The sequence below is a fragment of the Saccopteryx leptura genome, chromosome 7 (assembly GCF_036850995.1).
Source record: "Saccopteryx leptura isolate mSacLep1 chromosome 7, mSacLep1_pri_phased_curated, whole genome shotgun sequence".
Taxonomy (NCBI): domain Eukaryota; kingdom Metazoa; phylum Chordata; class Mammalia; order Chiroptera; family Emballonuridae; genus Saccopteryx; species Saccopteryx leptura.
The window spans coordinates 67,252,708-67,396,886 of NC_089509.1; the positions used below are offsets into that span (position 1 = coordinate 67,252,708).

General features: G+C 38.9%; 1 protein-coding gene across 5 annotated transcripts; it reads left to right on the top strand.

Annotated features, from left to right (window-relative positions):
* The first annotated feature begins 4,344 nt into the window (after positions 1 to 4,344).
* On the top strand, positions 4,345 to 102,215 carry UBE2E3 (ubiquitin conjugating enzyme E2 E3). Of its 5 annotated transcripts, none has more exons than XM_066345804.1 (7): positions 4,345 to 4,538; positions 4,936 to 4,967; positions 6,008 to 6,226; positions 8,036 to 8,086; positions 95,845 to 95,977; positions 99,958 to 100,105; positions 101,576 to 102,215. In XM_066345804.1, exons 3-7 carry the CDS (start codon positions 6,033 to 6,035, stop codon positions 101,671 to 101,673), a joined length of 624 nt encoding a protein of 207 aa, XP_066201901.1. In that variant the 5' UTR covers positions 4,345 to 4,538; positions 4,936 to 4,967; positions 6,008 to 6,032; the 3' UTR covers positions 101,674 to 102,215. The 5 variants fall into 5 exon arrangements, 4 of the variants coding, with proteins under 4 accessions (XP_066201901.1, XP_066201898.1, XP_066201900.1 ...); XR_010746630.1 differs by adding an exon at positions 92,451 to 92,509 and having other exon boundaries at positions 4,396 to 4,967; XM_066345801.1 differs by lacking the exon at positions 4,936 to 4,967 and having other exon boundaries at positions 4,400 to 4,538.
* The last annotated feature ends 41,964 nt before the right edge of the window (positions 102,216 to 144,179 follow it).

A 144,179-nucleotide genomic window follows, 5' to 3' on the forward strand; every position in this document is an offset into this window, starting at 1 on the left:
AATTTTTAATTATTTTCCACATTTAGAATGTTTTCTTAGGATACATATATTTTTACATTTTATTTATTTATTTATTATTGATTGATTTTAGAGACACAGAGGGACAGAGAGAGAAATATTGATTTGTTGTTCCACTTATTTATACACTCATTGATTGATTTTTGTATAAATCAATCCCTGACTGAGGATTGAACCTGTAACCTTGGCGTATCGGCACAACGTTCTAACCAACTGAGCTAAGATACATTTTTTGAAATGGAGAAATTGCTTAAAGGGAATGACCACATTTAAGGCTCTTGACACAGCTTCCAAACTGCTTTCAAAAGGCTTGTACCATTTTTACTGCTACTGGAAATGGACAAAGGGAAAGTTTTTATATATTTATTTGCCAGTAATAATTAAAATCATAAAATCACTAAAATTTGTTTATTTTATTTTATTTCATTTTACAGAGACAGAGAGTGAGTCAGAGACAGGGATAGATAGGGACAAACAGACAGGAATGGAGAGAGATGAGAAGCATCAATCATTAGTTTTTTCTTGCGACACCTTAGTTGTTCATTGATTGCACTCTCATATGTGCCTTGACCGTGGGCCTTCAGCAGACCTAGTGACCCCTTGGTCAAGCCAGCAACCTTGGGTCCAAGCTGGTGAGCTTTGCTCAAACCAGATGAGCCCGCGCTCAAGCTGGTGACCTTGGGGTCTCGAACCTGGGTCCTCCACATCCCAGTCTGACACTCTATCCACTGCGCCACCGCCTGGTCGGCTAAAATTTGTTTTTGTTGTTTTGATAGGTATCTCATTTTAAGTTTCCTTTTCGATAACTGGCAAGGTTGAGTGTTTTTCTTTTTACTAAGATTCAATAAATGTATTTCTTTTAATATTTTATGTATATTTTTTGCGTTATTAAGGTGCTTATGTTTTCATTTAATGTGTATGAGCTTTATATGGAATAAAGATGTACACCCTGTTTGATATTTACCCTCCTCACAGTTATCTCAAGGAGAAAAGCACGACATGATCAGAGTTTTGTGCCCTGAAGTCTTTGAAGTCAAAAGGAGGCTGATGCATCTTTCCATTCCCAGGGCCCAGCCCAGCGTCGGGCAGGTGGTAGGTTATCCATACATGACACAGTGGAGGAACGAACTGACGGCAAGCAGTGCATTGGCCTCTGGGGGTCCAGAGACACGGAGACAAACAATGGCAAGCATGGCTTCTTAAATCAAGCCTGGGCCAAGAAATGACTATTCTAGTGAACCAATCCTGTTTTCATGGGTAGAAAGAGAAAATTTTATAGCCAGAGTATAAAAGGATACAGATAACTGGGTAACATCTAAAACAGCCTGAAATGAAAGGGGTAAAAGGAAGAGATATTGAAAAAAGTTATTGAGTGAAAGAAACAAACAAAAGCACTCTGAAATTAACAAAACTAATAAGTGTTTTTTTTACCTCCATTATGTGTGAGATATATTGCTGGCCATGGTGAGTGATTAAAAAGATCTGTAGCTTGTGTAATCACCCAATTCAGAAACTTTTTAGGTAACTCAGGTGGTACATTTCTGTAGAATTCCTGGTTATACACACATATATACATACTTATGTAGCTATATGCCACTAAGACCCATTGAAGGCTCAGGAGAAAACATCTCCCAAACTAGGGAAGTTTAAGGGATTCTGGGGCCTTCCTTCTCCGTCCTTTTGACAGGTCCCTTTTGGTCACAATATTTGGGGGAAAAGGGAGAGGATGGTAATTGTGGCAATACTTGTGACTGGATTTAGTATCTTTCCCCTTACCTCTGCCTCTGAGTTGTGAGAAGCTGGCAGAACCCATAGCAATTAGGAGACTGAGAGGGAACAATTTTCTTGAGGTAGCTGGTATGTTACTGCTTTGTGGTACTCTTTTGAGGGGTCATATGGGGAATTTTTTATTACATACTTTATGGAATAGTTAGCATTAGGTCAAATTTGTATGCCCTCAGGAGTCCTTATAAAACATGATCCCTAATTTCAAGGATAGACATGGCAAAAAACAAGAGAGAAAGAAAATTATTATAAAACAGTGTGTCCTGTGAGGAAGAACTTCATGTTAGAAACAATTCATAACTTGTAAGTTGCTTCTGGTCAAAATGGTGATGTCATGTTACCTTGGAGTGAGCCACGAGCTGGAAATAATCACTTGAGTGACCCCCTTAAGTCAGGTGAATAAAAGTAGCTGGGCACCTAATATTGTGGGGGTAGGCCACTACTCTCGCTAACCTTATGGAGCCATTCATTCTCTTTATGGTGACTTTAACAATATGGTAAGTACTGTTGAACACCTATTATGTACCAGGTACTTTGCCAAGAGTATTATCTAAGTTATTACCTGTTAAAACCTCTGACCCAGTTCATTGTTAGTTCTTTTGACCCACACCCCAAGACCCCAAGCTGAATTAATAATTCCATTACTAATTATTAAGGATAATTAATAATGCTCCACTCCTTCTGCTCCTTTAATACAGCACTTCTCATTCTGTAGCCTACATTTCTGGCTTCCCACTACCCGCTGAGCTTGGTAGGAGCAGCACTCATATCTCACTCCAATTTCCCAGCATTTGGTAGTTTCTAAATAGTCTGTTGAGTGGAACTTCGTGACTTCATACTGATTGAAGAATCAAGAAATTTATGAGCAAGAGAAGACTTAGAACCTTTGCTACAATCTTTTTTTACATATGTGAAAAATTAAGTTGGAACAGGTAACTTCCTTTAGGTCACATTAATTTGACAGAACAAGATTAGAATCCAGTTCCATAGTTTTTCAGCTCATACTGTTTCTTCCATAGAAGATGCTATCAAAACACAACTAAGTACCTTTATTTCCCAATCTCCCGGACCCACCCAAATCATATCTGCAATTGGTCTTTGGGCCTTCAGGCTATTTCTGTGATATTAAATTTCCTAAAGAACTCCACTTTTATATATAGCCTTTCTTTCACAATTCCTCATTCCAAAGTCCAAACTCAAAATTGGCTGGCTTTTGCTGTAGCATCACAGTGTAAAAGTTGGTAGGGCGGTGGTGGGGAATTCTGTCTATATTTTACTAACTCTTTCCACAAGCTCCCTTTGATTCAGCCAAATCAAATGATTGTCAACATCCACACCATACTTTTTCTTCACCATTTCTTGAGATACGCTGTTCATTCTGACGGCAGTATCCTTCCCTCGGATAAACCTGGTGAACTTGAATGAACCGCTGCTTCCTTCTGGATTGGGATCTTCTGGTACAGAATAGAGACCTGACTTTAGTCACACCTTAATTAAGCTAATTTTGTGTGTCTAGCACCTAGCAGTATAGTCCTCAAGAAAGTTCACTGAAAGACTGCGTCTTTGGAAAGTTACAGAAATGTAACTTGCTCTTCAGAGTTGTAAGCAAGCCTCTACCAAAAATTTTGTCGGGAGAAAAAATAAGTAAATATGTTAGCTTACTGGCTTTTTTCCCTTTAACCCTAGTTCATCTGTTATGACTGCCGTTTTCACTCCCTCTGTGAACTGCACATTCTCCCAGCACCTCTGCCCCTGGACACTTGTGGGAGAGGAATCCATGAATTCCTTTGAGGCTCTATCACTGGAGCAAGTTCTCAGTACTGTAGTTGGTAGAAGGCTGGGCTACAAACAGGAAGTTTTTAGACTTCTGGCTAGTATATAGCCTGGGGCAAAACCTGCCCTGGAAACTGCAAGAAAGAATGATAGACCACTAACCTTCACTATCGTCATCAGTGTGGACATTCTGACCAAATATAAGTTGGAGCTTCTTTCCAGAACTGGTATCTAGCATGCATGTCAGAATAGCCCCACAGTAAAAACTGTCAGGTTTAAGTTCTTAACTCCTCTCCTTCACATTAAACAATCTTGAACGGGACATTTAAAAAATTGTTTTGTAATTTTAAGTTTGCAAAGTATCCGAAGAACTGCCTGAGGGCTAAAGAGAAGCAGAGGCAGGTCCCATAATGTAGAATCCCTTTTTTCCTCCCTCAATGCCCATGACCCCATCTTGCCCTTTTAACTCCCACGAGGGGCAAAAGGCAGCTTTCCTCCACCTGCGCGCCTGGCCCCCTCAAGGACACGTATTAGTTTCCAGTCCTCTAGGACAGCTGGGGACTCCCCACCATGATTTCAGGACCCTTGCGCAGGCAGAGGGTATGTGGCCAGTCCCGGGGATGACCTCAGTCCGCCCGCCCAGAAGGCAGCCCCAGCCCCAGCCTGCGGGGCGGGTAGTCCAATGGGCAGCCTCGCTCCGGAGGCGGGCTCAGGCCGGAAGCCACCCCGCGGCACAGCAGCCCCGCGAGACAGCGCCCGTTCCCCCGCCCTCTCAGGCACTGGCTCCGCGGCCAAGGGCGGCAGGGGCCAGCCCGCCGGGTCCCCGCCGCGCTCTTTGTCCTGGCCGCGCGCGGGCGGACGCGTGCGCCCCCCGGGTGAAGGGAGGCGCGGAGAGAGCGCGCGGGAGCTCCCGGGAACAGCTCGCGCCCGCCGAGCGCCGGCGGCGCGCGCCCCTCCGCCAGGCAAGCAGCGAGAACGCGCGCCGCCGCCGCGCCCGCCCCTCCCCCCGCGCTCGCCTCGGAACTTGCTGACTGCGCGGCCGGGAGGAGCCGAGTCGGGCGGCGGCGGCGGCGGGAGGCCACAGCGCGCGGGGGTCTCCCGCGTCTCCTCCGCCTCGCCGGGAGCTCGCGCCCTCGCCCAGCCGAGCTCCCCCCCGCTCTTTTTTTCCGAAGGCGCTGGGCGGCGCCACCCTCCGGCCGGAGCCCGGCACTGCACAGCCCCCTCCGACTTTCAATGTTCCACACTCCCCGGCCAGAGCCTCCTCGGCTTCTTTTTTTCCCTCCCCCCCCTTTCCCCCCCCCAGCTGCCTCCATTTCCTTAAGGAAGGGTTTTTTTCTCTCTCCCTCCCCCACACCGTAGCGGCGCGCGAGCGGGCCGGGCGGGCGGCCGAGGTAAGGCGGCGGGGCCGGGGGGCCGCGTGGGGGGCGGCCGGGGCGGCGGCGGCGGGGGAGGGGGTGGGGGCGGGCAGCTTTGTTCGCGCCCGGCGCCCGCGCCGCCGGTGTCCGCGAGCCGCGGCGGGGCCGGCCGGGCTGCTCGCATCACTTGGCGCCCGGCGCGGCGAGCGCTGCCCGCGGCCCCCGCGCGGCCCTCCCCACAAAGGGCCGCGGAGCTGCGTGGCCGCCGCCTCCGGCCGCGGCTCGCCTCTGCGGGCGCGGAAATTTGTTGCACTTCTTGCGGCTTTGTTTGTTTGTTTGTTTTTCCTGTTATATATATATTTTTTCGTTATTCTGAACAAAATGTCGGTCCGTGCTGTAAAAATTGAGCAAGGAACCTTGATGGCATTGGGAGCTTTGCAGAAGGTGCAATTTGGATTCTGCTTTTCCCAGGGTGGCAGCTTAGTCTTGGCCGGGTGAATCTTCGCTGCTGGCCGTGGAAACGGCTAGAGCAGCTTGTTAGTTGATTTTTAAATTCCTAAATGTTGTATTTAAAGGCTTACGTGCACAGAGGAGGAATTGCCACCTTAAATAAGCATATGGGCGATTAACAGGGTATGTTTTCCTTTCGGAAAGAATTTGGTAGCTTTGACCAATGTCAGTGTGTAAATATTTAGACGTTATTAGTGACTTTTTGACATTTTTCAGCGAGATCTGTTATTTACAGTGTGTCATATGTTATTAATGCTCGCTGCCTAAGTTCCCTGGCAAATCTGTTTCATGCCTTCTGAGAAAGTAGACAATTGATAGATTGTCCAAGGGATGGAAAAAAAAAATGTGAGTGGGTTTTCTAACTTGAGTTCGGTAAATCCCTGAACGCTGGTGTTGGGAGACACATCACCTCCCCTGTAACCTTGCTGTAGGATGTGCTAAGTGTGAACACTTTCCCAGTGTTTTCATTAAAATACGGTTTTAGGTGAATATTAAGAGAAGAACATGCTATTAGCTACTTTCTTAGACTTAACATTTTCTTTCTTCCCCCCCTTTCTTTTAAAAAGTTTCCCAAGGAATCACTTCATCAAGATGTCCAGCGATAGGCAGAGGTCCGATGATGAGAGCCCCAGCACCAGCAGTGGGAGTTCAGATGCAGACCAGAGAGACCCGGCCGCTCCAGAGCCTGAAGAACAAGAAGAAAGAAAACCTTCCGCCACTCAGCAGAAGAAAAACACCAAACTCTCTAGCAAAACCACTGCTAAGTTATCCACTAGTGCTAAAAGGTAATGTGGCAAAGGATTAAGCACACTGTTAGGTTGTCTTCCAAATAGTTGGACACTTTTGTTGATTTTTACGTCAGTAGCAGTTGTTCACTATTTACTTCGTGGGCAATTTCATTTGTACCTGAATGAGTTGTCATTCTTCCTGTGGTATATAGCCACCTCCTTAGAATTATTCTTTTAAGCGAACTTATTCTGTACTTCAGTAACTTAAAGTAACTTAAGTCAGAGTGTCTTTGAGTAGAGAGGTTGGACTAACATTCTGACAGATTGTTTAAGGAGTTGGCAGGGAGAATTTGGTGAACCCAAATGAGCTGGTATGTTGAGGATGCCCCTTTTTATGAGTCACCCTCTTCTTCATTGAATCTGACACTTCTAGAGACCAGCAGTGTCTCTGTTCATGCAAGTGAATGATCAGAAACAATCATGTTTGCTAGAAAATTTGTAAATTCAAGGCCTTTGCTATGTTTGGAAGCAGATTAAAAACTTTACTTTAAGCCTGCCTTTAGCTTTCCAAACGTGACTTTAAGTCCTGCATCCCACATATTAATTTTTGTAATTAAATGATGGTTATGCCTCTGAATTCCTGTGAGGGCAAAACTGGTAATTAGCCATTTACAATTTTAGGTGGCTCTTGGTGATTGAAAACTTTCATTGTCCTTGTTCCTTTTCCGGCTGAAACTTGTGGATATGCTTGACACTTTAATACTCAACAGCAATACAAACATGTTTTGTTGGGTATAAGTGAAAGATCATTTGTTTCCTGTTGATTTTTATTATCTGTGATGGTGAAAATAATGTTCTGTCAACTGGGACTCCGTCAGTGTTAGTAGTGGAATATCCATGAATTGTAGTAATTATATATCAAGTGCACCCACAGTATTAGTGTTGACATTTTGTTGATTTTTATTGATTACAACCAAAGGAAAAATAAAATGTAAAAACTGATCGGATATTGGCATTTTGAGCCATTCTGAGTACTCTTATATTTCAATGGGTTTTCATCTCTGTGTATCAATAATCAAGTGTTAATAACTTCTAAATATTTTAATAAATAACAGCAGTCTTTGGAATAATTTGCCATCTTTGTCAATTTGTTATAGTCTTCTTGAGGAACATTATAAACATCTTAAGTTTTGAAAGCATTTTAAATTTGAATAAAATCAATAATTGCTTCCCCCCCCCCCCCTTTACTCAGAGCTATATAGTATATCTTATTATCTCCTTTCTCTAAAATTTATTACATTTAAGTGCTGTACTTAAGATCAGGGGAAACAGATACGGTTAAATAATGCCAGAGTCCTTTGGAAGTTTTTCACTGGGAAAGACATTTGTAAATTTTAAACTTCTTTTTACAGATAAAATATTGTCAAAACTATTCATGTGTAAGTGCAGTAGCTTGTTAATTCTTTCCTTGGTAAAAGTGACCTGAAGTCATTGTCAAATATTCTAGTGCTTTCCCTCCTCCCTTCTTGTCTCATTTGCATATAAGCTTGAAAAGAGAATTTCTTTGGTAAAAAGTGTTTTCAAACAGATTTTCTATCCTTTTCTGAGTGCTAGTGGAGGACTATTTCTCAAAACAGGTGTAAATGTCTTCCTTATTTACAGTAGCAAGTGAGAAAAGAAGCTGCAAAGTTTCTGTTAAGGGATTTGGGTTATGCCTCTGAGAACAAAGAGGAAGCAGCCATGTTAGCATTACTGAAGGCAAAGCCAGCCTTGCATTTAACTGCATGGTGGTAGAGGGCAGTGTAATTCCCCGTTATTCTGGAGACTAGCTCAAATCCTTTTTGTCTGTTCTCATTTTACTAACAGAATTCAGAAGGAGCTAGCTGAAATAACCCTTGATCCTCCTCCTAACTGCAGGTAAGAAACGAATTTTGTTGACTTAATTTCCAAAAATATGAAGAGACTAATGTATCGTCCTTGGATGTGTGTGCTGCTGAAGAGGCTGTATTTGCTTCTTTTCAGCTTTGCAAGTGGATTAAATAAACATTTTCTAGGGTAAATTAAATAAATTGGGGGAAAAAATACTTACTAGCATATGTTTACATTTTGGATGTATGGTTGTACTGATTTTGTGCTTTTTACTGAGATTTTTGTGAATGGTGCTGATTTTTGTTCTGTTGTAATATTTCTGTAGTGTTTATTCAGAGACTTCTATATAGTGCAGAAACTTCTAAAATTTTGTTAAGTTTTAAAGTTACTGCTTGTGTGCAATCTGAAGTGACCTTCTGAATTAAGAAATTGCTGACTATGTTAGAAAATGTAAATGAAGTAAACAAGAGTATAGTTGTTTCTGTTTGATTAATTCAGTAACTTGCCTGAAGGACAAATTTTATGTACTAAACTAATGCTTTTAGTTGCTTTCTAGAGAATGCATTGTGAGAATTATTTACATTTTAATCAAATGTCCTCATTACTTGGGAAAATTCTTAGTAATTTAGATACTTATAATATGTGTGTGAGAAGCAGTAAATGAATTGGAATTTGTGGAAGGAATTCATTTCAGGGAAACATGTAGAATCATTTAAGATTCTTGGTTGGTAGACGATACATTAGAAAAACTGGTTGATAATTTTTTTCCTTGAAAGATTTTTTTTCAGTTCATCTTCTTAGTGCTCGGTTTTTCAACAGTGATTTTATGGTTTCCAGAATTCATTGAACTTAGGAAAAGTCCTATAAATAACTTGCATAGAGATACTTGCTTAAGAATGAAAGTGGCTGTTAGACATAAGTCAGTGTTATGAAAATGTTATCTTTTACCTGTATTTTTGCTATGATTTGTGTTCACTTGTGATGAGGACTATCTCTGAAGTCTATTTGAGATAGAGTATTGTCCAATTACTTCCTACTATGTGTGTTATACAGATTCTCAGATAAGGTGATTTGATTGTGATTTATCCAGTGAATTAACAGTTTTGCTCATATTTATAATCAGCCATTCAGTTCCAAAAGGAAACATGATTGTAAACTAATTTTAAACAGATAGTGGTATGTCAGATCTGAATAGATTGCATACGAGCTGCTCTGCACTGTCCAGTGATGTAGCCACTAGCCGCTTTGGGGCTATTGACCACTTCAGTTTAGTCCAAACTGATATATGCTCTGTCTGAAATACACATCAGATTTTGAAAACTTAGTATAAAGAAAAGAATGTAGGATAATCTTACTGATTTAAAAAGATTTTTATTACATGTTGAAATGATAATAGTTTTGTTATATGGGTTATATAAAATACGATTTAAAATGTCACTTTTATTTTTACCATTTTAATGTGGTTATGAGAAAGTTTAAAATGACCTATGTGGCTTGCTTTGTATTTCTCTTGAACAGCACTGCTTTAGAGAATAAATAAATTACAGTATATATTTTCAGGCTTTTAAATGGTATCTCAACTCTGTAGCCTTTTGGGAGGAGGTCAAGTTAAATTTGCTCTCTGAAGAAACACTTAACTTTGCAGAGTGTATTTTGATATTTCCTATATTATAAAGATGTAAAGAGCTTTCAATTCAAAACTCTTAAATATTTTAAAATTGCATGTGAGGTCAAACATTTTTAAAGGTTTCTGTTGATTTTCTGCAAATGGTCCAAACGTATAAATCTAGAGAACCCAGTTTATATGTGTTGAATGCCGTTAGAGTAGTAGCATACATAGCATTGAAGTTGTTGAAGAACTACACTGGACAGTTTAACCTAGGAATTGTTCCACAAGGTCACTGAGGATTATTTTAGAGGAAGTAGACTCTTTCTAGGAGATGGAAAGTTAGCTTGTTCTCATTTTTCTCTTTGTATACTAGATTTCACTTCAGTCCATGAAATAATGCTTCACATTTAATGATAAGACTAGTGAAATAGCAAACCCTTGGGCTTGCTTGCGAACCATAACATGGAATACATCATCTCTGTTTTCCCTTATCTATCACAATTTATGTTTACTGTCAACTATTGCAGTTGACATTTTCAGTTCTTTAGTTCTTTTGATATATGCGTCTCTTTGTGACTGTATGAGTGATTAAGGAAAAAAGCAGAAAATAAGAATCTTAGTAGGGGACTGGGAGAATTTGTTTCTTATTAGTTTGGGGACAGTCTTCCATATGCCTGACATGTAAAATATCCAGATACTTTTGTGTGTTTTATGTGTCTTCAGATTCTTTTGGATGGGAATATCTAGTCCTCATCCGGAATATTGAGTGTTGAGTGGAGGCATTTTAGGATTTTTGACAGCTAAGTCCAAGTTTGTATTTTTACTCATGTCAGGTATGTGACAGATTCTGCTGTTCTTGTAATTCGTGGCTGCATCAGTGAGAGTTGTAGCTTTATGGTAATTATGCAGTTTATTAATAAATTCTAGAATCTGTGAATTCCTATTGTTTGAAATCGATGAAACCTAATTCTTTTGATTTTCATGTGTACTTAATTAGAATTCCATTATAGTTTTGAATATGATTTTTACAGCCTTGTCATACTATGTGACAGATTTAATTGTTCCTCAGGGAAGAAATGAAAGTATATCTGTGTATGTTTAGGAAAAAGTTGAATGAAATATAAGAAAACTCAGCAAAACCAAAATTATTCAGACTAGATTAAGATTTCTCTTCAATCCTTTTCTATGTTTAATTAATAAAATTTTCTTAAGTTATTATGTAGTTATGTCTAATATTGTATATATCCAGGGTGATCTTAGGGTAGTCTTAATTGTTAAATTTAAATTACACGTGTGACCTTAAACTTGTTTGAATATATTTTAATAGTATTGGTATTTCTTTTCCTGATAAGAGTTTGATAAAATGTTATTTTCAGTGATTTGATGGCGTTTCAATTTTTAGGTATTGAAGTGTATTAGGCCAAAGCATCCTCATCATAGGCATAATATTTTGTGGCTTCAATTTATATTCTTTACATACTGTAATCTGGATTAGGGTATAAATACTTGGTGAGAATGAAGGGAATTGTGTTATGGACATTCCTTTATCTGTTTTTAGAGAAAGTTACTGACTGGACTTATTGAGTGAGATGTTATTCTGGCATTTATGTTCCACCTTTTCCTGAAGTGTGTTCTTGTCCTCTCAGTTACCACTTGTACAGGCGACAAAAATATAGAAAGATGCTGCATTTTTAACTCAGCCTCCAATTCTTTCCACATTTGAGCAAGTGCAAATATACCTTCTTAAAATATTCTTTTATATGTTCAGATTGAAACTATGTTAAAGTAGATTGAATCTATGTTAAAGTAGATAGTCAGGGACATTTGTAAATAGTTCTTAGATGTGGGAAAGGTTCATTGGAAGGAAGTGTTGCAGTACCCAGTTATACTATTAATATGTTTACAGTGTGAAACCTGAAAGGAGGTGCTATAATACTTGCACAGTTTTTTAACTTTATTTTTAACCATAATTAATAAAAGAAGCAATTAAGTTCTAAACCAGAAGTTGGCAACCCATGATTTAGTCATAAGCCTCTGTGGAGAAACTTAACCACCTTTTGAGGATGATGACCCTTTTCACCATTTTCAAGGATAGGCTAGAACTCTGCTGCTCAAAGAGTGATCCTCAGACGGGCAGCATCCACATCATAGGTGAGATTATTAGAAATGCAGAATCATGCCTCCCTCCACTGCAGAAGTACTGACTCTGAATCTCAACAAGATTTCCAGGTGAATTGTATGTACATTAAGGTCTGAAAAGCATTGGTACTAGAGTTGGACCTCCCGGATGCATATCACTGCTCTGGTACTTACTAGCTACGTTACCTTAGATAAGTTATGTGGAATAGTTCTTTCAGTTTCCTTGGTTGTAAATTGGGGATGAAAGTGATAACCCCTTTACAGTTTTGTTGTGGGGATCAGATGAGTTAATTTTTTAATTTTGTAACAGTGTAAATTGGGACAATAAAGTGGTCAGGGCATGATTAAAGTGGGAGAGACAGTTCTGTGGCTTGCCCTCGCTCTTGCTTGCATTTTCTTCGGCACATTGGCATCCTACCTTAGAAAGAAATAATTTTATTTTAATTAGTTAAGCACGTATTTATCAAGAACATAGCAAGGAGTTTTTTATTTGATGTTAGTAAAAGCAAGTGCTTGGAATTGGAGTAAATAGAAAACGTAAGAATATTGGGCAAGATGAACAAATACTATATCCTCTTTAAAGGAATTTACTTAAGTTTAATGATATTTGGTTCAGTAGAGAATGCTTTGACTGTCCAGGAAATTATAATGGAAAATTTTAAAATACGGATGGTGGTTGTTACCTTTTACATACTTCATTATAAGAATTTGCAGTTTTACTGAGAATAAGATTATTATCGGTATTTGTAAAATAGATGCTAAATTGATCTAGTTTACCAGTTATCTTAAACACAGTCTTCTTTGTGATATAAGGAGAGGTTTGGAAGCTTTTTCTAATTATGTGTGAAGGCAGGTCACGATCAAACCATGCGATGTCTACATAGCTTGTTGTTTGCTTGCTTAGTACTACTGGATTGTAAACCCTCCTGCAGATATAGATTGCTTCTTTTTTATTTACACATTTAATTGTCAGCATTGTTTATATTAGACAGTGTGTGCTATGTGAATGCGCTCTATTTTATAAAACTAAATTGTATCTCACGAATCATCCAGTTCTTTTATTTTTGACTTTTCAAAAATCCTGAAACTCCCTTTGTATAAAAATTAAATTGTAATTGGCATTTGGGTTTGTTAAACAGATAAATATAGAACTACTTTCAGTTAAAGTATTTTCCATCCTATCCTCCTGTGGTCATCTACCAATGGATAATTCTTATTATTTTATTATTAATTAAATTTTGCCATCAGTGTAGACCTCAAGAATTATGAGGATTTTTCTTGACACTTTGACATTACTGATAATATTAAATATTTTATTTTTCAGTAAGCTAATAGTTACTTCAAGACATAGTGTATAATACATTGTAAGTACATAATATGCTATATTATTGCTGTATGCTATATAATTTTTTACTTGTCTACCTTCTGCCAATTTCTTGGAGACTTTTTTGCTTTTCACAACTGAGGAAATAAGGGGACCACTGCTGACCTTTAGTGAGTAGAGAGGTCAAGGATGCTTCTAAATACTCTACAGTACCTAGGACAACTTACCTTAACAGAATTCTCTGGAGTAAAATATGGGTAGTGCTGAGGTTGAGAATTCTGCTGTAGATATTTATTCTATTACATTGGCCTCCTGAATCTTTGCATTGTTTGCTATTTACCATTTTCCTATCTTATTATTGATGCCTGCCTAATATATATTCTATACCTTCCTCAGAGCTGGTGTGCCCACCTCCCACTGCTCTTGTACTATAGTTTATACCTTATTATCTGATATATATGTATAGATGTTTTTAATGTGACCTCATAGAAATGGCTACCTTGAGTACCTGCAAAGTTTTGGTCTATTGAGGCCAGAAATGCTTACGTAGTGTTTTTATTTCTTTTTTGTCTTCTAGCTAATTATACTCCTACATGATCTAACTTTAGGCTGATTGTGTCTGTGGTGTACTAGGAGTATTGAATGGAATCAAGGAGAAATACCATTGGAAAAATCATCAAAATTCAGTTTTACATTTCATTTGTTTCTTTTTTTATCATTAAGAAAATAAAGAAATGATTTGTTTCTATTTTTGTTATAAAGTCACCGATCTTTATTTCAAACCCTTGGGGCCAGGTTGTTTCAGAATGATGAATTTTTCAGATTTTGGAATGGGAATATACTGTGCGTTTTGTATTGTATATAACACCCCCAGCAGGATCTGGGGAAACACTCCCTAATCAAACATATTCATGTTTCTATACCAAAAATGTGTGATTATTCATACTAGGTGTGATCGAGACTACAAATGATTTCATGTTAGCTGGAGTTTGGTGTTATTTTTCAAAATATTTTGCTTCAAACTTATTTTTTTTTAATTTGATTTTTTCCCCCAGAGCTTTTGTGATTTCAGAATTGTGCCTAAGCTGTTGTGTCCTTATACTAATTCTGTTACAATGATAAGTGACTACAACTATTTCACTCATGATAAAAGGGTGTTTTAAAGTCTTGCTCTGCTTTCTTTTCTTTTACCTGTTTCCTAATAGACGTTTTCATTTTCTCAGTTGTTATTTTGGGACCATTGCTTTTTGTTGTAAAATTTGGATGCTTAACTAGAAAAAATTTAGACTTTTGGTTGTAGATTTTTTTTCCTCTCAAGGAGAAACTATAAGTATTCATTTCTTTTAAAGTTATTCTGTATATATTGGATTACTTTTCCACTTTGCTATCAAATATTGTCTTTTAGTTTTTTCTAGCTATACAGAACGGAGATATTCTTTAATATTTAAACATAGGATGTGCCTTTTTTTGTATACATTTTTGTTTTGCAGCATTTGAGGCAATTTGGCTATAAAAGGGTACACTAAATTTTGCTATGTTGCATTAACAAACTTAGAAGGCTTATAATGTATAGACATAGGAAGTTTTATATCTCTTGCACATATGAAATCCACTGTAGTCCAGGAACTCTTCTGGGTAGTTCTCACATATGTTGCCTCGGATCTGTGCTGCTTGTGTGTGACAGCCCAGGGTCATGTGCCAGCTTTTAAGTGCTTTGGTCTGGAAGTAAGACGTGAATTCATCGCATGGCCTACGCTAACTGCAAGGTGGCTGGAAAACGTGAGGGGCATATAGGGATTCAGTGAGAACTCAGTTTCTCTTCCACAAAGAGTATATATTTCTATGAATAGATGACTTTCACTGTCACTGTGGAAGTGCAAAGAGGAAGTATCATAATTGAGCACCCAGCCTGACACGGTACTAGATTCCATAGTATATAGCACCTATTAATAAACTGTCTTGTTTAATTTACAAAACAGCTCTATGAAATAAGTGTCCTTCTTGTTAAGATTTCAAAACTGAATCTGAGAGTTGTTAAGAAAACTGCCAAATGTCATGTATGTCGTGTACACAGCAGATCCAAGGCAGAGATCTAGGCTTGCTTTTGACACGAAAGGAAGCGCTTTTGCTTTTGTGAAGTGCTGCTTGAGAAATCGGGTAAAAATGATTCAGTTGATTATGGGTCTGGGTGTGCATGCTTAGTGTAAGTAAATATATCTCATGTGTTTGTTTATAGTCTCCTTGAAGGATCCAAAATACTGTTTCTGTATGGTTTGTATAACTTGGCCTGTATGGTGAGTTAAAGAAAACTAAGCTTCCTTCTTGGCTTGGGGGGGGGTTCTAAGCTCTTCTTATTTTAAAATTATTTAGAAGCATTTTCTTTTCAGGGAGCATTCTCCAGCTTGATAGCCTTCTTGCCCTATTCTCTTTCCTTGTAAGGAAGACAGTTAAGGGATTAAATAGGAACATAGTGGAAAAGGCAAGTAAATCTTTGTTCTCAGCTTGTAGTTCTTTGTGTATGGCTTTTCTGTGGGCTAAGGAATAGCTTTACATCTACCTCTGCTTTTTCCTCTGGGGTATTTATTGTGAAGCAGTCCAGGTTTATGAATTTGAAGTTTGAAAAAAAGAATCTCTGCAGATAAGAATTTTAAGCTTTATAGAGAAAAGCCCCAATCATGTAGGATTTTGTCAGAATTTTAATGCTGATTTCTTAGCAACGTGTATACTTACTATTTTTTAATACTACTACCAGTTCTGATTTCTTTTTATAGAAATTTGGCTTTGTATTAGCTTTCTCTTAATTTTGTCTTTTTTTATATAGATTCATAGTTTACTGTTTTCCCTAAACTTATGAATTTGTACAAAAAAGTATTTCTAGATATTAATATGGGATTCACTTATTTTTCTTAGTCTCTTGGAAGAGGAGCTGGTTTACATGGAAAATGTTTTTCTGGGTGACCTGCTAGTTTTATATATTTTAGATTAATGAAAATAAGTTTTATAAATTATTCTGTGCCTTGCATCTTGTCTCAGTGCAATATAAAGTTAAATTCTAAAGCTTTAAGATTTACCTCTCAGTTAACATTTCATGGTTTTTTAAAAGGGTATATAAATAGTAAACAGCATAAGCCTGTTTTTAGTGCCTGTTTTGGGATGGTCACTGGAAAGTGATTAATTAACTTTAGGAATAACAGCCATAGGGTCAAATTTCTAGGATTATTTAAAATTTTAAAACCCCAGTTACCCTCTGTTTGGTCCTTGGTATATATAATTGTTTTAATTTTATGGTTATTGGCAACAAACAAAACTTTGAAAGAAATTGCAATAGTGCTGTGTTTATTCATTGTCTGAGGTTTAGTTTGTCTATTTTGGAGGGATTTGGAACATTTGTGCCTCTCCAAAGTTTCTTTGCTGCTTCACTGTCCCAGAGCAAATATACTTTGTCATTCTGTTTAACTTCTTGCTTGTCTGGGGAAAATAAAGACATCTCTAGTCTGAAATTGCTTTTGGGAGTATAGCTCCACATGTTTTGGTCTCAATGAAAGGCCTAGGGAAACATGAATTTGTTACCTTTTTATTTTATTTTCCTTTACTTATAAATCATCATGATGATCCTCCTGTTACATCCATGCGTTTCACTTTTTATAAACATTCATTCCCTTTCTGAGGGTGGTTATTTATAGTTCGTTTTGCCATTTACAATCTTATAGGTCCTTTACAAATGGATCATTTTTTCACATTAAATTTTAGTAGGTCAAGAATCCATTTATCCAAGGTCCCCTTTGAGAATCGATCGTGGAAGATTGTGACTACATATTTTTTTATAACTTCCTATTGCTTTCTGTAGTCATCTCAATTTAAAGAGAATCAACAACAAAATATAGAGGGCACCATAAGGCCTTGGCGTTATGGTTTTATTTTTGTTTCATTGTTTCTAAGGGTACTGGTAATATTTGTTGGATTTTGTGATATATATGCTTGTAATAAATTTACCTGCTATAATAATGAGAAAAAATCTGGCATTTTAAAGGTTCAAACACAAACTTAGATGCATTGATCTATGTGGAATTTGATGGTAGTTTTAACTGGTGTACCTTTAGATTTTCTTTATTTATTTACACCAGTGTTTGTTTAAAAATTTAGAAGGCATTTTTGTTATATCCTCCCAGATGCATAATATTCTATATCCATAGAGGACTATGCCAAGTATTCATTTTGTTCTTTTTTAAATCCTAAAATAAATATGTTGCAAATGGTTGCTTTTCCTTTCTGCTGAGGTTTCTTAATTTTTGAAAATTATTTTTTTTTGTTATAGAGAACTTGAAACATTTACAAAAGTAAACAGACTTGTATGATTAATCCCCCTGAAGCCTTCACCCAGTTTGAAGAGTTACCAGTTCTTGATCAGTCTTGTTTTTTATAACCGCTTTCCTTTCATCTTCAATGTTATATTGAAGCAAATCTCAGACATAATTTTATCTACATTTTGAGGAACAGATATTTCAGTATGCCTTTTCAAAAGGTAATGACCACTTTTAATTTGACCACAATGTTATTAACACATCAAAGTTCCTTGATCAGCGATTGCTCAAATTTACGATTCATGATGTCCTAGGCAACTCCCCACCCCTAATTTATTGGAATCAGTTTTCACATAATTTAGACACATTGTGATTGGTTGATATGTCTTTTCTATTTCTTCTATTCTGTAAGCCCTCCCCCCATTTATTTTTGCAATTCAATGAAGAAACAGGTCTGATTTCTCAGAGTTGGGATTTTGCTTATTGCCTTCCTATTGCACAGTTTAATATCTTTTTGTTTTTGGTGTTTCCTGTAATTTTGTAAGTTAGTTTAAGAGGTTTGATCAAATTCAGGTGTGATTTATTATTGTTATTTGACAAAACTGCTTCAAAGGTAGCAGTGTGATATTTTTAACAGGAGACCCGTAAGATCTGGTTGTCTTTGTGATGCTGGCCATCCATTGGAATATACATATATATATATATCTAAAGAGATACCTACCTACATCTTCTGTTTGGTTATTCAGTTGGCTAAAGTCAGAGTAAGTGCTTGATTTTTTCCCTTGTTCACCAATTTTATTTCTGTTCTTTTTCGCAATAATAAATTGGTTTCCCAGTATCCTTTTCAGGATCATTGTGAACTCACATTTGCTGTGTTGCAATCCATTGCCACTCTTTAGTAGATTGATTGCCTTTATAATCCTTACAGACCTTCTTAATTTTAAGTAAACTTCAATTTAGATTGCTTTGCCTTAGGAATCTTTGGATGCATAAAAAATTCATGGATATATTTGGTGGTAAAATAATGCAGATACGTGCATTCAACTAAAATTTGCCTTAGGTTGAAAACAGAATACTTAATGGAGGCTACTTTTTGTTTGTTTGTTTGTTTTTTTAATGACATTCGCCTAGGCACCTCTTCATTGTTTGTCAAGGGCTAGTTAATGTCTTAATGTGAGAATAACTGAAATATCATTATTAGAGCTGTAGTTCTGTTTTTAAGTTCTGAATTAAAATAAATCAGGTTGGAATGCAACGGCCTCTCTCAGAGTCAAATTAATTTATCACAAGAATTGAGTTTAAAAATGAAATTTATTGTTATCTAAATATACAAGACAAAGGAACCTTTTTTGTCTAGTTACACTGTTTCTCATCAGGTCTTCCCTTGGCATTTTGGGCTGTTGTGCTTTACCTTGTGAAACATTGAGCACATCCTAGGACTCCGCTTAAGTGCTCAGAGGGCCCCCTCCCAGAATTGTGGCTGCCAGAAATAACTCCCTCCTCATTTACAAATGTTTTTTCTTTCACTTCAGTAGCAAATTATTGGTTTGATTCCACATTGTAATGATAGCAAATCATAATGCTGTAATAAAAACATTTTTATATAGTATTGCTTTAAGTAATGTATAATTGTCATAGATTTCTTATGTAAAGTCTATCATGATTAAATATGGGTGACTTTACTGCATATGTATTGGGCAAAACTGTGTTTCAAGTGAGAAACAAGTGTGTTTAGGTTTGCTCGCCTGTATTTTGCACTCGCTTGTATTTTGCACAAGTGTGTTTAGGTTTGCTCGCTTATATTTTGTATGGGACAGCATCGTGTGTGTAGTCTCTGGAAGGCTGTGGGTACTTACCCTCAGGGCGGCAGATTGCAAATGCTGACTGCCTGCTGCCATGAGGTGAGACAATTCTTTGCTATTCTTTGATTCACTGCTGTTCTTTGCCGGAGAAGGAACATTTCGTTAGGCCTGTTTGGCTGGGGAGTGCTGAGGGGCTTGGGAACCCTCCTGAGGCTGGTGGGGGCCTGTGAGTCTGGACGGTGAGTCCAGAGAATGGAACTGGAGACTGAGTGGGCTTGGGAGTCCTGAGAGAAAGGAAGCAGTTTCCCTGCCTGTTTGCTTGTCCGCTGTTACGAAACTTTAATAAACAGAATGGCCCACCGTTTTCTGGCTCCACAGTTTCTTTACCGTCTGCCTAAATCCATTGGGAACCTGCATGGCCATGGCGGCATCTCTTGGCTTTACATCTGGCGTAGTTGGCAGGATTCGGATCAGATTGGTATGGAGCCGCAGACACCCTTGAAAGAGAGTGGTCGTTGCTCCCTAGTGTTTGGTTCCCCGTGGCACTCTGGAGGACTGTGAGCTGGCTGTTTTTTACCTCTCACCCTGTGAGAGGCTGCCCGAAGTCGAGAGCTCTAGAGTCTGCAAACAGGGCATCATCTGGAATAGTCACTGGAGAAAGAGCTGCGGATCCGAGAACTGCAGGTCAGGCTAAAGGTTGAGAACCAGTGAATGGCTTCAATTGGAACAAACTCTGGAGAAGGAGGCCGACTGGGTTTGAGAGCTGCTGAGCACTGGTGGCACCTGGAACTGGAGTGACCTAGAAGTTCATGAGTTGTAGTTTGCCCTGGAAGTTGAATGTTGGCAGAGGCAGTTGTTGGGAGAAACGTCTGCGGGTTCAGCTTCGGGCCAAGAACTGGCAGCTGCAGGAGCCAAAGACGGAGCTGTACCAGCTGAGTAGCTCTGAGTCGGCGGGAGCAGGTATTTCTAGCTCCTCTTCTGAGGATAAGGAGTCTGCACACTAAGAGCTTGACCACTGGTCATCCAGGAGGTAAAAACCTAGCAGCAGGGAGTACCTACTGAGCCCCTGGTAGGGTTGCTGCAGTTGTGGGACATAGGGGTGGATGGCATGATGCTCTCTGGAGCAGAGGTAGAGAGGTTGGCCACTGTTGCCACATACTCCTTCTTGGGGCAGCATCTTCAGAGCTGCCATGACTATAGGGATGAGGGCGGGGGCCTGAGGCTCTATGTGAACCAAGTTACCTATAATGGACCTTTACCTTGGTGATTCACACAGATAGTTGGGCTTTTGTGTACTGATCACGGAACGGTGCCATGGACTCTTGGACTGCAACCAGGGAGGGCACCGCCTCCCTTGTTGGATGGACATGCCTCTCTTGGACTATAAGAGACCTCTATGGGGGCGGGGGCAGCTCCAGTCGAGGCCCTCCTGTCCTGGGAACCTGCTCTATCCAGTTGCAAAGAGGCACCAGGGACACTTGCAGTGGTCCCCAAACTTTTTACACGGGGTTAGTTCACTGTCCCTCAGACCATTGGAGGGCTGCGACATACAGTGCTCCTCTCACTGACCACCAATGAAAGAGGTGCCCCTTCCAGAAGTGCGGCAGGGGGCTGCACGCGGCTCGCGGGCCGTAGTTTGGGGATGCCTGCTTTAAGGTTTCCATGGGCACAGCCCTGGAGCGTATAGGCCCTTCCACCTACCATGGAGTTAGGAGGCTAGAGATAGGCCTCCAGTTTGGGCCTTGGGTAGAGTGCTCAGGGAGACATTGTGAAGGGCACCTTTGTGATTGTTGCAATTGTATAACTTGTGCTGTTACTACAGTTCGTTTGTTTATGGAATGTATTTCATTCCTTCCACAGGGATACCTGTGGTGTAGATTGTGAAGTGAGCAATCCTAAAGGGGTGGAATGTTGGGAGACCAATGTGCTCAAGTGTGAAACAAGTGAGTTTAGGTTTGCTCACTTGTATTTTGCATTGGCGGGGAGCAGCACCATGTGTGTATAGTCTATGGAAGGCTGTGGGGGCTTGCCCTCAGGTCTGCAGATAGCAAATTGCTGGTTGCCTTCCTCCTTGTTTGCCAGAGAAAGGGGTATTTCTGCCCAGCCTGTTTGGCTGGGGAGTGCTGAGGGGCTTGGGATCCCTGCTGAGGCTGGGGGGGGGGGGGGCTGTGAGTCTGGAGGGTGAGTCTGGAGATTGAGTATGGGATGTGGAACTGGGAGAAGGAGTCGGGGCTTGGGAGCCCTGAGAGAAAGGAAAGCAGTTTTCCCTGCTTCTTTGCTTGTCCACCGTTAGGAGACTTTAATAAACGGAATGGCCATTTTGTGGCTCCACAGTTCCTTTACCGTCTCGTCTGCCCAAATCCAATGGGAACCTGCATGGCCACAGCAACCGCCCCTGGCCTTACAATGTGTAATTGTCTTCTAGGCAAAAATGGTATTTTATTCCTCCATCAGTTTACTCTCTGTACCTCCACTGAACTCTGAAATCTCATACTAAATATAAACTTTATGTGTGAGCTTAACATGTACATAGACACATACTCTTGTTTGTATCTTTGTATGTCTTTGGTGTTTTCATTATTAGTGAATTTTAGTTAGAGGAAAACCTGTGGGTTTTTTTTTTTTTTTTTTTTGTATTTTTCTGAAACTGGAAATGGGGAGGCAGTCAGACAGACTCCCGCATGTGCCCGACCGGGATCCACCCGGCACGCCCACCAGGGGGTGAAGCTCTGCCCATCCAGGGTGTTGCTCTGTTGCGACCAGAGCCAGTCTAGCGCCTGAGGCAGAGGCCATGGAGCCATCCCCAGCGCCCGGGCCATCTTTGCTCCAATGGAGCCTTGGCTGCGGGAAGGGAAGAGAGAGCCAGAGAGGAAGGAGGGGGGGAGGGGTGGAGAAGCAGATGGGAGCTTCTCCTGTGTGCCCTGGCCGGGAATCGAACCTGGGACTTCTGCACGCCAGGCCGACGCTCTACCACTGAGCCAACCGGCCAGGGCCGAAAACCTGTGTTTTTAACAGGATTTTTCTGCTAGCCCATTGTGTCAAGCTGAACTTTATAAAACAATTTTTGCCTACAGTCTTTTTCTAATTGTTAATCCCCTGCTTTTGAGAGATTTATTATTAAAACCCATTTAACTGTCATCTCTTCTTTTCCCCTGTTTACCTTCACATTTATCTTTAGTTTGTTGAGCCATATTTAAAGCCATGTCTCTACTTTTCTGTCTTGTTTTTCTTTCATCATTTTAAATTTGTCTTTTCCTCTCTATTTCAGAAATGGCATTTGGTAATCTAGGTGTCAGTGTTTCATCATGACTTACTTTAATTTCTTTTTTAGGTGCCCATCTTCTTAATTCTCTTTCAACTTTTTTTCTTGCTTTTCCTGTAATGTCTTCTGTGTCATTTTTATTCTTTTTTAGTATTTATTATTTCCTCCTTCCTGTGATATTTATCTTTTTTTTTTTTTCCTTTTAACTTTTCTTTTTTTTCCTCTCCCCTGGGCACTTGGCGGTGTTTGTCAACTTCACCTTTTGATTATAGAATTCCCATAGCAAGCTCAGTGGATGTCCATCAAAAGTTTTTGCATTTGGCTTCTAACTTATCTTTAACTTTCATTATGTATAAAAGTCTTCTCCTCAAGCAGAAGTGGTCTGTTTCCCACCCCCTGGGCATAACATGGGTTCCCTAGACTCTGCATCTTGTTTACCTTCTCCCATTGCTTAGAATGATGTCATCCTCCAAATAATAGTAAACCTTTAATGCTTGTTTCAAAACTTTCAACTCTCGCCTGACCTGTGGTGGCGCAGTGGATAAAGCATCGACCTGGGAATGCTGAGGTCGCCGGTTCGAAACCCTGGGCTTGCCTGGTCAAGGCATATATGGGAGTTGATGCTTCCAGCGCCTCGCCCCTTCTCTCTCTCTCTCTGTCTCTCCCTCTCCTCTCTAAAAAAATAAATAAATAAAAAAAATAAATAAATAAAACTTTCAACTATCTTTTGAGAGACTTGCTTACGTGTTTCTGCTATTGATTGCCTCTTGTCATGTGCTCTTTCTTTCTAACTGGACTTGACACCAGGACTGGTATGGATCTTGTAATTCTTTATATTTCAGCTCTTTGTTATAATGCTTTTGCACTACATTTTTGAATAATTTTAATGAATTTATTAGTTGAAAGTAATTCTAAAACTAGTCAAATTCTCAGTGTGGAGCATCACAGGAATCCTGCTTTGACCATACATCCTGGTTTATAGCTATTGTCTTGGTGTAATTATTAATAGTATTTCTTTTCACTTTCAGAAATGTCCCAGTTTATATGATAAATAATTATCATATAAAGTCACCTTACCCTGATGCAGTATATAAGCAGTATTGGTTAGGTTGGGTGAATCAAAAGGTTCTTGTAATCAATAATTCTCTAAAGCAGAGATTCTGATTCAGTTAGTCCAAGGGTATCCTGAGAGTGTGCATTTTAAAAAGCATGCCTCTTAGGATTCAGGTACTAGCAGCCTTCCAGTCCTTTGTTTGAGAAATGGTACTGTATACTGAGGCTTAAGATCTTGGTTGGGATGTGGAGAGTGGAGAGGGGGCAGGGGAGATAATGAAATACTATTTATTATCTGTGAAGCTGTATGTAAGGCCAGTGGCCACTGCCATAGCCATGCAGGTTCCCATTGAATTCGGGTAGACGGTAAAGGAACCATGGAGCCAGAACATGGTGTGCCATTCCGTTTATTAGAATCTCATAAGGGCGGATGAGCAAATTGGCAGGGAAGACTGCTTCCCTTTCTCAGGGCTCCCAAGCCCCGACCCCTTCTCTGGTTCCACAACCCGGACACTCATTCTCTGGATTTACCTAGACTCACAGGCCCCCACCCAGCCTCAGCAAGGCTCCCAAGCCCCTCTGCTTGTGCGCTGACGCTCTCTCTCTCTCTCTCTCTCTGTCTCTCAACTCTTTAGCAAAACAGGCTGGGCGAAAATACCCCTTTTCTGGCAAACAATAGCAAACAGTCGCCCCTCCCCACTGTGGTAGGCAATGCACAATTTGCAATCTGCCGTACCAAGGGCAAGCACGCACAGCCATCCATAGACTATACACACATGGTGCTGCCCCAATACAAGCGAGCAAACCTCAAAAGCACTTGTTTACCCAACACTATAGAAGAACCATTTAAGATCTTGTTTCTTACTTGATTGTAATGGCTTACTATTTCTTAACCTAAGGACTTCCTACTTTGATTGCCTGTTATAATGGAGAAGTATTGGTAGATGTGTGGGAAGAGTCTACTAAACATTAAGACCATGCATACGTATGTGTAGTTAGCTAATGAGTTAATGAGGGCATGAGATTTTAGTGCAAAAAGCTGAAAATAAAAGTAAATCAGAACTTAATAAGTTACAATTTTGGAGGATGATGGCGTGAGCTAATTATCCCAACATCCACTAATATATGTTTTATTTATGAAAACAAGGAAGAAAACACCGAACAGCTGTCTCTTTAATACCAGAGTATTAAAATAAAAAAAGTGGAAGTGGAATTCATCTAGTAAAAGAGAATAATACCACTCAACAAAGTAAGTTGGTTATAGAACTGTGAAGAATGGCCATTCCCAGTCCTCTAACTGCGATAACAGGCTAAAGAAGAAAAAATATTGAGCATTTCAAGAAATAACAATACTAAATAAAAGCGGTTTTTGTCCATTTATTAGGATTTTTGGGTTGTTTTCACCTGTACTTTACCGTGAAGAGTGCCAGTATACACATTTGAGTACAGGGATTTGTTTGCCTACCTGTTTTTAAATCTTTGAGATACATTCCTAGGAGTGGAATTAATGTACTGTGTCATGGTTATGCTCTTTAAGTCTTTGAGAAACCCGCGAACAGCTTCTCACAAAGGCTGTACCGTTTCACTTTCTCACCAACAATGTATGAAGGTTCCGTTTTCTCTACATACTTGTCACACTTATTTTCTGCTTTTTTTTTTAATAGTCATAGTCATTCTAGTGGGTGCGAAGTGGTTTGGATTTGTATTTTCTTAATCATTCGTGATGTTGAGTATCATTTGGTAAATTTAAACTTACAGCTAATTTAAATGCTGATATAGAAGAGAATTCTTCCTTAGAATAATACAATAGGCTTTCCTTTAACAAATGGCCAACAGTGTGTTCACTGAAAATACTTGTACATAGAGGAGGTGTTGGTCAGAGAAATTTGTAACATGTTTGCTTGGTTATACATTATTTTGCCTAATTGTTGCATTGGTGCAGGGCAGTGGCTGTGTGTATAGTCTGTGAAAGGCTGTGGTGCTTGCCCTCAGGGCAGCAGATTGCAAATTGTGGATTGCCTGCCTCCATGAGGAGGTGTGATATTTGCTGCTGTTTGCTGGAGAACCGGTTTTTAAACCCCAGCCTGTTTTGCAGAAGAGTCTAGAGCAGGGGTCGGGAACCTATGGCTTGCGAGCCAGATGTGGCTCTTTTGATGGCTGCATCTGGCTCGCAGACAATTCTTTAATAAAAAAAATAACGTTAAAAATATAAAACATTCTCATGTATTACAATCCATTCATTTCCTACAGCTCATGTTCATGGTTGCGGGTGGCTGGAGCCAATCACAGCTGTCCTCTGGGACAACACCAAATTTTTATTGGATAATGCCTAATGTACATGGGTCATTGTATGGCTCTCACAGAATTACATTTTAAAATATGTGGCGTTCATGGCTCTCTCAACCAAAAAGAGAGACCCCCTGGTCTAGAGAGAGAGAGAGGGAGTACTGCAGGGCTGGGGAGCCCTGATTTCAGCAGGCCTGTTTGACTGGGGGTGCTGAGACTGGTGGGGTCCTGAGATGGAAGAAGGGGAAGTGGTATTCTCTGCGTGTTTTCTCTTCCACTGTTAAGAGACTTTAATAAATGGAGTGGGCCACCATCCTCCACCCCCACAATTCCCTTACCTTCTGCCGGAATCCAATAGGAACCTGCATGGCCACGATGGCGGTAGCCACTGGCCTTACAGGGGGAAAAGTCAAAGGTTCTCCCATAGTAGTTATGTAATAACTGTGGCTGTAATATAAAGTTTGACAAAGGTATAAATATTGTAAAGGCAGAGGTAGAGCAAACCTTCCCCCACAAAAAAATTGTTCTTTCTGTACATCCAGGAACGCCAGCAGACTCAGATAAAAAGGGCTTTGGAGTTCAATACAAGTTCAAGTTCCAGCTCCACAAAAAACTAAGATTTTGACAAGTTCTCCTTTCTCAGAAATGTGGGCAATAATCCAGTTTCATCTGATTTTAGTGGAATAGATAGATATTGCATACATGGTGTATGTTACACATCATGGTAAATAGCATGCTTATGAAAAACATTTTGAAAAACAAGGTATTAGAATCAATTCTAATACAAAGATTAAAAAATAATTCTAGTTCACAAATAGCAATGATGAGTAGGACAGAATAAAGTGGTAATTGATTACATTGGGGAACAAAATTTTTATTGCATCCACAAAACACTTGTTCTTACCTAATTCGAGTGTGCTGATCTCAAATCTGACATTAGTTTTTCTCTGTAAGCTACAGTTATTTTGCAATTCAACATTTTAGGTTTTCATCTTTGTAAAATTTTCAACATTTAGTTTAACATAATGAAGTAGACCAGGGGTCTCAAACTCAACTCAGCATGTGGGCCGCAGAGCAAGATCACAGCCGTTAGGCGGCCGCACTAGGTCTACAAAAGGCAACTGTTACGCAACACTTTTCTCACTGCAGTTGAAAACAAAAAAAAATCAGTACAACAAGCACAATCGTACATACAGTTTACTCAGTGTCACAAAACGACCAGAAACTGTAGTTCGCATCACAGCTGCTGTTAACTAAGCTAATATCTAGCTAGGATGCTAGAGAAATAAAAAATACAAGTAGGCCCCTAGGCTTACTTAATTTTATCCAAAATATTTTGAACTTCGTGGATTAGTCTGCGGGCCGCAAGTTTGAGACCCCTGAAGTAGACTGTCTTGTTGGGCATCATCTTTGTGAAAATATAATTTATATAATGCAGTAAATACACTAATACATTAAAAGACATTGCATCAGAATTTCTACAATTTCGAAATAGAACATATTAAAACATTTTAATCATAAAATTTGCGTAAAACTTATTTAAATTCTATTCAGGTAAAAATTTGCATTTGTAGCTCTGCGTTTGTGTACTTGTTGAGGACAATCTCGTTTGATGCTCCAGCAGTAGTCTGCTCATCACTAACAGCTCCAAGATTTTCGGGAAACTTATCAAGGTGACTGACTGTTCAGTAAGTGAATCTTAACTCTTATATTACATCCAATGTCGTGGAAAGCCAGCAGCATCCTTTGAACCAGAAGTTCATAGTTTTCTGCTTTTCTGTTGCTAAGGAAGTTCTTTGTAACTGCCACAAAAGACTGCCATGCTGCTTTCTCCTCCTTATTCATCTTCCTGGCAAATTCTTCATTATGAATGAGGGTTTGAATTTGAGGTCCGTCGAATACACCTGCTTTTATCTTTTAGAAAGACAAGGCAGGAAAAGCAGAAATAATATGTTGAAAGCATTCACTTTCTCTATTCAAAGCCTAAACAAACTGCTTCATTAAGCCAAGTTTGATGTGAAGTGGAGGAAAAATGATCCTGTCTCGATTAACTACAGGTTCATTCACAATATTTTGCATCCCTACTTCCAGAGCTTCACGTTTCAGCCACTCCTTCTTTGTCCAGTGTTTCTCCCGAGCTCAGCTGTCCCACAAACACAGAAAACAAGGATACTTCGTGAAACCTCTCTGTTGTCCTAGCAGGAAATTTACCATTTTAAGATCCACACAAATGATCCCGTTATGCTCCTCATACTTCAGAAAGTCGAGGACAATTTTTATGTCATTCTTACTAAGTCATTCAATTCTGGTTGGCTAAACTGCTGAGGGGTTAATGATTGCTTGGCATCAGAAGAAGACCCTTCAGATTCTACAACCATTTCCTCATGCATCTTATCAAAATATTCTTGATCACCATGTTCACTTTCTTCGTCCTTAGGAAAAATAAAATCATTGAAAACTGGAACCAGTAGAGTGGGATGGGTCGTATTGCTGAAGGAATATTAGGATATACGATCATATGCCGTTTTTTCTTGCCAATGCCCTTTGTATGGATCAGAACGAAATAACAGTCACTGCTGTTGGTCCTTAGGTTCATGCCAAACCATGAGAATACCAAAAGACACTCTTTTGCGTTTTCCTTTTGTCCAATCACAAGCATTTCCTCACATTTCTGACACACAATATGAGAAGCCCAATTCTTGTCTTGATCGCCAAGGGGAACTTGAAAATAGGCAATATATGCACGTGTCACAAATGATGAAATATTGTGCCTTTGACATTGAAAGTGTGTAACAGCCACATATATAACAGAAAGTGTCAGGACTATTCTTACATTTACACCTGCCTGAAGTAGCCATAATTCAATCTTAAAACAAAATAAGAGGGTGTTTTTATCAGATAATAATTTTTTACATTTAAAAACAACTACAATTATGTAAAAGTGATGTTTGTAAAACATTAATTGCCTTGTGGTTATGTTCAATCCAAGAGTCGTTGCCCTTTAACTCCAATTTAAAGACCAATGCATGTCATTAACTGTAACAAAAAGAAATTAAAATTGCATAAAAACTAGAGCATGCACCAAGAGACGGATTTCAGATTTGGAATCAGCGATGCAGAAATATATAGAAACAGTTCTAAAACCTCATGCAACAGAAAATAAAAAAAATTGTTCCCCAGTGTTATTTCTCTGATAAAACTAAGACTTTTGTGTTCAGTGACCATCCTTTACCTTTTTCATTATCAGCATTTAGCCTAGTTTCTAGCACATAGAAGATACATATGTGTATATATTGATATATATATATCTATATATGACATGTAGCTATATCGATATATACATAGATACTTAGATATTTATTAAGTTTTGTTGAATAGAAGTTCAGATTGAGACTCAGTATATTAAACACCTTTTAAAAAACAATCTGTTAAAGTAACTTTCCTAAACTGGAGTTAAGATTACTTATTAAGTGAAACTGAGATAAATGAATAGCGATTTTAAAAAGTTAATCACAGTTTTTACAATATAAGCATCAGATGAATGAAAATCTTTAATATATTGTAAAAAGACAAATTTTTGGAAAACTTTGAAAAATGGCATATGTACTGTTGGTTGATCCAGAACATCCACATTGTACAACTCTAGGGGTGTCAGTGAGCTGCACTCTGTGCTGTGTTGAAACAGAATCCGGTGTGTAGGCAGCCCTGGAGTTGTGCACTCTGGTGGCCATGGTTAGACCCTGAAGATTAATTTTGAATCCATAAGCAAAACTGTAAAGGAGATAATTGAAATTCCAATATACAAATGCTGTGAAAAAGAACAGAACTTTTAAACACAGAAAAAAATGTTTTCATCAGCATTGCAAAGGGTATGTATTATTCTTAAAGAGTATACTTGTATCAGAGATATATAGTGTGTCCGTAAAGTCATGGTGCACTTTTGACCAGTCACAGTGGTCAAAAGACGATAGAAATATAAAGCAACAAGACGATAGAAATGTGAAATCTGTACCAAATAAAAGGAAAACCCTCTCAGTTTCTGTAGGATGATGTGGCAGCATGTGTGCATGCGCAAATGATGATGTAACACTGTGTATACAGTGGAGCAGCCCACAGCCATGCCAGTCAAGATGTGGACGGCACAGAGGAAAGTTCAGTGTTTTCTGTGGCTAACTAAATTCAAATCCGTGACCAAAGTGCAGTGTGAATATCAGCACGTTTATAATGAAGCGCCACCACATAGGAATAACATTACTCGGTGGGATAAGCAGTTGAAGGAAACTGGCAGTTTGGTGGAGAAACCCCATTCTGGTAAGCCATCAAGTGACAAGTCTATAGAGGCTAAACGGGATAGCTACCTAAGGAGCCCTAAAAAAATCTGTTCATGAGCCCACATCGAACTGCACTGAATAGGTATGAAACTGGGAGAGTTTTCCTTTTATTTGGTGCAGATTTCACATTTCTATCATCTTTTGTTGCTTTCCTGTGACCGGTCAAAAGTGCACCATGACTTTACGGACACTGTATGAGGATTCATAATGATTGGATGAAGGATATGAATTCACACAAAATATTAGAAGTAAAACTTAGAAAACTTACTAAAGGGGTTGCACCCCTTGGACTGTGTTAAAAACCTATTGAAATCTCGAACCAGCTCTTGAGAAAAATACTTCAAAATAATATTTCAGTAAGTTTAGGGAACCAGGTAGTTCCTATTAAGCTCCAGAGTTTTGTAAATTAATTTTTATATTTAATATAAATTACGAAAGATAGGTGAGAGAGAAATAATAACTATAGTCTCCAGAAAGTGGAGAGCTTGTATGTTGAAAGAATAATTTAAAGAGATTCTTAAATAACTGAGGAAAATAAAATTGTTTTGTCTTGAGTCCTGGAAATTTCCGTCCCCCTATGATTGTAGGGAAACAAGAAGTGGAAATATAACTAGACAGATGACTTGAAGAAGGTGTGGGTTAATGGAGTATCAGGTAAGTAGGTTTGCTCAAGCACAGCGGAAGGAATAGGCAGAAAAATAAACTACGGATTAAGCCTGAAGGGACATCAGACCTTTCAAAACGGAAGGTCAGGACCCTTACATATGAGGGCAATAGGAAATCTCTGTAGGGTATTGAAAGAAGTTGGGATTTAGAAGTAACAGATTAGTTTATAATTTGATTTATGGTGGTTAGAGACTTAGGTAACTAATTGACAAATGGATGGTTCTGGGGGACTAGGTCGGGATGTGTAATTCACCTTTCAAATACAGATGAGAAGGTTTTACAATTATTTTAATCCTCATATTAAGATGACAGTATTTTCACTACTAAATATTTGGTAATAAATAATGTAATGTTTGTCTATGTCTTTGTGTTTTAATAATGGAAGTATACAATGAAATTGTACTTTTCTAGCTGTTGCAGATGGGGGTTCCAGGGCTTGAAGCTCACCAGCCCCTGGCAATACAGTACCCTAGAAGCCTTGATTGGCATTAGCCAGACAGACCTGGGGCCTTCTCACCTAGCTGGCAAGTGAAATTCTAGGATTTAGGTTGACATGGTTGGCCTAATAATCACCTCTTGGAATGGATTTGTTTTAACGGTTGCTGTTTTAATAAAGATGTGTTTCAGTTGTTGGCTGCATGGTGAAAGCACTAGTCCATGAGAAACAGCATAGTGTGTTCTGATCTAGTTTCAATTACAATCTACAGGTTAGGGCAGAGTAGGTTTGCAGTCATTCATATGGAAAATAATACATTAATAAATACTAATAATACAAGAATAAACTCTTTGTTTCCTATACTCACAACTTTAAACCTACTTTTGCCCTACCTGTGTATTATATATTAAAGTTTTAGTAGCCACATTGGAAGTTAAAATGAAATTTGTGAAATTAATTTTAATATTTTTAAATTCAAATATTTAAATTTATTATATTAACATGTTCACAATATGAAATTAATGAGATATTTTACATTTTCTTGGTAAAATGATGAGGATAATTGAGGGGGAAGGAATTCCTCAATGGCTTTGAGTTTGGTAAAATATCTTTGAAATATGGTGTGTATTTCACACCTAACAACATATTTCCACGTACTAAAGCTCTAGCCACTTTGTAAGTGCTTCGTAGCTACAGGCAGCTAGCAGCTACTGTATTGGACAAGCATGGATTTAGAATATTTGCTCTATGTCCTTTTACTATCATGGATTAACTTGTCTTTTATTCCCTCTTACCTATTTTTATTGTGCATAGTTTTCAAGAACTGGGGCACAGCCCAGTTTGTAAAAGGAAGACTAATAACTTCTTGGCTGGTGCTGATTAGATGTGGGGGGTCTGAAAGAGAGCCTCCACACACAGCTCAGAGCTGCAGGCGCTTTCCCGAGTTCACTGTTGGTATCTTGTGGTAGCACATGCATACTTTTTGTTTGAGAGGGAGTCTCTCTTGCTCTAGTTTTTTTTATTTGGGGGGGGGGGTGGACATTATATCTTTAATATCACTTTTGTGACAGGAAATATATTCAGCTTAATTGGGATTCCTAAATGGAGGAGTTTATTTAGTAAGGAATATTGGACTTAAGTATCTTTTCATTATTTTTTAAGCTGGAATGTCTGTTGTGAGTTTAATTTTTTTATATAACACCTTTTAAGCAAATGAGCTAATGTATTTGTAACTGTTTTATCTTGTTATAGATGATCATGCCATTAGCAGTAGTTATGTTTCAGACAATCTTTAGTGTGCAATGCGATGTTCTCTCTATGGAGAACATTTTATAGAGGTACTAGGTAAATAACTTTAATTCAGATTTTTTAAATGTCTTTTTTAAGAACTTCTAGGAGAGATAATACTGTCTCAAGATATAAAATTGACTTAATTTGATTATAGTTGGACTTCATTTGATGCAAATTTTCAATAAGATATAGTTAGTTCCTTACATTTTGGATTTTTTTTTTTTATTACTGTAATTCTGTAAGTCAGTTTGCTGTTTTTGAACACTAGATGTGATTATTAAAGTGCTTCATGCAACAAAGTTTATTTGTTCGCACCTAGTACGTAGTAGAACCAGACTGTGTTTTCCAAGGCTTCTATTCTTATACGTTTTGATTGTCATTTACCTTTTTTATGTGTTCAATTATGACAGGTGTCACTTAATTACAGCTATGCATGCCCATTTGAAACAACAGCTATTAATAAGTATGCTAGCTACTTTGCTAGATAATTTACATGTTACTTGTCAGTTCTCAGGCAGATATTAATATTTGTAGAAATGGGAAGAATAAATCTTTGAGGGATTCCGTAATTAGTCTAAAAAATACTAATTCGTGATGGAAACAAGATTGAAACTCAGGTCTCTCTGATCCCAGAGATCATGCTGTTCATCATTTGGCCTTAGATGTTCTAATGGCAGGGGATGGGAATGCGTGTGTGAGGATATGTATGTGAGGTGGGCGAGGAGATAAGGATAATCAGTTTGCACAGTGCTCTGTGACAAGGAATATATTTTAATTTGTGTTGTATGCATATGCTTCGGGCTTAGTTTCTTTTTATAGAGGTCAAGGCATTATAGTCTGCTATACTATGAAAGAAAGTAATATATTATTCTACTGAAGTGACAGCCGAGGTTGCTCAAGTTGCTGCTTGACCTTTTGCCAAATGTAGTTTTGAAGGCTAGTGTTTTTTAAATTGTAAGTTAGACTATATCTTGTAAGTAAAATGTTTTGAAAGAATTTCAAATATAACCCAAGAGTTTGTATTTGCATAAATTTGCATACCAGCAGAGCTGGGCTGGTTAGCTAAACTCAGTATTGTGTATTTGTGTGTAAGTTATTTTTAAAAACTGAGTTTGAATGCCTCTATCAGGACTCATTTGGTTGCAGGAGTAGAAAACACAAACCAAACTGACTTGAAGACATGCATGTGTTGGCATAAATAATGGTATAACTGAATAATAAGTTGTTTCACATAACTGAAAAGTTCCAGGTAGAGTTGGCCCTAGGCAAACCATCAACATCTGACTGACTTCTCTATCTGCTCATTCTGCTTCCTCTTAGTTGACTCCATTATTAGACAGGCTTTCTTGTTGTGGTCATCAGGTAACTGCCAGGACCTCCCTACTAGGTCTTTTAGGTTCAGATACAGTTCGAAATACTATAAGAGTCCTGGCCCTAGTATTTTCATCAGAATTTTAATTGCATCCCGTTAACTCTAATTGGGTTCATCCTTGAATCAGTCACAATGGGTGAGCAGAGTGGGAGTGAAGTATTATGTACATATGGTTCATACCTAGGTGATTGCTCTGTTCCTGAGAGTTGGGTAGCATTAATTCCACTGGAAGCATGTAGCTTTATGAGAAGGACTGCAAATGTGAAATGGGTTACCACAAGTTGAATGAGTGGAATTCGGTAACGAAATCAATATGCATCTCTTTTGGATGGCAGGCATTCTCTATAGTCTGCATTATTCTCAGTATGTTGGCTTACTTAATTTATATTACCTGCTTGGTATTTGAGAGTATTTGCATTTGATTCCTCTGGTTTATAGATTCCTGTTACAGAACTAATGAAGACTTTGTTGTGGTATATAAATGTGTTTATTTCTCTATTCCATTTAACAGATCTACTTTTATAGCTTTAATATTTTGGATATCTGTGTCAAATATTTTTTACGAATATGACATTACATTTATTTTAGTTGTGGAATGGCAAAGATGTTCACTTTCAGTTAATTTGTTTTTGTATGATTTTACCAAAACAGGTTTATAGGCATACCTTGTTTTATTGCGCTTTGTAGATGTTTTCATCAACATCAAGACAAGACCCTCCACCTTCAAGAAGATGAACTATCCGAGGCTTAGATGATAGTATATTTTTCTTAGTAATTTTAGCAATAAACTATTTTTTTAATCCAGATGTGTGCATTTCTTAGACATCATGCTATTGTACACTTAATAGACTACAATATAGTATAAACTTTTATATGCATTTGGAAACCAAAAAAATTGTGTGACTCACTTTATTGGGATTTTCACTTTATTTGTGGTGATCTGGAATGGAACCCACACTGTCCCCAAGGTATACCTATACTTTCTGGTTAAACCTCAGCTAGATGTCTTGAGTTGCTTCTGGGTTTTTGTTGTTGTTGTTTTTGAAGAGCCTATAGCCAGGGTTTTGGGCTTGTATGTATGGTTACAACTCAACCAAGATACTGATCTAACTACTAGTGGTTGCGCTGAGGGTTTTAAGGTGGCAGCCATAGCTGGAAGGGAGAGGATCCACGTTAGTCCTCCTGTAGGAACAGGATCCAGAGGCCTTTCTACCTACTCTGAGAGCAAGCCCGAATGGGGCGAATGGGAGAGGCATGAGTTTGTGGCACAAGATTTGTGTCAACAGGATGAAATTAACACTGTGGAGCTGGAACTGAGCACAACTAATGCAGAAATAATTCCTCCAAGAAGATTTCTCTTGCACTGGCATTAGATACCAAAGGTTAAGGTTTGCTCTAATAGGCATGTCTTCACTTGTTTCAGAGACTTAGCTCTCTGCCCAGTGTCTGTTTTACTCTGTCCATGTTGAATGTGATTTTAGATTTTTGTCAGCTTCCACTCTTTGCCTTTTCAGATTCCATGAAGGCTTAAACGTTGGGGTATAGAGTGGCCAGATAGAATACAGGATATCTCATTAAATCTGAACCTGTTTGTATGTCCCAAATATACATGGGATATGGTTACACTAAGTATTCTTATCTGAAATTCATATTTAATTGGATGTCTTATGTTTCTTTAATTAAATTTTTTATTTTGGATAATTACTGGGTAGATTTATATGCAGTTGTAAGAAATAATTCAGAGAGATCATCCTGTATTTTATTTGCTAAATCTGGTAACCCTTTCTGGGTCTTTTTGTCATAAGTGAATCCAGCCTCAAAACACTGCATTTTGCAAATAATAAATATTAGTTAGAAACTCCCTGGGAGCTCTCTAATACTTCAGTAAGACTAATTTTTGAAATAATAATCATTGAGGTGTAAGGTATTTCTAGTATGTCAGTACTTCCAAAATTTCAGAGTAAAGTTACTTTAAAAGCCATGCACAATTTAGAATATTTAATAATTTAATCTCCTTTCTAGCAAGATACTGCACTGGAAATGTTACGAAACAGTGAGCTAATAATGTAGCTTACGGCATCTCTGAGCAGGTAATATTTTGATTCAGGTAGTCTCAGGTCTCTTATCCCCCAGTCTTTCAGGGTCATCCCAACTCCCTTGACCTGGATTTGACAGGAGGGTTATATAATCCTATTTTTTTTCTAACAGTTTGTGGTGATTTCAAAACTATGGAATTATAATTTGGTGCCCATCACTCCTGTGAATAAGGAAAAGAAAAGAAAAGAAGTGACCCATTAGTTTTTCAGAGTCTTCAGTCAAATTGGAACAGCTTGTTTGCTTGTTCTAATGTATATTCCCTCACTGGATCGTAGGCGGTGTGGCATGGAGAGAAACATGGCCAGCATGTTTCCCACTCAGTTATTTAGTCAGTCCCACTTGTTCCTCTTCATTGGCAAAAACCTATTAACTCTTATTTGTTTTATAAACAAAATAGACTGAACTGGGGGAAAGGAGAGGAAATGAACTAAGTAAAAATTGATCATCTCTTTTTCACTTTATGCTTAGAAATACCTGGGCGCATAGCTTTAGAACATTGTTGTTCTTTAATGAGGAGATGGAAACTGGAGCTGAAATGAAGTCGTCCGCCGGGCCTTCCACTGGAATAGCTTTGGTCTCCGGCTTTCCCTCCTCTGGAGGAGCACAGCATCTGCATGTTCTTTCTGCTGCTACTCACTGAGGGGCAGGGCGGAGAGTGGGGGGCTATAGAGCAGATAGTGTCGCTGCAGAGCTCTGTCTACTCCAGTGTGTCCGAAAGAACTTTGTTCAGTGGTGAGAAGATCTGAGATCTGCCTATGTGGAAACTTAGCACTTCAAATGTGGCGAGTATAAGTAAGAAACTGAATTTGTAATTTAATTTTATGGTTTAATATTTTGCCATATTGAACATATGGCTAGTGGGTACCATATTGAATGCTGCCTTGAACCTTTATCCAAGCTTCTATAGAAATGGAGAAGTTAGTTTGTGCTTGTTCCCCCAAGCATACTATGAAAATAAAACCAAACTTTATATTCTGAAGTCTTTATTCTGGCTTTTTATGATAAGACTTAACAAGTGTCAACATTTAATTAGTTTAAACTTTGACCTTAATAATAAATTACTGCTTGTGACATCATGAGTTCTCTTCAGTATAGACAAATATGATTGCTATGACAGGCAGTAATTGGCATAAGGGTTTTGTTTTCTGTGTGAGTTTGGCTGGACACTGCAAATAATACTGCTGATATTTATTGAACAGATACTATGTGCCAGGCATTATTCCAAATCTCTTAGCAGCCCTTATGAATGTTATTCTTACTTTGAGATGAGAAAACTGAGTCATAGAGAGATCAAATTTTTGCCTAGGATCATGCAGTTGGTAAACAGTGGGAGCAAAATTTGAACTCAGGAAGACTGGATCCAGAGTCTATGCTTTTAACTGCTACACTGTACTAGCCTTGTAAGTTGTTAAAGTGGCCATCACATTTTGTTTGCATGCATAGAAGCTAGCTACTGGTGGAAAATGCACTTAACTCCAGGAGTGTATACTGCATCCCTGACTATGTAAGGAAAGGTTTCTCGGTTCAACCATTTAGTTAAGTGCTGGGGGATAGCTCAGGGTTCCAGCAGGTCAAGAGATTGGGCCTGGCTGTGACAGTCTAGTGATGAGGAGGATAGTTGAGGGGGAAGGAATTCCTCAATGGCTTTGAGTTGGGAAAAGGGCATAATTAAAGTGGGTCAATGAACCCTGGGCACACTTAAGGCTGGTCAGCTTCTTCCAAGCAAACATTAGTTACTGAGAGTGGTTTAATTTCTTGAGAGCTAGGTTTGAAATAGTCATGACTTTGCTTTTCCCTTGTAGTCTTTGAAAAAGTCATTCAGTCTCACACTCTTGAATAAGTGGTAGTTATGGTCACTGCTAATGCCCCTAATGCCCCACACACAGTCAAAAATCTATGTCTAACTTTTGACTCCCCCAAAACTTAACTAATAGCCTAGTATTGATCAGAAGCCTCACCGATAACAAAGTTAACACGTTTTGTCTGTTATGTATTACATACTGTATTCTGGCAATAAAGTAAGCTGGAGAAAATGTTATTAAAAATTATTAGGAAAAGGAAATACATTTACAGTGCAGTATACTATATTTATTGATACAATAAGTTTATATTCTGTTTAACAAGATGAATAGTCTGTCACTATCTACACCAATATTGTCTTATAGGATACAAAACACTGTAAATGTTCTTGTATTACTAATAGTAGACATCAAAAATGAAAATATAATATGAAAAATAAATTCATATTTATTTACTGGTGTAACAATTCATGGACTGATAATGAAAAACCAATATGATTGCTTTATGGTAGGCTAGTGTAATCTATATAATTGCTTCATGGTAGCCTAGCCTATACACTAGTGTATGAATCGTTATAAAATGTTTATGTCATATAGTGGTACAGTCATATTCATAATACAATATTGGAAGCATTGTTACATTAAAAAAAGAAACACTTACCTATGATAATAGGCTGATACAGTTTCTCCAAATGAGGGAAGGAGGGGCAAAGAGGCACATACAGTACAGTAGTGTGATTCTTTGAAAAACAAAGTTATAAAACAGTGAGAAAACTAACATTCTTAGTTTCATATTAAATATTATTCACTTTATGCCTATGTAAGGATAGGCTATCCACTTCTCTACAAGTCTTGCACATAAATACTTAGGCATTGATGATAACTGTGTTAGGTGCCAATAACACAAAACATCTCATACAGTTTTTGCTATGTAGTTACTAGATTTGCACATGAAGGCACTCACACAACAGTTCAGTTTATCAACTGTATGCCATGATGATTATTACTGCTCATTAAGTGGGAGTGGATCATCATAAAGGTCTTCGTTCTTTTTTTTTTTTTTTTGTATTTTTCTGAAGCTGGAAACAGGGAGAGACAGTCAGACAGACTCCCGCATGCGCCCGACCGGGATCCACCCTGCACGCCCACCAGGGGCGATGCTCTGCCCCTCCAGGGCATCGCTCTGCCGTGACCAGAGCCTCTCTAGCGCCTGGGGCAGAGGCCAAGGAGCCATCCCCAGCGCCCGGGCCATCTTTGCTCCAATGGAGCCTTGGCTGCGGGAGGGGGAGAGAGACAGAGAGGAAGGAGAGGGGGAGGAGTGGAGAAGCAAATGGGCGCTTCTCCTTTGTGCCCTGGCCGGAAATCGAACCCGGGTCCCCCGCATACCAGGCCGACGCTCTACCGCTGAGCCAACCGGCCAGGGCAAGGTCTTCATTCTTGATGTCTTCATGTAGAGTAGGCTGAGGAGGAGAAGAAAGATGAGGGCTTGTCTTCCTGTTTCAGAGGTGGCAGAGGTGGAGGAGGCGGCGGCGGCAGGGGAGGCAGGCACATTGGTGTAACTTTATGGAAACACATAAGTTTTGTCTGACCTTTTTGCTTTTTCATTTCTCTTAAAATATTTCTGTACTGTACAAATTCTTCTTTCACCATTAGCTGTATTTTCAGCAGCCTGTATTATAAAAAGGTCCACGAGGTAGAAGAAGTCAAAAGCAATCTTGAGTAATTGTAATCCATCTGCTAGATTAGCTAACGTCAGCTTGTTTGCTGACACTGCTACTTCTACAGTTTCCTCATCACCTACCTGTCCCTGATTCAGAGGCACTCATCTACTTCCATCAAGCTTTTAATTCTTTTGTGGTATGGTGTCTATAAGCTCTTGAATTTCTCCAAGATCTATTTCTTGAAACCCTTCACCCCCCACCTTTTTTGCGATGTCCACAGTTGCATGATTTCCTAGATTGGCTCTGTCATAAACCCTGTGAAGTCATTTCACCACATCAGGACAGTTTTCTCCAGCAGGAATTTACTGTCTCACAGGTTTTTCTTTGAGAATAATGGTATCTTCAGTGGTGTAATCCTTCCAGACTTTCATGTTCTCTTTTTCCAGGTTCTCTTCCATAGCATGACAGTCCTTTCCATGGGGAATCATGTGTTCTGAACTTTAAAGGTCCTAGTGATCCCCTCATGTTGAGGCTGAATTAGGGACTTTGTGTTTGGGGGCAAGTAGACCACTTCCATATCTTCATTTGGTGTTGAAGTTCTGGGAAGCCAGGAACATAGCCCAATACTGAAAGGACTTTAAAAAGGCAGTCCCTTAGTAATAGGATACTTCCTGTTACTTCGGAACAAACTATCAGTGGAACTAATCCGGAAAAGGGGTTCTCACTGCCCAGGCCTTCTTGCTGTAATACAACTGAAAGACTGGCAGCTGGTGTTTATCTTTTTCCTTCAAGGTTTTGGAATTAGCAGCCTTATGGATAAGGTCAGTCCTGATCATCAATCTGCCTGTATTTGCACAAAACTAGAGAATTAGCCTCTTCCTCCTGCTTTAAATCCTGGTTCTCCCTTCTCTTCCTTTCTAATGAGTGTCCTTTGTGGCATTTTTGTTGTTTGTTTTTTTCAGAATAGGGCATTTACGATTCCATTGAAAACCTGTTAGGGCAGATACCTTTCTCCTCAATGGGTTTCTTAATGGCGTCTGGGAACTCAACTGCTGCCTCTTGGTTGGCAGAAGCTGCTTCTCCTATTACTGGGTTTTTTTTTTTAAGTCAAACCTCTTTCTAAAATTATCAAACCATCCTTTGCTGGCTTTAGATTCTTCACCTTTTTGCTTTGACCTGTAACACAGTGACTTTGCCATTTCTCGAATCATGTTAGAGTCTACAGGTATGCCTTTCTTATAGCTATCTACCCATTACCCACATAGAAGCTGCATTCTCAGTACTAGAAAAAAAGGTATTTCACAAAAATTTTAAAGTTTTTTCTTCCTGCTGGTGTAACTTCAGCAATGGCTTCAGGAATTTCCTTTTTTTTTTTTTCATTTCTTCTTTCTTTACAATGGTCCTTAGGCTGGATTCTTTTATCTTGCAATGGTGGGCATCGACAGCTCCAGGCCTCAGTCTACCCTGTGTATCAAGCAATTCAATTTTTTCTTGTAATGTTATGACTGTCCTTTGCTTCATGGGAGCACTTCCAGCATCACCAGTGGCACTTTGTTTGGATCCCATGTGTTTTTCAGGGTTTACAGTGTCGCACCAAACATGATGAAAAATACGCAAGAGTCACAGGTGATCACTTTTTACTGAGATATGTAATTTACTGGGGAGATGTACTGCTCACTCTGAGATGATTAACATCCTCTGCCATTTTCAGCAGATACTGGAACACTTGAGCTCACCACAGATAGCAACAGAAGGTGGCGACAAAATTATTATAGTGGCACAGTATTTACTACAGTTAATTTAATACACATTTATGATTGTTTACATTTCTCTCAACAGCAAATGGCACCATGCATGGTTTTTGTTGTATGTGTAAATTTTGATAAATTTTAACCTTTTATGATAGATTTGTATATATTTTATGGTAGTGTATGATAAAATAGACTTATATCTTTTCATATTTTATGCATTCATGATATACCTTTTTCTTAATTTTTTTGATATTCCTATGCTACACAATTCATATGTGAGTTTTTTTCACATTGTTGCGAATCTTCAAGAAAGAATGCCCTGTCTAATCCCTAATTTTCCTCCTTAATTGTTAATTTAATGCTAGTGTGATATTTTCCCTACTTATGTAATTTTTTTTTTTTTTTGTATTTTTCCGAAGCTGGAAACGGGGAGAGACAGTCAGACAGACTCCTGCATGCGCCCGACCGGGATCCACCCGGCATGCCCACCAGGGGGCGACGCTCGCTCTGCTCACCAGGGGGCGATGCTCTGCCCCTCCGGGGCGTTGCTCTGTTGCGACAAGAGCCACTCTAGCGCCTGGGGCAGAGGCCAAGGAGCCATCCCCAGCGCCCAGGCCATCTTTGTTCCAATGGAGCCTCGCTGCGGGAGGGGAAGAGAGAGACAGAGAGGAAGGAGAGTGGGAGGGGTGGAGAAGCAGATGGACGCTTCTCCTATGTGCCCTAGCCGGGAATCGAACCCGGGACCCCTTGCACGCCAGGCCGACGCTCTACCACTGAGCCAACTGGCCAGGGCCTGTAATATTTCTAATGTTGAGAAATTGGACATGTTTTAAAACAAATAACTGAAAGAGTAAATGATCTTTTTCACTATAAAGCTCCCTTGAATTATTAAGTTGTCACATTGTTCTGTAGTATATGCGCTTGCTTGCACTCAGTTAACAATTATATTTCTCTTTCCTTAAGTATTTTTTTTTTAACTAAAGCAGGGGTTGGGAACCTTTTTGGCTGAGAGAGCCATGAACACCACATATTTTAAAATGTAATTCCGTGAGACCATACAATATGTTTAACACTAAATACAAGTAAATGTATGCATTTTATGTAAGACCAACACTTTTAAAGTACAATAAGTCTCTGAATTCTTTTTAATAACGTTGTTATGCTGTTGCTAACCAATGATGAATAAAGTACTTCTTACCATTAATGCGACTTCTGGTGCTGCATGGTTTTGCTGATGGCTTTGTAGTCTGGTTGATACATGGTGAGGTTAAGCTTCATGCAGGCGTTGAGACTTCCATCCGTTAAACATGATTACAGGATGGTCTTAACGTTCTTTAGATGTGAGAAAGACTGCTCACATGCATACATAGAGCCAAACATCGTCAGTACAGCAATACTCACGCTGCAATGTGTGGTATGTGACGGGAAGCGTGTTCCAAGTTTTGACAATCATCTGGTCATTGGATTGAAGTTTTTTTATTTCTCCCCACTTGTGTTTGCTCACCAACTCTGCTGCTGTCGTGCAAGTCTTTCTAAATATTCATTTAGTGACTTGAACTTATTCACCCATATGTCTGAGGCTTTCAGGTCAGCAGCTTGTAGCTCAAAATCTCTGAAGGAGACACCGGGGATGTAACTCAGGTTGGCGCTGTCCACTGCACACTCGTGTGGATGGTTGATGAACTTAAAAGATGAGTGCGCTCACAAAATTCTCCAAAGCGTGCTTTGAATGACTGCAGAAGATTAGATGTGAAGCCCGCTAGCTGCTGGAGATCAAGATGTTGAGCAGGGTCACTTGCTGTGCATGCATCTTTAAACTCTCCCAGTTTTTCAAAGTGTAGTAAATGACCTGTTTCAGTGTCAACGATGAAGAGTTCCAGCTTGTTTTCAAATGCAAACACTGCTTGTTGAAGGGATAAGACTGTATTTCCCACGCCTTGCATTTTCACATTGAGCTGGTTCAGATGTTCAGTCATGTCCACGAGATAGAACTTCAGGAGCCACTCAGTGTTAGCTAACTCAGGATGCTCGATGTTTTTCATTTCAAGAAAAGTCCAGATTTCACTCAGACAAGCTGCGAAATGTCTGAGCACCTTCCCTCTTGACAACCAAGCACATTGTTGTGCAGAAGCAGACCAGCATAATTATTCCCAACTTCATCCAGCAGTGTTTTAAACTGGCGATCATTTAAAGCTCGCGCAACAATGACCAGCGACATCACCTCACCAAGCTGCTCACCACACATCTGAGCACAAAGCGCCTCCTGATGTAGGATGCAGTGAAAACTTAGGATGGGTCTCTTTTCATGTTCCCGAAGAAGCGCTACAAATTCTCTGTTTTTCCCCACCATGCACGAAGCACCATCAGTACACACCGAAATAAGTTTACCCATCGGTAGATTTTTTTCTTTAGCGAACTCAGTGAAAGACTTGAATAAATCCTCCCCTCTTGTTGTCTCTTTCATAGGCAAAACAGCAAGACTTTCCTCACATAGTGTGTCACTGACAGCATACCTTGCAATCACGCTGTACTGGGATAAATGGCTTATGTCTGTTGACTCATACAAAGTGAGAGAAAAGAATGGTGCTGCATTTATGTCCTTCACTTGTGTTGCCTCAATTTGATTTGCCATCATGATGGTACGATCGTGAACAGTTCTTGCCAACAGAGGCATGTCTTTTATTCATTTGATTATCTTGTCTTTATCCGAAAAGTCGTCAAAAAGTTCATTGACAACATCAAGCATGGATGTTTTGGCATACTCCCCATCTGTGGATGGCTTTCCATTTCTCACAATTGCTAAAGCACCAGCAAAGGTAGCTGAATTCCAGTCACCTTGTTGTGTTCAAGTACGGAGTTGCTGCTGACTAGCTTGCACTCTGCACAGTAGCTCTTGACATGCTTTTTTCCTGCTGTCCCCTGCTGGATATTTAGATGCAAATATAGTGTGGTGTGTGTCAAAGTGCCGCTTTATATTTGACTGTTTTCATTGATGCAGTTTTATCATTGCATATTAGACACACTGCAGTACCTGCTCTCTCCACAAAGGCAAATTCCTCTGTCCATTCCTGCTGAAAAGTACGATATTCCTCATCTTTTTTTTTTTAGCCATCTTCTTTGTCAAAAGGGTTTCTGCAATTAGCTAGCTGACTACTTGATTAAAAGGAGGGAAATTTACTTCCTGACCCTACAACGACTCGTGTACGTTAGGCATTATCCAATAAAAATTTGGTGTTGTCCCGGAGGACAGCTGTGATTGGCTCCAGCCACCCGCAACCATGAACATGAGCGGTAGGAAATGAATGGATTGTAATACATGAGAATGTTTTATATTTTTAACATTTTTTTTTATTAAAGATTTGTCTGCAAGCCAGATGCAGCCATCAAAAGAGCCACGTCTGGCTCGCGAGCGATAGGTTCCTGACCTCTGAACTAAAGTATTGATTGTGAAGTTTTCTTTGGACTCCTGTACATGCTAAAACAAATTGCTTTAGGAAATTTAAGAAGTACTGTTTTCAGGATTTATTGATATGAAGAATTGCAAGGGCCTGACCAGGCAGTGGCGCAGTGGATAGAGCGTCGGACTGGGATACAGAAGACCCAGGTTCGAGACCCCGAGGTCACTAGCTTGAGTGCAGGCTCATCTGGTTTGAGCAAAGCTCACCAGCTTGGACCCAAGGTTGCTGGCTCAAACAAGGGGTTACTCGGTCTGTTGAAGGCCCACGGTCAAGGCACATATGAGAAAGCAATCAATGAACAACTAAGGGGTCGCAATGAAAAACTAATGATTGATGCTTCTCATCTTTCTTTGTTCCTGTCTGTCTGTCCCTATCTATCCCTCTCTCTCTCTCTCTTTCTCTGTTTAAAAAAAAGAAAAAAAAGAATTGCAAGGTGGTACTAATAAAGCATATTGGTGCTTAGCTACTTTATAAAAACTTTTTTTTTTAATTCAGTGAGAGGCAGGGAGGCAGAGACAAACTCCTGTATGTGCCCCAACTGGCACCCACCCGGCAAGCCCACTAAGGGGCGATGCTTTATTGATCAGCAACCAAACTCTTCTTGTGCCGGAGGGTGGAGGCCATGAAGCCATCCCTAGTGCCTGGGGCCAACTGGTCCAATCGAGCCATGGCTGGAGGAGGAGAAGAGAGAGAGAGAGAGAAAGAGAAGGGTAAGTGGGGAAGCAGAGGGGCGCTTATCCTGTGTGCCCTGACTGGGAATCGAACCCGGGACATTCATACACTGGGTTGATGCTCTACCACTGAGCATATTTTTTTCTTCATAAACTAACTTTCCCACAGTTTTTGTTTTTGAGAGAGAAAGAAAGGTAGACAGACAGACAGGAAGGGAGATAAATGAGAAGTATCAACTCATAGTTGCATCACTTTAGTTGTGCATTGATTGCTTCTCATACATGCCTTGACCAAGGGCTCCAGCAGAGCCAGTGGAATTTTGAACGTGGGACCTCAGTGTCCCAGGTCAGCATTCTATCCACTGTACCACCATCAGTCAGGCTAACTTTTCCAGTTAATACATTTTTTACTCTTCATTAGTTATCCTCTAATGTATTTGTATCTTGATATTATAAATACTGTCTTTATTTTTTATCCTATTCTAGCCAGGTACATGGTTATATATATTCAATCACATCCATTTTTTTTCTCCTTTCTGGGTCATGATACTGTTAACCAACTAGAAACAGTAAGGTGAAAGTAGACCAGAGTATTACTTCTGGTACAATACTAGTGTAATAATTTAAAAACATATATTTGTGGTAAGCTCTTTTCTTTTGTATTTTAATTGTGCTTTCTGTATAGATCTCATTTTTATTTAATAATATCAGTGAAAGGAAGGTTCAATTTCAGGTGTGTTAGAGATGGTTATTAATATGTTATTTTACTACTATTTCTTAGTTCTGGACTTTATAATATTAAAGAGTTATTTTTAAGGTAGTTGCTTTGATATCTTTTCAAATTAAAAGTAGTAGTTGATATTTTCAACTGTAGAAAAAGTCAGAGGGATAGTCGTGTTTCTAGTTTGCCCATCCACGCTAGTATTTGTGTGCTGTAAGGGAGATTATCTACAGAAGCTAAGCACATTTTTTAATACTGTCAGATTAAAAGTTCTCCTCAGTAGGTGTACAGATTTTAGCAGGATTGGCACTGTTTTTGATCTGGATAATTGTTTTATGACTGCCAAAAATGGATTGAGTAGTTACTGTAAACTTTGTTTCACAATTAGATATAAAGGAAAAACAGTAACTAATAGAATTTTTCTCAATATCATATTTTTTCTATGTTTGGATAAAGTGTTTTCTAGTGGGACTTTAGAATAATTAAAACAACTTTTGACTGATAAGACCCATTTAAGGGTAAAATGTTTTTTGATAAAAAATATATGATATTCTAGAATATTGAAGTTATAAACTTCCTTCTGGTAGTTTCTGTTATCTTTTTTTGCACTTTTCTCTTACATGGATGTACTTATTGGAAGTATTGTACCTATATTCAGATTTGTTGTAGATTTTTATTTGTGTTTTGAGTGCCTCTGCAAAAATGAATCTACTGCTTTCTTTCTTCCTTTGTATTATTATTAAGTGAGAAGTGGGGAGACAGAGAGACATATCCTACATGCACTCTGATCAGGATCCACTTGGCAAGCCCCTTACCGGGTGATGCCCTGCCCATCTGGGGCTGCTGCTTCGACTATGGAGCTATTTTAGCTCCTGAGGCAAGGCCATGGAGCTATCTTCAGCACCTGGGGCCAACTTGCTGGAACTATTGGAGCCATGGCTGCAGGTGGGGGGGGGGGGGGGGGGAGAGGTTTGAGCCATGGCTGCAGGTGGGGGAGAGAGAGAGGAAGAGATAGAACAGGAGAGGTGGAGAAGCAGATGGTCACTTCTTGTGCCCTGACCGGAAATTGAACCAGGACTTCCACACACTGGGCTGATGCTCTGCTGCTGAACCAACTGGCCAGGGCCCTGATTTTCTTTGTGAGTGCCTTGAGTTAAATTTTTTTGTTCAGGACTTAATCAGCTTCAATTCGCACATTGTAAAATAGGCAGGTCCTTTGTGGACTTGCCTTTGCAAACCCCTCACATTATTAGTAAAATCAAGGATGGATTTGGGGAAGACCACAGGATCTTAACTCATTTTTAATAAAAGCTGAAACAAGTCTATCTCTAGGCTCCAGTCCAGTGTTCTTTTTAGTGCTCCTCAAAACAAAATTTAGTTTTGAAATATGACCCAGTGTCTGCAAAGGAAACAATAGTTACCCAGTAACTGTATTAGTTACTGGTACTAGTTACTGGGTAATGTTTTTCCATTCTCAGCTTTCATCTTAATGCCAGCATTGTGTGAGCTATAACAGTTGAATCACTGAGATCCTCTACAACTAGTGTTATAAAAATTGGATCATACCGTTATTTTCATTTTAGCTTTTGAGATGAATGAACCATATATTCTTTTAACTGCTTTTAGAAAGAACAAATAGCAAAGATTAACTGTAAGTCCCAATTATTTAACTTAACATAATAGGCAATGATTTAATTTGTTTTAAAATTCTCTGGGTGGGGTTTTTTGGGCAAAGTGGAATCCATAGAATGCATCATTTTTTTCTTGTCACTAGCATTTTTCGAACTAAAGTATCGACTTTTGTGGAAGAGTTGGTCTATTTTCTCCACTGCAGGGTAGAGGACTTGGTTATTAGATGGGAAGAGGAAAATTATCTTTTTCGAGAGAAAGCAATGTGTAGTCACTAGCTACAGGTTTGTTTTGTCCCTTGCCAACAATGACATTTTTGAATAGTATGTAATTCCTTGAGTGCAGCAGTCAGTGGTTTTTAACCTTTTTACACTTGGAGACCAGTGAAAATAAGAGAAGTATTTTGGGGACCAGTAAGGCCAAAATCACTCTGGGCATAAGTAAATTCACCTAAGATCATTGGGTCTGTAATCTCTATCAGGGTGTTTAACTCGTTTTGAGAATCAGCTCAAAATTTCTGGCAGACTGGTCTGCAGACTGGCGGTTGAAGAACATTGGATCCTATCACCAACACTGGTTAGATTAGTCTTAACAGATCTGTTACATATAATAGTGGTTATTATAAATTTTCAAACATAATTCAGGCAAATACCTTATTTTGTCTTATTCAGTTGATAGAGGGTCAAGATGTTTGTCAGTTGAAGTTGCCATTTGAATCAGAAATGTCTTAGGATTTACACTGTATCCTCGGTGTTTTGCTGTTATTTGAGGTACTTTACCAGCTCTTCAGAAACAAGCAAACAGTGGTCAAGGAGTATGTGTGAGTGTATGTGTTGGTATACAGACATGTGCACGTGTATATATGCTCGCATGGATTTCATGTTTGTGTGTTTCTAATTGACTTTTAAGTTTTTTAACTGAAAGCTACATATGGTCAGATAAGCACACAGAGGTTTAACATTTAATGGCACAAAGCAATCTTTTTGTTATGCATTGAGTTCGTTTGGAAGATCTGATTTAGTAACATGAGTGCAATGTATTTTTTGTGTACCAGTAGTTTGATACACAGGTGTGCGTGTGTGTGTGTGTGTGTGTACTTATACACACACACACATACATGCACGCACACACACCCCTATCTGTCATTATATATATGTGTGTGTGTGTGGTGTATATATATATTCACTTGTAATTAACATCTACTTTTTAAATTGTGATATTAAGCCATTTGATGGCATCACACATTAGACGAAAGATTTATCATTATAACAAATATGGACTCATGAGTTTAGAGATATGATTAAACATGGATATTTCTCATACTGAAATTTCTGGAGCCCCTTCTATGTGTTAGACATTACTTGGTGTCAGTAGTGTAACAGTAAATAAATCAGACTTTGTCTCTGCTTCTATACTCCTTTTAAGTCAGGAAAACATACACACTAAGTTTTTAAAATTGCAAATATGTTGTGTACCAAAGGAAAGATACTGTTATGAAATTGTACCATAGGGTTGTGTTAATTATCTGTTGGTATGTAATAAATTACCCCAAAGGTTAGTGGCTAGAATAGCAAATATTATCTCATAGTTTCTATGAGTCAGAAAATTGGGAGAGCATTAATGAGTGTTTTGGTTCAAGGTCATCCATGAAGTTTGCGGTCAAGGTATCAGCAGGCTGTGGTTATCTGCAGACTTGATTAGATTGGAGGATCCATTTTCAAAATGGCTCACTCACATAGATGTTGGCAGGAGGTCTCAGTTCTTCACTGGCTGTTGGCAGTGGCCTTAGTTCCTCACCACGTAGGTCTCTCAATAGGCTGCTTAAATGTCCTCATAACATAGCAGTTCACTGCCTCAAGAGTAACCGGTGAGAAGGGGAGAAGGCGAAGGAGGAACACGGCTTCTCCATCTGGCCTGGGCTTTCTTAAAATATGAATGCTGGGTTTCAAGGGCACACATTCTGAGAGAGACAACGAGAGGGAACTAGATGGAAGTGGCATTGCCCTTCCTGCCCTAGCAATAGAAGTCATACAGCATCACTTCTGCTACATTCTGTTCATTAAGGTCACCTCCTAGTACCTCCAGAATTCCAGAGAGGAGAAAGAGAACATACCTCTTACTGGGGAATGGCAAGGTTCTGTAGAAGCATTTGGACCACGAGTATTGATGGGTCATTTTGGAAAATATAATCAGTTGCAGAAGGGAGACCAAGAGACTATGCCTGCAGGTAAGTTAGCATGCTTCTAGTACTCCAAAAAGGAGATGATATGGCTGTGGGAATGGAAAGAAATAGACCAGAAGACGGAAAGAATCTAGTGATTGAAAAGATACAGATGTGAAAGAGATGACATGTTAGGGATGACCCCCATATTTATGACATGAGCCATCAAGCGGATGTGGTGCCATATTCTGGGATAGGAAATCCTGGATAAAGACCAAAGTGAGAATGGAGATTCTTTGTTAATGTTTTTTTGTGGTTGTGGTGGGGTGAGTTAAGAGAAGTATTCTAGGTTCATTTTGAAATGAATTGTGTTTGAGTTACATGAAGGACAAAGACATTCAGTGTAAATGGAATGTTGATCGTCTAGCTCACAGAAGCAGTCTGGACTGGAAATAAATACTTGAGAATTTTAAATGTATAGGTGATGATAGGTGTGGTTAAAGTTCGTGTAGGTGAATGTAGACTGAGAATGTGAAAAGAGAACTAAAAGCCCTGAAGAAGGTCGTTTTTAATGGTTGATTAGAGGAGGCTACGTAAGACTGAGAAGGATTGGCCTGAGAGGTAGGAAGAAAACAAGAAGGATATATGTCAAGGAAACTAAGGAAGATAGTGTTTCATGGGTGTACAAAGTCATGCAAGTTGAGGCACTGAGTGGATTTGGTCTCTTGACCGGAACAAAATTGTTTTTGAAGAGGAGTGAAGGTAGGAGTGCTGTGAAAAGTGAGTGGTGAGGCAAGGAATGGAAAGGCTCCATGAAGTAGCTTCAAGTTAGAGAGCAGAGGGTCTGAGGCCTGGGGCTGCAGAGGAAAATGACGTAAAGAAGTTTTTTTGTTTTGCTTTGTCTTTTTGTTTTTATTAAAAATTTCCCCCTTTGCCTGACCAGAGGGTGGTGCAGCAGTTAGAGTGTTGGCCTGGGATACGGAGGACTCAAGTTTAGAACCTCGAGGTCTCCGGCTTGAGCTCAGGCTTACCAGCTGGAACACATGGTTGCTGGCTTGATCAAGGGGTCACTGGCTCAGCTGGAAACCCCCAATCAAGGCACATGAGAAAACAATCAATGAACAAGTAAGATGCCGCAGTGAAGAAATGATGCTTCTCACCTCTCTCTTTTCCTGTCTGTGTCCCCCCTTCTCTTTTTCTAAAAAAAAAAAAAAAGATTCCCCCTTTTCAAAATTGAAAGGACTTGACACTTTAAATTTTTTTTTTAGGGATAGAAAGAGAAATAAAACAATTCTATATATTGTCAATTTATTTTAAAAGCCAGGGCTTGCAAAGGGATATTTAAAAATTAAAATAAGGTATGTGTGGCCCAATATATTAAGCCACTCCTATGTATAGGCAAATGAGGCCATTTTAAAAATGCAGATTTTTACTTAGCTTTACTTTCTCATGTAGCTTGTTTGTATTCTTCCCAAACTAAATTGATTACTTACAATTTTTGGCTTTAATGAACCAGAATATTAGTAACTGCAATATTTATTGAGACAAAGCAGGGTCTCAAAAGAATTTTACTTTTGAAAAAACTCAAGAGGTGAAATAAACAATTAAAGTATAATCTTGAGGAAACAAATTAATGGCAGTGTTAAAAGACAATGTCAGAATTCTTGGAAAAATGCATAATTTCCATTAAATGATAAAAGGCAAGACTATTTTTTCCTTTGAACTTATCATCATTTCAACAGATAAGAATAGGTTAAAATTAAGCTAATAGACTTAGGAAGTCCCCAAGAAATAATAGACATTTAAAAAATAGCCCTGGCCGGTTGGCTCAGTGGTAGAGCATCGGCCTGGGTGCAGAAGTCCCGGGTTCGATTCACAGCCAGGGCACACAAGAGAAGCGCCCATCTGCTTCTCCACCCCTCCCCCTCTCCTTCCTCTCTGTCTCTCTCTTCCCCTCCCGCAGCCAAGGCTCCATTGGAGCAAAGATGGCTGGGGCGCTGGGGATGGCTCCTTGGCCTGTGCCCCAGGCGCTAGAGTGGCTCTGGTCGCAACAGAGCGAGGCCCCGGAGGGGCAGAGCATCATCCCCTGGTGGGCAGAGCATTGCCCCTGGTGGGCGTGCCGGGTGGATCCCGGTCGGGCGCATGCGGGAGTCTGTCTGACTGTCTCTCTCCATTTCCAGCTTCAGAAAAATACAACAACAACAAAGAAAATAGATGCTACAAATTCCATCAAAGCTGAAAAGTAACAAAAAAGATATCTGGAGTAAGTGTAATCAGTAAAGGATCACTTGGTCTTTCTCATATACTAGAAGTAAGACTCAAAAAGGTTGTTACTGGTTCAGTAATTCACAGCTGATTACACTGGAAGAGCCCACACGAGAAATTGGGTCCTCTTCTCACCCCGTTGATAATGTTAGATAGTAGTACCATGGAGCATGTTAGAGCAAAAAAAAAAAAAAAAAGCGATTAAGAAAAGAAAGACTGGAATAAATGATAGTGGACAATGTAGTGAGTGTGGTGTTAGGGGAATTCAGTTTTGATCCTAAATCCGCCACCAGTTTAGCTGCACAAACCTGGGCAAGACTATCTTTTTGTCTTTAACAGGAAAATAGTAGAGTTGGAATCAGAGCTATAACAAAGGCTCACATTTATTGAGCACCAACTATGTGACATAGTGTCATTTTCTTTATACTTTCTCTTTTATCCTTACAGCACCCTTGGGCCTTGTTCATGTTAGTTCAGTTTTACAGTTGAGGTGAGGTACCGTGATAAGATTACCTGGCTAGTAAGTGATGAAGGTAAAATTCCAGCTCAAGTCTCTTGACTCCAAAACTGATGCTTTTTTCATAGCATCAGTACACCATAAATTTCATTCATTTTTGGACCATTTAACAATTGTTGCCCTATCAGTATGTCACTATTACTGTTAGTTACTTGATGTTTTTCTTTAAATTTGTATTCAACATTTTACTTAAATTTCTTTTGAGAAAGAAACTGCTTGATAAATAAAAAACAAAACTAAATAAACTGGTATGAAAAGACTGAAAAAACAAAGTACTCTACCTTTTGCCCTGAAAAATAGAAAAAAGATTAAATATACATATATGAAAGGTAGGCAAAGGCCTAGAGAGGAAGAAATCTCTGGGTTAGAGGCTAGAGCCTGGAATTTGCGGAACAGTTCAGAGAAGTGGGTTTGATACTGGCAATTCCGGTCCCATTCTGAGAACTGGATCACAAACAAGAAGATGGGGGTAGAGTAAGGAGTTCCTGGACCTGAATTAAAAGAGAGAAATGAGGGTGGGATGCAGAGTTGGGCCAGGAATGGAACCTGGGTTGTAGGAGCGTCTGGAACAGAGGGGGAAACTGTCCCTCAGAGAATGGAGGAGGGTAGAACCTGGAGGAGGGTCGTAGAGGTTGGGAAATCTGGAAAATGCACGGGACTGGGAACCCAGATTACAGTAGGACAATGGCCAAGATTATCCAGAGACTGAGGGATTGTGCAGGTGAGGGCTGAGGCCTAAGAGGGGCCACTGAGAGGGGCTCAGAAATGAAAGCTTAGAGGTGGGTACATAGAAGGAGGAACCAGGTACAGTTCTCTCCTGTTTTAAGCCAACACTTTTCTTCTCAGACTGGACCATGAGTGCAACAGTTCTGGGCAATTTTCTCCCAGGGAGGACAGTTTTTGTTTACAGTCTAAAATCATCTATTGTACATGCAGTCGTGCACACACCTCCATTTCAGTAAATGTGCTGCTTCTAAATTTCACTCATCTGTGTCTTTTAGATTTGGGTTCTCCCTTGATCTATAGTTTCTGTATAAATATTTATTATGTTACTTATTTTAAAAAGTGTTAAATAAAATATTTTAAATCTCTTTTAATTTAATAATGCTTAGAATACTCCTTTAGCTTCCTTTGTCTTTCAGTTACCAACTAAAAAGGAGGCTTTGACAGCTAGGAGATAGGGACTTACTTGCCTTTTTAAAGAGAGCGAGTGACCTCAGGTATTGCTTTTTTCTTTTTGTTCTCTCCTTTTTGTTGACTTTATTGGGTGGCATTGGTTAACAAAATGATATAGGTTTTGGTGCACAATTGTACAACATATCTTCTGTATACTGTATTGTGTGTGCACAGCCCCAAGTCAAGTCTCCATTCATGACCATTTATTCCTCCTACATTCTCCTTTCCTTTTTCCAACCCCTGCGCCCCAGCATTCACCACACTGTTGTCCCTGCCCATGAGTATTTTCTCTTTTTTTCCCTATTCTCAATTTTTCTACCCCCTCCCCCAAGCTCCCTAACTCCCTAAAGCTGTCAGCCAGCCTCTATGAGTTTGTCTCTATTTTGCTTGTTAGTTCATTTTGCTAATTAGATTTTACATATGAATGAAATCATATGGTATTTGTGGGTTGTTTTTTTTTCCAGATTTTATCATTTTAGAGAAGGGGGAGGGAGAGCGGGTGAGATGGGGGGGGGGGAAGGAACAGGAAGCATCAACTCCCATATATGCCTTGACCAGGCAAGCCCAGGGTTTCAAACTGTCAATCTTAGCGTTCCAGGTCGACGCTTTATTCACTGCACCACCATTGTTCAGGTGGTATTTGTATTTCTCCAACTGGATTATTTCACTTAGCATAATACTCTCCAGGTCCTTCCATGCTGTCTAAAAGGTAAGACTTTCTTCTTTTTCTATAGCCAAGTAGTATTCCATTTTGTAAATGTACCACAGCTTTTTTATCCATTCATCTTCTGATGGATACTTGGGCTGCTTCCAAATCTTTCCTATTGTAATAACACTGCAGTTAACATAGGGGGGCGTGTGTGTGTGTGTGTGTGTGTGTGTGTGTGTGTGTGTGTAGGTTATTTCTTTTTTTATTGAATTTATGGGGGTGACACTGGTCAGCAAAGCTATACATATTTCAGGTGCACAATTCTACAACACATCATCTATATACTATATTATGTGTTTATCAAGTCTCTGTCCATCATCATTTATCCCCCCATCCTCCCCACCAATACTCCCTACCATCTAATGTCCCTATCTATGAGTTTCTTCTCTCAACTCTTTTCCTTTTCTGCTCAAGTCCTACATCTCTATCACCTTCCCCCAAAAAGATTTTCTTCTTTTTTATGGCTGCCTAGTATTCCATTGTGTAAATGCACCACCGGTGTTTTTTCTTTCTTTCTTTTTTGTTTTTTTTTTATTTTATTTTAATTTAGAGAGAGGAAGTGGGGGGCAGAGGAGAGAGACAGAAACATCAGTCTGATCCTGTATGTGCCCTGACCAGGGATTGAACCTGCAACTTTTGCAAATCGGGATGATTCTCTTACTGAGGTATGCAGTCAGTTATTGGCTATTGTAAATAATGCTGCAGTGAACATGGGAGAGGGGTGCTTCAGGTATCTTTAGGTAAATTCCAAGAAGTTGAATTGCTGGGGTATAAAGCAGTTCCATATTTAATTTTTTGAGGTAATTCTTTGCTGCTTTCCATGGTGGCTGCACTAACCTGAATTCCCACTAACAGTTCTTTCTCAAGATTTCTGTGGCTATTCAGGATCTTTTATGATTCCATATACATTTTTGGAATATTTGTTCTAGGTCTGTGAAATATGCCATTGGTATCTTGACATGAATTGCACTGAGAATTTATAAATTGCTTTGGGTAGTATAAACATTTTCATGATGTCAGTTCTTCTATCCATGAATTCAGTATATCTTCTGATCAGTATTGTCTTCACTTTCTTTAATATCTTTTAATTTTTCAAGTACAGGCCTTTTATATCCTTGGTTAAATTTATTCCTAGGTTTTAGGGGGTTTTTTTTGAAGCAGTTATGAATGAGATTATTTTCTTAGTTTCTCTGATAGTTTATTATTGGTGTATAAAAATGCAACTGATTTCTGGATATTTTATGTCCTGCTGCTTTACTGAATTCATTTATAAGTTCTAATAATTTTTTGGTCTAATCTTTAGGGTTCTTTACATATAATATGTTATCTGCAAATAATGACCATTTTACTTCTTCCTTTCCAATTTGAATGCCTTTTATTTCTCCTTCTTTGTCTGATTATTGTGGCTAGGACTTTCGGTACTTGATAGAATAAGGGTGGTAATAGCAGACATCCGATGGTCTTGTTCCTGATATTAAAGGAAATGCTTGTAGTTTTTGTTCATTGAGTATGATGTTGGCTGTGGGTTTGTCATATATGGCCTTTATTACATTGAGGTATTTTGCTTTCTTACTTTGCTGTGAGGTTTTTCTTTTTACCATAAATGGGTGCTGGATTTTATCAACTGTTTTTCTGTATTCATTGATGTGATCATACACTTTTATTCTTCATTTTGTTTACATGGTGTATCAGGTTTATCAGTTTGTGGGTATTGTACAAACCTTGCAGGCCTGGAATAAGTGCCACTTGACTGTGGTGTATGATCTGTTTAATGTATTGCTGGGTCTATTTTGCTAATATTTTATTGAGGGCTTTAGCATCTATGTTCATCAGGGATATTGACCAATAATTTTCTTTCTTTGTAGTGTCTTTATCTAGTTTTGATATTGAGATAATGCTGGCCTCGTAAAATAAGCTTGGGAGTCTTCCTACTCTGCACTTTTTGGGAATAGTTTGAGATGGATAGGTATTAGTTCCTCTTTGAATATTTGATAAAATTCACCTGTGAAGCCGTCCAGTCCAGTACTTTATTGGGAGTTTTTCATTACTGCTTCAGTTTCATTAGTTGTAATCAGTGTTTTCAGATTCTCTTAATTCTTCCTTATTCAATTATGGAAGATTGTATGTTTTAGGAATTTATCCATTTCTTTCAAATTGTTCAATTTGTTGGTATGTAGTTGTTCACAGTATTTTCTTACAATCCTTTGTATTTCTTGGATGCCAGTTGTTATTTCTCTTTCATTTCTGATTTTATTTATGTTGGTCCTCTCTTGTTTTTCATGAGTCTGGTTAAAGGTTTATCTTTTCAAAGAACTAGCTCTTGGTTCATTGATTTTTTTGTATTGTTTTTTAGACTCTTTATTTCTGCTCTGATCTTTATTATTTCCTTTCTTCTACTCACTTTGGGCTTTACTTTTTTTAAGTTTCTTTAAGTGTAAAATTACATTGTTGGAGTTTTTTTAGTTTTTTGAGATAGGTGTGTATGCTATGAATTTCCTTCCTGAGACTGATTTGCTCTGTCCCATAGATTTTGGGTTGTTGTGTCCTTATTTTCATTTGTTTTAAGGTATCTTTTGATTTCTTTCTTAATCTCATTGTTAACCCATTTATTGTTTAGTAACATGTTATTTAGCTTACATATCTTTGTTTTTCAGGGTTTTTTCTTGTAATTGATTTGTTTCATACCATTATGGTCAGAAAGGATGCTTGCTATGATTTCAGTCTTCTTAAATTTACTGAGACTTGTTTTGTGTCCTAACATGGGGTCTATCATAGCACATGTTCTGTGTGCTCTAGAAAAAAGTGCATTTTCTGCTGCTTTGGTGTGAAATGCTCTGATGATCTCAATTAAAGCCCTCTGATCTAGTGTGGCATACAAGGCCACTGTTTCCTTGTTGATTTTCTGTCTGAAAGATCTGTCCATTGATGTCAATGAGGTGTTAAAATCCCCTACTAGGAGTGTATTCCTGTCAGTCTCTCCCTTTATGTCCATCAAGATTTGCTTTACATATTTAGGTGCTTTTTTGTTGGGTGCATACATCTTTATAAGGATTATATCTTGTAGGATTGCTCCCTTTATCATTATGTAGTGATCTTCTGTACCCCTTAGCCTTTGTTTTAAAGTCTATTTTGTGAGATATTAAGTATTGCTGCCCCAGCTTTTCTTTCATTTTTATTTGTTTGAAATATATTTTTTGATCCCTTTCCTTTCAGTCTCTAGATATCTTTCATTCTTAGGTGGGTCTCTTGTAGACAGCTTATATATGGCTCTTGTTTTCTTATCCATTCAGCTATCTTACATCTTTTGATTGGAGCATTTAAGTCATTTACATTTAAAGTGATTATTTATAGGTATATATTTTTTACCATTTTTTTCTGTTAACTATTTCTTTTTTCTCTCTTCTTCCTCCTCCTCCTCTTCTTCCTCTTCCTCCTCCTCCTCCACTTCCTCCTCCTCCTCTTCCTCTTCTTCCTTTTCCTTTTCCTTTTCCTCCTCCTCTTCCTCCTCCTTCTCTTCTTCCTTTTCCTCCTCCTCCTCTTCTTCCTCATCTTCCTCTTCTTCCTTTCTTCACAGGCCCTTGGCCTCTTAACATTTCTTATAATACTGGTTCGGTGGTGACAAACTCCTTTAGCTGTTTCTTGTCTGAGAAGCTTTTTATTTTTCCTTTAATTTTTAAATGATAGCCTTGCTGAAAAGTAGTCTTTGTTGTAGGTCCTTGCTTTTCATCACATTGAATATTTCATGCCCATCCCTTCTGGCCTGCAATGTCTCTGTTGAGAAATCAGCTGACCATGTTATGGGAGTTCCCTTGTAGGAAACTGTATTTGTCTTGTGTCTTTTAGAAGTCTGTTTTTCTTTAACCTTTGCTATTTTAATTATGATGTGTGTTGGTGTTGGCCTTTTTGGGTCCATCTTGTTTGGGACTCTACACTTCCTGGACTTATATGTCTTTTTCCTTCACCAGTTAGGAATATTTTTGGTCATTATTTCTTCAAATAAGTTTTTGATCTCTTGCTCTCTCTCTTATGTTTCATGTTTTCCCAAAGATTTCTTAAACTGTTTTCATTTAAAAAGATTTTTCTTATTTTTGCTGCTCTGATTGGGTCTTTTTTCCTACCTGTCTTGCAAATTGCTGATTTGATCCTCTACTTCCTCCAACCTAGTGTTTATTCCCTCCAGTATATTCTTTTTATTTTATTTTTTTCTGTGACAGCAACAGAAAGAGAGGGACAGACAGGAAGGAAAGAGATGAGAAGCATCAGTTCTTCATTGTGGCACCTTAGTTGTTCATTGATTGCTTTCTCATATATGCCTTGACTGGGGGCTACAGTAGAGCGAGTGACCCCTTGCAAAAGCCAGTGACCTTGGGCTTCAAGCCAGCAACCTCTCGCTCAAGCCAGTGACCTTGGGGTTTCAAACCTGGGTCCTCTGCGTCCCAGTGCGATTTGCTATCCACTGTGCCACTGCTGGTCAGGCCTTTCAGTGTATTCTTCAGGGTTTTTTTTTACTTTTTATTTTATTTCATTTATTTTATTTTTTTAGGGTTTCTATGTTCTTTTTCATACTGTTAAACATTTTATAACTATCACTTTGAACTCTATAAATGATAAATTGCTTGCCTCCAAATCATTTATCTCTTTTTCTTAGATTTCTCCTCTTCTTTTTATTTTGGACCTGTTTCTTTTTTCCCTGTTTTGACAGCCTCTTTTTATTTGTTTCTATGTATTAGAACTGTTATGATTTCTAGAAGACTGGTGTGGTCTTACGTAGTAGGTGTTTTGTGGAGTCCAGTGCTGCAGTCTTTTTGATTACCTTAGCTGGTGCTCCAGGAGTATTCCTTGTGTAGTTGATGTGGGCCTTTTTTGTTGTAATTGAATCTTGTTTGCTATTGGCTCATTCATGCATGGGATCCTCTTGCTGGCTGATGGTGAGGCTCAACCCCATCCTCAGCATGTGTACTGCTGTTCAAGTTCTGAGAAAATGAAGCTGAATTTGCCTCACTAGGGTTTGGTGCCTGATGAGATTTCCCTTTGGATATGCTGTATGTGAACCTTATTGGATGCTGCTCTCATGTTGTCAGAAGCTGGCCACTGGGCCTCTTAGGAAGGACTTGGTGCTGGTTAGACATTGCTTTTGTCTGGCCCATAGCAAAATGTTTGGAGCTATAAGTGAGGCACAATCTGTGGCTGCTTCTGCTGGCCCTCAGTGCATGTAGGAAGGACCAAGTTACAACCAAGGCCTGCTTTTATCAGCACTGAGCCCAGGAGCAGGTCAGCAAAAGTCCCAAAGTACCCGGAAAACCACCTCCACCTGCTGCTGCCTGGTAGGCTTAATTTGTCAAAGAGCCTCTGGCTGTACTCTTCAGAAGGAGCAGGGACTAAGCTTCACAGGGTGTTTTGAGAGTTAGTCCAGAGGGAGGAGCTATTGCATTTCCCTAGGTTGATGCCTCAGGGAGAGGAATGCCCCACCCAAGAAAGACAGCTTCTGCTGTATAAGAGAAGTCTTTATCACAGGGATCCTGGTGGCTATTTCTTAGCTGTCTTCCCCAGAGCCACAAACCCCAGACTCCTTGAGTGACTAATCTGCTCTGATCTCCTTTCACTGGAGCTTAGGGTAAGTGGCTGTAAATGAAATTTTGTGCATTGCCTGTGTCTCCAGTAGGCTTCTGTCTCTTTGGAGGACAGAAACCCTAGTGCTTTTCACAGCCAGATATGGGAGCACTTCTTACCAGCTCTGGTGCTCTGGGCTGGGGTGCCTGACTTGGGATTTAGGCCCCACACTTCCCAGGGAATACTCTCCGCAGTGGCAATAGCCCTCCTTAACGTTAGCCAAGCCCTAGTCATTTTTGTGTCTTGGCCCTTCCTACCAGGTCTTTTTTGTTTTTAATGAGGCCTCTTTATTTATTTACTTATTTAATTATTCATTTTAGACAGGAAAGAGAATGAGAGAGAGAGAGAGAGAGAGAGAGAGAAAGGGGGGAGGAGCAGGAAGCATCAACTCCCATATGTGCCTTGACCAGGGAAGCCCAGGGTTTTGAACGGTAACTTCATCATTCCAGGTTGACGCTTTATCCACTGCGTCACCACAGTCTTCATGTGGATTCTTCTGTAAATCCTTGGTCATAAGACTTCTGTTTAGCTAGTTTTCACTTGGTTGTGTTGGATGATTGGTCTATACAGGGGTCCCCAAACTTTTTACACAGGGGGCCAGTTCACTGTCCCTCAGACCGTTGGAGGGCTGCCACATACAGTGCTCCTCTCACTGACCACCAATGAAAGAGGTGCCCCTTCCGGAAGTGCGGCGGGGGTGGGGGTGGGGGCGGATAAATGGTCTCAGGGGGCCGCATGCTGCCCACTGGCCGAAGTTTGGGGATGCCTGGTCTATAATTTAGTTGTAATTCCAGTTTTTGTCCTGGGAGGAGTTAAGCGTAGCGTGCACCTGCTCAGCTGCCATGTTGGCACTGGCACAGGTTTTCTTAGCTACAGACTCCCAGCCCTTAATGTTGTCAACCCTCATCTTCCAAATCCTCCTGAGCTTGGTTTACTTTTTTATTTTCTTTCAACAGCAACCTGACTTTTTGCTTTTCTCTTTCTGTCTTGAAGATCACCCTAGTTAATTTTGTTTTAGTTTTTTACCAAGCTCCACATAATGAGACCGTCCTGGTGTCTGTGCTTTGTCTTTGTTCATGCCTGTTGGACTTTAATTTGCTTTACTCTTAGCTCTGTATTGGCCATCTCTTCTAAAATGAATATTCTTGAAAAAGATTATGTTAGTACTTAATGCCAGTAAAATCTCCCATCCAAGTACTAACCAGGCCCGACCCTGCTTAGCTTCCGAGATCAGACGAGATCGGGCGCGTTCAGGGTGGTATGGCCGTAGATAATGCCAGTAAAATCTAAAGAACACTGTTTATATTTAACAATTCTTCCCCTCAGCCCTGGATTGATTCCTCAGTTGGTTAGAGTGTTGTCTGTATAGGCTAAGGTTATTGGTTCAATCCCTGGTCAGGCAGGGCACGTACAGGTATCAACCAATGAATGCATAAGTAAGTAGAACAACAAATCAGTGTTTTTCTCTCTCTTACCTCTCTTCCTTCCTCTCTCTCTCTAAAATTAATTAGATAAAAAACATTCTTCCCCAGTTTAAGGAATATTCTGGTGATATGCATAAATGCATAATACACCAATATCTACATATAAGCACCTGTATTTACACAATGTAGTAGTCAATATTTTCACCTGTAAGCATAATATATAAATACTTAACCTATAGGAAGACTTAGTGTGTACTATATATCTAGAGGTGTGGAATGTGTGTGTATACATATAAACATGCACACACATTTTTCAGTGTGGTTGATTTGTTCATTATTAATTTTTTGTGCCAAAGGATGTGAGGAGTGTAGGTAGATAAAACTGTGTGCTTTTATTGTTTACTGACACCTCTGCATTTTGTTTCAATTTCTCATGTTTTTCTTTTACTAGACCTTTTAATAAGCAGGTTCTGAAGAAAGAACGAAATCACTTTAACTTCAGGAATTAGGACTTTCTCATTCTTATTTTCTGTTCTGCTGGGATTCTTTATTTTTGATTTGATACGATGGTAATATCTCAATGAATGGCCATAGTGCAGTAGTAGAGCATATCTAGTTTTATAGTTTTTTTTTCTTCTTTACGGTACCTGGAAGATCTAAGAAAGTTTATGTCTTTTGTATAGGGGAGAATTATTTTCCCAATAAACAGTTATCTGGGCACATGTATTTTCTCATAAGGCACATCAGACCTTTCTTGCACTTAGGGACACTGGACAGCACTTCAGCACTATGCCTGAGGTCCATTTCAAAAAGTAAATCACCAGCAGAAAGCAGAAAAATGCAAAAGTGTGGTACTAAATAGAGCTTGAAAACAGCACTTGTTTACAATATGAGAGCTGAAAGCCAGAGTTGTTTTGTTGTACCTCAGCTGGGACTCAATTTTTTTGCCACTTTGTACATGCCTCAAATGACTGCAAAAATGTTATCTCCAGAATTTTCTTTTTTAAGAGAGAGAGAAGGAGACAGACAGACAGAAAGGGACAGAGATGAGTAGCATCGTCTTACAGTTGTTGCAGTTGAGTTGTTCATTGAGTGCTTTATCATATGTGCCTTGACCTGGGGGCTCCAGCTGAGCTAGTGATTATTGCTCAAGCCAGTGACCCTCTATGCTCCCACGCTCAAGCCAGTGACCTTAGGATTTTGAACCTTGGTCCTCAGCGTCCCAAGCCGATGCTGTCCACTGCACCACCACCTGGTCAGGTGGGTCGTCACTAGCATGGATTTGAAGTTGCAGATATATTTTGGGAGTAGGTGAATTCACTAACACAAAATTCATGAATAAATGAGAATCACTCATACACTGAACATTGAAAGAATGAGTTGCATTAAGTTATTAAATTGTTAAAGTTCTTTTCAGATACTTTTGATCAAAATGTTTACAGGCAATAGTGTGTCCTCTGTCTTTGGCTTCTGGTTTGTCAAACAATATAGCCACAAAATCTCCATTATTAATGATATTTGTAAAAAGTAATTTAAATTAATTTAACTCCTTGCCCTTTCATTTGGTGATAAGGAATATGCTACTTAAAGGAATCATAAATTACTGTTAGGCATCAGAAAGAACACAGAGGACTTTGGCTGTTGTCATTGATGTGTGGTATACCTTTCACTATCTGATTCAGCAATAGTTAATGCTCTTTTAAGTAACTCTGCTCTGGCAAACTGGTTATTTTGGGGCATAAAAATTAGGGACATCCAATTTAGAATTATAGGGGGGTTAAGAGCATGGGTTCTATCTTGGTTTCAGCACTTACTAGATGTGTGACTAAATCTGTTAAGTTATTTGTGCCTCAGTTTCTTTAGTACAAGAAGGCTAATAATAGCATCTACCTTTGTATTTTAGTGTGAGAATTAAATGAACTAATACATAGAACAAGCTTAAAATAATGCCCACTGCTTAAATTACTGCTCAGTAAATGTTAGCTGTCATTATTATGTTTATTATTATTCTCATCATACTTTAGACCCTTTTTATTCCTCCTTACCCCTTACTGTCATCAGTGAGAAAGCAATTGAAAAGCTTGTGTTATATTTCTTTTATCTGTAACTTCTTTGTATACTCATGGCTATCATAGAGCTGGTTATTCACTCACTGTTCCCACTGCCCCCTGCCCCTTTCTAACATTGTAAGAAGTCACGAAAGGGAGGAAACATGTATGTTCAGTCCCCCATTATGAGCCAAAAGTTGATCTGGAGACTGTAGCCATGAGTCAGCAAAGGATTTTTTTTTTTAATTTTAATTTAATTTAATTTTTTTTTACAGAGACAGAGTCAGAGTGAGTGATAGACAGGGACAGACAGACCGGAACGGAGAGATGAGAAGCATCAATCATTAGTTTTTCCTTGCGCATTGCGACACCTTAGTCGTTCATTGCTTGCTTTCTCATATGTGCCTTGACCATGGGCCTTCAGCAGACCGAGTAACCCCTTGCTTGAGCCAGCGACCTTGGGTCCAAGCTGGTGAGCTTTGCTCAAACCAGATGAGCCCACGCTCAAGCTGACGACCTTGGGGTCTCGTACCTGGGTCTCGAACCTGGTTCTTCCGCATCCCAGTCCAACGCTCTATCCACTGTGCCACCGCCTGGTCAGGCAAAGGATTATTTTTAAAAATATTCATCAATTATCTTCAGTTGTTTTCTTCTAGGACAGCGGTTCTCAACCTGTGGGTCGCCACCCCGGCGGGGGTCGAACGACCAAAACACGTAGGGGTCGCCTAAAGCCATCGGAAAATACGTATTTTATTTAAAAATGTATTGTATAATAAAATATGTATTTCCAATGGCTTTAGGCGACCCCTGTGTTTTGGCCGTTCGACCCCCGTCGGGGTCGCAACCCACAGATTGAGAACCGCTGTTCTAGGATTAGTCTTTTGTTTTCGGAAAATGTTTGACAGTATATATAGAGTGTATATTCACTCTTAAAGTGAATTATGAATTATATTAAGATGAAGAAAACTGACGACTCCATCCTTCTGTCCTACTATCCTTTCGTTCACTTGCCTTGTAGGAAAAATAATTCAAAGAAATTTTCAAAAAAGAAGGAACATTTAATAAAGTATTTTGGAAACTTGCACTCATCATGCAATGAGCATTCAATAACCAGATTAGGTAAAGGTCTTATAAAATAGAAATTTAGAACTATAAATTGTACTTTGAATTATTTTTGTTTCTTTTCAAAGTTTATAGTATATGTATAATGATATTATAAAGATGTAATTATGATATGCTGCTATGTGGATATGAGTCAGTGTTATAATAATCTATTTTTCTCCTATGAAAATGTTTAATCATACAGCAGAGCTAAAAATTTTATAGTGACTCACTGTATTCCCACCAACTAGATTCTACTATTAAATTTATTTTTATAAAGGCAATTTGATGTAGCAATTTTATAAATGAAAAACTATACACGCTAAAAAACAAATATGTGCTTACCTAGAGTCTTTAAGAGAAATGAAATAAAGGTGTCTATTTTTTTAAACAAGTAATTTGCTTGAATTGTAGTAATTAAAATGTGATTTCAAAAGTAGCTTTTGCTGATGTATATCATCATACTGTTTCTTCATTTTAAAGTCTTCATTTATAATAAAAGTAGAACAGCAGAATCTCATGATCTTATTGACAGAACAGCCAGTTAAGAACTTACTAAAGATTTTTAGAACCCAGCATAACCATTTCTTTTGGCTTCAGTCAGTCACATATTGGTGGGTTCTGGGACTATAGTTGGGAGGTATTCTCAGAGGTAAAAATATCAAATAATTTTTAGTGATACCAATGTTTTGAGGTAGAGTTTCAGCTTTGGGTGGATCTTGGCATTTGTCCTGAAACCAGCCCACTTTGTCTAATATACTTGAATTCCTGAACATATTTACTAGACACTCTCCTAAACAGACCAAAAACTCTGCTATTAATAAAAGACAATGAAGTGAGCTTGCTCTCTTTAAATATATAATATTATATATTATATATATCGTGTGTGTGTGTGTGTGTATGTGTGTGTGTGTGAGAGAGAGAGACAGACAGAGAGGAGGACAGATAAGGGACAGACGGACAGAAAGGAGAGAGAGATGAGAAGCATTAATTCTTCGTTGTAGCACCTTAGTTGTTCATTGACTGCTTTCTCATATGTGCCTTGACCCGGGGGGTTACAGCAGACCCAGTGACCCCTTGCTCAAGCCAGGGACCCTGGGTTTAAGCTGGTAAGCTGCTGCTGTGCTCAAACCAGGTGAGCTTGCACTCAAACTGGTGAACTTGGGGTTTTGAACCTGGGTCCTCTGTGTCCCAGTCTGACGCTCTATCCATTGTGCCACTGCCTGGTCAGGCTATCTGTAAATATTTTTATTACCAGTATTTTATTTACAAATAAGTATAATTTTCGTAGTGTCATAATGTTAATTTTGTCATTGAAGGTGTTACCTGTTCTTTTTCCTGATAGTTGATGTGAAAATATATTTGGCTTTGTTATGACTTGGATATATTCATTTAACATTTATTATGAAATCAGGAATAATTGCCTGGTCTATTTAGGAGAGTGTCTAGTCTAGTAAATATGTTCAGGGTATTCTAAGAGGTACTCAAATTATAGTTGTTAAAGACCATATATCATTTTTCTGGATTTAAGTTACTATAGTGCTGTGTTACTGAACTTGTCTCAAAAATTGTGGGAATATGGGATCATTATGTTAAAATAATTCTGGATTTGACTATTAATAATCTTCCATAGTCACATATATATATATATATTAACAGTAAAGAATCATTTTAGTGACAATCTGTTCGATTTAATAAGAGAAAAATGTGAGTTCACACCTCATCTTCTCTTAAGAACAGGTTGTTTTTAAAATTCACTAAGATCAACTTTATTTGGAAATAGTTTTCAAAAGCAGGAAATGGATTTATAGAAATTTATACAGGAACTTATACTCCCAGTTTATCTTAAATATGAAATACCTATTTTTAGTGTTCACAAATATGTTAAAATTTGGAAGAATTTTATTTTGAGGGTCAACAGAGGAGTTAATAAAATAACATAAGAACTAAAGAGACTTGCTATAGTATCAATTGCGTTGGGATAATGAATACTTGTTTGTTTTTTAAGCGAGAAAGAGAAAAAAAGAGATAGCAGGGACAGACAGACAGAGAGGAAGAGAGATGAGAAGCATCAATTCTTTGTTGCAGCACCTCAGTTGTTCATCAGTTGCTTTCTCATGTGTCTTGACCGGGGAGCTCCAGCCAAGCCAGAGACCTTAAATTAAGCTCAAGCCAGCGACCTGGGGCTTCAGGCCAGCAGCAACCTTTGGGCTCAAGCCACTGACCATAGGGTCATGTCCATGAGCCTGTTTTCAAGCTGACCACCTCAGGGTTTTGAACCTGGCTCCTCAGCATCCCAGGCCAACATTCTATCTATTGTGCCACCACCTGGTCAGGCATAATGAATACTTAAATAGTTTTAATTAAAACAGTAGGGGGGAAAAGCAAACTCAAACCCTTTTGGAAAATTTAGTCAAAAAGTTTAAAAAAAAATGAGTTGAAGCTAATACTTTAGACATTTTCACAGAAGTGGAAAAACAGATTTTTGCATATAGCATATAGAGATTCCATATTCTGTAGATTGTTTTGGCATTTTCTTATAAGCTAAACATTTTAAAATTTTAAATAATTGAATTAAATTAATTTGATAAATCCTAGATTACACCTGCAGTTAAATTCCTTGAAAGGACAACTGCAGTCTTTCATAGAGCAATTTGATTTCTGCTGGTTTCTATACCTTATTGGTGTGACCGGTAGGGAAGTTGTTGCCTCCTTGTGTGTTTTCTGTCAGCCACATCTTTCAGCCATTTTTTGACTCTGGCCCTTTTGTTTGGGAGATTTGTTTTACCATCACTTCAAGTAGATTACATTACCTTGGCTGGACTGCCTGTATATGTCCTTTGTATCAATCAATATGGTATGCTTAATTAAACTTGTGACAATGGCATTATCGAATCTATTGTACATATATTATCAGTAAATTTATATTAGTTTGACATTGATTGAAATTCTTGTCCAACTTGAGTCTGTTGACCATATGACAGACATTTTGTATAGTTTTGTTTTTACTGTAAATACAAGGCTGATAACCAGTTACCCAGGCAATTTATATTTTAAGTGTTTTGATTTGTGTTTTACTAATTATACTAGAAATATCTCCTGTGAAGCTACTTTTTTGTTAGTAAAAGGATTTGTGAAAGAGAATTGCACAGAATATTCAAACTTTTTAATAGTATCTGTTTTTCCCAATTTACACTGCATTTAGGAATGATCTTAGTATATTTATTAAAAATTTATTCAGATTTTTTAGGTGTTCTATGCTTCTTTAAAATGTTATCTGCAACTTTTAAAATTAAATATAACGTGAATTTCAAATTCGTAACAAATATGTATATGTGTGTATGTGTGAGCATATGTTTAAAATTTTTATTCATTTTAGAGTAGAGAGACAGATATATATACATATATATGTATATATGTGTGTGTGTGTGTGTATATATATATATATATATATAGAGAGAGAGAGAGAGAGAGAGAAGGGGGGAGGAGCAGGAAGCATCAACTCCCATATGAGCCTTGACTGGGCAAGCCCAGGGTTTTGAACCAGCGACCTCAGCATTCCAGGTTGACTCTTGATCCGCTGGGCCACTACAGGTTAAGCTGTGAGCATATGTTTAATAAATTAAATCTTAGAATAAAAGAAGGACTGTAACAGAAAGTGTAGGTGAATTTGTATTTTTAAAGTCACAGTATCTGGCTTTTTGCTTTTCTGGTTATTAGTAACTACATCATGGTCAGCCAAACCTCTTATTTGAAATTGGGGTACTGTTAACCATAATTAAAAATGCCAAATAAGCCTAACCAGGTGGTGGCACAGTGGATAGAACATCAGCCTGAGGCGCAGAAGACCCAGGTATGAAACTCCGGGGTCACTGGCTTGAGCATGAGATCATAGACATGATTGCTAGTTGAATGAAGTACAAGGTTGTTGGGAGGGGTCACTACCTCTGCTGTAGCCCCCTCCCACCTGTCAAGGCTTATATGAGAAAGCAATGAACAACTAAGGTACGGCAACAAAGAATTGATGCTTCTCATCTCTCCCCTTTCCAATCTGTCTGTCCCTCTCTCTGCGTGAGCGCACACACACACAAACTCTCTCTCTTTCTCTCTCTCTGTCTCTCTGTCTCTCTCAAAAACCCAAATAAATTTGAGAGAGTTGAGCTATTTGGCTCATTAAATGAGAAGATCTTACCAGGCATTTCTGCATGGAAAGCCATGCAATTCTGAGATTTAACTTTTTTAAAAAAAGAGGTTTTATTTATGGGAAGACATTTATAACATGTTTTGTTATTTGGGCATTATGGAGGCTTTTTCTGTTCAGTCCTCTGCTTCCACTCACCTAGATGAGATTTTAAAAAGTTATTCTACTACTTTAAAAATATAGGTTCTTTGTAGATTACTAAATAGTATGTCTTTTGCTTATTTTTGAGCGTTACATACTTGGTATCATAATATTTATATAATAAGACTTCTACAGTCTTTCTGTTATTTTTTTAGAAAGGTATTTTAAGGAAATATAATTGGCATACAGTTTTTTATTAGTTGTAGGTGTGGAACATTGATTTTTTTTCTATGTATATATTGAGAAATAATCACCATAATAAGTTTAGCTAACATCCATAACTACATATAGTTAAAAATGTATTTCTTCTGATGAGAACTTTTAAGATTTACTCTCCTAGTAACTTTCAGATATGACATACAGTATTGTTAACTGTAGTCCTCATGCCGTATATTACCTACATCCCCAGGACTTAGGATTTTTATAACTGAAAGTCTGTGCCTGTTGACCACCTTGACCCACTTAGCCGATTCCCTTCTCCCCACCTTTGGCAACTAGCAGTCTGACTCTGTATCCGAGTTTTTTTTTCTTTGTTTGAATATCCCACATAAAAGTGAGATCATTCGGTATTAGTTTTTCTGTGTCTGACTTAACTTCACTTAGCGTAATGCTCTTTAGATTTATTCATGCTGTTGGCAGATTGCAACACACACACACACACACACACACACACACACACACACACACACACACACAGTTTTCTTTATCCATTCATCCATTAGTTCATCCATCGGTAGACGCCTAGTTTGTGTTCGTGTCTTGGCTGTTGTAAATAATGCTGCAATGAACATAGGGGTTCATATTTTCTTTTTGAGTTAGTGTTTTTGTTTCCTTTGGATAAATACCTAGAATTGGAATTGCTGGATCCATATGATAGTTCTGTTTTTAATTTCTTGAGAAACCTATATCTGTTTTCCATAGTAGCTGTACCAATTCACATTCCCACCTATGGTATACAAGGGTTTGCTCTTCTCCATATCCTCATTAATACTGTTGTCTATTTGCTAATAGCCATTTTAATCAGTGTAAGGTGAATACCTCATTGTGGTTTTGATTTGCACTTTTCTGATGCTTAGTGATGTTGAGCACTTTTTCACGTAACTTTTGGTCATGTGTATGTCTTTGGGAAAACGTCTATTCAGATCTTCTGCCTGTTTTTTAATCTTTTTTTTTTCTTTTTTGGTTATTGAGTTATATGAGTTCTTTATATATTTTGGAAATTAAGCTCTTATGAGGTATATGATTTGCAAGTTTTCTCTCATTCTATAGTTTGCATTTTCATTTTGTTAATGGTTTTGGGTTTTTTTCCCCTCTGCTGATCCTTTTTTTGGTGGATATAGTCTCACTTGTTCATTTTGCAATAGCCTTTGCTTTTGGTGATTGATATCAAGGAGCTTACCATATGTTTTCTTGTAGGATTTTTATGGTTTCAGATTTTATGTTCAAGTCTTTAGTTCATTTTGAGTTGATTTTTTTTTGTATAGTGTAAGGTAGTGGTTCAGTTTCATTCTTTGCATATGGTTGTCCAGTTTTATAAAAATTTTTAATATATACCATTTATTGGCTGGACTGTTCTTTCTACATAATTCTTGGCTTCTTTGTCACAAGTTAATTAACCATATATGTGTGGGTTTATTTCTGGGCTCTCTATTCTGTTCCATTTCTTATATATTTGTTTTTATGCCAGTACTATACTGTTTTGATTACTATAGCTATGTAGTAAAGTTTAAAATGAGAGAGTATGATGATATCTGGCTTTGTTCTTTTCAGGAGTACCTTAGATTATTAGGGGATCTGTTGAGGTTCCATACAAATTTTAGAATTGTTTATTTTTCTGTGAAAAATTTCACTGGAAATTTAATAGGGATTTTATTATATCTATATATTGCTTTGGGTAGTAAGGATGTTTATTAATTTTTTCAATCCATGCACACAGGTTATCTTTTCATTTGTGTCTTCACTTTCTTTCATTATTGCATAATGGTTTTCAGTGTACAGAGACTTCACCTTCTTAGGTATATTTCCTAAGTATTTTATTTTTTTGATGCAATTGTAAGTAGGATTATTTTCTTAATTTCTTTTTCTCTGATAGTTATAGAAATTTAACTGATTTATGTATTTTGACTGTAACTTGCCACTGAATTTGTTTATTAGTTCTATCAGGTTTTTTTTGGTGGAGTATTTAGGGTGGCCTATATATATATATAATATTCTCTCATCTGCAAATAGAGGCAGTTTTACGTCTTTTTGTATTTGTATGTTGTTGTTGTTGTTGTTTTTGTATTTTTCTGAAGCTGGAAACGGGGAGAGACAGTCAGACAGACTCCCGCATGCGCCCGACCGGGATCCACCCGGCACGCCCACCAGGGGCGGGACGCTCTGCCCACCAGGGGGCGATGCTCTCCCCCTCCGGGGCGTCGCTCTGCCGCGACCAGAGCCACTCTAGCGCCTGGGGCAGAGGCCAAGGAGCCATTCCCAGCGCCTGGGCCATCTTTGCTCCAATAGAGCCTCGGCTGCGGGAGGGGAAGAGAGAGACAGAGAGGAAGGGGGGGGTGGAGAAGCAAATGGGCGCTTCTCCTATGTGCCCTGGCCGGGAATCGAACCCGGGTCCCCTGTACACCAGGCCGACGCTCTACCGCTGAGCCAACCAGCCAGGGCCTGTATGTTGTTGTTTTTTTTAAAGCACATGTGTGCAAGACAGAGGAACATATAGGGACAGACAGGAAAGGAGGAGAGAAGCATCAGTTCTTCATTGTGGCACTTTTGTTGTTCATTGATTGCTTTCTTATATGTGCTTTGACTGAGGGTTCCAGCTGAGCCAGTGAACCCTTGCTCATGCCAGCAACCATGAGGTAATGTCTATGATCCTGCGCTGAAGCTGGATGAGTCTGTGCTCATACCCACGACCCTCGGATTTTGAATCTGGGTCCTTTGAATCCCAGGCCAATGCTCTATCTACTGCGCCACTACCTGGTCAGGCTCAAAAGAGGTATTGAGAAGGACAAAGTGTGGCTTTCTATAGGTAAAAAGGTTTGAATAATAGAAAAAGGGATAATTTGAACTTAAACACAACTTTATTACTGTCATGGAAATTTTCTAAAGTTTATATATAAAGGATATGTAACAACATCTTCAGGGAAGAATTGGTTTGAGACTTGTAATTTTGATACCATATTTCCCGCTCCCATGTATAAGACACACCTTAATTTTGGGGCCCAAAATTTGAAAAAAAGTGTATTACATAAAGTTATTGAACTCAAGTTCCATTTATCATAAAATTCATACAACTCCTCATCACTTTCAAAACTCTCATTCATAACTTGTCCTCATCTCTGTCTGATGATGAATCACTATCTTCATATATTGCCTCGTTCTCAGTTCCATCTGTAGCATTTGAAATGCCACAACCACTGTATAAGACGCACCCATTTTTTAGACCCCAAATTTTTCGAGACGGTAAATAGGAAAATCCCCTTTGAAAAAAATTTAAATAATATATAATATACAAATCAGTCATAAACTATTCAAATCACTTAAATATTTTAGGGTTAGAATTTATAATTTTTAATTTGTGCATATTATAGCAAAACACCTGTTTTGTTTCAGTAATTGTATTCATTCTCTTTAAAGGACAATTCGAGTTTCAATAATGAAAAGTGAAACTTACAAGTAAAACATTTCTTAAATAATTCTTTTGTGATTTGTGTGATGTAAGGATATATATTTAGATATATAGGGTGGGGTAAAAGGTTTACATTTATTCATATGGGAAATGACACAATAAAGTAATACTAGAGGAATAAACTCCTTATCCCACTTATTTATAGCTATAAACCTACTTTTGCCCACCCTATATGTATGGAGATAGATATAACTGTGTATATATAAGGGTGGACATATATGAGGTACATATAATACCTCTTTCCTTGAGGTATACTTTGGTTAGACTAGTTCTTATAACTACTAATTTTTTATGTGCAAGAATTATCATTATTTTGATTTTAAAAAATGTGTTCCTAAAGAGTGAGTTAATTTTTAAATACTTATTATTGCTATACAGTCCTACTCTATATGTGCTCAGGGTTCTTGCAGTGCATCCGGGGTGTAGGAGAGGGCTTACATAATATCAGGTAGTATAAACTTATAATAAATTCTTTTGGTCTTATTATCTAGTTGTTTTAGCATTCAATATTTATTCTATGTGATTTTGAACTTTATAGATCTATATTAAAGTAAGCTAATGTGGAAGGTGATATCTATACAGTACATTCTTCAAAGAACAGAGAGGCATAATCATTTTCTTGAGTGGTACCTTTGAAATACCAAATTTTTAATTGAAATGGACAAGATGGAAGGATTGGATCATAGATGTACTCTTGGGCATTCTTTTAATTTTGGTGGGAGGGGAAGAGAGAGAGAGAGAGAAAGCATTCATTTGTTGTTCTACTTGGTTGTACATCCATTGGTTGCTTCCCGTATGTACCCTGACTGGGGACCAAACCTGCAACTTTGTTGTTTTGGGATGATGTTCTGACTGAGCTAACTGGCTAGGGTCTTGGATATTATAAATATAATTTTTGAGAATCAAGAACAGAATTAGACTATTAGTACTACGTGATTCTAAGACATACTGTGTAAAGCCACAGTAATCAAGGTAATGTGGTATTGGCATAAGGATAGACATATAGATAGTGGAACAGATTGGAGCCCCAAAATAGATCTGCACATAAATGGCCAATTGACTTTTGGCATATGTGCCAAGGTACTATAATTCAGTAGGGAAATGATTTCAACAGATGGTGATAGAACAATTGAATATCTGTATGGAAAATAACGAGCCTTGACCTTTGCCTCACATCATATATAAATGTTTACTCAAAATGAGTCAGAAATAAATGTAAAAACTGAAGTAATAAAACTCCAAAAATAAAACATATGAGAAAGTTTTATGACCTCAGATTAAGCAAAGATTTTTTTAAATTAAATTTATTGGGGTGACATTGATTAATAGGGTTATATAGGTTTCCAGTGTACATTTTTATGATACATCATCTGTGTACTGCATTGTGTGCCTGTCACCCAAAGTCAAACCATCTCCCATCACCATGTATTTGTCTCATTTTCCCCAACCCCCAACTCCCTTTTTTCTGGTAACCACCATGCTATTTGTCTATGCCTGTGAGTCTCATTTTATATCTCACATATGAGTGGAAGATTTTTTAGAACACAAAAAGCATGAAATAGAGAAAATATAGGTTGGATTTCATCAAAATAAGACTATTGAGAAAGAGAAATCAGGCTACAAATGTGAAGAAAATATTTGCAAAATCCTTATCTGATAGAATATTTATACCCAAAACATACAAAGAACCCTTACTACATCTTAATTTGAGAAAACAAACCGGTACAAAATGGGCAAAAGATTTAATAGACATGTCACCTACAAAGCTATATAAAGTCTAGTGATGCTTAATGTAATTACTCATGAAGGAAATGCAAATTAAAACCACAGTGAGATTTATTTATACATGGACTACAATGGTTAAAATTAAAAAACAAATTATACCAATGTATTGGAGAGGATGTGGAGTAGTTAGAGCTGTCATACATTACTTTTGAGAAGGAAAAATGGTAAAGCCACTTTGAATAATAATTTGCCAGTTTGTTACTATAAACATAGAATTACCACATGAACCAGTATTGTGAGTTGAATTGTTTCCCTTCAAAAGGTATGTTTAAGTCCTCAGTACCCAGAATGTTACCTTATTTGGGAATAAGGTTATTACAACTTAAGACAAGGTTATACTGGAAGTAGGGAGTTCTTAATCCAGTATGACTTATGTTCTTACAAGAAGAGGAGAGAGAGAGACAGAGGACACAGTGAGAGAGGGCAATGTGAAGACAGACGTAAAAGGAGAACACTATGATGATGGAAGTAGAGATTGGAGTTATTCAGCTGTAAACCAAAGATTGCTAAGGATTGCTGACAGAAGCTAAATAAAGGACACAGAACAGATTTTTTCTCAAGAGGCTTCTAGAGAGCATGGCCCCGTTGACACCTTGATTGCACACTTCTAGCCTTCAGAACTGTTAAGAGAATAAATTTTTGTTTTTATAAGCCACGCAGTTTGTGATACTTGTTATGGCAGCCTTAGGAAACTAATACACCTAGCAATATCATTTATCGTCATTTACTTGAGAGAAATTAAAACACATTTTCACAAAGATGTACTTGAGTATTATAGGATTTATAATCCTTATTGCCAAAAGCTGAAAACTGTCTACCAGCTGGGTAATTAGATAAACACATTATGATCTTTTAATATAATAAAATGAACTACTGATACACACCACAACATGGATGGCTCAGTACATAAACAAGCCCAAAATTCTGCATACACTATGCTTCAACTGATGTGACATTCTAGAAAAGGTGAAACTATAGTAACAGAAACCAGGTCATTATGGGTGGGTAGAGGAGATTAACTGCAAAGGAATACAAGAGAGAACCCTTTTTGGATCAGTGGACATATTCTGTATCATGATTGCAGCAATGTTTCAGGACTGTACACTTGTCACAGTTTTTCAGATTGTTCACTTCAAAATGGTAATTTCCTTTTAGTACATTATACTCAACAAAGTTGATTAGAACAGTAAAAAATAATGAATGGTTACATTGATTAGGTAATGAATATTCTTTCAGGTTGAATGAAAACATTTGTGTTAAGATTGTACAGATAATACTTTTGGCTAAATGTTGATAACGGTCAGTTGCATAATCAAAAAGTGCTTCATCTCAGTAACTTAAAAGTGAAGGTAATGTACAGTAGAAAAGAATTCTAATAATGATAAAGACTCATGTCAGGTAATTGAATAAAATTTTAATGAAACATGAGAGTGGATAAAACATTTTTTGCAGGTTAATTTATTTTATTGGGTGATTTAAAATATCTAGTTATTCTAGTAGGTATTTTACCTGGTCATTTAAGTGTGTATGTTCATGTTTGTATGTGTGTGTTACATGCTGTTGCGTCGGCTTTGACTCCTGGTGACTCTACGAATGAGGGATGTCTACAGTGTCCTGGTACCAGCGGCCCTGCCCAGCTCCAGTGAACTCATCTTTCTTTATAGAATCAATCCATCTTAATGTTTGATCTTCTCTTTTCCTGTGGGCTTCTACTTTTCCCACGTTACTGTCTTTTCCAAGGAACCCTGCCTTCAGATGATGTGACTGAGCTTCAGTTTTGTTATTTTTGCCTCCAGCTAAGTTTCAGGCTTGATTTGCTCCAGGACCCACTTGTCCATCTTTATGATGGTCCAGAGCAGTAGTCCCCAACCTTATTTGGGTCACGGACCAGTTTAATGTCAGAAAATATTTTCACGGACTGGCCTTTAGGGTGGGACGGATAAATATATCACGTGACCAAGACAAGTGTCAAGAGTGAGTCTTAGATGTAACAGAGGGAATCTGGTCATTTTTAAAAAATAAAACATCATTCAGACTTAAATATTATATAAATAAAACGGAAATAATTTAAGTTATTTATTCTTTCTCTGCGGACTGGTACCAAATGGCCCACGGACCGGTTCCAGTCCGGGGGTTGGGGACCACTGGTCCAGAGGATCTGTAGAGCTCTCCTCTGATACCATATTTCATTTTTTCCTTTCGACCTTTACTGTCCAATTTTCACATTGGTACATGGTAATTGGGCGTATGAGGGTTTGAATGATCTTAACTGTGGTCTCTAATGACACATCTTTGTTCTTCTTGATGACCTTACTTCATTCTTACATTGCGGCCTTTCTGAGTCTCAGCCTTCTCTTGATTTCTTGGCTAAATATCCATTTGAATTGTTAATTGAACCAGGGTGAGCAGAATCTTTAACAATTTTTGTATCATCATTGTTTATGGTAAGGTTGCTTATTTTTTCTGTAGTTGTGATTTTTGTCTTGATGTTCTAATGCAATCTTGCTTTGGCGCTTTTATTCTTGTATTTTCATCAGAAATCATTTCAAATCATTGCTACTTTCTGCCAGTAAGGTGGTGTCAACTGCAGGTATTGATAACTGCTTCCAGCAGTTTTAATTCCTCCTTCCCTTGGGTCAAGCCTAGTTTTTCATATATGTTCTGCATACAGATTAACGAAATAGGAAAATAAAATGCACCTTTGCTTACAGGAAACTATTGAGTCCATATTCTTCCTGACTAGTAGCTGGCTTCTTGTCCACAGTACAGGTTATGCATCAGGGCAGTCAGGGTGCTGAGGCACTCTCACTTCTTTTAGAGCAACCTATAGCTTCTCATGTCAACGCAAAGGCTTTACTGTTGTCATAAAATAAGACTTAGGTTCATCTGCTTCTTTGACATTCCTAAAAATTATGTATACTATTCTTTTTTTTTTTTTTTTTTGTATTTTTCTGAAGCTGGAAACGGGGAGAGACAGTCAGACAGACTCCCGCATGCGCCCAACCAAGATCCACCCGGCACGCCCACCAGGGGGCACGCTTTGCCCACCAGGGGGTGATGCTCTGCCCCTCCAGGGTCTCCCTCTGTTGCGACCAGAGCCACTCTAGCGCCTGGGGCAGTGGCCAAGGAGCCATCCCCAGCGCCCGGGCCATCTTTGCTCAAATGGAGCCTCGGCTGCAGGAGGGGAAGAGAGAGACAGAGAGGAAGGAGAGGGGGAGGGGTGGAGAAGCAGATGGGCGCTTCTCCTGTGTGCCCTGGCTGGGAATCGAACCCGGGACCTCTGCACGCCAGGCCAACGCTCTACCACTGAGCCAACCGGCCAGGGCCTGTATAATATTCTTAAATTGGCTTGGGGAAACTTTCTTCTCTTGACTGAGAAAATTCAGGATTGCCTCATATTTAGGCCTGCATAGAGCTTTCTGTTATACCCAGTTGAGCAGAAATATCTTTAGTTTTGTACATGTTGTACTGTATTACACTTAGGTGACATCTAATTTATCCCTTTTATCCTTACCATAGTCTGTGGTGCTTGGTTTCTGATGTACATAAAAGAAGAAATTGGTGGCTAGGTCAAAAAAATATTTAATGAATAATCAATCTTTTACCATGTTGTCTGTTAATCATGTTTAACATTTATTCAACAAGCATCTAGTAAGTGTTATGTGGAAAGCATTACACTGGGACATATAAAAATGCTGTAAAATCTAAACAAGGTTAGAATAAAATGTACTCTCTATGTAGTATGATATGTAATATATAAGGAGGAGGGTAGCTAATCACTAGATCTTTCAGTGGAGTCATAGGTTAAAAATATTAGAAAAACTTTCAGTTTTTAGCAGCTATATATTAAAAATAAAATAGTTTAAATGTCATTTAACAAAATAGTTTCTTGGATTTTTATAAAATTACTCTCCTTAACTGTCATATTATTAGGTTGATCAAGAATTGGACTTTACAGTAAATTAAATACTCTTTGTCTTAGAGGACTGAAAGGCTGGAATTTTCTTAAGTGGTTTTTTGTTTTGTTTTGTTTTTTGTTTTTTTCTTACAGAGAGGGACAGAGACAGACAGGAAGGGAGAGAGATGAGAAGCATCAGTTCTTTATTGCTTTCATTGATTTCTTTCTCATCTGTGCCTTGACCAGAGGGCTACAGCAGAACAAGTGACCCTTTGCTCAAGCCAGAGAGAGACCTTGGGCTCAAGCCAGCGACCCCATGCTCTGGTTGGTGAAGCCGTGCTCAAGCTAGATGAACCCATGCTCGAACCGGAGACCTTGGGGTTTCGAACCTGGGTCCTCTGTGTCCCAATCTGATGTTCTGTCCATGGCACCATCTTCTGGTTAGGCCATAAGTAGTCTTTTAGAGGTTTTGTTCTGAAGCTGCAGCACATTACCTTTCCTCTAAAGAAGTAGAGTGACAAGTTATGCTTCAAAGATTTACTGGCATTTTTTTTTTCCTTCTTAAAGTAGATTTTAGTCCTCGTATAGAGCAGGGGTCTCAAACTTGTGGCCCGCGGACTAATCAAACTTCGTGGATTAGTCTGCGGGCCGCACAAAATTGGTGGGCGGGCCGCATGCGGCCCGTGGGCCCAAATTTGAGACCCCTGGTATAGAGTATCAAATAGCACTCAACAGATCTCTTTACCTCTGCTTACAGGGACATTGAACAGTAAGTAGACGCTTAGTATGAAATATTTTTTATATACATTGTCAGTATAAATCAAAACTAATTGTTAAAATGGATGTGAGGGTTTCTCTGAGTGCTATGAAACATGATGATTCTTAATACTAGAAATTGTGAGAAGGTTTTGTCAAATAGAATTATATTCATAGTTGATGCTTTCACTCAGTGACTTAATTTATAACCAAGCCTTGGACCTGAGGCAGTGTGATCTGGAAGAGCATTGAAGTGTGAGGCACAAGACCTCATCTTCACCATCACGAAGTGGGGAGTCATCAGGGCAGGTCTTAGTACCACTGACGTAGAGATGTTGTGGTGCCTGTCCTTCAGGCAGTAGAAGGCAGTCGTAAATGAGAATATGTGTGAAGCCTTCTGCATTTGCCAAAACTAAGAAATTAATATTGGTAAATTCCTATTATTAACTAAATACTAGGCTTTATTCAGATTTATTTTACTAATATCCATATTTTAAGTTTTCCGATATTTGAAAAGTAATGTTTGCCTGTCTTAAGAAACAGTATGTACGAGCATCATTCAGTGTTTTTGTGTTTACTCAAGGTGGTTATTTGGAAAGCTGTTGACATTCAGTGCCTTGACCTCACACTGCTGTTCTCTTCTACTTGGCCCTCCATCAGTGTGACCTAACCAGAAAGCCAAGCAGCAGTGTGCGCCACATATGTTCAAAAAGAAGAGGGAGTTACTTTCAGCATTGGGAGAGCCTTCTATTAATGGATTCAGATAAAGAATATTCAGAGAGACAGGAGTGATCAGGGAGGTCGGAAGAATGGCAGGAGCGAAGATCTGAGGAATTTCCCAAGGATTCCACATAATGAAAACCAAGCATGATTTCATTGTAAACATAAATGTTTATCTTTAAAATATGATAGATATATCTATTTTTTACATGCTTTGAATGCTGTATACCATTTTATGACCTCTTTATCTTATTCCTGTTATCAGCATTCCCCTGTGTCATTAAATCATCAAAACCGTGATGATTTTTAGTGGCTTACCTCATATTTCATTGAAAACCATAAGTGATTTTTTTTTTTTTTTAAGGTGAGAGGAAGGGAAATAATGAGGCAGACTCCCACTTGTGCCTGACCAGGATCCTACCCAGCAACCACTCTCGAGGGCTAATGCTCAAGTACTGAGCTATTTTTAGCACCTGAGGCTGAGCTATCCTCAGTGCCAGGTCTATGTTCAAACCAGTCAAGCCACTGTCTGCAGAAGAGGAAGAGAAGAGGGTGGTGCTGGGGGGAGCAGATGGTTACTTCTCATTGTGTGCCCTGACTGGGAATGGGACCTGGGATATCCATACACTAGGCTGATGCTCTACCACTGAGCCACCAGCCAGGGCCGAAAATCATAAGTGATTTAACTTTCTGTTTTGTTGAACTTTTAACTTATTTTGAGTCTCATTGTTTTTACTTTGCTTTGAGCCTCCTTGTACAAAAATCTTTATTCATACCTCTATTCTCTTAGGACAGCTTTTTTGAAGTAGGATTACTTGATCAAATGACTTTTGATACATGTGATTAAGGAACCTTTAAAATGTTACACTCGTTTCTCCTCCCACTTAGTAGTATGTGAACATAACTGTCACTCTTACACTTTTGCAGTCAAGTGCTACAGTTTTTGGTCTTTAAAACGCTTTTATTTTGAGGATTATTTTGACTTTTGTTGAGTTTGAGGTGATAATTGGACAGAAAAGTATAATGTTCACTACGTAGTGCTTGGTGAGGCAGTGATAAATGGAAAGATATAATGCTACAACTAAAAATTTAGAAGGCTTTATGTTAATAGGATATTGTGTTTTCTGTAAGATCTTATCCTAATGAATACTCAGTTTTAGCTTATTGTGTAACAATGGCTTTTGAAGTTTTAATTTTTTTACTTGACTTCTGTATTCCAGTAATGCCAGTGGAACTCTTATGTCATGTAGATTAATGTATTCTTGATCTCCTGGTGAACCTTTTGCCGTTTTACATTCTTTTAGATGGTAAGAAATTACTAAAGTCCCTGAATGGTAGTTACAGGTCTGAAACTGTTCGGTTCTGTTTAAAAGTATTTTATAGCACAATGGTCATATAATATATAGTGATTTTACTGGCTAATGTTCTAGACTTAATAGTTACACATTATATATAATTAGTAATATATTTTCCCATTAATGTAGAATTTTCTAAATATTAGAATATAAAGTGAAAGCATTTACTTAATGTTTAACTAGGATTTTAAAATAAGATTTGCCTGCCTTTAATAGCACTTGGGTCTATGCTTTAAGTCTGCTTCTGCTTTATAAGCATAAGAGGGAGGAAATTGAAAGCATAGAGCAGCAAGAACAAGGATCAACTTTTATAGCGTTATACTTTTTAAAGACAAATGCTTGGCAGAATTATTTGTGCATTATATGAGTGGAATATTATTGAGACATTTTCTTGTTTGATGAACTTTTTTTTAAAAAAGTTATTCCATTCTGTTTTTATTGCAGCTTTTTGAAGTAGTGACGTAGTGACAGAAGGTATGCACGGGTATGCCCCTTGACTAAGCCCAACATAGCTAGCATTACCTTGGTAAAGTCACTAAATCCAAAGATGATAATGAGTTTTAGCAAAAAGTTAATATAGCGTATAACATCTGTCTACACAATGGGAGTAACAATACAGATCCCAAGTGATTATGTCACATCTGAGGATTTGAATATTTTTTTTGTTTCCATTCTGTCGTTTCCCTTTCTTCCGCCTATCAGATCTCTTGTTAGCTTTTTTTTTTTTTTTTTTTTGAGAGAGAGAGAGAGAAACAGAGAGAGGGAAAGACAAGCAGTTAAGGGAGAGAGAGAGATGAGAAACATCAATTCTTCATTGCGGCACCTTAGTTGTTCATTGATTGCTTTTTCATATGTGCCTTGACCAGGGGGCCACAGCAGAGGTAGTGACCCCTTGCTCAAGCCACTGACCTTTGGGCTCAAGCCAGCGACCATGAGGTCATGTCTGATCCCACTCTCAAGCCAGCAACTCTGTGCTCAAGCTGGCGACCTTGGGTTTCAAACCTGGGTCCTCTGCATCTCAGGCTGACGCTCTATCCATTGCGCCACCACCTGATCAAGCTCACCTGGTTAGTTTTTAAGCCTCTTTTTGCTCAGACCGCACCTCACACTTGAAATCAGAGTCCCTTGTTTGGAGGGTAATGTGGGTAGGACCTAGAAATTAGTAATTTTTAAATCTCCACAGGTGAGCTGCCTGGCAGCCAAGGTAATTATACTATGGTTTCAGATGCCAGTGAAGTTACAGTAAGTCCTCATTTAAGTAGATGAGTTCTGCAACTTTAAGTGAAACAAGGTACATTTGACTCTTGAACAACATAGGTTTGAATTGCATGGGTCCACATATACCTGGATTTTTTTCAATAAATATGGAGAGTACTACAAATGTATTTTCTCTTCCTTATTATTTTCTTAGGATTTTCTTTTCTCAAGCTTATTTTATACCATAAGTACAGTATATAACATACAAAATAATGTGTTGACTGTTTATATATATTATCAGTCAGAATTCCAGTCAACAGTATGCTACTTGTAGTCAGGTTTATGGGGAATCAAAAGTTATACATGGATTTTTGACTTGCAGGTGTCACTGCCTCCTAACCCCAGCATTTTCAAGGATCAGTTTTATAGCAGGCAATCTTATCATAGGTTAGTTGATATAAACAAGAGTTAAGTTCTTGTGGCATCTCATCAACTTATAAGGAAATTAGTTTGAAGGAAAAGACATATGTATTTGAGGACCCGCTATTATTTCTAATTACTTATTAATATTACCTGAGAGTTTTTGTCCACACTATTCTTCTCTCTCTATTATGTGAGCACACCAATGTTAACTTATGGGAGGATAAGTCATGTCTTAATATGTGTTAGGACAAAAAACCAAAACAAAAGAAAGGATCAATTTGTTAATTACTACTTTTTCTGTCTCTTTTGGCGAGTTAAACTTGCTTACATAAGTGACTTTGCATTTATCCAGTATTATGTCGTGTTAATGATTTTATGTTGTTTGTTCAGTATTTGTATAGTCTCTAAGGACAGAGATTTTGTCTAGTGTGTTCACACTATTTACAGCACCTACTCATACTCAGCTCATTGTGGGTGTTCACTAAATATAATAAGACTGAATCATTAACACTGAGTTTTGGGAATATGTAACTGTTTTATATTTGTATATATATTATGAAGCTTTATACTTATCCACTGAGCAAAATATCTTCCATAAAGGAGGCAATTAATTTATTGAATTTCAAGTCTTTTGCTGGTCAGGGATTCTGTATGGACATTATACTTTGGAAAAAGATTCAGCACACCGCACTAACAATTTCTTGTAGAAATTTCATTTTCGTACTTGGCCCTCTCATCAAACTTCAAAACAAAATGTATAGAAAAACTAATGGACAAACAGGTACTTTAGCTGAGTCTGTGCTTAATCTATAGACTATACTAGAGCTTGAAACATTTAATCAAGTTGTTAGTTTTATTTTATCCAGTCAAAGTCTATTTTAAAGTAGAAGGTAGACAATACAAATGAAATGATTCTGTCAACTGTGATTGACTTCTGATACAGATTTACAGTATATTTTCAAAATGGCTTAAGTTTTGGATGAGCCCTTAACTTGACAGTGTGTGATGGGGGAAGCGGAGCGACCTAAGAAAGCATGGTGGTTCTAGTCAACATGATTGAAAAGCTTTTACTAAATCTTTGTTATTTCAGAATTAGGAAATTTCTTCCAGATTTCCTAGAGTTCTCTAGTTTTATAATGGAAAATAACAAGGCATGTCATACTAATTCACTCTGTCTTTTAAAATCTTTTATGGTTTAGATTTTCTCCTCTGGTCTTAGCGCGCTTCAGCCATAGAATACTCACTGGGCTTTTTTTCCCCCTTATTTTTTTTAAAGTAAAAAAACCTAAAACACCACCTCCTTTTATTATTTTTTTTAACATAGTAAACAATTGAGAAAAGAGTATACAGTGAAAGTAATTTTCTTTCTACTCCAGAGCACCAGATACTTCTTAGGTAATAACTATTGCATTTTCTTGTGTCTTTTCAGTCAGTTCATAATGACAGCATACACATGCACATTACTTTGTAGCTTATACCTATAATAGAAGCATTCATATCCACTGCTCTATACCTTCCTTTTTCATTTTTTCCAGTTAATGTATATCTTGGAGATTTTTTTTTCTTTTTTGGAAAGAAAAAGAGAGAGAGACAGAGGCATCACTCTTTTTTTCACTTGGTTGTGACGGATTGCTTTTCTATGTGCCCTGACGGGGGCTCGAGCCGATGACCTCAGCGTTCCGGGATATTGCTCCAGCCACTGTGTACTGGCCAGGGTGGAAATCTTTCTAAATTACTTGTGTTTTTCTCAAATCCTTACCAAATGAAGGCTTCATTACTATCTTACATCCTTTTCAAACCCAGCCTCTCCTATCTCTTCATGTAATTAATCTCCTCTGTCCTGCTCTTCCTTGCTTTGTCTGTCATGCACCTGTCACAAGTCTGCCATATATCATCGTGACTTGTATGTGGTTCTCTCACCTCAGTAGTCATCTCCGTGTCTCTGTACTCTTTTCAGAATCTGGCCCTTCCCTCCTGGACTTTAATTACCATCTCAGTACCGGGATCTCACATCTTTATATGTGCAGCCTAAGCCCCAACTGTGAGCTGACATACCTGATTCCTGGATATCTCAAAGATGTCTTAATCCACTGTGTCTAAAACCAGCTTCTTTTTTATTGTCCTTGTCTTAGTAAATGGCATCTATATCTCAGTTCAGAAAACTCTGAATTATTCTTAACCTACCCATCTTTCTTACCTCCTCCCATATTCCAAACACATGAGTTTTTGGTTGCTGTTTACCTGATAAATCTCTCTCAGATCCACTCAAATCCATCATCTCGATCTCTGGTACCACTTCGTACAGCCTGCCACCATCTTCACCTGGGTGACTGCAGTTCTCCCACAACTTCTCTATCCTCTTCCCTACAAGGAAGCTTTTCTAAATGTACATCTTCCTGTGATCTCTCCCCTGCTTCAGATATTTTGATAGCTTTCTATTACATTTAGAAGAAAGACAAATATTTTAAAGATAGCCTGATAAGGTCCTGCGTGGAAATTTGTCGCCGCTTGCTCTTCAGTTCCATCTCTGTTTCTACCTCAGTGGCCTATGTGTGGGCCCTGCCACGCCCCTTGCTCTTTCTGTCCTAGGGCATCTGCATGTGCTGTCAGCCTTTCTCAGCTCTTCTTTCCCATCTAGTTAACTCCCACTAGGTGAACCTCCCCTCATCTTCCTAACTAGGTCACATTGCCCTGGTGCTCAGCAGTGTATACCCTCTCCTTGTAGCACAATTTCATGTGTACATTTATTTGATTAATATGTATACCGCTAGCTAGGTGGTAATTTCCCTGAGGGCAGTGGTCCTTTTAGTTTCCAGCATAGGTGCTCAGCACAAAACATAGACACTCAAAACTTTAATGAATGAATGAGTTTATTTCTATATTCTCCATTTAGTCTTCTTTGGAAAGTATGCAAAATACTATACTTTGCATATTGTAAAAGTTCAAATACATTTTTTAGTTTTAAAGGGAATGTATATGCTCAGGAAGGCACAATATGGATTAATAAGCATTACCATTTACCACCAGACTTCACAGGTCTTAAATTTACCAGAAAGAGATCAGTCTGGGGGAGAGGAAGAGGAGGATACGATAATTGTGCTAGCAAATATCGATGTCTGTCTTGTATTTAGTAGAATTAGTTTCCTGTATTGTTTCCTAAGCCATCTTTCCTCCTCCATTGTTTTCTATCTTTCCCTAATAACTTGTGAACTCCTTATTACTTTCAACTGAGAGAAATAGTGACTTCTTCCAAAGTACTCAGGAATACTGCCTGTTCACTTATAAAACAGTGGTTTGAAGTTTGGAAAGAGATAGATATGTGCTTCGCGTTGTGTTCTGTCTAGATACTCATTATCTGCCCGTGTGCTAACCATGATGAGACTTCAGGGGAAGCTGCTTAATGCTGTGAGCCTTGGTTTTCTCATCTGTGAAGCTGAAATAGTTATATTATCTATCTCATAAGATTACTGGGAAGATTAATTGAGGTAGATAGATATACAGCATTTAACATGGTAACTATTAGCAATGTACAAGTGCTTAATTAATGTAGATGGTTGCTGTTCCTGTAGCTGCTATTATAGTTGGGACACATTTTCTCAATACAAAGTTTGCTTAGGTTTTCAATCTAGTTCACATATGTCCATTTAGCCTGTGATGTACGTAAATGTAATTAAATTTGTTCTGCATGCCAAGAATATTCCAAAGTGGCAACCACCATTGATAACCCTGTTAAAGTGAACAACTGATAACTAAGATTACCTCCCCTCCCCTTCCTGTGTTCTAAGAAAGTAGAACTCAGTAGGCTTCAGCTGTGAGAGCACAGTGTGTACTAGGAGGGGAAAGGATGATGGGTATTTGATTAGTAATTTGGAGTGAAGGATAGGTGTTCTTGATGTCTCTGTTAAGTAATAGAAAAGTCAGGGATCTACAGATCTCAGTACCTCACTTAAAGTGATGGGGGAAATGGTTTAAATTGACTTTGTGTGAGCCAGCATTAAAACCACGATTTATATTACTGTGGTTAAAATGTGTTTCAAGTTCCAAAGTACCTGATTTTAAAAAGATTTTTGGACACATTCCTTTTTAAGGAATTTTTTTTATAAACCAACACTTTTTTTTAAAGCAGCACTTAAAGAAACATTCACTACTTGATTTAATGTAGAAACATTTACTTGTTCTAAACTTTGTCTTTTTTTCTAATTAGTACATTTTATATTTTTAGAGTAGTTTTAGGTTCACAGCAAAATTGAGCAGAAATTATGAAGAGTTCCCATATACCTGCTGTCCCTGTCTGCACAACCATCCCAATACCAATATCCCTCCACCAGTGGTACGTTTGTTACAATCGATGCACTTACATTTAACACATTTTTCTTGCTTGAGGTCTGTAGTTTACATTAGGGTTGGCTGGGTGTTTTACGTTCTGTGGGCTTTAACAAATGCATAATGACATGCATTCACTAATGTAGTGTCGCACAGACTAAATTGCACTGTTCTAAAGATCCTCTGTGCTCTGCCTCTTTATCCCTCTCTCCCCACTAAACTCTGGCAACCACTGATTTCTTTTTATCCGACTCTAGTTTTGCCTTTGTCATGTAATTGGAATCAGACAAATCGTAGCCTTTTCAGATGACTTTTTCCACTATACATTTCCAATATACATTGTTTTCTATATTTTTTTCCATGGCTTGATAGCTCATTTGTTTTGAGTGCTGAATGTTCTGTCATCTGTGTGCACAATAGTTGATCCATTTACCTGCTGAAGGTTATCTTGGTTGCTTTCAAGTTTTAGCTATGTTAATGTGGACATAACTTTTCAGTTCATTAAATACCAAGGAGTACAATTGCTGGATTGTGTGGTAAGAGGATGTTTAGTTTTGTAAGAAACTATCAAACTGTCTGCCAAAGTGGCAGTTCCATTTTGCACAACGAGTAGCAATGAATGAGAATTCCCGTAACTTCCACACTTGCCAGTGTTTGATGTCATTGTTTTGAATTTTGGCCCTTCTAATAGGTATGTGGTAGTATCTCATTTTTATTTGTAGTTCCTTAATGGCATGTCATAATTTGTTCGAACTGTTCTAACAGAGAACCATAGACAGGGTGTCTTATAAACAACTTCTCACAGTTTTGGAGGCTCGGAAGTCTAAGATTTGGTGTTTGGTGAGGACCTGCTTTCATAGATGGCTATCTTGTTTTGTCCTTCCATAGCAGAAGGGGCAGGGGAGCTCTGGGGTTTTCTTTTGTAAGGGCACTAATTCCATTTATGAGGGCCACATCCTCATGACCTAACCACTGACCAAAGGGATCCCCCCCTTAATAATATACTATGACTTTGGGGGTTAGGATTTCAACATGATTTTGGGAGGTAGACAAAAAATAAGCCCATAACAACATAGGGTGTTGAACATTTTTTCATGTTTATTTTCCATCTTATATCTTCTTTGGTGAGGTGTTTGTTCATTTTTAAATTGGTTTATTTGCTTGTTGATATTTAAGAGCTCTTTGTATATCTTGGATAACAGTCCTTTATCAGGTGTGTCTTTTGCAAGTATTTTCTCCCACTCGGTGACAGTCTTCTCATTCTCTGGCATGGTCTTTTGCTGAGCATATTTTAACTTAAAGTTTAGCTTGTCAGTTATTTCTTCCATAGTTCATGCTTCTGGTGTATTAAAAAGGTTATTGCTATACCCAAGGCAAGCGAGGCTTTATCCTATGAAATCTTTTAGGAGGAATGTTATAGTTTTGCATTTTATTTTAGGTGTATGATCCATTTTAAGTTAATGTTTGTGAAGGATGTAAGGTCTGTGTTTAAAATATTTTACATGTGGCTATCTAGTTATTCCATCACAGTTTTTTGAAAAGACTATCTTTATTGTATTGCCTTTATTCTTTTATCAAAGGTTTACTTTTGACTTTATTCATGTGGGTCTATTTCTGGTCTGTTCTGTTCAGTTGACCTATTTGTATAGTCTTTTGACAATACCACACTATTGATTACTGTTGCTTTATAGTAAATGTTGAAGTTGGGTAGTGTCAGTCCTCTGACTTTGTTCTCCATTAATGTGTTGCCTATTCTAGGTCTTTTTCCTTTCCATATGAACTTTAGAATTGTTTTGTTGAGATACACAAAATAACTTGCTGGGATTTTTGCATTGAATCTAGATCAAGTTGGGGTTAACTAACATCTTGACAATATTGAGTCGTCTTACCCATGAACATAGAGTATCTCTTCATTTATTTGGTTCTTTGATTTCATATGTATTTTCAGTAGATTTTATTATACTATATAGCATTTTAAAATTTAGTCATGTTACCCTTACCAGTGGTGGTACAGTGGATAGAGCATCTACCTAGGATGCTGAGGTCCCAGGTTTGAAACTCCAAGGTCACTGGCTTGAGCTACCTCCTCCCCACCCCGCCAGGGAACATATGAAAAGCAGTCAATGAACAGCTGAAATGCCACAACTACCTCATCTCTTCTCCCTTCCTTTCTCTCTGTTTCACACACAAGCGCGTGCACACACACATTTTGGTGAAAGTGGATAAGGCCTACTGAAGTTATGCCAATATGGCATCTTAGTTCAATACAGTTCCTTCATTTTTAGAGCTATAAAATTAAACCCATGCTTAAATAAGAATTTTGTGTAAGATATTTCAAATTTATACCCACCCTATACATATAAGAATATTTATTTTAATGATTTAAAATAGGACCCTCACCACATACCAGTTTTCATAGTCAGGGTCAACTTAAGTTGTAGTTATGTTCTTTTCTCCTTGAACTTAGTTCAGCTCATTTTAAGATAAAACTTTTTGCTTCAGGAATAAAAAGCACTCAGAATTTAGTATAAATATAAATCTTTTCATTTGGCTTAGTGTAAGATTAAACACTGTATATGTTAAAAGCATATATTTGTGAATTGTATCCATTAATAAATTAAGCACTTGAAAGTTCTAGAAAAAATAGTGTTAATGACTCTTGCAGTAACATTAGTTGCTGAATTATATGTTAAACTAATGAGAAATTGACCAATCCTCATGTTGCTAATATCTCTAATAGTGCCACTTGTTAGCAATAAAAGCAGCTAGTAGCAGAAAATTCCCAGGTGCAAGTTTGTCACTATCTTAACTTCCTGCACATAGAAAATATAATAGCTTATGGGAAAAATAATATTTAAAATGAGGAAATGAATGTCTGCAGGGGGAAAACAGTACAATAACAGTACTTCTCATTTTCTGAATAGTCCTTAAACAAAAAAATTGACTCCTCAGTTATGGAATTTATCTTTTTTTGGCATTAACACCTACTGAGGTTTGGGTAAACAAAGTCCCTATTAATTTTATCTTTTTTCATAATTTTACTCACAACTGGAATGATTTTTACTTTTGCTTTATCAATGAAGTAAATTGCTACCATAAATGAACCCTTCCTTATGAAAGTAATGTAAGAAAAAGTTCCATTTCCACTTCCTTCTTTTTCTCTCCTTTCCTCTTCCCTCTCCTGCCCCTTCCTTCTTTCCTTTCCCATTCCCATTAAACTTACTCTATAAGATCTCCTTTTCTTTTTCCATTGGGCAGATCCCACAACTCTTTAGTCACTTTGAGTTATTAAAATACATTTAACTTTTAGGGCATAAAAAGCCCCATCCACTATAAATTTAAGAGCCCATTCCACAACTTGTGACTTAATGGAGCTTATGCTCTAGTGAGAGACAGACAAGTAAATTAGTTAGAAAAGATACAGAATATGTGAGAGAGTGATAAATGATACAGAGAAAAAATAGAAAGGAGGATATGAAACATGAAGATTGTGCATGACCTCTTAGATAGATGTCCAGGAAAGGCTTCACTGGGAAGACAGTGGAGCAAGCCAAGTAGGTGTCTTGAGGAAGAACAGCATTCAGGCAGAGACACTGTGGCGCAGAAGCTTTGTAGTGAAAGTGTACATTCTGTGTTGGATAAACAGGTTACCCACGCAGCTGATCAAGGAAGAGGGTGGTGGGGGTTTCGGTGCAAAGTGTAAACTGCCTAGTTAGGTCATAAGATGCGCCTTGAACACTGGTTAGGAAGGTAGGTAAGCCTTGGAGGGTTTTGACCAGAATTATATGGTCTGATATACTTTTTAACTATTGCTCTTTCTGGTTGTCATATTGAAAGGAGACCACGGTGGTCCTAGGGTGAAAGGTGGAAGCAGGGAAGCTATTGTAATTCACCATGGAGAGAGTGCTGGTGTTTTTCAATCAAGGTTGGCCTGGTAGGAATAGGGAGTAGTATGATTCTGGGTGTGTTTTGAAGAAAACCCCAATAAAATTTGCTGGTAAACTGGATGTGGAGTAGAAAGTGTTGTCAAAGATGTAAAGAATGTTTAGTGGCCCTGGCCAGTTGGCTCAGCGGTAGAGCGTCGGCCTGGCGTGCGGGGGACCCGGGTTCGATTCCCGGCCAGGGCACACAGGAGAAGCGCCCATCTGCTTCTCCACCCCCCCCCTTCCTCTCTGTATCTCTCTTCCCTTCCCGCAGCGGAGGTTCCATTGGAGCAAAGATGGCCCGGGTGCTGGGGATGGCTCCTTGGCCTCTGCCCCAGGCGCTAGAGTGGCTCTGGTCGCGGCAGAGTGACGCCCCAGAGGGGCAGAGCATCGCCCCCTGGTGGGCAGAGCGTCGCCCCTGGTGGGCGTGCCAGGTGGATCCGGGTCGGGCGCATGCGGGAGTCTGTCTGACTGTCTCTCCCCATTTCCAGCTTCAGAAAAATACAAAAAAAAAAAAAAAAAATGTTTAGTAAGAATGTATAGCTCTGGAATTCAGGATAGAAATCTATGCTGGAGATAACAGATTTGGGAATTAAGAGTTTGTTGGTGCTATTGGAAATTATAAAAACAGTGTGAGCTCACCAAGAGTAGATAGATATAGGTAGAAAAGAGGAGGTCCGAGAACTTAGCTCTTGAGGAGTGGCAATATTTAGAGGTTAGGAAGATAAAGAATAGTAAAAATGATTGTGAAGGAGAGGCTCGGAAAGTTAGGAGGAAAACCACTAAGTTATTCTAACAATGAAACAGAGAAGATATATCAAGGAGGAAGAAATGACCAGTTTGTGTTAAGTGTTGCTGGACCAGGCAATAAGTTGAGGATTTGGGAAATGAGCATTGGGTCTAATGGTGATGTCATTGGTGGCTTTGGATGAGAGCTGTTTCAGTGGAGTGATGGGGAGTAAAAACCTGTTAAGGCATTGAGATGGATGGGGGCTAGATGGGTATAGGCATAGAGGTTTGGTTTTAATTAATGTTGAAGAAATGGCATTTTGACATTCTTGAGGGTGTGAGTCACAAGAGAGGGGAAATAGATGATCCAAGATGGTGTGTAGAATGACTGGAGTGTTTCCCTTGTAGAAAAAAGAAAGAGATTTGAAAACTAGTGAAAATGTATAAACAGCACCTATCTTAGATTGTCAGTGTTTATCACTCATTTTCTCCTCTGTGAAGCCTCTATGGCAGGTCAGCTGCTAGCCTCTAAAATCATTTGTTTGAATTAGGGTGGAGCCACTTCTGCATCTAACACCTTCCCTCTCCACCCTTTCCCTACCCCCAAAAGAAAGTCCTGGCTAGCAGATGACACCTTTGTGAGAAGGAAAAAGCCTCTTCTTATTCCAGGTAAGGCAGCAAACACAAGGGCTGGATTTTAGCCCGCACCTTAGGCTAGATGGCTTTTGAACAGTAAAGGGAATTACACTGCTGTAAGCTGCAGCCCTACTCAGTCTACTCCAAGACAAAGAGAAAGTCACATTTAATATTCTGCTGTAATAAACATATCTTTTATCCTGTGGCACAGTAGTATAAGTGACAAGAAAAATTTAGAAACCAAGAGTTTGGTGTGGGAATCCCAGCTCTTCTACAGCTGGCAAAGGGGATGGGTTATTTAGTTTCTGTGCCCTGGTTTCTTCAGGTATAAAGGGGAAGGATTTGGCCTCAACCAAATCCTTTCCAGTCTGAAGTTCTGTGATTTATTAAAATATAGTAAGTAATCCACAGCTTACCTCTATCCAGCCATATGAGACAGAACATAGTTTTGCTAAGAACCAAAAAATATTGCTGAGGAAATTTGGATTCTTATATAAATAATTATTTGCAAAATTTGACGAGATTAAATTTGATGTAGCAGCACTGACATTATAAGGGGAAATAAAGCAAAACAAAATAAAAGCTAGTTTATAGACTTGATCCAAATTCTAAGTCTTTTTGTAGTTGCGAGTCATAGGGAAAGTTATTTAACTCCCCAAACCTTAGTTTCCTCATCTAACAACAGGAATATAATAATAGTACCTACTTCATAGTTTTGTGAGGAGAATTAAATGAGTTATGCACTATGATGTATGAACATTGCTGGCTTATGATATGGATGGAATAAACCTTAGCTAACATTATTATTATTACTATATAACATGTCAAGTTTAGGAACATTTTATTAAGAATGTTAATAAAAGTCTCTGACAATGTAATTCAATGTTATATGGATTATCTTGAGTCACTAGGGAAAAATTAACTGAGAAGAGGAAATGCCATTGAATTATGTTTAACATGCAAACTTAGTGCCCGTTTTGTATGTCTGTAGTCACAATGAAAATTCACTTAGGGAATAGAATATACTGATTCTCAAATGGTGACTGATCATACAACTAATCATTACTGTAAATAGTTCCAGTTGCTTTAATACTTAAAACTTTTGCAATAGTATTATTTTCAAAAATATATTTTTTCTAACTAGGCCAAAATAATGATTTATTTGTCATATATATCTTAAAGATAGATTTTTGAAACAGTCTGTATGAACTGTTTTTCAGAACACATAATTGACTACTGATAGTAGCATCACTTAACCTGTTTACAGTTCATAGTTTGTTTTACAATATTAAGATAAACTGATTAATTCATTTTTAATTATACTGAATGTTGTGTTGTGGTTGACATCAATGCTTGTTGGCACTTTTTTTATGTCTAACATGCAGATTGTTTCTAAACAGATGGTCACTTTACAAAAAAGAAAACATATTTAATACATTAGAAAGCCAAGGTAATTTTTGATGGTAAGGTTAGAGAAAAGTGGAAGTATGTAAGGTAAATTTGAAGAGAATTTTAAGAGTATTGTATGGGCCTTACTGATAAGTAATTATGAATTTAGATTTTATTTGAATTATCTCTCATTTGTATTTTATAAATGAAATGAGTTGAACATAGTGCAGTGTACCCCACTGAGATTTAGTAGCTAGCACCCATCACTCAGACCTTGGTTTCTCAAACCCTCCCTCCAAAAGGAACGCAGGCTCCTTGAAGAAATGGCTGATTACAAGGCTGGGAGCCTAGAACATCTTGTTATGCCAGAAAGTAAGGAAGTGCTCAAAGAAACTCATGGTGGCCTATCACAGGGAGATAGGAGTCATTTCAAGAGGCTTCCACTGGCCAAATCTGGAATAATTTGATTATTATACAAATTATTACACATCATTATTGAACTATAAATAATGAGCCATAAATCATTAGGAAAAGGAATTCATGAGACCTGACCAGTAATGTACACATTCATACAAACCAGAGAAGAAAGGGCTAAAGAGCCAGCTGGAAAATGCAGAGGAAATGCTGGATTTGAAAGTCATGATTTTATCACCATCATAGTAGTTCAGTAAGCCAAGAATCAAAGGTGTATCTTAAATCTAGGAGAGAAATGCTGATGAAGAGCAGGACATTTGCGGGGTCTTAAAATCATATATATCTGCCTTAAGTCTGCCTTAAAGTCATATATCTCTGTCCTAAGGTTGCCTCTTGGGTGTAGGGAAAAGGTGTTTGTTTTATTTTGTTTTGAGACAGAGAGAGGGACAGATAAGGACAGACAGACAGGAAGGGAGAGAGATGAGAAGCATCAATTCTTCCTTGCGGCACCTTAGTTGTTCATTGATTGCTTTCTCATATTGTGCCTTGACAGGAGGAGGGGGGGTGGCTACAGCAGAGCGAGTGACCCCTTGCTGAAGCCAGCGACCATGGGGTCAAGTCTAGGATCCCATGCTCAAGGCAGCAACCTCGGGGTTTCAAACCTGGGTCCTCTGCGTCCCAGTCCAACACTATTCACTGTGCCATTGTCTAGTCAGGTGGGAAAAGGTGTTAAGTAAGTAGTAGGAAAATTGGACAGCACTTGATCTGGGTAATGAAAATGAACATCAGCAGTTAGGGACAGGTGAATGATACCACGTGCCTCTGAATGTGATACCCTGAAAGAACACAGCTTCACTGTATGTACTGTTTCGGCCAGGAATGCACCACCTACATCTAGTCCTGAGGAAACATTAGACATGTTCAAAATGATGAGCATTCTCTTTAAAAAAGAACTATATTCTTCAAAAATGATAATATTATAAAAGTCAAAGATAGGGTAAAAGGTTTTTTAAAAAAACTAAAGGTGCAGGATATACATAAGATGTTCCTAAGATAGGATCCTGTAACTGGAGAAAAATTAGAAGTTTTTTAAAGGCACTGTTGGACCAGTTGACAACATTATTTGGTTAAAGTATTATTATGATACTATATTTACTAAATTGTAGCTGTATTGTGATTGTATTTGAGGTTATTTTAGGAAATGCACACTGAAGTATTTATGGAAGAAGGGCTATGATGTATTCAGTTTACTCTCAAAATGGCTCAGAAAAAGGCACTCTGTATGTATGTGGGTGTCTTTAGGGTTTTGTGTACATATACATGTCATATACATAGAGAGTAGACAGAGGGAGATCTAGGTACACTTATATGGATGTTCTTGACTGTGATTTTTCTGTAAGTTTGAGATATTTCCAAATAAGTTTATACACATGCTTGTGTCCTCATTGCGACTTATCTCTTACTTGTTCTAGGTGGCTAGTTTACCTTTAATGTTTATTTGAATTAAAATGTTAACATTCTTTGCTCACAGATATACACATTGATTTTTAATTTTTCTTAAATAGCGCTGGGCCTAAAGGAGATAACATTTACGAATGGAGATCGACTATACTTGGTCCACCAGGTTCTGTATATGAAGGTGGTGTCTTTTTTCTGGATATCACATTTTCATCCGATTATCCTTTTAAGCCACCAAAGGTAAGAACCTAGAAGTACATTCTTTAGCATTTATTCTTCTTCAAAATCAGTTTATTCTAGAGATTAAATATGTATTGATGTAATTTAATTTCATTGTTTTTTATGGATTGATATGGAACCTCTCATGTACTAAGAACTTTAAAACTGCAAATGTAATTGATTTCTGCCTTTACAGATAACTTTGTAATCAGCAATTTATTAATTATAAATAAAAGTATACCACTCTGCACATCAATAAAGCAAATGAAGTTTTGATTTTTGATATGAGGGAAAATATCCTATGAACCTTTCTTAGAAACATACTGGGATTAAAAAGTAAACCTGTTTTACAAGTGCTAGACATAAAGGTTAAATAACTTGAATTTTGTGCTATATACCTTACTTATCTTTATAGATGAGTAAAAACTAGAAAAATTATGGTGAAGAAGAGGGAAACTAATAAGTATTTAGTGAACTTATTTTGTGCCCTCTGTAGATAGGATGTAATAATTGGAATGACAGTGGTTGGGTGACTTAATGCCTCCTTGTTGTCTCTGAATATGAATTAGGTGGTAACAGAGAGGATGAGTTGTGCCTTGTCATGACTGGCAATTATCTTTCAAGTCTTAAACAGAACAGTTACTTAAATAGCTTTATCCTCTGACTTCTCATTGTAAAGTGGTGAGGCCTGCAGGTAAAACCCACCAGTATTAAGACTGAGCATAATTATTCTTTAGTTAGAGCTTTCTGACGTGTTAGGGGAAAATGTGTTATCAATGATGAACTGTTTTCTTTTTCAACGTAGCTCTTTCTGTTCCCAGTACCATGTAAAATATGTATTTGCAGCAATTTAATGCCAGAAAAAAATAAAAAAGGAAAAAAGGAAGAACAAAACCCTAGTGTGTTCTCAGAGAACAACATTTCCACCTAGTGGTATTTACCTCAAATTCAGATACCAAGGTTTCCTAGCATCTAGAGGTTTTTGAGTGCTTTACTCTGTGGTCCTATCAGAATTTAAGATCTTTAAGTGATTGTCTTAACGCTCTCAGGTATACAGAGTATGTCTTATTAGATCAGTCAAATAAAGGGATAAAACCCTCATACTAATAATAACACAACTTGTATTCGCATTCAAAATAACTATTTAAGTGACAGTATATCCCTAACTGCTCAATTTGCATTTAGTGGTTTTCTGTATTAAAGAAAACAAAACTTTAGCAAAATAACTCATGACTATATAGAGGTACTAATTTTTAATGCCTTGTTTTTCATATGGGAAAAGTGGTTTTAATGATAGCAAAATTAGGAGAAAAAATTTGCAAGATTTACTTTTTATAAAATTACCTTTGTACGTGAGGGGAAATTTGTTAAAGAAAACTTCTTAGCATCTTTTGATGGAAAGTAGAAGTTGACTAATAGAAGGGTTTTAATCTATAGTTCTACATTTAATTTCTTGTAATCGTTTTGGTTAATACAATATTTTTTAATTTAGCATGTTAATTTTTGCTGGTCTTAATATTTTAATTTTCTAGCCTTTTAATGTTAAATCTTTTTATCTAAGGTATCTTATACAGTGTTATGAAACATTCAGATCTATATATATAGTTGGACAAGTGAAAAAGAAGACTTCTGCTGTTATCTTAGTGTTAGGTATAATTATTTCTCTATAGTACTGCTTATTTTTGAAGTTCAGAAAGTTGTTAAACTTCTTGAATAATAATGAATTCTCTTCTATTGTTAATAGCTAAAAGGATTCAATATTAATTATATTGTTTTTAAACCATATATACAGACAGCTATCAATAATTTGAACATATATTATTCCCATATTCTTTTTTTCTTTTTCTTTTTTGTATTTTTCTGAAGCTGGAAATGGGGAGAGACAGTCAGACTCCCGTATGTGCCCGACCTGGATCCACCTGGCACGCCCACCAGGGGGCGACGCTCTGCCCACCTGGGGGCAATGCTCTGCCCCTCCGAGGCTTCGCTCTTTTGCAACCAGAGCCACTCCAGCGCCTGGGGCAGAGGCCAAGGAGCCATCCCCAGCGCCCGGGCCATCCTTGCTTCAGTGGAGCCTCGCTGCGGGAGGGGAAGAGAGAGACAGAGAGGAAGGAGAGGGAGCGGGTGGAGAAGCAGATGGGCGCTTCTCCTGTGTGCCCTGGCCGGGAATCGAACCCGGGACCTCTACATGCCAGGCCGACGCTCTACCACTGAGCCAACCGGCCAGGGCCTTCTTCCCATATTCTATAGCACAACTAACAAATATAAATCAAGGTTCATGTATAATTTTAAATTTTCTAGTAGCTACATTAAAAAAGTAGACACAGTGAATTAATTTTAATAATATATTTTATTTAACTTAGTGTATCCAGAATAGTATCATTTCAACATGTAACCAATAAAAGAGTTTTATTAAAGCGATATTTTATGTTCTCTTTCTGGTATTGAGTCTTTTAAAATCTGATGTGTATTTTATTTATTTAGCACTTTTCAATTCAACTAGCCACATTTTTAGAGCTCTGTGTGACTAGCATGTACTGTATTCGAGTAGTTCTAGATGTGTGTGGTCTGTTCTTCTGGCACCCCAGCAAGACCAATGGCTTTTCCCCCATTAGACCAATGGTTATTTTGTTTGTTTTTAATTTTCCATCCTTATCAGAAATACACTTTTGAAGACTTTTAGTATTTTCTCTCATACACCACTTGGGAGATCACAGTGCGCTGTTAGTTCCAAGAGATTAGAAACTTTTTCCCTCTGCAACTCCAAACTAAGAATTAACCACTTACTGTTTGTGATTGTTTGAACACTTAAAATATTTGTTCCTCTAATTCGTCCTGGTTTTTACACATCTCAGGAAAATACTAGTTTCCTTTATTCAGTAGCTTAAGACCTTGCTTGTTTTATTTTCCTTTCTTGTCTAACAAGACAAATGAGCCAGTTATAGTGATAAAATGCTAGGAAATAGACTGGTGATTTAACCAACCTTCTTCTCTTTGGGATTTTGTGACAAGAAATTAGCTGAGTTGATACTGGTCTTTTCTACTAACAGACTGATGTAACTTTTGCTTTATGTTTAAAAAATTATTTACCAGTTCCTCTTACCTTTGGCATAAACCCATTTTTGTTCTCCCGTACTCTGTCTTTAAACAGGAGTGTTCAGGCGATGTGGTTACACATGCGCGCGCGCGCACACACACACACATAGAATTTGTGTATCATTGATTTTGATTAAACTAATCATATCAACGACTCACTTTGGTTTTAAATTAATGTAGTTCTTGCTTTACTGGATAAAAACCAGAAAATTTATTTTAATCAAATGAAACCTTTTAATGTTAAAAAAAATGTATTGATTGAGAGAGGGAGAAAATCATCAATTTGTTGTTTCATTTATTTATGGCCTTCATTGGTTGATTTGAGTATGTGCTCTAACTAGAAGTCAGACCTTTATCCTTGGTATGTTGGGTGGATGCTCTACCCCAGGGTTTGGGAACCTTTTTGGCTGAGAGAGCCATGAACGCAACATATTTTAAAATGTAATTCCATGAGAGCCATACAACGACCCGTGTACATTATGCATTATCCAATAAAAATTTGATGTTGTCCCAGAGGACAGCTGTGATTGGCTCCAGCCACCCGCAACCATAAACATAAGTGGTAGGAAATGAATGGATTGTAATACATGAGAATGTTTTATATTTTTAATGTTATTATTATTTTTATTAACTATTTGTGAGCCAGATGCAGCCATCAAAAGAGCCACATCTGGCTCGCGAGCCATAGGTTCCCAACCCTTATTCTAACCAGCTGAGCTACCTGGCCAGGGCATAAACTATTTGATTTTGTTGTCACTTAAACCTAGTATTCGATTAGCTCTTCAGTTAAATTATTCTGTATTTAGTTTAATCTGTGATGTGTTACTCTTCGTTCTTGCTAGTGAGACTTTTAGTTGGTAAAAAAGCATTTCATTTTTTCCTGTTTCCAATGTGACTGCCCTTAGGTTACTTTCCGCACCAGAATCTATCACTGCAACATCAACAGTCAGGGAGTCATCTGTCTGGACATCCTTAAAGACAACTGGAGTCCTGCTTTGACTATTTCAAAGGTTTTGCTGTCGATTTGTTCTCTTTTGACAGACTGCAACCCTGGTAAGCAGATCTTGATTACAATGAGGCCATCGTGTCCTGTTTCCATAGTGTAGTGGTTATCACGTTCGCCTCATAATGAGGCCATGGACACTAGTGAATTTTCTTGGTTAGCTTAAGTATGGATTTGAGAAGTGGTGGAAAGATCACCATAAAACATTTTATGAGGAAATTATCAATGCCATTTCAGTTAGAGTAGACCAGAGGCCTCTCAATAACTTCCTTTAGTTTTTTAATGGAATACTACCCTATACTTATTTCTCCCTGTTTTTGATGTACTCTATTTCTAAATTAATGTTGCCATACAAATCACTTTGACATAAGTAACGCGATGTCTAATACCAGTGCCTCCTTTTCTTCCTTTATGCTACTGTGTGCTTTAAAGCAACCAGTTAGTAATGAAGAGCGTCTTGTTTCTCTTCCTTTTTGGATTATAGTTGTATTAGATGTAGTAATAGTGGAGGATATTAAAAAATTATATAGCTCATGAGATTGTAGGACTAGACTATGATTATGTATACTTAGAAATAAAGTCATCTGCATAATTTATAGCACTTTCAAGAAATACATAAGTGCCACACATGATCTGAACTGAAGAGTGATGTGTAAGCCAGGGAATTTGTGTATGTTGTCTTACTAAGAGGTCACCTTTTAAGAGAAGTTGAGTTTTTCTTAACATTGGATTAATCACCAAAGTCTTTTATTATTATTTTTGGCCCAGCAGTTAGTTATACAGATACTAAACATAGATAGATAGATAGATAGATAGATAGACTGTAAGATTTATTATAGCAAAAGATTGGAAACATCCTGGATGTCCATTAATAGAGGATCTACCTTAAAAAGAATGAGACAGCTCTATGTGAACAGATAGGTCAAGTTCTCTAAGATATATTGAGTAAAAAAAGCGAGGCACTGAAAAAATACATATGTGTAACAATATATTCTAAATGCTTATCTGTTTGTAAACTCTGGGTAAAAATGTTGTAAACAGGGAACAATCATTTACCAGGAAAAGAACCTCCTGAATAATGAAGGTTTATTTCTCAGATTTAATTTTCAATTCAGACATCTATTTAAAACAATATGGTACGTTTGCAAATGGAGATGATACTTATTTGAGTTATTTTATTGCATATAACGAAGGAAACATTTTATTTTGAATAGCATTGCATTGTTAGCTCTGATTTATTTAAAATTACATTTTTTAATATTTATAAAAGGCAAAAATATCTTCTACCACACTTTTATTATTGAGTAAAATGCCAAGAGTAAAAAACAAGTTTTATATATTAAAAGCATACATCTTTTATAAAAATCATATTTATTAACTCAATATTCATTTTTTTAGTTAAAGGGCATTTAAATTGATTATTAATGTTAAGATGAAAAATCAGTATTTCAATGTAATAGAATGTTAAAACTGTACCTTTAAGACATATAATATTTTTTATTATTCTTTTCATTTTCCAGCGGATCCTCTGGTTGGAAGCATAGCCACTCAGTATTTGACCAACAGAGCAGAACATGACAGGATAGCCAGACAGTGGACCAAGAGATACGCGACATAATTCACATCATTTGTATGCAGTGGGAAGGAGCAGAAGGCATCTTCTCACTGTGCTGCAAATCTTTATAGCCTTTACAATACGGACTTCTGTGTATATGTTATACTGATTCTACTCTCTGCTTTTATCCTTTGGAGACTGGGAGACTCCCCAAAAAGGTAAATGCTATCAAGAGTAGGACTTTGTAGCTGTAGATTAGTTATGTTTAAAATGCCTACTTGCAAGTCTTGCTTCTTTGGGATATCAAAATGTATTTTGTGATGTACTAAGGATACTGGTCCTGAAGTCTACCAAATATTATAGTGCATTTTAGCCTAATTCATTATCTGTATGAAGTTATAAAAGTAGCCGTAGATGACTAGGAATTACGTCATTTGTATTAAAACCCAGATCTATTTCTGAGTATGTGGTTAATGCTGTTGTGAAAAATGTTTTACCTTTTACCTTTGTCAGTTTGTAATGAGAGGATTTCCTTTTACCCTTTGTAGCTCAGAGAGCACCTGATGTATCATCTCAAACACAATAAACATGCTCCTGATGGCCTAGTTTCCTGTCATGTTTTAAGTCTTGTTAGAAGGTTTGTCTGAGATGATTGTTCATGAAATAAAAATGCAGATGTGAAGATATTGAGCATTAAAGACTAGTACAAATAAATGAATTATTAAATAGAATACATTTGAAATCTTATTAAATGTGTAGAGTGTTTTTCCTTTAAGTCCTAATGAGAAAATATAATGACCTTAAAATTAAATATGTAAAATGATTTTAGACTATTGGTCTCAAAAACTTACAACAATGTACTTTGATAATATGATATTTTAGATAAAAATAATAATGAATTTCTGACGCACTCAGGAATCTGATATTATTATGGAACATTTTGTTTCCAAATTAGTGATTTCTATTCACCGTTGGGCAATATTGCCAAAAAACTATAATCTGGTAGCTGTTCTGTCTTGGTGCATTTTTTTAGTTGACTTCAAATATTGGTCTTGAATTTCTATGGTGTATGTGGTGTGTGTTACCGTTTTTATTGTGACACTTGGTCAGCAGATGTAGCCAGAGACAGAGTTGAATACAGAAACCCTTTTTTGTGCTGATGGTAGAATAGACCTCTGGATTAGTGTGCAGGTGTGGCATTATTTCTCAATTGAAAAAATAATAGATTTGCCTGACCTGTGGTGGCGCAGTGGATAAAGCGTCGACCTGGAAATGCTGAGGTCGCCGGTTGGAAACCCTGGGCTTGCCTGGTCAAGGCACATATGGGAGTTGATGCTTCTGGCTCCTCCCCCTTCTCTCTCTTCTCTCTCTCTCTCTCTCTCTCTCTCTCTCCTCTCTAAAATGAATAAATAAAATAAAAAATATAAAAAAAAACCTTTAAAAAAAATAATAGATTTTAAGGATTTCACAGATTATGTAAGTTCTTTCTTTCTAGTTGTAATTATTAAATTTTAGATTTATTAAAGGAGTTAGAATTAACTTTGCAATATTCAGATATGGTAAACTGTATAAATGTGCTATTTTTTTCTGAATACTTAATAATTTTATTGGGTTAATTCTTTGGTTATATAAACAGGTTTGTAGAATATTAGGCAGATGTCTTCTCCAGTAGTAAATATGGGAATAGAATACCATCTTAAAATTTATAGAGTAGGATTATTAGCATAAAAATACATTGCTTCAAATATAAAGTAAAACATTTATAGTTGCATATACCCTCACTAAGAATAGCGGTCTTCTACTGACTTGAGTGTCTTAAATCAGGGTAAAAATAAAATTACTTATGTTTCCATTTTTCACTTAAGGTCCCCTCCTTAGTATTTTGAAAAATTCAGGGTTAGGCCTATGAAAACTACTAAGCTTTAACTATTTAAGCAGTGACTAATAATCTGTAATGGAACTCAAGCCAAAATGATGAGGGAGGGGACCTTTTGTGTAAGCTGCAGAGCTTCCTGTGCAGGTTAGCTGTGGGAAGTAGTTCCCCGCTTTCAGTAGTATACATTCTACACCCTGGAGTAACCGTTTTCCCTTTGTGCTACAAAAGCCTTCATTGTGCTGAATGTTAGGACGTTTGGGATGCTCTCATTGGACTTCCTTCATTTACTATCAACCAGCCTATTTTGCTTATAACTTGTGGTCTGTGTCCTCTACTCACCTGAGACACAGTGGAGGAAGTGGGCTATTTGAAAGTATTTGTGACTCTTGCACAAACTACCTTTGTAGCCTTGAATAGGATACTTATTAGAGTTTCAATTCCTATATGAAACGAGATTTGAGCTTTGATTATATTCGTATTCCTTGTTAGCCCTCAAACTCAGATAATTCTGACCTTATGAAGTCTGTTACGCTTGTTCTGCTTTCTCTTTCAGGGAACAGGCTACAGTTTCAAATGGCCTGAAATAAAAACTAATCATCATTTGGTTTTCTACTCCTAGATTCCCTTAAAATTCTGAATTTTTTTTATCTTCTCTTTTTGAAAAACTATAGGTCCGCTCCCCAGTTGCATAGGTAGGTATTCATCTATCTATACTCTAAATGAGGGCTCTTTTTCCTTGAAACTTTGCTGTAGATATAAATTGTACTATTTCAAAACCCAGACTACTTCTCCTTCATTAAGAGCAAATTCTGCAGGTTAAATTCCAAATGCAACTGTCTAAGTATTCAAGAATGGTCCCAGCACATGCATGCCTTTGATCCTGGAGTGTTCTAATGACAATCCTATGCCGTCTGAGGAGTTGTGCATTGCACCGCTCCATGCAGGTACCACTCAGTTCCTGACGGGCCTTATCTCCTGTCACGTCCCCTGAAGAGCTGCAGGAAAGGGAGATACTGCTGACCTCGGTTGCCAGTGAAGGTGGGTTAACAGCGCGTCCCAGATTACACAGCTGGTATGTGCAGGTACCACCCCCATTATTTACCACGACGCGAAGAGCTTTTGTTATAGCATCCTAGTTCATATGGAATATGTCTGTATGTAAAAGATAAACATAGATTATTGAAAATTACTAAAATAAGGTACAGTTTTATATTTTAGTACAGTAAATCTTTATTTTAATAGTCTATTTTAAAAGTCTCGGATAGAACCTTATAATATATGATGTTACCGATAGTTTCCAATGAATATGAGGTTTCTTTATTTAGCTTCTGCCTTAGACATTTGTCATAGAAATAATTTTAACGTCGCTGATTTTTCTTTTTTTTTTTATTTGGAAAAAGTGAAATGATATCATTCTTAATTTACATCACCATACATCATATAACACCAGGAAATTTATAAGCATTTGTTAACTACTTTTTCCAAAATAATAAGATGTATTAGTTATCTAGATACTGCTTTTAAAGCTAGGAATCTTAAGTAATTACAGGGATAAAATTCTGCAGATGTGCAGTGTGCATTGACCCATGTAGATGCTACTCTTTCTATGAGAACTTTGAGGTATCATGTACCTGGTCAGTCTACTGACTTGTTCAAGTATATTCTTACTACAATATAAGAATGTCTGTATTGTAAAGTTGAAGTCCATTTCAATCATATGCTTTCAGATGTTAACCTGCATTATAATCATGTTAATGCAGTATGTTAACACATTTTCAGTTGACATTTATATTGTGGTCTTTGGAGAGAATTATGGCATGATATGAAACTATTTTAATAAAACTGTTGCACATTATTTTAAAAGGCTGAGATGATTCTACAAAAAGTAAGTTATCCATTTAAATTTCTGGTAGTGTTCTCTATTTTTGATAGAATGTTTAAAAGACTGTTTCTCCAGTGGACTGATAGTCCTTTCAAAATGGTGATAAAGTGAATTTCTGGGACTGATTTATAAACTGCATTGCCTGCAGTGTTCAGTAGTGTATAAAGCCTTGTCAGTCAGAACCTCCTTAGTTAGAAGTGAGAGTGGTCCTCTGCAGTGGGTGATGGTATCACACCTGGACTCTTTCCTCTCCTCTCCCTGATGGTTAAACTCCTAAGCACATCCCTGCAGGGCGTGTCCTGGACTTCTAGCATACGGCTCTTCTTTTAGTTTCCACCTCCTGTGCTCTCAGCTTCTTGGTATTACAGTAGCTCATGTGCCTAGAAGCCCAAGGTGATATTTAAATGATAACAGTCTATATGTTTGTTAGTAAGACCATAAGAAGCTAAGTTTGAAAATTAAAAAATATAGATAATAGAGTACCCAGATTCAGACACAGGGACAGTGTAAACATTTTTTAGTAGAATATAACGTATTTTTTGCTCCGTAAGATGTACCTGACCATAAGACACACCTAGGGTTTTAAGGAGGAAAATAAGAAAAAATATTCTGAACCGTGGTGTGTTAAAATATTTAATAAAATAACCGTACTTTTTACTCCATAAGACACACTTTTTCTTCCCCAAAAGTAGAGGGGAAATGCCTGTGTGTCTTATGCAGTGAAAAATACGGTATGTCATTAATTTCGTTATATGAGGAAGAGTGATTTGACTGTGATGAGCAGCAGAGCTCTGGGTACTCGCTCTAGGTGTGTTTAAGTCTTCCCTATCTCGAGGTTATCTGGTTGAAATTAGGTGAGGCTGTAGTCCCATTTACACAGCTCTGTTCAACACAGAATATAAAGCAATTTTTCCAAATCCTTTAAACCCTAAATTTTATCTCAAGTCCTACTCCTTTCCATTTTACTATCACGTACCTTTAGTCTGTCAGCCTGTCTCGCTGAGACACTATCTGCACAAACATCAGAAATAGTAAGAAACTCAAACAAGTGCAAATTTCAGTATACCATATTTCCTCCGTTGAAGGAATTTTTTTTTCTTTTCCTTTTGGAGGGTGTGTGTGGAGGATGGTTATGCTATTTAATCCCTGAACTGACCTTCATTGTGAGTTTATTTTACATATAGTGTGTGTGTGTGTGTGTGACAGAGACACAGAAACAGAAGAGAGAGGGACAGACAGGAAGGGAGCGAGATGAGAAGCATGAATTCTTTGTTGTGGCTCCTTAATTGTTCATTGATGGCTTTCTCATATGTGCCTTGACCGGGGGCTTCAGCAGAGCAAGTGACCCCCTTGCTCAAGCCGGCGATCTAGGGTTTCAAGCCAGTGACCTTTGGGCTCCAGCCAGCGACCATGGGGTTGTGTCTGTGATCCCACACTCAAGCCGGCAACCTCAGGGTTTTGAACCTAGGTCCTCTGCATCCCAGTCTGATGCTCTATCCACTGTGCCACCACCTGGTCAGGCAATATTAAGTGTTTTCTAATTGAAGGTCCTTTCAGGCACTACAATGTGTACAGAGAAGACATCATCACATCCTTAATTTATGATTTCTTGTCCAGGTAGATTTTCCTCTCTTCTTTTCAGAAAAGAACACGTCTTTGCCACTGTGCATCCATTTTCTGTTTAATGAGAAATTGAACACATGCTCTACTTATTTAACTATGAAAATATTAGTATAATGATTTTCTAAGTTTTACCCAAGTATGTGTTATTGAACATACTTAATACTATTTGATGCTTTCAAAATAGTTTGTCTTTAAAACTACTCTTAGTACCCACTGTCTCTAGCATGTATATTGGCATTTTATTATGTTTAGTTTAAACCTTATACAAATTTCTGAATAGTGAGCTTTTAGAAGATCAACTCTATACTCCCTGTCTCTATCTAAGCCTGGTATCTAACATGATATATGTTTGCTGAATATCATGGGTATAAATTATCTTCATAATGTTATGCAAAGACCATGTGAGGCTTATCAGTCATGTCTTTAATTCTCCATCATAATGATTCAGTGCTTCATGCGTGTGGTAGGTGCTGGATATATTCCTGTTTGCTTGAAATAGAAGTAGCAATGGGTTATTCCTACTTTTAATGTCTACTTGTTTAAAATGGAGAATGATTTAATTCTGTGATTTTAAAAGTCTTTAAATATACCAGAATGGCCTGACCAGGCAGTGGCACAGTGGATAAAGCGTCGGACTGGGATGCGGAAGACCCTGGTTCGAGACCCCAAGGTCGCCAGCTTGAGCGCGGACTCATCTGGTTTGAGCAAAGCTCACCAGCATGGACCCAAGGTCGCTGGCTCGAGCAAGGGGTCACTCGGTCTGCTGAAGTCTCGTGGTCAAGGCACATATGAGAAAGCAATCAATGAACGACTAAGGTGTCGCAACGAAAAACTGATAATTGATGCTTCTAATCTCTCTCCATTCCCGTCTGTCCCTATCTATCCCTCTCTCTGAGTCTCTCTCTGTCTCTGTAAAAAAAAAAATTAAAAATAATAAAATAAATAAATAAATATACCAGAATGTTTTCTGTCCTAAATATTTACATAATTTATTATTATTACTATTTTAATTGATCTATTATTTTTTTGTATTTTTCTGTTAAAAAGAAAACAGGAATACATGTATCTGCTTACAGTATTCTTCTAGAGAAATCTAATAGGAAAAATGAAAAGTATTTTAGGGAAAAGGAACTAATATATACTGCTCACAAAAATTAGGGGATATTTCAAAATGAATATGAAACAATAAAGCATTTGATTTTTTTAAAATTAAGAACATCAGAAAAGCAAACAAATCAAAGAAAGTGGTTCTATTGTGCAAATGAGATGCAAACTCAGTTACCATGATTGAATAGCAAGTGACATTGGTGGGGGGGGGGGAACAGAAGCATGTCACACTGGATGAGAGTGCCACACATGGACTGTTCAGTAGGGTGTATGGTCACCCAAGACTGCCAAAACACATTGACAACAGTGGGGCATGGACAGGATCAGATTGTCCAGCAGTTTTTGTGGGATCCTCTGACAACTCCAGGGCAACTTCCAGCTTAAGAAGTGTGGGAGGCACTGGATGGTTTGCCAGATGTCTTCCCAATGCATCCCAAGCATGTTCAATGGGATTCAGGTCTGGAGAACGGGAAGGCCAGTCCATGTATTCATTTCCTGTATCCTGAAGCATATTGTTGAAAAGATACGCATGTTGGGGCCTTGCATGAAAAGAAGTTGTTTTCAACTGTTACAACATAGGGTACCACTATAGGGTGCAGGACCTCATCTCGATATCTGGCAGCAGTCAGTGATCTGTTTCTGATGACATGGAGGTCAGTACAACCACTAATGCTGATGCCAGCCCACACCATGATTCCACCACCACCGAAGGAATTCCTTTCTTGCATGAAACCTGGATTCTCACATGTTCCTCATACACGCCAGATCAGGACACAGCGATTGTCAGGCTGTAGACTGAACCGTGACTCCTCAGAGAAAAGGATAGTTGACCACTCTTCATGGGTCCAATGATGATGGTCATCAGCCCACCGTCTCTGGGTTCTACGATGTTCGGATTATGGAATGCATATCACTGGTCACCAGGCATGCAGTCCAACACAATGGAGCCAATTTTGTATGGTCTGGGTGCATATCCATCATCTAGTGGCTGCAAGAAACTGTCCCCAGAGCTCTGTCGCATTGCTGCGCCTGTTCCTTCTTGCCAATAAGGTCAAGTAGCAGTTATCTCTTGCTGTTGTGGCAGATGGGCAACCCTGCCCTCATCTTCTTCGTACTGTGTGAGTCTCAGCAATTCCACAGTCTGCTAATCACGCTTTGGGATGTTCCAAGTGCTGTTGCCACTGTCGTCTGTGTTTGACCAGCTTCAAGACGTCCTGTGGCTCTCCAGGCTTCGCATTCAGACAAACCATGTTGCAGGGTCATTGCAAGGGCTGGGAAACTGCAGGATGTGCACTTTCAGGATCAGGGAACGTGCAGATACTCCAGTACTTTCAGCCTTTTGTATAGTGCATTTTCACCAATGATATAAAAGTTGGTTTTGTATCTCATTTGCATAATCCAACAACTTTCTTTGATTTGTTTGCTTTTCTGATGTTCTTTATAAAAAATATCAGCCTGACCTGTGGTGGCGCAGTGGGATAAAGCGTCCACCTGGAACACTGAGGTTGCCGGTTCAGAACCTTGGGCTTGCCTGGTCAAGGCACATATGGGAGTTGATGCTTCCTGCTCCTCCCCTTTCTCTCTCTCTCTCTCTCTCTCTCTCTCTCTCTCTCCCCCCCCTCTCTAAAAATCAATAAATAAAAAAAATTTAAAAAATATATCAAATGCTTTTTTTATTGCTTCATATTCATTTTGAAATACGCCCTAATTTTTGTGAGTATATGTATGGTAATATGGAAGGGGCAGTCCTTGAGGGTTGAAAGGTAGTTAATTGAGATAATATCCAAGTCTCTTCATGTTTCTTTCCTTCTCCACTTCTAGCTTATGTGAGAAAGGAAAATAGAATATGGTAAGGATCAGATGGGTCACGATTTTTTTTATTGCCACATGCTTTTCTGTAACAATTGATATAACTGAAGGAGACTGGGTAAAGGTTCTCGTAATTCTAGAAGTGTAATTCCTGCAGCTTTTCACTCATTGTAACATGAGTATCTCATAAGCCAGCGGAGCAAACTCAGGTATGCTAGCTGCTTATTGCTGCAGGCCCACTTTAGACCAAGAGGGGAGAAAGAAACCTGTGGACCAAAGCTGAAAGGCATTGGGCATCAAAAGAAGTACTGACAATTATGGGGCCAAATGTATAGGAGTTAAAGATTCTCTAGAGACAGATTGGAGTGCTCATGCCAGTCGTTATGTGAGCATTTCTCAATGTCATCTACAAAGTGATGAAGTATTAGGAGGAATACATCGGAGTGAGGGAATAACCCTGTATGCAAGGGTATCACTGACACCCCTTACCTAGTTAGTTCCCTTATCGTTTTCTAGGAGTGCTTTCGCCCTTTGCAAAAGTCTTTTCCTGGCCTCACCTTTCCCAAATTGTAAAAGGTTGTTTCAGATATACATGTGAGACGTTTTTATTCTATAGATTTAAAAAAAAATTTATTGAACTTATTGGGGTGACATTTGTTAAAATTATATAGTTCTCAGCTGTACAATTCTATAATACATGATCTGTATATTGCATTGTTGACCACCCAAGTCAAATTTCCTTCCATCACCATTTATTCCCCTTTACCCTCTTGTAACCCCCACACTTCCTTTCCCTTATGTTATCCCTATACTGTTGTCTATCAGGATTCTTTTTTTTTTTTTTTTTTGTATTTTTCTGAAGTTGGAAACGGGGAGGCAGTCAGACAGACTCCCGCATGCGCCCGACCGGGATCCACCCGGCATGCCCACCAGGGGGTGATGCTCTGCCCATCCGGGGCGTTGCTCTGTTGCAACCAGAGCCATTCTAGCGCCTGAGGCAGAGGCCACAGAGCCATCCTCAGCGCCCGGGTCAGCTTTGCTCCAGTGGATCCTTGGCTGCGGGAGGGGAAGAGAGAGACAGAGAGGAAGGAGAAGGGGAGGGGGGGAGAAGCAGATGGGCGCTTCTCCTGTGTGCCCTGGCCGGGAATTGAACCCAGGACTCCTGCACGCCAGGCTGATGCTCTACCACTGAGCCAACCAGCTAGGGCCTCTTTTTTTTTTTTTTTTTTTTAAAGAAGAGAGATGAGAAACATCAACTCATAGCTGTGGCACTTTAGTTGTTCATTGATTGCCTCTCATATATGTTTTGTGGGGTGGGGAGGGGGCAGCTGAGCCAGTGACCCTACCCTGGGCTTAAGCCAGCAGCTATGGGGTCATGTCAGTGATCCATGCTCAAGCCGGTGACCTCAGGGTGTTGAACCTGGGGCCTCAGTGTCCCAGGTGAACACTCTGTCCACTGCGCCACCTGGTCATCTGGCTATCCTAGATTTTTGTGTAATGACTTAATTTTATTTGTGTTTTATTTCTTCTCCCTCAACTTGATCATGAGCCCCTAGAAATCAGAGATTTAATTAATTTCACTCCATCAGGTTATTAATTGTATACTCTGGCAAATACTGCTATAGGCATTTAGGATGAACAGTGGACAAAGCACACAAAAATTCCTGTCTTTATGGCATCTACTTGTCAGGTCAGGGAGACAAGGTTGAAATCAGAAAAAAGTAGTAAATAATATGTAAGTGCTGCGGAGAAAACTAAAGCAGGGAACGGAAATGGGGAGGGGTGTTGAAAGGGAGAAAGGGGAGGTTGCAGTGCAGTTATTAAAGGGCAGTCAGAGAAAACCTCATCAAAAAGATGAGTCGAGAGCTGAAGGTGGTGAGAGATTAGCCACATGGAGAAAGAGGATTCCAGACAGAGGGAAGAGTGTATGGCCAAGGCCCTACAACAGGAGCATGCCTGATGCATATGAAAAACAAGAAATGCCCCAGGGAAGATGGAACAGAGGGAGCAACTGGGAGACAGGTAGGAGGTAGGGTCAGGAAGATGACAGCTGGGCAAATCACATAGGGTCTTCAGTCGATGGTATTTCATTGTAAGGAGTTTGCTAGTATCTTAAGTAAGGGGACGTCCTTGGCGGGTTTTACCCAGAGTGCTAGGATATGACATGTTCTATTAGAATCTCTGATTACTATTAGGGAAAAGACTTGGTAGGGCAGAGGGAGGATGGAGCAGCATAAGAAACCCTGATGACTTCAAGCTGGGTGGCATTAGTGTAGGTCGTAAAAAGTAGTAAGATTCTGGTTCAAGCAAAGGAACCCAGGAAGGAGCAGAGAAATAAAAGGAAAACCCCAGGAGAGTGTTGAGACTGGGAGAGAAAGTGAAGAGTTTCCAGGCAGTGGGAATGTCTTGCCTTATATGCTACTGATCTATCAAATAAGGGGACTGAAATGCCAGTTTTATTTAGCAGCTGATGGGTATTGGTCATTGATGACTTTTACAAGCACAGTTTTGTTGGAAAAGTGAGGTCAAAAGTTTGAGTGGAGTAGGTGCCAGAGATAGTGAAAGGAAAGAAACTGTGGAATCTGACAATTTTGCAGTAAAATAGAAAAACGAGGAGTAATTGGAGCTTTGTGGTGTGTTTTGTTTGTTTAAGATGGAAACTAGTGTGTTTGTATGTTGATGGAAAGATCAAGAGGGGGAAATGAGTGGTGTAGAGCAGAGGCAATGTCCTGGAGAAAATCATCTGTTACACCGTTTGCTGAGGGGGTTTCTGCACTTTCCTTGGACATTTCTTCGTGACTAGAATAAGAACTCTGGGAGACACTGTAGCCTGCACCAGCACTAACGCAGTGTTGGCCTCTGCCAAATTCTTATATTCTCCTAAGTAGGCAGGGGGTGGATAGGATGTATCACAGTGGCTTTCAACCTTTTTACACTTGAGCATCAGTCACCTAGCCAGCTGGCAATGAAATACGCAACAAATAAAGCTGTATTTTATCGCACATAACACTGCAACACGGTACAAGCTGGTGCTTGATTTCTAAACTCCCCATATATGATGCATTGAGCAGTACATAAGTTTGTTCGAATGCTTTTTGTCTATTGTGCATGATTTGTAAATGCTCTGCATGGTGCAGAAGGTTGTTCGAATGAGCCTGTAAGTTCCACAAACATATCTAAGACAACCTCAGTGGTATTTTCATCAATGATACAGGCTGATAAGTGGCAGTCACACTGAGCATAAGCCAATTCAGCTAAGATCATTGGACTGTATAACCTTCATACAATGTCTGGGAATTAAATCTTTCATGGACTGGCACAAAATTTCTGGTGAACTGGCAGCTGACCACAGACCAGTGGTTGAAACACACTGATCTAGTACATAAGCAAAATTGTTGGCCTTTGCTGGGAACTAAGACATCTCATCTCATCCGTAAGTAACAGAAGAATAGACAGAGAACAAGGAGATAGGTCCAGGCTAGACCAGGTTAGATATCATCATAAGAAGCTCTTTTTGCTTCTCTGAGAAAAGGAAGTGGTCAGTGGCTGAAAGTGAGGATGGAGGCACCACCTCTCGTGTCTGTGTGACTCCTGTGCCCAGTTGAGGACTCATTTATTGTTGAGAGAATAAACAAATAAGTGAATTGTCTACCTAGATGGACCTTTAATTTCATAGTTACATGTTACCTATGAACAAGTAGGTGAAATTACAATAGCATCAGGAATTTTTTTTCATTGAGTATGGTTAGCAATTATTAGTTTGTTTGAATCTTAAGTACCTTAATATTTTCTTTCCTTCAAGTGATTGCTTTTTCCTTTTGTCATTGAAGAATCGACCTTGACACCAAATTTAACCACAGGAATTGAAGTATTAATTAAAACTGTTTCTTACTGGCCCTGGCCGGTTGGCTCAGTGGTAGAGTGTTGGCCTGGTGTGTGGGGGTTCTGGGTTTGATTCCCGGCCAGGGCACACAGGAGAAGCGCCCATCTGCTTCTCCACCCCTCCCCGTCTCCTTCCTCTCTGTCTCTTCCCCCTCCCGCAGCCAAGGCTCCATTGGAGCAAAGTTGGCCCGGGCGCTGAGGATGGCTCTGTGGCCTCTGCCTCAGGCGCTAGAATGGCTCTGGTTGCAACAGAGCGATGCCCCAGATGGGCAGAGCATCGCCCCCTGGTGGGCGTGCCAGGTGGATCCTGGTTGGGCACATGCGGGAGTCTGTCTGACTGCCTCCCCATTTCCAACTTCAGAAAAATACAAAAACAAAAAAAAACCTGTTTCTTTGAATGCTGGAAACAGAAAAAACTAGTGTTTCCCAAAGAGCTCATCATGTCTAGTCAGGAAAAGAGATGTAGGTAAGTACAAGGAATTTTAGAAACACCACAGTAGATGATGTCGCAGATGATTTCTCTAATTTGGATAGAGGAAAATGGCTTCTCAAAATCCTTACCCATTCAGATGATTCTAGAAAATTGAGTATTTATTTACCCCAGATCTACTTTGTGGATATGGTGGCTAGAGCAGGGGTCGGGAACCTTTTTGGCTGAGAGAGCTATGAACATCACATATTTTAAAATGTAATTCCAGCCTGACCTGTGGTGGTGCAGTGGATAAAGTGTCGACCTGGAAATGCTGAGGTCGCCAGTTCAAAACCCTGGGCTTGCCTGGTTAAGGCACATATGGGAGTTGATGCTTCCTGCTCCTTCCTCCTTCTCTCTCTCTGTCTCTCCTCTCTCTCTCTCCTTCTCCCTCTCCTCTCTAAAAATGAATAAATAAATAAAAATTAAAATAAAATCTAATTCCATGAGAGCCATACAATGACCCGTGTACATAAAAATTTGGTGTTGTCCCAGAGGACAGCTGTGATTGGCTCCAGCCACCCGCAACCATGAACATGAGTGGTAGGAAATGAATGGATTGTAATACATGAGAATTTTATATTTTTTACATTTTTTTAATTAAAGATTTGTCTACGAGCCAGATGTAGCCATCAAAAGAGCCACATCTGGCTCGCAAGCCATAGGTTCTCGACCCCTGGGTTAGAGGATAGTGACACCAACCTCTATTACCTACTGACTTCTCCCCTCAGTCCCATGGTGAGGCCTTCTCTTCCTCTGGACCACACCTTTCTCAAGAAACAGGGAATCTGAAGAGCAAGTTTCCCTTCCGGAGAAGCCATGGGACATTGAGCTCTTGACTAGGGCTCATACCTTCTATTGTGCTCCTGTCGGCACTTCCTGCTTCCCAGGGTTTATATGTCAGAAATGGGCGTGTCTTTGTTTACTTTCTCTGAAAGTCAAGTCAGAGACAGAGATATGGAATCATAATTGGCTCAACCACTTAGTTTTGTTTAGAGCAGGGTTCCCCACACTACGGCCCGCGGGCCACATGCGGCCCCCTGAGGCCATTTATCCGGCCCCCACCGCACTTCTGAAAGGGGCACCTCTTTCATTGGTGGTCAGTGAGAGGAGCATAGTTCCCATTGAAATACTGGTCAGTTTGTTGATTTAAACTTACTTGTTCTTTATTTTAAATGTTATATTTGTTCCCGTTTTGTTTTTTTTACTTTAAAATAAGATATGTGCAGTGTGCATAGGGATTTGTTCATAGTTTTTTTTTTTATAGTCCAGCCCTCCAATGGTCTGAGGGACAGTGAACTGGCCCCCTGTGTAAAAAGTTTGGGGACCCCTGGTTTAGAGTGTCAAGAATTGACAAATGCTTAGAAGTTAATGTTTTTTTCCGGATTGAGTCTTGCTGAACAAGACCTTTGCTGTGATTATTGCACATTTAAACTCAACTGTAGTATCTGAACATAAAGAAATAGGATATGGCTCTTCTTTCACAAATAAATTATCACAATATTCTTTACACTATTTCACATATACATAGGCTGATAGTTGCTGGCTTTTCCCCTTATTTCTGAAGCACATCATGATTTGATCCTGTTCTTTCCAGTCTTACCTAGTCTTATTCAGCCCTTTCCTTACCCCTAATCTGCAGGAGCCTTTTCAGTCGTACAGAGGACCCCCATCTATTCTTCATGTCACTATCACATTAACCCTCCCAGAGTAAGCTCCTTATCATGACACTCCTCACTCGAAGACTTGCCTGGTTGCCCACTGTTTACAGAATGAAGTCTAAACTCCTCGGAAGCCCAGTTTTCTGTGATGACCTCAGTGTGTTCCCATGATGAAGAAGCTATTTCAGTAGCAGCTTCAGATGCACTTGTTTTGTAGTGAAATACCAGAGTCGTTCTACCATTGGCCACAGTTCCATCTTTCACTGAAAAATATTTTCTCAGAGAAGTAGCAATAGTGACTCACTGAGAACACTTTCTTAATCCTCTGACTCTTCAAGGCTTTCTGCTCACAGGAATACAGTGGTTTGATACTGACATTTTTCTTTTTTTCTTTTTTAACTAGCAGTGCAAAGTGTTGATGCATGTAATCTTGTGGCAGGCCCTATGAAGTGTCCGGCATCAGAAAATGGATTGCTTAAGATACTTTGCTGGGCATACCAGTATTTTACATCTGAATTGATATACTTGGTGCTTCAAGACAGATGGTGCATTGCTTCTGTGCCTAAGAGCATTTGGCAGTGCTGAAATGGAGCCTTCTGTTCTGTCCAGAATAACTCAGTGATGAGTGGGCAGCTTTGTATATTTTTCTTTTGGCTGGATCTGACTAGTTGAAAGTGTTTTAGCTTACATATCAACCATATATATATATATATATATATATATCTTCATAAAATGACATTGTAAGCAAGCACATAAGTAGGTAAGCACTGTTTGGCATGTGGCACTACGTGTTTTTATTTCCATTATAATATGTTTCTAGTAAGATTAGCAAGTATTTCGCCCTATTTAAACATGGGCACAAAACTTTCCAGTTACCTGTTAGCTCTAGGCTCATGTAAGTTAACCTCAAAAGGACAGCTCTTGAAATGTACACTGAAGTGAGTTTACAGGGTCCGAGGTTTTTAAGTCTCATGTCAGTCATCTCTCCTCAGTTTCATTCTATCCCCCTGGTTACCACCTCTTCTGGAGCACCTTCCTATGACAGCATTTCCTTATGCAAGACCTGGCTGGAAGATTGCAATGAAGAACATCTTTAAAGCCCTGTGCTTTGCTATAAAAACTTGGAAATTGTTTTGTATTCCTTTGACTTGGCAGCTTGTGAGAGCCTTTTCAGTGATTAGCTAGAAATGCATTTGTTCTCTTCACTGGGTGTTAAATACCTATATTATAGGATGCCAAGTTTCACAAGATAAGCACACTCCAGGGGGACCTCCAATGAGAAACAGCCAAAGCACCCCCATTCTTTACTGGATGTCGGTGATTATGTTGATGGAGGATGATTGCTGATTTGAGAGAGGGTACTATAATGTAGAGAAAATACCCAGCTCATATAAGCTTTGTGAAGAGGTTTACAACTTAGAGCTTGGGTTAAAAATATGTTTTGCCTATTCTCATAATGTTGGATGGATAAAGAGATTCATAAAGTTTCCACAGACTCTGTCAGACTTGGTTCTCTTTTCTTTACATTTCTCGGGAATCCACACAAAGGCTGGTGGCTTCTGGTGTTGGGGCTATTAGTATTGATTCTATAACATACTGTAAATTATTTTCTGACATACATATTGTGCACAAATAATTTGACCATGTCTCTAGATTCATATAACATACCCATGGACTTAATCTCTTAATAGTTGCCTCTGCTTTAGCATCTACAGCTTGGAGCATGTCTGAAAGACTCGGTTTCTTGTCTATTACCTAGTGGCATACCCTGGGAGAATGGCACAGAACAGTGACCTAGGAGGACACACACATACACACCGAAATGAAGGCTTCTCTGAAAATCACTAGAATCTGCTTGTTTTAACACAGTAGGGATAGAAACCTTAGTTCCAATGTTGAGATCCTGCCTAGGAATTTTTAAAATTACCATTTCCAAAATAAAATGTATTATTAAATAAAATATATAATATATTACACAGACATGAAAACTAATTACTAAGGGTTGTATCCTGACATTTTGATGCTTTTATCTTGAAAGAAATTAATATGGGGATCACATTTAGATTTTGATTGTATTATCTCTTAGAGTAATTAGAAGTCATTGATTTATCACAATGTTTGTGAGTAAAACACTAATAATTGTTTCAGTTTTGAATTCTGGGTCTTTAGGATACTAAACTCTAGAGCCAACACAGTTTGATTAACCACAACGAAGTAACTAAGGATTCAAATTTCTCATTTACAGTCTTGCTCTATAAGTAGGAACATATATGTATATTTTACTTCTCTGGGCCTAATTTTCTCAATTATGTAAGTGGAAAAAAAAAAACAGTGTACAACACTGCAGAAATGTGACAGGAAAAAACTTATTTAGTGGTAAAAGCCTAGGCAGTATAAAGTATCTGGAAAGACTTTAAAGCATAAGACAATACAATTGCAAATTATATGGATAATTATGTTTGCGTGCTGCGTGAAGCTTCACTGTTAAAATTTTGTTTCTGTTCGTACTAATAGGCTGTATTGCATTTTTTTTTTTTTTTTTTTTGTCTCTGGGCTCTGAAGATTGAAGTTTATTATTGCCACAAAGGACATAAGTGAGTATATATGTTTTAATTACATTACCAATAATGAATACATATATATTTATTTTAAGGATGTTTGATCATAAGCAATGTAGCTGCCATAGATTCTTCTAAGATTTTTCACTTGAGAGTTGGTTTGATCTAATCATTTGTAGATGATTCTTTGATTCCCAGAAATAAATGAAAGAGTATAGGAGTTAAAGAATTTCAAAGCATTCTGGGTGTGGTAGGACTCATGCACATTCTGCTCAAGAGAAAAATTACACATTTTCAAATCCTTGAGTTTTCTTTTAGTTTCCTGTGTCGTCCAGATATCCAGTAAAATGTTTTTTACTTTTCTTTCCTTTTATTCTTTCTTTTCTCTCTTTTTTATTTCTAGAAACAGTGTGGTGGAAGGGTCTGCCAGAACCTGAGGCAAAACACATAACAGTATAAAAACAATTTTATATTCCAGCTTTTAGAACTCCTCCTCTTTAGGCTCTCCTGTTCGTTGGAATAACGAAGCCATTAAGCAGCGGTGTAAAGAAGTCCCATCTGGTGGTGGAAGCTTGGTAGAAAACGAGTGGACTGGTGTAGACCCAGTAGACCAGCTGCTCTCCGTCCTTTCTACCTCACTAAAGCGGGCGGAGGGGGGCAATACTTTAATTTGTACTGTTGCAGGTAATGTGGTTGTGACAATCTTCCAAAGAATATTTGTTAATTTAAATAATCACGTGTTAAAGTTTGCAAGTGTCAAACTGACTTCCTCTCACAGCCACTCAACATATATTTTTTGTAGCCTTTGGAAGGGAAGGAGAGGAGACGGAGCCACCTTTACTGATGATGCTAGGCATTTGTGAAAGCTCACGGTAATAGAAACATTTTATTTTATATTTCTGTTCCATAGCCAATGCAGTGCGTTAAATGAGGCGTGTTAGAGAAATGATTAGTGATATGCCAAAAAATTTACACGTGCATTTGCTTAGAGGAACTTCCCTCTGGATTTAATAAAATTCTAACCACAAAGAGGCACAAAAAAATTAATTCAAAGGATGTAATGGAAAACCTAGGAAACTTACTTCCTCCACATTTCCCTCCCCAATCTCTCCTCCCCTCCCTTTTTCCCACCCTTGCTAGCATTCACGGTGGAAAGAAAAGAGCAGGTGAGCATATACTTACATACTTGCTCCTTTAAACTCTGAGTCGGAGGTTTTAGAAGGTTTCCCACAACCGCAGCAACACTAAACAGCTCTTTGCCGCCACCTGCATTACCTCATCACTTTTGATTAAATGTCTTGAGAGTGGGCCAGTATTTTTAATTGAATAAGCAAAAGCAAATATACAGGAAGTATACCTTTCTTCAAAAAATTGTTTATATATTTTCTTGCTATTTTGCATAAAGACCAAAAAGTCCATTTGCTTCTCTGCCCCACCAGACTGTGGAATTATTTTGGGGTGTGTAGTGTCCCCTTCCGCACTATAAATCTCCACTAGATGTCAGTGTGTCACCAAGTGAAACGAGTTCCCATACTCTCCAGACCTGTTCTTAATCCTATTGGAAAGGTGAGCTCATTTTAACCAGAATGATGCAGAAAAGTTTTAGTATATAGATTAGTGGTAAGATATATTTGTCCTAAAAGGATATTAATAAAAATGAAATATTTTATTTAACAACTCAGTACCTTTCATCTGAGGATTTCAAAATGCAAAATGTTTTACTTGTATTCTGGTTCTTATCAGAATATCCCAAAGAGAGAAAATGTCAACATTCATGTTACATTTTACAGTAGAGTAACCTGAAATGCCAGAAAACAAACTGATTGGGCCAAGATTACACAGTCAATGTCCGGTGGACCCACGCTGGCATTTCTGCAATTTAGAGCCTACTCTGCTTAAATAGTTCTGCCTTCCCTTTGTGTGGATAGTGTGTTGTTGTGGCGACAGTGACTACTCAGAGTAGCACACCTGTTGTTTGGTTCCTGTTCCTCACACAAGGCATCACTTGTCCTGACGACAGTGAACTACTTGGATGCCAGGTGAAATGCTCCAAGAGGCTGAGGGAGGCAACAGTCCTGGACAGCAGATAAAGGGATTAAAGGACTGAATCCATGTCCCCAGCCTCACTCAGATACTGTATTTATTAGCCAACCCAAATAACTCAAGGAAGCGGAAAGAAGTTTTCCGGGGGTGAAATAAAGGACAAGGAACATGCTGACTCCTAATCTCTATACTAAGAGCCTAAACATTTTCTTTGTTGCTGAATCTTATCCTGCTGTTTGCTGTTTCCAGCACGCACTGTTTCCAGTACAGGGTCAGAGAGGCCCCTGGACTCTCATCTGCTCAGGGCTTTCACCCTAGGGTGCCCCTCTATCTCTAACTGTCATCCTGCTCTGCAAGTCTTTATAACATTTCTACATATACCCCATTTTTGTTTCAGTAAAGATTAACAGAGTAAATGGTTCGGTGGTTCAGTGATGACTGGCTTGTTAGCAGGTGGTGGTGGTTGCAGGGGAAGGTGAAGGGCAAGGATAGAGAGAATCAGGCTTCCAGGGGTCACAGGCACGCTTGAATTTTTGCAAAACTTCTTCAACACACCTGATTAGATGCTTCAAAGTGTCCCAGGTGATGTCAGGTGCTCCCTGAGTGCTTGGGAGCAAGTTAGGTATCCTCTTTCTCAGTTCATTTTTGAAGGTGGACTCACTATCAGCTTCTGGATCTCTGGAATTGGGTTGCTTTTTAGGGGCTGATGCCAATTCATAATAAGGCATCACGTTCTTCACTGGTATTCAGAGAGGACCTATTGATGACAAAATTGCAAGATACCCTCGCCCCCAGGTTAGCAATTTGATTGGATTCTGCCACTCAGGACCAGATAATATATCCTGGTACAACATGAGAGGCTTAGGCCATTGCTTGGCTGATATAAAATACCTCTCAGCTGTAGTAAGTCTAGATGAGGAAATGTTCAAAAAAATTAAGAGTAAAAAGAGCCTTATTCTGACCTGTGGTGGCGCAATGGATAAAGCGTTGACCTGGAATGCTAAGGTTGTCGGTTCAAAACCCTGGGCTTGCCCGGTCAAGGCACATATGGGAGTTGAAGCTTCCTGCTCCTCCCCCCTTCTCTCTCTCTCTCTCCTCTAAAATGAATAAATAAATAAAAAGAGCCTTATTCAGTTATTCCTGTGGGGTGGACCTCTTCTCCTGACTCTCCCTTTTCTGTTTATATATTAGGACTTAAGGCTGTTGGTTCCTTCAGTAATACCTGTAAGTTTGGGTGAATTTCTCAAGCTCCTGAGGCCCCTAAGAACGATTTTGTGCTCTTTTTCATTTTCCTTTCAGGACAATCTTTCTTCTAAAGTCCTTCTCCTTTTCTCACCTTTGACGACTTCCTCAGTTCCTTCTCTCTCTTCTTTTCTCTGTATAGACCTTCTACAACCTGCACAAAACTTCTGTAACTTTTCATAAATTTTCTTATCTATTCGGAAATAATTAGCTTTCAGAACTTTTCTTTCTTCCTTTCCAAAGTACTTTTATACCTTATACCTTTTAGTATTTAAACTATACAATTCCTTTCTAATTAATAAGAATTATCAACTGCTAAGAACCTTAACTTTCAGTGAGGAGTAAGTTAGTAATTAGTAACTTTATATTGATATTTTATGAACATATTTCATGACCTTTAGAAAAAGGTTCTTTTGTTGGCAAGTATATTTTTAAAAGATATAATAGAGGTAACAGGAAGCTTGTGTAAACCTAGGGAAAACAAACATTTTTTGTTAAGAACGTTAAAAGACATTAATTAAATTAAATTAGTAGTGATATCAAATGTATTTCTAGATTACTTGGTTAAAAAAAAACACATTTGGGCCTAGGCCAGTTGGCTCAGTGGTAGAGCGTTGGCCTGGCGTGTGGAAGTCCCAGGTTCAATTCCCGGCCAGGGCACACAGGAGAAGTGCCCATCTGCTTCTCCACCCTTCCCCCTCTCATTCCTCTCTGTCTCTCTCTTCCCCTCCCGCAGCCAAGGCTCCATTGGAGCAAAGTTGGCCTGGGCACTGAGGACAGCTCCATGGCCTCCGCCTCAGGTGCTAGAATGGCTCCAGTCCCAACGGAACAACACCCCAGGTGGGCAGAGCATTGCCTCCTGGTAAGCATGCCAGGTGGAGCCTGGTTGGGCTCATGCGGGAGTCTGACTGCCTCCTCGCTTCTAATTTTGGAAAAATTAAAAAAAATATTTGTGTTGGTCAAATAAGTTTGTAAATATGATATATAGGTTTGCTAGCTTATAGTTTGCATTGAGTGTGGGGGACAGGCTATAAGCAGGCAGGATTGTTATACCGTAAGGCTTAGTTTTAAGACTAAGCCTTTCCCACCCTAAGTGACTTTGTATCAGAGATTTCCTTGTTTGTATATTGGATTAAAGGTTTTGATTTCTACACTATAAAATGGGGCAGACCGGGAGCTTGCTCTCTCTCAGTTCTTGAGATTAGCATTAGAGGAGAGAGCAGAGAAAGGCCACGTGGAGGAGAGGAGAAGCAGCCAAGATGGCGGAGTGCTGAAGACTGTGCAGAGAGAAGGAGATGGGGAACAGAGATGAATAAGGCTGGTGAGCTATAAACCTTTGATTCTAGGAAACTTGGATAAGTCAGTGACTTTGGGAGCCCTGAATGGAAAGGGAAGTGTTTTCCCACTGTGGGTATTTCTTGCCCACCGGGTGTAAGCTAGGATTAAAGCTAATGGCCCACTAGTTCTTGGCTTCGTTGTTTCATTACCATCTGTCAGAATCAAATGTGAACCTGCACGGACCAGGCGGCTGTGATGGTGGCTGTGGCTACTGGCTTTATATTTGGCGTAGTCTGTGGCAGGATTTGATACAGATGAGTATGGAGCCACCACCACCTTTGAATGGTGGAGTAGAGGACTGGATGCTGTTATGGGTCCCCATGGTTGTCCTTTTGGGGGCCGTAGGCTGGCTGACTTTTATAGCCATGCATGAGGAAACAGAGAGCTCTGTGGAAGAGGCTGCTCGGGACCTGCAAACCGAGCAGTGGAAGGAGCTGGAGCAAACGTGGAGAAAGAGATGCCAACCCTGGAGCTGAAGCAAGCACCGGAGGAGGCCGACTAGATTTGTGAGATTCGCTTGGAAATAGAGCAGCCGCTGGAGAAGGAATCACAGGTTCATGAGTTGCAGCTTGCTCTGGATGTTGTGGAGAGCCAGCAGTGGCAGGAGGCCAGGGCTGAGGCCGGGCCTGGCGCTGCAAGGCCGGCAGCAGGAGCTGATGTTTTCAGTTCCTCTTTGGAGGATGAGGAGAATCGGTCTGGAGTTGCGATCCACAGTCTCCAGAAGGTGAGAGCCCAGCAGCAAGGATACTTGCTATGCCCCTAGTATGTCTGCAATTTGGGGACCTAGGGGTGGGTGCCATCATGCTCTCTAGAGCAGAGATGGAAATGCTGACTGTCATTGCCATGTGCTCCTTTTTGGGACAGTGTAACACCTGCCAGGACAGCAGGAATGAGGGGAGTGGCTGAGGCCTCATGTGCGTGGACTGATTTCCTGGACTAAAACCAGAGTGGGCACTGGCTCCTTTGTTGGATGGACTTACGGATTTTGGACAATGTGAAATACCCTGATGGGGGTGGGGGCGGCTTAGCTGAAGGCCCTCCTATCCCGGGAAGCTTTTCCCATGGCTAGAAAGAAGTCTGAGGACATTTTGCACTTTTGGCAAAGTGCTCAGAGACTGGTGAAATGTACCTCTGTAATTGTTGAAATTGTATGATTTGTCATGTTGTAATTTGTGTAATGTTCCTGATTTTCTTGTGCAGGTATACCTGTGCTTTAGATTGTGAAGTGAGCAAAAGGGGTGGAATGTTGGTCAAATAACTTTGTAAATATGATATATATTTTTGCTCGCTTATAGTTTGCATTGGGTGTGAGGGACAGGCTGTAAGCAGGCAGGGACATTATACCCTAAGGCAGAGGTCCCCAAACTACGGCCCGCGGGCCACATGCGGCCCCCTGAGGCCGTTTATCCGGCCCCCGCCGCACTTCTGGAAGGGCACCTCTTTCGTTGGTGGTCAGTGAGAGGAGCATAGTTCTAATTGAAATATTGGTCAGTTTGTTGATTTAAATTTACTTGTTCTTTATTTTAAATATTGTATTTGTTCCTGTTTTTTTTTTTGTTGTTGTTGTTGTTGTTTTTTTAAATTTTTTTCTTATTTTTATTTATTCATTTTAGAGAGGAGAGGGAGAGACAGAGAGAGACAGAGAGAGAAGGGGGGGAGGAGCTGGAAGCATCAACTCCCATATGTGCCTTGACCAGGCAAGCCCAGGGTTTTGAACTGGCGACCTCAGCATTTCCAGGTCGACGCTTTATCCACTGCGCCACCACAGGTCGGGCATGTTTTGTTTTTTTACTTTAAAATAAGATATGTGCGGTGTGCATAGGAATTTGTTCATAGTTTTTTTATAGTCCAGCCCTCCAATGGTCTGAGGGACAATGAACTGGCCCCCTGTGTAAAAAGTTTGGGGACCCCTGCCCTAAGGCTTAGTTTTTTTATATAATTTTATTTTTTTAATGGGGTGACATCAATAAATCAGGATACATATATTCAAAGATAACAAGTCCAGGTTATCTTGTCGTTCAATTATGTTGCATACCCACCACCCAAAGTCAGATTGTCCTCTGTCACCTTCTATCTTGTTTTCTTTGTGCCCCTCCCCACCCCCTATCCCTCTCCCATTCCCCCCTCCCCCCCCCGTAACCACCACACTCTTATAAATGTCTCTTAGTTTCACTATTATGTCCCACCTACGTATGGAATAATACAGTTCCTGGTTTTTTCTGATTTACTTATTTCACTTCGTATCATGTTATCAAGATCCCACCATTTTGCTGTAAATGTTCCGATGTCATCATTTCTTATGGCTGAGTAGTATTCCATAGTGTATATGTGCCACATCTTCTTTATCCAGTCATCTATTGATGGACTTTTTGGTTGTTTCCATGTCCTGGCCACTGTGAACAATGCTGCAATAAACATGGGGCTGCATGTGTCTTTACGTATCAATGTTTCTGAGTTTTTGGGATATATACCCAGTAGAGGGATTGCTGGGTCATAAGGTAGTTCTATTTTCAGTTTTTTGAGGAACCACCATACTTTCTTCCATAATGGTTGTACTACTTTACATTCCCACCAACAGTGTATGAGGGTTCCTTTTTCTCCACAGCCTCTCCAACATTTGCTGTTACCTGACTTGCTAATAACAGCTAATCGAACAGGTGTGAGGTGGTATCTCATTGCCGTTTTGATTTGCATTTCTCTAATAGCTAAAGAAGATGAGCATCTTTTCATATATCTGTTGGCCATTTGTATTTCTTCCTGGGAGAAGTGTCTTCATATCCTCTTCCCATTTTTTTATTGGATTGTTTGTTTGTTTGTTATTGAGTTTTATGAGTTCTTTGTATATTTTGGATATTAGGCCCTTATCTGAGCTGTCATTTGAAAAAATCATTTCCCATTTAGTTGGCTTTCTGTTTATTTTGTTATCAGTTTCTCTTGCTGAGCAAAAACTTCTTAGTCTGATGTAGTCCCATTCATTAATTTTTGCTAAGGCTTAGTTTTAAGACAGCCTTTCCCACCATAAGTAACTTTGTATCAGAGACTTCCTTGTTTTATATTGGATTAAAGGTTTTGATTTCTACACTATAAAATGGGGCAGACCAGGAGCTTGCTCTCTTTCAGTTTCTGAGATTAGCATTAGAGGAGAGAGCAGAGAAAGGAGAGCAGAGAAAGGCCACATGGAGGAGAGGGGAGGCAGCCAAGATGGCGGAGTGCTGAAGGAGAAGCCAGTTTGTGCAGAGTTTGTGCAGAGAGTAGGAGATGAGGAACAGAGGTGAATAAGGCTGGTGAGCTAAAAACCCTTGATTCTAGGAAACTCGGATAAGTCAGTGGTTTTGGGAGCCCTGAATAGAAAGGGAAATGTTTTTCGATGGTGTGTATTTCTTGCCCGCCAGATGCAAGCTAGGATTAAGGCTAATGGCCCACCAGTTCTTGGCTCCATTATTTCATTACCATTTGTCTGAATCAAATGTGAACCTTCACGGGCCAGGCAGCTGTGATGGTGGCTACTGGCTTTACAATTTTGAATAGTTTTATATTTTTCAGTATTATTAATAATTGCCAAGAAAGCAAGATTCTTTATTTGTCTTTGGCAGCCTTCCAGGATGACTAAAGAGAAGGGAGGAGATGGGCTACTGAGCCACTTGGATTTTAAACATGCCATTTTCTTTTTTTTTTTTTCTTTACATTGAGATTGTGGTATGACCCCTCCCATTTTTATAGCCTGCACAGGGTCTGGAGAGGTGTTAATGCTCCTATTGTTCTCAGGATTACAGTGGTTCCCAAGTCTCCAGGGGAAGGCTTTAAGATATTTAAATGACCTGGTTTCTCTTTTTTTCTTCCTAAAACTACCCTTAGTTGTTTTTTTTTTGAGAACCAAAGTAAGATTATCTTAATTACAGTGTTATGTCTAGGTTTAAGGTGGCCTGGTAATTTGCATAAACACAACAAGAATAACAACTGACCCTGCTGGCTTTTTATGGTTTGCTTTGCTGGGACTTTATAAAGAATTTTTAGATTGAGTTTTAATTAGCCCCTCAGGGCACACAGGGAAGTCAAGCTACATAGTTGCTATTAAGCATTGCCTATAGTCTTTCTGAAAATGTCCTTTTTCCCCACAGTTGTAACAGGTTAGTGGCCTCTGTCTCAGACTGTTTACTTTTTCCCAACCCTCAGGTCTCTCCTGAAGGCCTTGTCCCAAGGACACTTCCCAGAACCTTCCCAGGGTGGGGGTGTTAAGCCTAATCCGGAGGGACCCAAAACATTGAAGACATGAACAAAGTCCGTCGATTACACACCAAAGCTTTACTGTCTAGCTTGGCCAAGCGGTGGCAACTCCGACAGAAATCTGAGGGAGAGTGTGCTGATCCTTTGTTCTACTTAGTTTTTATAGTTTTGTAAGTGGGAAGTATTGAAGCAAAAATTGCAATTAGGAGCTCTTTACCACTATTGGTTATAGTCATATGCCCTTTAACATGATAGGACCATGTTCAATTTGTAAGCCATACATCATTTTGGAGAAAACAAAACTTACAAGTCAACACAATGGTAGAAAGATGTCTCTTTACATATTAAAAGGCATTCCTATATTTTCTAGTGTTCATCCGCCACCATCTCTCTGTCCAGAGTCACACATATTAACCACATACATTTACATAGGAGAGGTAGTTTCCGTGGGGACAAATGCCCACAAATGGCTCATTGCTATAAGAAAAGGTTTATTTTGGCTTTTCTCTCCCTGCACCTGGCTAGCCATTCACCCTTTCCCCACAGGTGTGGTGGAATGTCTGGGAATCCATGTTTTCCTTCCCTTTGCATTTACAATACAATGCCAAGGGCCATCCTGGTTATGCCAATCACACAGTACAGAGACTATTCTCACAATTTCTCTGCACACCTTAACCCAAATTAATAAAATGTTCTTCAAGCCTCTTAAAATATTAATATTAATTCTGTAGTTTTTGGCACCTTACAACCCCTGCGGGTGAAGTGGCTCAGTGGCTCCTCAGGGGGAGAGGCTGAAGAGGATGGGAGGGTTGGGTGATGGGAATTTGAATTTAAAGGAACCCTGGATGCAAACCTAATATTCCAGCCTATTGTTTTTTTAAGGAAAAGAAGGCCTCTTATGTGGCTACTTGCTGCTGGTTAGGGTTGGTGAAATATCTAGGGTGAGGGGCTGGTCTGAGGTTGGGCTAGGTGGTGAGAACAGTTTTTACAAGCCCTTTCCGATCCTTAGAGGCCATTTCATATCCTGTCCCAATTGCTTCAACTATCTCCTTGGTAAAAGTGCTTTCCCACTCTTCTAAGTCTAAACGTCCCTTCTTCAGGTGTGAAGGGCATTGTTGTTGGATTGTGAGCAAGAGGGCAGTTGAATTCTGATCTGACACCCTGCGGCTTGGAGGAGTCCCCATAGCTGTGACTTGAGACTGCTGCTCGGAGGAAAGAGAATTCCCCGTGAAGGAGAGAGAGAGGGAAAGGGAAACCCCCTGGCCTGATCCCTCAAAGTGATCTCGCCACAGCATTCACTTTTCTCCTGCTGCTGTGTCTTTTACTGAACAGGGTGACTGGATGTTCTTTTCCTTTGCCAGGCTTTGGGAGGTTGTTTCTTCTAGTTCCTCATGTGGGGAACCACTTGTTGTGACAGTAACTACTCAGAGTAGCAAACCTGTCATTTGGTTCCTGTCTCTCACACAGGACACCACTTGTCGTGGTGACAATGAACTACTTGGGTGCCAGATGAAATGCTCTGAGGGGCTGAGGAAAGGCAACAGTCTTGGTCAGCAGATCAAAAGACTGAAGACTTGTCTTGTCCCCAGCCTTACTCAGATACTTATTAGCCAGTCCAGATAACTCAAGGAAGTAGAAAGAAGTTTTCCAGGGGTGAAGTAAAGGACGAGGAACATGCTGATTCCTAATCTCTGTTCTGAGAGCCTAAACATTTTCTTTGTTGCTGAATCTTATCCTGCTGTTTTGCTGTTTCCAGTACAGGGGTCAGAGAGGCCCCTGGACTCTCGTTCGCTCAGGGCTTTCGCCCTAGGGCGCCTCGCTGTCTCTAATTGTCATCCTAACTCTGCAAGTCTTCACAGCATATTTCTACAGTGTGTTTAATGCAGAGTCCCTTCATCTGTCATTGTATCAACTACCTTGCCTATGAACAAGCTCAAGAAGAGTGGAATAATGAAGAATAAGGCCTGACCTGCGGTGGTGCCGTGATGAAGCGTTGACCTGTAACGCTGAGGTTGCCGGTCCGGAACTCTGGACTTGCCTGGTCGATGCACGTATGGGAGTTGATGCTGCCTGCTCCTCCCTCTGCCCTTCTCTCTCTCTCTTTCTTTCTCTCTCCCCTCTCTAAAATGAATAAAGTCTTTAAAAATAAAATAAATAAGAATAATTGATGTTATCAGTTTAGTGACTATGGTGATGTTTCAAATGGAATCTTAAGATTTTATAAAGATTGCACAAAGATAATGTGCTTAAACAACCAAGGCAAAACAATTGTATTTTATATATGGTTTTGGAGATGGTAAGCTCAGACTATTGTGAACCTTATCTTTGTTCAAGTATTCAGCTGGAGAAAAAGAGAAATGCAGCTGTAATTTTGTCTGGAAGGTTGCAGCTATTGGTATTTGGAGATTATTAGGTATATTGCATATTGTAGGTTTTACATTGTATAATTTTATTAGAGAGGAGACTACATATAATCTTGCATATTAGGATTTAAGTAGCGGTTTTCCAAAATTGAGTAAACACACAGGTTACAACTGCAAAAATTATGATTGTGGATAGAGATGAAAAAAACATTCAGAAAAGATGTTAGGGGTGATGGGATTACAAGTAAAAATAATTTCCCCCCTTTATGTGGTAATATTATATATTTATATAATAATTAAAAAGAAAAGAATGTTTTCTCCTTTATGGTCCATCTTGTAAAAAATTTGCTACAATCTCAACTTTAGAAAGGCTTATTTTATATCAATGAGGTACACTGTAAACTTGAAATTCAAGAATATTTGGTTTGGTTTGTTTACTTAAAATGTTTTCATTAAATCATAGAAATCAGTGTTAAAGTGACAGAACTATAGGGTCATGTTTCTAAATTTTACTGTGAATTTTTAGTGAAAATAAATGATTACCCAAATCCCAGCAGGCTGCTGTAGTAGTTAGTGCCTTGTTAATGTTAAGTAAACACTGATGAAGGTTTTAATAAATATAGTTCTCTTTAATTTGTATTTTTATTTTAAATGGTACGAGATTAAAAGAGTTACCAGTAAAGTTCTAGAGATTTTTAAAATTTAAAAATGTTTATAGCTATCAATTTTGCATGTTTGTACAAATGCTTTGATTCAAAACTATATATCAAATTATGCATGGATCAAATTGAGGGATAAAGTAACATTTCACATAGGTGAGAGAAAGCTTGTAATTTCATAATATCTCATTTTTAGATATAACAGTGTAGCAACCAATGAATTATGTATAAAACTTTATGGACATAATAAAACTTATACAACCTCTCAGTCATTATCAGTTGGAGAAGTTGGGCATGTGTATCAGAATTGCCTAGAAAACTTTAAAAACCAGACATGTTTCCTTGCCACCATCCCCATCCTCTAATTGTGATATTTGGATACCTGGATCTCTAGATTTGGTGGCGGGGTGGATGGATGGAGGAAGCAAGAGTGTGCAATTTCAGGACTTTTCAGGGTACCACAAAGCCCTGGTGCATACTAGACTTTCAAAGTCACTCCCACCTCCAGGTGTATGTATACTCAGTGTAAGTTGATTCTTGGACTCTGGGAGCTACAGAATGGTACTGGCCTAAAACACCTTGAATACTAGGCTCTCAGTGGTCTAGGGTCATTAGATTTGAAACAAATCTGTATGATAGGGTTAGTGGAGGTGATAAGACTCCCCTTTGGAGGTGAACTCTTTGTTCAACCAACTCTTGTTAAATTGTAAGGAAAAAGTCCAGGTGGAAAGGTGGAAGACCAGGACCAACTCAGCCTCCCTCATGTCTGAGTTATAGCATATCAAAAACTACAACTCCCACAAAAGCTTTATTTTCTATGCCAGTTTTCTCACTATGCTTAGAATCTCACCACTAGGGATTCATTCTTTGGCTTAAAATAAAGGATCTCCACAAATCTTTTTCTTTTCAATACTGATAATACAGAAATCAGTAGCAAATTGAGTTGATTCAGTGATTATACACTAAACCTAATTAGCTCAAAAAGTCACTCCCTAACCTCCACTCCTGGCTGAAGCAAGTTGTTGGGTAATTGAGGACTTTGAGAGAGGAGAGCGAGAAGAAGCCCAGAGCCCGCTAGCTCCTGCTTGAGAGGACAGGCCCCTCCATGGGAACACGGGAGATCAATTTCCAACAGAAATTTAGATTCTCATTCTGTAGGCTTGGGGGAGGCAATTGTGTATTTCTAACAACACCCCAGGTGATGTCCATGTTGCTTGTATGGAACGTAATCTCCTTCACCTGTATGTTTATAGCAAGTCCTACAACCCAGCACATAGAGGTCCATGAGACCAGAAGTTTCTTGCACTGGAGTGAGATTAGGAAGCACACGGAGAGTTTAGTAATAGAGCTTTCTGGGCCCTGTCTCAGAGATTCTGAATCAGTAGGGGTCCACCATCCATTTAGACAGCCTCTCCATATCTGCAGCCTTGGACCTGACAGTCCAGCATATGCTGAAGTTCCAGTTGTGGGCGCTGACACGCTGCAAAGGTGAGCCCTGCGTCCTCACTTTCTGCGGGAAAGGTAAATCAGCAGATCTCACCATTTAAACTCTCTTGATCTTGTCATTGTAAACTCAGCCACAGACAGGAAGATGACAGTTTCGTATTGATGGTTTGCATACTCGGTTATCAGGAGATGAAAAAGTAGAAATTCATTAGGAATGGGATCTCAAAATCATTTAGATTTTAGTCTCCTGGTCATGATGGGTTGAATTACTTGAAAGCCACAATTTAAGGACATTCTGCAGGCATCAAGAATGATACTGTTTTTAAATGTTGCAGGCTTTTCTTGGCAAATATCTTTAAAACTTTGATAGCAGTATTTTAAGAACTTGGGAATTCTTACATTTCTTTTTAATTTAAGAATTCAGCGCATTGAAAATGTATTGAAAATCATCCATAGGCAACTGGAAGAAACTTCTTATAGTTCTTACTTCTTTAGAATAATGCTATTTGATTGTTCAGTTGAAGGGTAAAGATGGGGCTAAATATAAAAAGTATTTTAACTTCAAATAAGTTAATTTGAAAGATTTTTCAGTCTTTATTATTGTAACAACTTAAAATACAAAACTGTTATTCAAATATTTGTTGTCTACTAGCTATCCTTTTTTTACTTTAATTTTTTATCTCTGAATGTCTTATTGTTATGAGAAAATAGGATTACAGCTTCTTGACCTTCATGTAACAGTATTTGATAATAATTCAGTTTAAGGTTTATCAAAATACAATGTGTCTCAAAATTTTAATATGCTAAATATCATGTTTAAAACATATCTTAAAAACTTAAATCTCCATGGAGTATGGAGATTATATGTTTTTCACCTTTAAAAGATTTTTTTCCATTGATTCGAAAGAAGAGAGAGGAAGGGGGAGAGACAGAGGAAGAGAGAAGGAGAAGCGAAGCATCGATTTGTTGTTCTATTTAGTTTTGCAGTCATTGGGTGTGTCTCGTGTGTGCCCTGACCAGGGATCAAACCTGCGACCTGACTGCACTGGGGTGGCTCTACCTACTGAGACACCCGGCCAGGAACTTTTCTTTGTCCTTTAATCAGTTTTACTTCTCTCATTAATATACACGGTATGGCAAAAGTTAGTTTATAGTTATTCATATGTGAAAGTTTATAATTGTATTATTTTCCATGAACAACTATAAACCTCCATTTGCTCCACCCTGTAGAGGACATCCTGTTTGAGCTATAGAGTGCTGTAGTGGTAAAATTTCTCTCAGTGGGCATGCATTTAAGAACAGTAGCTTCTCTCATTGGGGACTTATGAGAGAACTGATAAAGTCCCCTGTGACACAGCTGGGAAGCATGACTGGAAATAGCTAATAAACCTTGCTTTATAACAACATAGTAACATGTGCAATGTGAAACTACAATAATAAGTATTGCTTATTAGAGGCTGGTCTACTTAGCAGGGCTAATCTGAACAAATCTATCCAAAGCATGCTTCGTGTTCTTTCCATGCTTACAGAAGCCTCTAGGTCATCTACTATAGTAGGTTGACTTCTTAGGTAACTCAAGATTAATAATTCGGTGACATTACATGCTGTTCTATCACTCTAAGAGATTTACAAATGGGAAAACTTCTCCACCCCACCAGCCTATTTTGTAACATGCTCTCACATAACCAGGCTCTTTCTTTAGCAGAAATTGCTTTAGTCTGTAATTAAGGTATTTCACGTGTGTCTACTTGACTGCATACCTTCCCACCTGCACTTCTGAAGCACATGAACATGAGACCATGACGTCCTCCTAGTTTTCATCTTATGCCCAGTGCCCAGCATAGTGGTGGTAGCTCAAGAAATACTTATTATTAATTATTGCTATTAAGAATTACTCTATATTTACAGGTAACAGATATTATTTCCCTAGAGTGTGTATTAATAGTTATTTTCTACTTTCATCGCTCAAATTTCTCTCTAGTTCAAATAAAGGAGAGATGATCGTTTGAAGTCTCTCAACTGCCATCTTCCTTCCGTTAAAATGTGGCTACTTTGACTTCCTCTGACCGGCTTCCCAGCCTGGGAACCCACTGTCTGTGGCTGCTGCCCCCACTGCCCACACCTCAGGCGGGCGGGAGCTCCATGGCTGGCACAGCCAAATTTCCCCTCCTTTCATGAAACGTTACATTTTGCTTCCACTCTCAGTGAACTCAGCAGCCCCTCTGACGCTAGGGACTGCTGTAAACCCTCTCATCCTAGACTACAAGTAGGCCCCTTGGAAACAGTGCTCATTTTTCTATCTTCAGTCTCTAACCTGCTGGCTAACACATTTTTTTGTCCTTAATAAATTCTTGTGGAGAACCATATTTGAGGGGTTATTTTCTACTTCTGTGCTAGTTGAGGCTTTGGCTTTGTTTCTTTTGGTGAAATTGAACTCACCAGAGCCCACTAGCAAAGGGACTAGCCAGCACGGCACACTGTTTCTAATGCTTCTGAAGATTTATGAGGTGCTTCACACTATTCTTAACCCGACCTGCCTGGGCATTCTCTCCTTGCTTGTCCAGGGAGGTGCATGCTCACTCACCAGGCTGTGTCCTGCCTGGCTATATTCCAGACCCTTTTGAGCCGTATGTCTCCCTCTCCCTGGCATACTTTCTCATGGGACAGGGGAAGGGGATTTGGGGCTGTGAGAATGTAACATTAAGAAAATACGTAGAGGGGTGGCAAGATGGCAACGGAGTAGGTGGGCGTTCCAACTGCCACCTCCCAGAACCAAAGTCGATTACAACTTAATTTTAAGAACAATAATCTTGAAAAACCAACTTTGAACTAAACTAAGAGGATTCTATAACCAAGCATCACCGAAGGAACCACACTGAGGTAGAAAAGGCAGAGACGCGGAAAGGGCTGCCCCACTCCCGGGAGCTCAGCCCATTGATTATACATGGTAAGTATGGCAACCACCTTCAGAACTCCACTGGGAACTTGTGTTAAAAGGTCACTCTTTATTTCCTACATCAGGGATCCAGATGAGGAAGGCACCCAACTATGGGATTAATCAAAGTGTGTACTATAAAGGCCTGATTGAGTAGATGGCAGCTAATTAGATTTTCGGGAGCAGAATTGATAGACTTGATGGCTAATTGGATACGAAACACAAAGAAGGGGGGTGGATTTTTTAAACTAACCCTGAACCTTCTAGTTTGGATGACTTCTCACATACTCATACTGTCAATCCAGAAAGGAAATATTACCAAGGAAGGGAATGCAAGAGTAAGAGAGGGTGAGAACTCACTACTACTGTGTCATGTCATCTTCTTGTGGGACTTTTTTGATTACTTTTTTAAAACCTCAAAAATAGAGAATTTATTGAGAATAATTTTCCTGAGTTTGCAAAGCTAAAGTGGCAGAATCGTTATTAAAACTCAGGACCCCATAACTGAAAAGCCAGCAGCCTTTTGTTACTTCATAGTGAATAGGAACCTAAGCTATACTATCTTAATTAGGGTGCTTTTTTATATTCATTTTTTTAAAGAGGGGGGAGGAGTGAGAGAGAGAGAGAAGGGGGGTAGGAGCAGGAAGCATCAACTCCCATATGTGCCTTGATCAGGTAAGCCCAGGGTTTTGAACTGGGAACTTCCGCGTTCCAGTCCACACTTGATCTACTGTGCCACCACAGGTCAGGCATTTAGGGTGTTTCTTATGCTACTAGTACTGTGCCACAAGTCTAAAAAAATTATACTATGTACTTAAGTGCCCAAACAATAATTATTGTAAGGGCCCAGTGTCTGCAACAGCTTGCCCTCTCATACTTTGTCAATTTGCTTCAAATGCTGACTCTTTAATTAAAAAGAAACTTATACCCACAATTGAATTACCAAAAATATAGCACTGATGTGTTTTTGCTGTTTTGATCATTATAAATTTGCACAGGCCTTGAAACTGAATATCAAACATTTTTGTACTGAACTGATTGTTAGTCATATGACTTTGTTATATTGGACCTTCCATAGTAAAATTTTTTGTATTAGTATTCCTTCCTTATCTCGTGCCACATGCTCTTTCAGACACGATTGACTATCTAAAGCCCAAGTTTGGCTCAGATCCTGAACAATATTGAGGGGAGACTTATCAACATTATTTCCATTTCTCATTATAGAGAGCATAGGGCCTATATTGTTTAAGATCCAAAGCAGTGTTTCTTAAAATGTGGTCCACAACTCAGCATCTGGGTTGATAGTTAATATATAGGTGCTTGGGCCCCACTCCAAATGCACTCTAACAGATTATTGTAAAGTGATCCAAGAATCTTCATTTCAATAAATAGAGTCTAATGTGACTTTCATATACACTAACGTTTGAAACAACTGGTCAAGATGTATGTACATAGGTCACTTGTAATACAGTAGAGGTATTTCTTTCCAGGGGACAGGCAGCAATGGGTCTTCGAACTATTTTTTCAGCAATCATTGATTTTTCATTTTTCTTTTATACATTCTGAGATATATAAGGGCCCCAAAAGAAAAAAGTCATTTTTATTTGCTGTGATCATTGGTGCAGTCAAGATAGTTATATCGCCTGACCAGGTGGTGGCGCAGTGGAGAGTGTTGGACTGGGATGCAGACCCAGTTCGAAACTCCAAGGTCGCTGGCTTGAGCGTGGGCTCATCCCACTTGAGCGTGGGCTCACCAGCTTGAGCGTGGGCTCACCAGCTTGATTGTGGGGTTACTGGCTTGAGTGGGGATCATAGACATGACCCCATAGTTGCTGGTTTGAGCCCAAAGGTTGCTGGCTTGAAGCCCAAGGTCACTGGCTTGAGCAAAGGGGTCACTCACTCTGCGGTAGCCCCCCGGTCAAGGCATATATGAGAAAGCAATCAATGAACAACTAATGTGCCACAAGGAAGAATTGATGCTTCTCATCTCTCTCCCTCTCTGTCTCTCTCTCTGTCTCTCTCTCTCTCTCACACACACACACACACACACAAGATACTTATATCAACAGCCTTCTTAAAAGATGCCTTTTGCTAATTAAAAGTATATTGGCTTTGCTGAGAGGGTTATCTCATATTCTATAAAAATTAGTGTTCAATTTTTGTGGTATTATTATTATTTTTTAAATTTCTGTGGTTGTAATCTGCAGTGATTTTGGTGGATTGTCAAGAACTTTTTCTCCCAAGTAATGCACTATTACAGTGCTGTGCAGTGCTAGTTGAATACAATGCTCAATAGGCTGGAAGCAAAAATATGTCCCACAGGGAGCACAGTATGCCATCATCACTCTGATGGCAGACAGTATCATATGAATCCAAAAGTGACCAAGGAAAAGCAAAGCAAAAATTTTCTGTGGACAGCTTTATGGCTCCCTGTAAAGCCAGTAGCCATGGCCACCATCACAGCCGCCTGGCCCATGCAGGTTTGCATTAGATTCGGACAGATGGTAATGAAACAATGGAGCCAAGAACTGGTGGGCCATTATCTTTAATCCTAGCTTGCACCCGGCAGCCAAGTAAAAACACACACTGGGCTCCAAAACCCACTCACTCAGTGCTCACAAAGCTACTGACTTATCCGAGTTTCCTAGAATCAAAAGTTTCTAGCTCACCAGATTTATTCACCTCTGTTCCCTATCTCCTTTTCTCTGCACAAACTGGCTTCTCCTTCAGCACTCCACCATCTTGACTCCTCCTCTCCTCCACGTGGCCTTACTCTGCTCTCCTCTCTGCTCTCTGCCCTTCTCCTAGAACGTAATCACTCTTCTCTTATGCTAATTTCAGGAACCAAGAGCGAGCGAGCTCCTGGTCTGCCCCACTTTATAGTGTAGAAATCCAAACCTTTAATCCAATATACAAACAAGGAAGTCTCTGATACAAAGTCACTTATTTGAGGCATAATGGGATTCCTCATGAGAGTGCACCACCCACTATCATGCAATAGTCAAGGGTGTGGGGAAAAGCTTAGTCTTAAAACTAAGCCTTCGGCTATAACAACCCTGCCTGCTAACAGCCTGTCCCCCCACATCCAATGCAAACTATAAGCGAGCAAACATATATATCACTATTTACGAACTTATTTGACCAAAACTCCCAAATTCTGTTATTTTTACATTTATATAGCTATCGATAAAATAACTTGATACACCTATTCATGTGAATGTTGATTGAAGATCCTTAGCCAAAAATATGTTGTGCCCAGGAAACTAAGTACTAATAGGGAGTCCTTTTCAAGACATACTTCACTGAGCATTTGATAAGTGCAGTAGATCTGCTCTTCTCACTGGCAGAGCCCAAGTCCTACCCTCCCCAAATAACATGTTTTGCAGCTTATGATAATAATGAAAATTAATTTAGGAGCATTAGCCGCATTATCCTGACAAGGAATTATATAAAATCTTGAGGAAATGAAAATTAACCAGATTTTATATTTATGAATGATTCTGCTTAAACCATATAGCTGAAAAGTTGAAAAACTCAGACAACTTCCTTGTTCTTTGCCTCTACAACAATAAAAATGACACAGTCTGATGTTTTAGGTTACTTTTACTGAATTCATTGGCCCCTTCCCTGAAGTGGTTCTAGGGACTAAGATAGATAGGTACTGTATATGAAAAGATAAAGATTAACCATCAAATTAATGACGCACATAAATCCTAAAGGAGGAGGGGTGGCTTGGCTGGAGTAATCAGGAAGGCTTGGTGGAAGAAGAGGCAAGCCTTGTGTAGAAATTAAATAGGGAGCCAGAGGTGGGAGAAGACTGGTGATAATGAAAAAGTGCCTGTGGTGTATGATATGTTGAGGAAAGAGTGGCCGGAGAACGCTGGCATTGAAAAGGAGTGAGAAGCATGGTTGGAAAAAAGAATTCATTGAAAACCACTAGGTTCCTTGAGACTATGGAGCACACATACACCTTCTACCCCGGAATCTTCAAAATCTATGCTCCTGATGTTACTGGAGGAGAGGGGTCCAATTTTTGTGAGTTCATCAAAGCCCAATAAGACATGAAAAGGAGCTTGCAGCCAAAAAAAGTAGGGGTTTATTTTTAGGAAGTGGCCCACACCTGGAGTCACAGGGGAACTAACACAAAGACTTGGCTCCCTGATGGCTTCCAGGGTATAGGTTATATGGGGAAAATATCATTAATCATGGTGACTAAGGGAGTTAGGGTTGTGGTCAGGGTTGTGGTCTCTACTGATTGGTCCGTGTTAGGGTAGGAAATGGCTGATCATCAGTGCATCTGGTCCTGATGTCAGCCGTGCTGTTGCTTCATCTGGTTTCACTGCTTCTAGGTTTGGAGCTGAAACACAACTGAGACCTAAATGTTATTTTTAGTTTGATTGATACTCTTTGTGCTTAAAAGACCCGAGGCTTTGTTCCTAAGATTATTTGATGTCGAACAGAATCTCATTGTCCTGAGGGCTTAATGATTAAGGGAATGGTCATGCAGGGGAGAAGGAGGCAGTGAGTCCATGTGCTGGATGAGGTCAGTTTGAGTCAAGAAGAGAGAAAGGGGAAAAGGCCATATTGAAGAAATGAAGTCCGTGTAGTTACACCAAGAATAAAAGTACTGAAGTACAGATGAAAGGCCCTCTTAGCATCCATGAGATTAGTCACCTCCCATTAAAGTTCAGTGGAAGAGAGTGAAGAAATGAGTTTCCATGACAGCAGAGAAAATACCTTAAAATAGCATCAGCCATTTCTTCTTCGGCCACTCCACCACCCCAGGGGTGTACTGATTCCTTTCACCTTTTCCCAAGTTTGTTTCTATCTTGCTGGCTTCTCCCACTTTCTCTCTGAACTTTACTCATTTTTCCCTTTTTTATCCACTTGTGGAAAAAACAAACAAAAACAAAAAATCCACCCTTTTATCTCATGCAGAGCAACTTCCCCTTCTTTGACTTCCTGGCTCCTGTTAACACTCTGCTGGGCACCAAGGTGGGAAGGAGCACACCAGCAGGAAGTTTTCCTGAACTGAGACAGTTCTCTCCTAAGAGAAATTCTGGTGCCAGCTATTAAAGTCCTTATGAAAAATTAACCTCATTACATATACAGTGACAAACAAGGAACATAACAAAAAATATTTCCTCTAGTTTCTCCTCTTCGCTTGTTCCTGTAGCTCAGCTCTCTGCCTCCTAACTTGGACACATCACCTACATTCTTTTTCTAAATGGCAATCATTTTATTTCTGGATCATCAGGGTTCCCCCTCCCCCTTCCTCCTCCACCTTGCCCTCTGTTGGGCGGATAAAATGTATTATGCTCACTTTGTTAAAGATGGCGCTGCCCATGTGGAGGCCGTTGCCCAGGTGATATTAATGTGTGTTGGGGGCAGGCTGTGGGCAGGCAGAATCCTTGTAGCCTGGGGCTTGGTTTTGGGATTAAGCCTTTCCCACCCTTTTTGATGTGGGGTGGTACAATCCCATCATGCCTCAGAAAGTGACTTTGTATTAGAGACTTCCCTGTTTTGTATATTGGATTAAAGGTTTTGAATCTACACTATAAAATGGGGGCAGAACAGGAGCTTGCTCTTGGTTCCTGGGATGATTAGCGTGAGAGAGCAGAGAGATCATAGCAGAGAGCAGAGAAAGGCCACGTGGAGTAGGCTAGGAGAAGCAGCCAAGATGGTGGAGTGTTGAGTGAGAGGCCAGTTAGTGTAGAGTTTGTGCAGGGAGAAGGAAGGAGATGGGGAACAGAGGTGAATAAGTCTGGTGAGCTAGAAAGCTTTGGTTCTAGGAAACTCAGATAAGTCAGTAGCTTTGTGAGCACTGAATGTGAGTGGGTTTTGGAGCCCAGTGTGTGTTTTTACTTGCCTGCCGGGTGCAAGGTAGAATTAAAGACTATGGCCCACCAGTTCTTGACTCCGTTGTTTCTTTACCGACTGTCCGAATCCAATGCAAACCTGCACTGGCCAGGCGGCTGCTTTGATAGTGGTGGCCCTGGCTACTGTCTTTACACTCTCCCACTCCCCTCTTTTCTTCTCCCTCTTCTCCTCCCTTTTCTTCCCTGTGATGAGGAGAGAGATGAAACACTCCCTGCTAGGCAAAGTCTCTTAGACTTTGTGTCCTTTAAAAGTAGTCCCTGGAAGTAACTAATATTTATGATTTCTTTTCCAACATAATGTGGGTTTTACATTACGTCCTCTTATTTATCTCCATAACCATGTGAAAGAGAAGAGGTATAATTATCCTCAGTTTTATAGATATGAGAACACAAGATTAGAGAAATAAAATAACCTGCCCTTCTCTCCCAAATACAGCAAATTCAAGACAGAATAAGAATTTGAAAATATTTGTCTTCAGGGATTCGAAAGTCAGTCAGTTTGATGCCTTACTACTTTGTACTAGTTCAGCTTCTCTCCCAAATGTTTCTTTAATATTTGGTTTGAGTGAAAGGAGAATTTTAGCTATGCTAATTTGAACATAACCACCAGCATGGCATCTCTTAAATTACTATTAAAATTTAAATCCTTGAACAAACATGCTTCATGTTTATGATCTGTTTTGGGCATTTCTCTGTATTGCAGTCACGTAAAACCCTAGCCAGTTTATCTTTGCTTTTCTATATTTGTCTGAAGATTCTTCAGAGCATATCCCATATGACTTAGTTCAGACTCATTCCTCTCGGCCTTCAAGTCTATTAGACAAACTTTCAATCAATCCTCCATGCTCTGCTCCTAACTTCAGAGGTACCAGGTGCTTCTAGTTGCTTTCCATGGTAGCAGGTGCTTTTCATGAGCAAAAAGAAAAAAAAAAGGTAAATTAAATAGAATTTACTTCTCTTTAAGTTTTCTAGATTATATTTGGTGGTTAATGCAAAAATAATAACACTGTGGTTCTAAATGTATATGGAAGAAATATTTAAGAAAATTAGAAGAAGATAAAGGAGTATGATGGATAATAACATTTCTATACTTCACTTAAATTGGTCAAACATTGGTACCAGTAGCAGACTGCTATAAGTTATATGTATAATGTAATACCTAAAGCAACCACTAAGGTGATATACAAAGAGGTTCACTCAAAAACATGTTAGATGAATCAAAGTACATTCTTTTAATGTTGAAATAACTCATAGGAAGGTAGGAAAACAGAAATGAGAAACAGAAGAAATAGAATAAGAAATAAAAGGCAGACGTATACCATACCATATCAATAATTTCCCTAAATAGGTCTAAATACACCTATTAAAAGACAAAAATTGGCAAAGTAGATTTTAAAAATTACTCACTATTTACTGCCTATATGAAACTCACTTAAAATATAGAGATAGGTGGGTTGAGAGTAAAGGAATGGAAACAAATATAGTATGTTAACACTAAACAAAAGAAAGCAGAGTAGCTATATTGATATTGGATAAATAGACGGCAGATCAAAGACAATTTCTAGATATAGAGAGGGACATTATATAATGATGAAAATGTTCATCCACTCAAAAGACAGAAATCTTAAATATGTATGCACTAAAAAAATGGAGATACAAAATATGTGAAGCAAAAGCCAGTAGAACTGAAAGGAGAAATAGACCCACTATTGTAGTTCGAGACTTTAACCCCTTATCTCACCAATTGATAGGGCTGGAAAGAAGATCAGCAAGTATAAAAATAACAACACCATCAACCAATAGGATCTCATTGACATTTGTCTAACATTCTACCCAACAATAACAGAATTCATATTCTTTTCAAATATCCACAGATCACATCCCAAGATAAACCAAATCCATTACCATAAAACAAACTTGAACAATTTCTTTTTCTTTTAAAGTGTGTGTGTGGGGATATAGAGAGACAGACTCCCTCATGCATTTTGACCGGATCCACTCAGCAACCCCCGTTTGAGGCCGATGCTTGAATCAACCAAGCTATCCTCAGTGCTTGAGGCTGACATTTGGACCAACTGAGCTATCCTCAGTATCCAGGGCCAATGCTTGAACAAATCGAGCCACCTGCTGTGAGAGGGGAAGAGGGAGAGAAGAAGCAGGAGAGGGAGAGGAAGAGAAGCAGATGGTTGCTTCTCATGTGTGCCCTGACCGGGAATCAAACCCAGGATGTCTGCATGCTAGGTCGATGCATTATCCACTGAGCAAACCAGTCGGGGCCTTGAACAAAATTTAAAGACTTGAAATCATGCAGCATGTGTTCTCTAATCATAATAGTATCAAACTCAGAATCAATAACAGAGAAATAACTGTTTCCAAATAATCAGAAACTAAACAATACAATTCTAAATAACCAGTGAGAAATTTAAAACATACATTAAACTGAGTGAAAAATAGATATGCAAAGTATTAGAATTGGGATATAGCTAAAGCAATGCTGGAAAGTTTATAGCACTAAATATTTATATTAGAATATTGGGAAGGAAGAATGGTGTCAAAGCCATAATCTAAGCTCCCACCTCAAGAAAGTAGAAAAAGAATAACAAAATAAGCCCAAAGCAAGCAGAAGAAATGAAATAATAAATATAGAAGCAGAAATGAGTAGCATTGAAAACAAAACAATAGAAAGAATGAGAATAAAAGAGCTGGTTTCTTAAAAATTCAACATCATTTACAAAGCTCTGGTAATACTGACAAAAAGACACAAATTATCAATATCAGAAATGAAAAATAAGACATCACTACACATCTTACAGGCATCAAAAGAGAATACTGTCAGCCCTGGCCGGTTGGCTCAGTGGTAGAGCGTCGGCCTGGCGTGCAGCAGTCCTGGGTTTGATCCCCGGCCAGGGCACACAGGAGAAGCACCCATCTGCTTCTCCACCCCTCCCCTTCTCCTTCCTCTCTGTCTCTCTCTTCCCCTCCCGCAGTCGAGGCTCCATTGGAGCAAAGATGGCCCGGGCACTAGGGATGGCTCCTTTGTTGGACTCTGCCCCAGGCGCCAGAGTGGCTCTGGTCGCAACAGAGCGACGCCCCGGAGGGGCAGAGCATCGCCCCCTGGTGGGCAGAGCGTCACCCCTGGTGGGCCTGCCGGGTGGATCCTGGTCGGGCGCATGCGGAAGTCTGTCTGACTGTCTCTCCCCATTTCCAGCTTCAGAGGAATACAAAAAAAAAAAAAAGAATACTGTCAACAATACTACAGACATAAATTTGACAAGTTAGATGAAATGGACAAATACTTCAAAAACCACAAGTTACCACATCTTGTGCAATAAGAAACGTAACTTGAATACCCCTCTGACTATTAAGAAAACTTACTTCATAATTAAAATACTCCCCCCAAAACAAATCTCCAGGCTCAAATATTTTCACAAGAAAATTCTACCAAATATGTATATTTATTCACACCAATTCTACATGATCTCTTTCCAGAAAAGAGATGAAAGAAGACTTTCAATTTATTTGTATAAAGCTAATATGATGATAACCTGATACCCAAACCACAGACAGAACAAA

Coding starts and splice junctions, on each gene's coding strand:
- UBE2E3 (XM_066345804.1), top strand. CDS start 6,033: ATGTCCAGCGATAGGCAGAGGTCCGATGATGAGAGCCCCAGCACCAGC. Junction 6,227..8,035: donor TTATCCACTAGTGCTAAAAG/GTAATGTGGCAA, acceptor TTTTACTAACAG/AATTCAGAAGGAGCTAGCTG. Junction 100,106..101,575: donor TTTGACAGACTGCAACCCTG/GTAAGCAGATCT, acceptor TTCATTTTCCAG/CGGATCCTCTGGTTGGAAGC.